Source organism: Ochotona princeps, chromosome 1, assembly GCF_030435755.1.
Source record: "Ochotona princeps isolate mOchPri1 chromosome 1, mOchPri1.hap1, whole genome shotgun sequence".
NCBI classification, from domain to species: Eukaryota; Metazoa; Chordata; class Mammalia; order Lagomorpha; family Ochotonidae; genus Ochotona; species Ochotona princeps.
Genome location: NC_080832.1, coordinates 18753826 through 18898004, shown reverse-complemented (window position 1 = coordinate 18898004; position 144179 = coordinate 18753826). Strand labels below are relative to the sequence as shown.

Here is a 144179-nt window from a genome sequence, read left to right as displayed (position 1 = left end):
TGTGGGAAAGCTCACTCTGAAGGGTCATTTCCTTTCTAGGAATATTCTCCACTCCAGCTCCTTGAACTTCGTTTTTCTGTGTAAGGATAGCCCTAAGTACAGCCCAGTTAAGTCAAAAGGTGATATCAAGTTGTGTTAAAAATAACTCTTCCTTTAATTTCATTAATTAGTGTTCATAATTAAAGTGTGATGCTGTTTGACACCATAAGATGGAGTGGGGAGTTGCAGTTGCACAATGAGAGAGTGAGCCTCAAAGATACTGGGAATTTTTGCCTTTCCCATGAAGAAGAAAGGAAGACTGCTTCCTTTTTTAGTCTTTGCTCTTTCACAACTTAACGACGAGGGGATTGTTTAACTTATGAAATGCCTTTTACGCTGTCTTCTGGGGAAGGCATTTTGTTTATGATCTAACACTGGGCCAGCCTTCACAAATTCCTTTCTTATGTGTTTTTTCAAAGGTCTGACACGAAACACAGGCTGTTCCCTGTCCTTACAGCCTCTTCTCCCTCCTCCCGCCATCCTTGCTCCTCCCTGCCTCTGTTTTCAAAACAGGCTACCAAAAAAGCTAGACTACCAGTCAACACCTACTTATCTAACAGTAATGGCATAAAAGTTTTTTCCTGCAAATTTTATATAAAAACAAATTTGTTAGCATTTCATTAAAAGTATCTGAAGTGAAAGTTTTGAGTTGAACAGGCATTTTCAGCAATAAACAGGAGTGTCTGGTCATAGAACACAGTAAGCTTCAGAAGTGAGATCTATTGAATTTTATTCTCTAAATGTCTTTTCTTGTTGGATATATTGTCTTTGCCAGTTCTATCAGCCTATTAACTACCATCAGAATATGCTTTGAGCAAAGTTTTTTTTTTCTGAAGAGAGTATGCTGTAGTTATAATATGGTTACTGGGAAAATATTTGGTGATTTTAAATCTTTGTTAGAAGAAAGACACAGATAATATTTTCATCTAATATCATTATAATGTGTTATTCAAATGTGTGGAAAGGCAACAAATAGATGGGTTTTGCTTTTTAATCCAGTCTACTAATCTATGACATTTGATTGAGCTTAAGCCATTTACATTCAGGGTGGTATGGGTGGTAATTTGATCCTGTCATTTTACCAATGGGTTATTGATTAGTTTAGTCTTCTGTTGTCATTTTACATGGATGTTCTTCACATTTGCTTTGGTTTTGTTGGATGCTATTCCTCTTCTTTGTTGAGAGAACATCTGTAAGTATCCTTTGTAGGGCAGGCTTGAAAGAGACAAATTCTTTTAACTTTTCTTTACTGTGGACAAATTTTATTTCACTTTCAAAGACAAAAGAAAGCTTTGCTGGATATATTATCCTGGGCCGACAATTTTTTTCTTCTAGAATCTGGAATGTGTCACTCCATTCTCTGCTGGCTTGTAGAGTTTCCTGTGAAAGATCTCCTGTGAGTTTAATTGGGATTGCTTTATATGTCAGTTGATTTTTTTCACGTGCACATTTAAGGATCTGTTCCTTATGTTTGACTGAAGAGAACTTGATTATCAGGTGTCATGGTGAAGATACATTTCACCAACAAAAATCAGTGGAAACTACATCTGATGAATTTTGATTTTTTTTGTCGTTGTCAGTTTCACCTCTTCAAAACACTTTCTTCTGATTAAATTCCTCAGTGACTCATAGATCATATAGTAGCATCATTTTCTTCAAGAAGGTTCTTGATTTTCTCTTTCATTTCTTCAGCGACACGTTAGTCATTTAGTAGCATGTTATTTAACTTCATGGTGTTGTTCATTTCATTTTTCTCTCTGTTGTTGATTTTGTTTTGTGGCTTTTCATTTAAGGGGATGTATAGTAGCTGTGTAATGGAGACTCTCATATCTGGTAACATGTTATTTAACTTCATGGCATTGTAAATTTCTATTTTTCTTCCTATTGTTGATTTTGTATTGTGACTTTTTTAAAAAAGATTTTATTATTATTATTGGAAAGCCGGATATACAGAGAGGAGGAGAGACAGAGAGGAAGATCTTCCATCCGTTGTTTCACTCCCCAAGTGAGCCGCAATGGGCCGGTGCCTAGGCCACGCCACCGGGCCTGTATTGTGACTTTTTATTTAAGGGGATATACAAGAACTGTGAAATGGAGACTAAAATATCCAAATGTGAGGATACAATGCAGTATGCATCTCTACTTTCAGACTAAAGATGGACCCCCAATGAAACTGTTTACTATATGACAATAGGATGCTGAGCTCTCTGCCATTGTTTATGCCTGCAATAATGGACATATGACTGTGTATAAAGAGCTATGCTTTAGTAATGATATAGGGGAACTCAGTTGGGGGGGCGGTTTGGGGAGGGGGATAAGGGAAATCCCAGGAGCCTATGGAACTGTATCATAAAATGATGAGGAAGATAATAATAATAATAATAAAAGATTAAAATATGTGTTTGAAGTATTACAAGTATATCTTGTAAAGATGCTTATATATTTTGGCTATCAATAAGTAGATGTTTTCTGCATTTGATTTACTCATACAAAAGATTTTGCTAGTTGTTTATTTACTTGTTTTGATTCACACTGCTGTTTTCCTATGGTAAATCAACCCATTTCCTATTCCTATGTCAACCAAGTACAGGATGGATGTGTACCCATGCCAGGTCAACCAAGAATCCTATGCTAGCCTATACACAACACATAGGATGGGCAAATGGCTCAAGCCAGATTGTTAATTGTATTTTCAATGGTGAAGAGAATAGTGCTGGCTTTCACTGGAATCTGTAGTCATCAATATAATGGAGTTTGGAGTTTCCAGATACCATATTTCCCAGGACTTGTAAACCAAACTAATGATGATGAGCACACAAATGTAGACATATCCCAAGAGAAACACAAGAGCCAGTTGACAGTGCATATATTTCTCAAGCTATCTTTTTTAAAAAAGATTTTTAAAAAAGTTTTTTTGAAAGGAAGAATAAGAGATAGAGAGAGAGGAAAGGTGGAGACAGAGAGAAAGATAGAGAAATATCTTCCATCTGCTTTTACACTTCATAAATGGGCACAGTGTCCAGGATTGGGCCAGGCTGAAGTTCCATCTGTGTCTTCCACATGTGTAAGGGAGACCCAAGTACATGGATGATTCTCTGCTGTCTTCTTAGGTGCAGTAGCAGGAGCTACCCAATTATACATTGACAAATTTCTTTCTTTTTGTTTGCTTGCTTGCTTGAGGTGATTTAAAAATAGATGCTTTGACCTAAAGTGAGGAAAGTTCTAACATGTCTAGTAATCTTTCATTGAAACGCAGTATTAGAGTGACATTTTTTCTAAGACAGGATATGATTTCTATCTTTACATCCCAAACATTTGCCAGATAGGAAAATTATCAGTTTACTAAGAGCAGAACTGTGATATATTTAAACTATTTCATGATTTATAGATCACTTGCAAGCAATTTTGGCTGAAAAGATCTATCAATTAATTCACTCCACATAAGTCTGCAATGGTTAGGATTGGGCAGGAGAAAGTCAGGAGCCCGAAACTCAATGCATGTATCCCAAGCAGGTGGCAGGGGCCTAAGCCCTTGAGCTATCATCTTTTCCCAGGTACATTAGCAAAAGGCTGTGTGGAAAGCAGAGCATCCGACAATCCCATATTCCTAATGGAATGCTGTCATTGCAAGTTGCTGTTTAATCTGCTATGTCACAATGCCAGCCTCAGTTTTATTATTATTATTATTTTCATTTATTATTTTAAGTGGTGTTTCCCACTTTAAGGTTCTTAGAATTTAGGGGTAAGGACTTAGCAAAGAGGTCAGACCTTCAGTTAAGACATGCATGTCCCACATCAGAGTGTCTGTGTTTGCCACCTGCTCCTGATTACAGGTTCCAGCTAATGCAAACTCTGGGAGTTAACGATGATAGCTTCAGGTACTTAGGTCCCTGCCACCTCAAGGGGCATATCTGAATTGAATTGCTGGTTCTTAGCTTTAGCTTCAGCCGGGGGCCTGCTGTGATCATTTGAGAAGTGAACTAGCAGATGAAAGTTCTCCTTTCTCTCTGTCTCCTGATTTCAAAATTTTAAATGTAAGTAAATATAGATAGATAAAAATAAAGATAAAAAAGACATAAAACCATTGATATTTTATGTGACCAAAAATCAAGGGCAAGGCAAATGTAAATGTGCCAGTTGGAAGTCACACATGCAGTTACTGGAGTGCCGGGCTGCAGGTCCTGCCTCTGCTCTTGATTCCAGGGAGGTGATGGTGATCATTGCATCCCCAGCACCCATGTGCAAGACCAGGTTCCTGACTCCTGTCTCATCAGCCTACCATCCCCGACTGTTCAGGAATTCAGAGACTGAGCAAGCAATAAGAAATAAAAATTTTCAGGATCAGGAAGGAATCCTGCTATGCCCACCTATTGACTTCCATTGTCCTAGACACTGTTTTTTGACTTTAAAAAGGATTCTCCCACAAATGAGCAATAACTCCAAAGGCCCAGTCAGAGTTCAAGCACTAGTTTTATATTTTCTAAAAGCCTCTTCTGTTTGTTTTTAGCTTAGAGTATGTTGCACCCAATGACTAGTCATTCAAATGGAGAGGACAGATCATCACCTTATTCAACCTTAACCTTGCCATGTTGTTGGTGACTGTGCTGTTTACATGACAGGGGAAATTTAGTTTGTCATTCTTGCTCAGTTAACTTGCCCATGAAGTTTGTCGCTAGTAACTGAAATTATCTGGATTTAATATCATTAAAAATAGAAACAAAAATCCCAGGGTCCTAATTCTGTCCGGTGAGTCACTTTTTATTTCTGCCTACGACCCCCTAGGGATCCATCGAAGGCTGAACTCAAGAGTCAGGCTGAATTTCCTAACGGGAAATAAAGAAGATAGAAATCTGTGGAACAGCTTGTGAGTTCCCGAAGGAACGAAAGGAAAGAGACCACCTGCTGTCAGCATTACTTCCCTGACCACCTAACAGGCTTTTATCATTGAGGGGGTAGTCTTCCAAACAGAAGGGAGAAAGCATTTATTTTAAAAGTTTGCAGCAAAGATTTATCTGATTTCTCTTGCTTCTAGAACATTTCCAAATGCCATTTTTTTGATTCAGTGTTATCTCAGTTTCAAAAAGAATCTAATTCTGTTATCGTCTAGCTCAAAGTTAATATCCCGCTTTCTTATTTTCTCTTTATTTTATATTTTTAAACATTTTACAACATTCACTTAAAGTGTAGGTATTATATAAATACACATATGTGCAATTTTACTTGAAATCAGACATTAATATCATAGTTGGAATTTCATAATCAGGATATAACCTAGGGAAAGAAGGATATACTGTTATTTTCATGGCATGATGCAATGAAATTAGGTGTAACAAAATTCCAGGTGATATGGCAGCCACACAATTTTCATACTTTCTCTTTATTGGTATGACTTATTTTATGTAGTATAGTCCCATTCATTATTCTTTTTAATTTCTGGATTTCATTTTTTATATGGTGGGGTAATCTTCCATTGTGTATGTGTATGTATACATGTGTATCACATTTTCTTTACATAATCATCAATTAATGAACATCTAGGTGGATTCCATAGCTTTGCTTGTGTGAATTCAGCTGCTATAAACAGGGCGGTGCAAATATCTCTTTCTTAAGCTGATTTAATTTCCTTTGGATATACTCCTAATTGGAACATTGGGTTCATATGTTATACTTTTAGTTTTCAATGTAGTCTCCATATTGTTTTTCATGATGGTTGTACCATTTTACATTTCCACCAACAACGTGCTTGGGTAGCATAGCTTTTTGTCCACAACTTCGCCATCTTTTGTTATTTTTGGTTTTTGGATGATCGCCATTCTGACTGGACTGAAGTGATGCCTCATTGTAGTTCTTATTTGCATTCCCCTGATGGCTAGTGCTGCTGAGACTTTTTATTTTATGCATCCCTGTTCGTCTCTTCTGTTCATTTCTTAAGTGGGTTGTTCGTTTTGCTGTTGTTCAGTTTCTTGAGCTCCACATATGTTATGGTTACTAATTCCTTTATCAGAGGCAGAGTTTGCATACAGTTTCCCCATGCTCTCAGTTGCCTCTTCACTTTGGTAATTGCTTTCTTGGCTGAGCAGAAGCTCCTCAGTTCGATGTAACCCCACTGGTCCATTTTTGCTTTTATTGCTGTGCTGTCTGGGTATTATCCAGGAAATGTTCACTGAGACTGATGTCCCCTATGTTTTTCTCTGGTGAGTCATTATTTCAGGTCTTAAATGTATATGTTTGACTGATTCTGAATTAATTTTGATAAATGGGTATAAAATAGGAGTTGGGGTAAAATTGGGTGTAGAGATCCAAAACCCATTACTGTTTGTTGAAGAGACTATCCTTTCTCAGGGGAATAATTTTGGCTTATTTGTCAGAGATAAGTTGATTATAGATGCATGGACTAACTTACAGTATTTCTGTTCTGTTCTATTGGCCTGCATATCTAATTTTATGCCTGTATTAGAGTGTTTTGATTATAGCAGCCCTATGGTATATCTGGAAATCAAGTATTGTGATTCCTCCATCTTTTTTTTTTTTTTTTAGCCTTTTGGGTTCTTTTGTGCTTCTATATGAATTTCAGAATTGTTTTTTCCTAGATCTTTGAAGAATGTCTTTGAAATTTATCATGATGGAGATCACAGGGTCTGTAAATCACTTTGGGTTGTATAGACATTTTGATAGTTCATTCTTACTGGAAGTTTTTCCAGATTTTTTTTTTGTTTATTTCCATTTCTTTCATTAATTGTTTTAATTATGTATCTCTTACATTGTTGGTTAAATTTATCCAAGATACCTAGATTTTGTATACATATTGTGAATGAGATTGGTTCTGTGAATTTTTTCTGAGCTAGAACATTCTTGGTGTACAAAAATGCTATTGATTTTTGTGGATTGATTTTATATCCTGCAACTGTGCCAAATTCCGTTCTGATTGTCTATTAGTGAAATCATTCAGTTCCCTTTGGTAAGGAACCTTGTCATCTACAGAGATATAAGACTCCTTTCTTTCCAATTTATATTCCTTTGATTTGGTTTTCTTTCCTAATAGCTCCAGCTAAAACTCCCAGAACTATACCAAATACTAATGATGAAAGTACACATTTTTCTGTAGCTCTGGATCTTATTGGAAGCGACACCTTTCTCTGCTCAGTATGATGCTATTGAACTGCTGTTGTGGAGCAGTCAGCTAAGCAACTCCTTTGTGAGCTTCCAGTGTGAGCTAAGGTTCAAATCCCAATGGCTCCATTTCTTTCTTTCTTTCTTTCTTTCTTTCTTTCTTTCTTTCTTTCTTTCTTTCCTTGCTTCCTTCCTTCCTTTTTATTTTTATTTGAAAGGCAGATTTACAGAGAAAAAGGGAGATGGAGAGGGGAGGATCTTTCATTCACTACTTCATTCCTCAAATGGCTGCAACATTTGGAACCGAGCTGATCCAAAGCCAGGAGCCAAGAGCTTCTTCTGCGTCTCCCACATGGGTGCAGGGTCCCAAGGCTTTGGGCCATTCTTTGTTGCTTTCGCAGGCCATAAGCAGGAAGCTAGATGGAAGTGAAGTAGATGGGCCACAAACTGGCACCCCCTAACCAATGTTGGCACATGAAAGTACCCTATTAACCCATGATGCCAGTCCCAACAGCTCCATTTTTTTCTTTCTTTCTTTGTTCATTTCTTTTTTTAAATTATTATTATTTTAGATGAGGTGGGAAGGAACTAGAGTTAGGGAAAAGTGGGTGTGATCATTGTTTCCAAACATTCTATTTCTTCTTTCCATTTCTGGGTTAGGGAAGAAATAAGGGGATAGGACATGTCCAGCCTCCCTACCATCCCAGGACCCCAGAATGAGGAAAGGCCACCTGATATCAACCACACATTCCTTACTAGATAGGACAAAGATTAATTACTCCTCACTAAGGTATTGAAGATTTCTTTGCACACCCTGCCTAAAACTCTTCTGTACCTCAATTGTTGACATATGTCTTGTTAGAGTTATAAGCCAGTTTAGACTATCCTAAAATCTGCCAAGTTCAGTAGAATTATGCTTCAATGCTATAGACTACACTAAATTCTAAAATGAAAATAGACACGAGACAGCTGAATAGTACCCTAAAGCCATTTAAGGTGTGTAGCAGCTGGTTCTGTGTATAAACTAAAATTGAAATGTCAATGAAGTAGTCACAGGATGTGGTTAAGAACTTGCATTTTCCAACATATTGTTTACTCTATACCATGTCAGTTAATTCCATGATGTTGTAAATTGTTGATGTTGTGTTGGGGCTTTTAATTGATAGGGATGATATTCTGCCAGCTCAGCCTTCAGACCAGAGATGGTCTCCCCAAGAAACTGTTGAATTTATTTGGACAATAAGATGCTTGACTCTATGCTTGGTATATGTTTGCAAAGAAAGAATCTTGACTGAATTTGAACTGTAATACAGCAGCAAGGTGGAGGAATCCACCATGGGGGGAGGGTACGGGGAGGAGTTGGGGGATTCCCAGAGCCTATGAAACTGTGTCACATAATGCAATGTAATTAATAAAAAATACATATATTTAAAAAACAAAACAGAGTCACAATGTGGCACATGCTCTGAAAGTTCTGCACAGGTGGATGTGATAGTTCTGAAATGCTGCTGATCTCACCAATCTATGAATGAATAATCCCTTCCAATATCCTTTGGCTAACACAATTGACCTTATAGTCTCCATTTGCTCAGATATTTGCTATCATAGTTTGGCTGGGGTAGTTGTCCATGTTCTGTTCTCCAGTCTCTGTTATCAGATGTCCTTTGCAAGACTCTGTGGGCTACCATGTCCTCTATGTATGCCCTGGTCTGCCATCCAGCAGTCCATCTACACTGAGGAGGACTCATTCCTCTAGCAGGGCTCATGGAACTGAGCCAGGCAATATGGGCAAAGCTGGACCCCTATCCCTGGGACTCATGGATTTAGCTGTTACCATGCAGGTGCGCCCAAGGATCTGGTTGAGGAGACTCAGGCCCCGCCAGACCCCCCACTCCCAGTAACGTGGACAGGGAGAGGGTCTGGGAATGAAGCACCGACATGAGTCCAGTGATGGTGGAAGTCTCTCCATCCTACCTCTTTATTGCTCTTTTACCTCTCCTTATATACTCTTCCCCCAAGTCCTAATTTAGACAGGAAATTGGATACAGATGAGTCCAATTAATCTAGGTGTTTTTAGCCACAGGCCAGGTTCCTGTTCCTGTCCAGATCAAGGAGCACTAATCAGCTCCTTAGCCTACAACATTCCTTCATCCTTGGATCAGCAAGACTGACATTTCAGAACTCTCAAAACCATCTGGGCAGAAGCCTTGGAGCATGCGCCACATCAGGACCCTGGGTTGATATCGGGTGGTCATTCCCTATTCCTGGGTACTGGGTTGGTTGGGAGGCTGCATATGGCTTTTCCCCTTATCTTCCCCCACCCCCAAATAAGGAAAGAGAAATAGAAAATTTAAAAAACAATGATCACACCCACTTTCCCCTAATCCTTGGTCCTCCCCACCCTGATCAACTATGTAAACATCCTTTAAAAAATAATTTTAAAAACTAAAATAAAGATAAATCAAAAATTTTTAAAAAGTAACAGCAAAACAACAAAAGAAATAAGACACCCTCTTATAGAAAGGCTGTGTGTAGCCGTCTGGGTCAAAAATTGAGATACTTTTCTTTTAAAAGTCAGTTTTTAAGTAAGATATACTCTTAAACAAGATTAGGAAAGGTTTGGAAAATAAAAAGACAAGTGGAAAAAAAATGCAGTGCCTTTTTTCTAAGCAAAAGGCCCAAAGGGACCAGGACTTGACAATGGCCTAGATTTCTGGGGCAGCCTATACTGAAACAGTTATCTGTGTTTCTTTTGTTTTTTCAGTTGTCACATTTTTAGGTCATTAGTGGGAGGCAAACCTGTTAATGACACTGTCTTCTTTCATTAATATCATTCCATCTAAACCTGTAATTTCAGATTATCAAATAAAACATGTAGCACATGCACACATTCAATTTCTATCTATGGAACATTTTCTGTTATCCTGTTCTATTGGTTAAATGTGTTATTCCCTGTGGTCCCTGGCAGGAGCCCCCATTTGAATTCACACATCTGTCCTGAGTGTGTCTTCCAAAATACAATATACTGAAGCCCTCCCAATTTTAATTGTGCTTGTGGATGTGTTGAAAGATATTTGGATGAGGTTATGAAATTTAAACTTTCATGGTGAGATGAGTGATGCGTGAAGAGAAGCTTCAGGCTGGCAGTGTGGTACAGTGGGTTAAGCTGCTGATTGTGAATGGGCATCCCATATTAGCTCCAGGTTGAATCCAAGTGACTCCTCATCTTAATCTAGTTCACTTGTGCCTGGGAAAGCAGTGGAGCAAGGACAGATACTCGGGACCTTAACATATCCATGGCAGACCTGGATGGAATTTCATACTCCTGGCTTTGGCCTGGCCTGGTCCTAGGCATTGTGGCCTTCTGGGGAGTGTTTAAGCTCTCTGGGACTTTGCCTCTCTGGGATTTCTAGCTTTCAAATAAATTACAAATAGAAATAATAATATTATTATTTCCCGCTACATGGCAGGGCCGGGGGCTATTTCTACAACCATCTGAATGCAGCTCCACCTCCCTTTGCACAGACACCCGGACAACCTCGCTGAGATTTCTGTGATCTACTTAGGCATTGTCTGCCACTGCGGAGTTGGTCTTTACTACCAATGTGAGCTTGGAAGTTGATGTTGCTGATAATGCCTTAGTAAAAGGGCCGTTTACAATTCATGCCCTCTCTGGCCCTGTCTCTGCTGCCCCCACTGACCATCCTTGATCTTTAGCTCCCTCCTTCTGTGATGCATTTCCTCCCTTAACTGAGTCAAGATTAAGTTGTAGGATGAGGATTGTAGTAGGAATGTGTTACTGATTAATATGTACCATCTATTGAGAACTTCCTGACCACAGGGTTCTGCTTAAAGGTGAAACAAACAGCAGAATTATCCTTGGAAACACCCACTTGACCATGATGTAACAAGTGTGAACCAGAGTTTGACTGTTTCTGTCTAAATAAAGGGGACAGCTTTCTTGCATTGTCCATTATGATCCTGGAATTGTAGTGATACGTTTTTTTTTTTTCTCTACGCCTATTCCATGTACCCTTCTTGAGTCCCGAAACTCAGCTAGTGCTGGACTCTAGCAGTTTTAAAAAAGGAGACCTTTCTCTCTCTCCCCAGTGTGAGGACACTGTGATGTGATGAAAATACAGCCAGCCACAGGCAGGGAGAGAGCTATCACCTGAAGCTGACCGAGCTGGCACTCGGGTCTTCTTGAACTTGCAGCCAGCAGAGCTGCGTAATAATAAACTTGTGTTGTTTCAGCCATTCAGTCTGAGCTATGACAGGCCTTTGGGCATGCTGAGTGTTCCTGTTGGAGTGAGAAGCAGACTGATAGTCATTTTTCTCCCCAGTTTGAAATCGCTGTTCCAACTCCAGGAGAAGCCACGTGTGTCAGAGTAGGCTCTGTGCTTGGCTTCCTCTCAGGAGCTGCATCTCTGTGTGTGAGAAGCCAGGCATCTCTGATGACTTGGGTTCAGCTGCATCTTGGCTTCCTGGATGGCTCAGCGAGTCTCAAACCTGTGCAGGAGACCTCTGGCCAATTTACCTTTCATACATTCGTTTATTTCTTCTTTTACTTCTCATTCTGCTCCTCCTTCTTCTTTGACAGTTCTATTTGTCTTGATGAAAACAACAAACAGTGCCTTTCTCAGAGCTGGAACAACATCATACTGAAGAACGCACTGTAAATGTGGCTCTAGAAGATGTAAGACACATCCATTTCGGGTTTGGAAACATGCGTCTTGCGCTCACACTTCCTTGGGTTATCTAAAGGCAATCTGGTTGTATCCAGGTTGAGAATCCATGGGCATTTTTTCTTATCCTCTACTGGTTTCCTTCCTCCCCACCCTTCCAGCCTTGATGGTATAATAGTTTGGCCTCTGTTTGCCATTAAATTCAACATTGTTTCATCTCATGAATTTCTGCTGTGTGACTTCTTTCTTGAGACCATTCAAACATCCGCTTTTTGCATTGAAGGGGTTAAACAAAATCTCTAACATGTACTCATTTCTATATCTGTATGAGAGTCACGCTCCTATTGTTTTCGAAAAATTATCTTGTAACACTTGGTTTTCCCACTTTGAAGGTGGGTATAATAATTCTCTCACTTTGCTCCTTATTTGGGATTAAATGAGTATGATGGACTAAACTGAAAATATTAAGTAGGGAGAAACGTTTTTTTCTACTTATGTATTCTAACAACCTTAGAAGGATAATCTGCACTTCAAAGTGTCTTTTATTGTGAAGTAATGAACTAAGGAAAGGTATTGTTTAATTATCAGACATTACTGGCAGTGCAGAAACCAGCACACTGCAAACTCATTGTTAAAAGCGGCCACAGGGTTCATCTCAGGTAGCTCTCAAAGAGCCACAGGTGCATAAGTCACATGCAGGCAAATAGGGCTTTGGAGACTTGGTAGTGGTTTCCAGTTCCAGTTAGGAGGCCATTTGTGCAAAGGAGGAGTTGAAAGGGATTTTAAGACTCACCTCTTCTTTGCTGGAACCTTGCCCCCGAGGGATTCATAGGTCACCAAGTGCTTTCTGCGCACAGATATTGGCTTGTCTAGCACACAGTGGATTGTCTGTTGTTCCAGCCTTTTCCTGTGCTGACTGGCAAGGGAGAATAGTTGGAGAGGAGAGAGCACATAATCTCGCAGCAGGTACAAGGATGAAAAAAGCCTGTCAAGATGACCAGCTGTGATTGGTTAGATCTGTATTCTTTTGCTTTATGTTCAAAACACTTATTTTAATTGCAAAGATTTAAATCCTAAATGGTTTTTTTGAAGATTAATTTTATTTTATTTTGTATTGGAAAGGCAGATATACAGAGAAGTTGATACATAGTGAAAGGTCTTCTGTCTGCTGATTCACTCCCTACGTGGCCACAACGGCCGGAGTGGAGCCAATCTGAAATCAGGAGCCAAGGGCTTCTTTTGGGTCTCCCATGCGAGTGCAGGGTCCCAAGGTTTTGTGCCATCCTCTACTACCTTCCCAGGCCACAGGCAGGGAGCTGGACTGGAAGTGGAAAAGGCAGAACACAAACCTGTGCCCAGATGGGATCCAAACAGATGCAAGGTGAGGATTTAGCCACAAGGCTGCTGTGCTAGGCCCAAGTGCTAAAAGTCTAAAATGATAAACTAAAGCTCTAAACAGAAATCACAATGGGCAGAGTCTGTGAGACATTTTAATTGTCTCTGCATACTGGTTTCACTTTTGCCCTCTATATTTCTTCCTGAACTGAAAGGGAATAGGCACTGGAAACATATTGTTTATGAAACATTTGTAACTGAAGATTCAGCAAAAGGCAACTTGTATCTGTCTAAGTCATCCCTCTTTCACTCTATAGTGAGTAAAATCGCAATCCTCAAAGTATCGAGTACATGCAAAAGGAATCTATATATGGACAAATGGAGTGTGTTGCTGCAGTGGTTAGGCCGCTGCCTGAGATGGCCACATTCTGTAGAAGAGCACCTGGTCTCAGTTTCCTCACCACTTCTTACCAGTTCTTGGCTGATACACACTCCAGGAAACAGCAGATAACAGCACAGTGCTTGGGTCCCTGTCACTCATGCTGATCGAGAGCTAGCTCCAGCGGGGACTAGCCCTGGCTTCTCAGCTTTTGAGGAGTGAATTGGTAGAATCTCTCTGTCTCTCTCTCTGTGTCCCATAAAAATAACTTTTTTACAAAATATTAATGCATTAAGGGAAGGACCTTAAACTAGAGAAATTATCCTGAGTTAGACTCTCTGTCCCTTAGTAAAAATGCATTACAAGAGTAAGGCAAATGGAGCTTTAACATGGATAGGACACAGAAGGTTCTATGACCAAGGAGACTGGCATAGTGTGGCTGAAAGGCAGGGGATGACAGTAACATGAGAAGCTAGACAGGACAAAGAGATTTTCCCTTAGAGCTTTTAAGAAGACTGTGCTCCTCCCAGTGAGTCTGATTTCAGATTTCTAGGCTGAATCAGCTTAATTTTCTCATTTCAATTCTTTACCACTTTACTTGTAAAGGAAGTTATTAATACATTAAATTCTGAGTCCCAACAAATTTATGATAATTACTATAGCACAATTATGTTAATGTGCTATACAAGGAGAACACATTCAATATATTTTATAGCTATAATTATATTTCCTTTCCTCCTTTCTCCCTCTCCTTTCTTTTTTACTTCCTCCTTCCCTCTTTCTCTTTATATCTTTTCCTTCCTTATATTATAACATATTTTCAATTTACATTTTAGTCAAAGGCTTAATGTTGCACTAAGCAAATAGTTCAATAAGTAAAAAAAATATTGTTTAGCAGCAAATATGCAGTAAAATATAATAAATAATAATCAAGTGGAAAGATGTCCATTTCACTCATATATAATTTTAAGATAGTAATAGACCATTTAAACTATGATAATACATCCTTCTTGATCACTGGTATGACAAATACATAAAACATAGTTTGACAAACTAATTGCAACAACATGGGCCCTTTGCCTAGTGGCTAAATCCTTACTTTGCATCTGTTGGAATACTATATGGGCAGCAATTCATGTCTCACCTGTTCCACTTCCCATCCAGCTCCCTGCCTGTGGCCTGGGAAAGCAGTAGAGGATGGCCGTAAGCCTTGGGACCCTGCACCTGTGTCTGAGACCCAGAAGAAGCCCCTGGCTCTGGCTTTGCATTGGCTTAGTTCCAGCTGTTGTGGCCACTTGCCGAGTGAACCAGCAGATAGAAAATCTTCAGTCTCTCCTTTTCTCTGAATATCTGCCTTTCCAATAAAAAAAAACCCACAATATTAATACAGGCATTTCTTTTCAAAAACTAATGCCCAAATATGTGGAAGAACATGTGCTATGTTTATTTCTTTGTCTGTCGTATTTCACTCAAGATGAACTCCTCTAGTTCTGTGTATTTTGATATAAAGGCAATATTCCAGTAGCATGCTGTTTAGTTGCCAGGCTTTTGTGAATGTTGTTCATGTTTGGGTGTGATGTTTTCTTCCTTTGTGATATGAGAAGATACATTCTATGATTTAAATCTTTTAAAATTTACGCTAACTTGATTTGTGGCCCAATTGATGGCCTAGTCTAAAAAAAAATTTCCCTGTGGTGATGATAAGAAATGTTTTCTATGGCTTTTGGGTGTAATGCTGTATATGTTAGGTACATTTGCTCAATTGTATGACTAAACTCGAATGTATCTTTATTGATTTTCTGATAGGTATCAGACTGTTAATTTGAATATGACTTGAAACAATCAACCCTTTTTTGTTGTTGTACTTATTGTTTGTACTCCATTTAGGTCTAGTTCAGTGACTTGGTATTGTCATATGATTTGCAAGGTATTTGCTTCTTTGTTTTTCTCTCCTTTTAAAAAATTTATATTATTTTCTATAATATGATGTATAAGTGTAGGGATTTCTCCATTCACTTCCTCCCTCCCCAATCTTTCCCACACCCGTTTTCCCCCATATCTAGTAGTATAGCCAGAAATAGTCACAATAGTCAGCAATAGTCACAACTCCATCATACTATTATTTAACTGTAACATGGCATTGTAGATATAGCACTGGTAGAAAATCTAGTATCCTACTTCTAATGTAGAAATTCCTTCAGATTATCTTGTAAAGGAATTTGTGAGGGCTCCTTGGGGAGTGAACCAATAAGATATATATATTTGTGTCACTCTGCCTTTTGAATCAATCACTAAATATTTTTAAAGAATAAGATGTCACAGCTAATTTTTTTTCACGTTGGTTACATTCTTACCCGACCTTTGTAGTCTGGGTCTAGGGATCATAGAATTTATTTCAGAGTTGAATAAGTTTGAACTGAAAGGATGACCTGGTTCTTGAAGCATTCTCAGAAGTTCCTGGACAGCAATTAGGAAAATACATACTATTAGAAAGACCTAGTAGTATCTCTATAAAGTACCACTGGGAAAGACAGAAAGAAGCCATCATATTTGAGTTTCAGAGGAAATGTCAGTTAAGTGACATACAATCAGTCATAAAAACAGTCACTGGAAGTTCCACAAATCCAAGAATTGAATTTGTAAACATCTAAGGGCTATAGCATATCTGTAATAAATATTTATTAAATTATATTGAATCGTTTGCTCTAAAAAACTTACTGTTATTGCCTGGAAGATTGAAACAACCATATACTCCTTGAAAAAGCTATGTAACTAAACAGCTTTAATGTGCAGCACCATATATCAAAGGTAAAAATCAGATTTCATAGAAAGACACATTTTTCCTTAGGTATGGACCAGGAGTGCCTTTAAGACTGTATAGAGGGAGAATCAAGATGGTGGAATAGGGTAAAGACACATTGAAACAAATGGAGAAACACTAGCCAGTGTGAAGCAGACAGGGCATATTCCAGGAGATAGGAAAAGACAGAACAGCAGCAGAGGGGCACCTGGAGAATGACAGAAACAGGAAAGCAGCAGACACAATGGTGTGGTGTTGCAATGACTGGTAACCCAGCAGCATTCAGTGAGTGGTGATCCGAATTGTAGCAGCAGCCGAAACTCCATAAACAACAAGGTGGGAAGGGGCTTTCAAGGGGGAGCTCAGGAGGTGAACCCAGACCATAAAACTGCCCATTGTGGTGGTCTGTTTGATTTGACCAGGAGCAGAGACAGAGCAGCAGATCCTAGAAGGGAAGTGCAGGAACAGGAAGGATTTCACAGCCCAGTCAGCCCCCTAGAGCTGAATTAGACACCACATTGCTTAAGGAGGCAAAGGCTATGGACAATATGTACATGTACTGAGCTGGGAGTGAATTCATTTCTGGCTCTGTGAACATGGCATCCTACAGGTTCCACCCAAGATAGGTTCGGGCAGCTCTCAGATCTGATGGCTAGCAGATCAAGAACTCTAGTAGTGGCACATCAAGCACCATTTTGTATGGTGTGGCACCAGCTTACCATCATGTGGTGTTGACAGTGTTTAGAAATTTGGCCCTTCCAGTAGTACTTTAGTGTTTTCATTTTCATTTCCCTGATGAGTATGATGAGGAACATCTTTGCATGTGCTTATTTAATATCTGTGCACCCATATTTCTTTTTTTTTGTCTTTCTTTTTTATCATTTCTTAGCTTCCATTTTTTAAATTTTATGGTACAATTCCTTACTCTGGAATTTTCCCACCCCATCCCCAATTCCCACCCCCAACTGATTTTCCCCATATTATTACAATACTGTAGTCTTTTATAAGCAGTCATAAATTCATCAGTCTGTTATTTAAGTGTACTCTGACATTGCTGGTCCAGACAATGTCAGACAGTCTGGCATCCCATCGTCTAGATTTGTTCAACTGTTTCATTGGGAGTCTATTTTGATTCAGAAGTAGGGATACACATTGCATTGTATCTTCACATCTGAATATGATAGTCTCTATTGCACCATCACAATATATATATCCTTAAATGATAAGCCACATAATAAATCAACAACAGGTATGAAATTAAAACAAAAAATTTATAGTCCCATGGAGTAGAAAAACATGCCACTGAATAAGCAATGCTTGTGTGAAGAAATGAAGCAAAAAAGCTTCTTGGGTAAAATGATACCACTGTGCAACCCATGAGCCATTGATGAATTTGACAAGAGAAAAGAAACTATTTGGAAGAAATGAAAATGAGAACAAAAATATCAAAACACATGGGATGCAGCAAAAACAATACGGAAAGGGTTATTTATCTTACAGTTTGCATGATGGCTGCCTTATATCAGAGAGAATCTATAGTGTTTGTCTTTGTGGAATTGACTTGTTTTACTGAGCATAATGGTCTATTGTTGGGACCATCTAATTGCAAGTGATGTAATTTCATTCTTTTTAATGGCTCAGTAATATTACATGGAGTAGATGTACCATAGTTTCTTTAACCACTCCTCTTTGGATAGGCGTCTGGATTTTTTTTTCGTGTCTTTGCTATTGCAAATTGTGCTGCTATAAATATAAGATTACAGATCTCCTTCTCATATGGAATTTTCTTTTCCTTTGGATATATTCCTAGGGTCGGGATAGCTGGGTCATACGAAAGGATTATTTGCAATTCTTTAAGCACTCTCCATACTGATTTCCATAGTGGTTGTACTGCCTGCACTCCCACAAGCAGTGCAGGAGGAGGTAGCTTTCTCCCCACATCCATGCCAACAGGTGTTGTTAGTAGAGTTCTGAATGTAGGCTAACCTCATGGAGTTAGGTAGAACCTCAACATGGTTTTCATTTTTATCTCCTTGATGTATAGAGAGCCTGAGTATCTTTTTATATGTCTATTAGCCATTTGAATGTGTTCTTTTGAAAAATATCGGTTCATTTCCTTCACCTAATTCTTCTCAGGGTTTTTTTTTTTTTTTTTTTTTTAACTGACCCTGGGTTTCTGAAGCTCTTTGTAAATCCTGGATATTAGTCCCCTATCACTTGTGTAGTTTGCTAAGACTTTCTCCCATTCTGTTGATTGCTTCTTCACTTTGTTAAATTTTTCCTTTGCTGTACAGAAGCTTTTTAGTTTGATTTGTTCATTTTGGCTCTGACTGCCTGTGCTTTTGATGTCTTCCAAGAAGTCTTTCCCCATTCCTATATCTAGGAGAGTGCTTCCTGTGTTTTCCTTTAAGAGTTTGATGGTTTCTTGGTGTAGATTTAGGTCCTTGATCCATTTAGAGCTGATTTTTATGTAATGTGACAGGTGCAGTTCTTGCTTCTTAATTCTGCAAGCTGCCATCCAGTTGTCCCTACAGCATTTTTTGAAGAGACCAGAGTTTTTCCCTGATCTCAGTTTTCTTGTCAAAGGTTAGTTGCCTATATATGTGTAGGCTTCCTTCTGGTGTTTCTATTCTGTTCCATTGATCTTCTTTGTTTCTGTACCAGTACCAGACTGTTTTGATAATCACTGCTCTGTAGTATGTCTTGAGATCTGGAATTGTGATTCCTCCAGCATGGTTTTTATTCTTCAGGATAGTTTTTGGCTACCGTGGTCTCATGTTTCCAGATGAACTTTTGTATTTTCTTCTCTATTTTTGAGAAGAATGTTGTTGGGATTTTGATTGGAATTGTGTTGAATCTGTATATTGCTTTTGGTAATATGAAAATTTTGATTTTATTAAATTTTGATTTAATATGAAAATGTTGATCCTGCCAATCCAGGAACATGGTAAGTTTCTCCATTTTTCAATGTTTTCTTCTATTTTTAAAAATGTTTTATAGTTTTCTTCATGCAGTTCTCCCATATATTTAGTTAGCTTAATTTTTAGGTATGTAATATTCCTCTCATTATTTTAAAAAGGACTGAGCTTACAACTTATTTCTCAGCCATGGAATTATTTGTGTACACTAGGGCCAACAATTTCTGTTCATTAGTTTTGTATCCTGATACTCTGCAAAGTCTCTTGTACCAATAATCTCTTGACCGAGTCTTTTGGTTCTTCTCTGTAGAGAATCATGTCTTCTGCAAATAAAAATAATTTTGATTCCTCATTTTCAAGTCTGAATTCCTTTCATTTCTTTTTCTTGCCTAATAGCTCTGCCAAGGACTACCAGTACTATATTGAAGAGTAGTGGTTAGTGGACATCCCTGTCTAGTTCCAGATTTTAGTGGAAAGGCTTTCAATCTTTCCCCATTTAATATGATGAGGTCATTGAGATTTGCATATTGCTTTAATGTGTTGTAGAATGTTCCTTCTATGCCTATCTGGCTTAAGGTTTTCAGCATGAAGTGGTGTTGGATTTTATCAAATGCCTTCTGTGCATCTATTGAAATGATCACATGGCTTTTATTTTTCAATTTGTTGATGTGGCATATCACATTTTTAAATTTGCAAGTGTTGAACCATCCCTGCATTACTGGGATAAATCCCATCTGGAGCATGTGAATGATCTGGTGAGTTACTGTTCAATCCTGTTGGCTAATATTTTTTGAGGATCTTTGTGTCTATGTTCATCCTGCATAAACGTCTGTGTTTTCTTTTGTGTCTCTCTCTGGCTTTGGTATTAAGGTAATATTGGCTTCATAGAAAGAGTTTTGGAAGAATTGCCTCCCTTTCTATTGCTTGGAAAAATCTTGTGGAGAATTTGGGTGGCTCCTCCTGAAACGTTTGGTAGAATTCAACAGTGAAGCCATCTGGTTCAAGACTTTCCTTGGTTGGAAGGGCTTTAATTACCGATCTCAGTACATGTTATAAGTCTATTTAGATTATTAATTGCTTGTTGGTTCAGTTTTGGTGGATTGTATGTGTCAAAAATCTATCCATTTCTTCTGGGTCTTCTCATTTGTTTGCATATAGTGTCTTGTAATAGTTCTTAATAAATCTCTGTATATCTGAGGTATCTGTTGTTATATTTTCTGTCTCGTCTCTGATGCTATTGATGTATATCTTCTATCTTCATTTTTTTATTAGTTGGGCTAGTAGGCAGTCTATTTTGTTGATTTTCTCAAAGAACTAGCTCTTTGATTCATCAGTCTTCTATATTGTTTTTTGGTCTCTATTTGGTTTATTTGCTCCCCTATTTTGGCTATTTCTTTTTCCTAATAATCTTGGGATTGCTTTGCTGTTGTTTTTCTAGTTCTTTCAATTGTAAGGTGAACTAATTTTCCTGGTTCTTTTATAATTTCTTAGCATAACCATTGATGAGATGAACTTTCCTCTTAACACTGTCTTGATTGTGTTCCATTTGGTTTGATATGGTGTGCTGATGCCTTCATTCGTTTCAAACAATTGTTTAATTTTCCCTTTGATTTCCTCTGTAACCCTTTGCTCATTTAGTAGCATATTATTTGATCTCCATGTATTTGCATGTCTTCATGGATGTTTTACCTTCTTTCTCTAGTTTCATTCCATGATGGTCTGAGAAAATGCATTATATTTTAACCTAGAGACTAAAGTCCTTGCCTTGAACATGCCGGGATCCCATATGGGCGACGGTTCTAATCTCGGCAGTTCCACTTCCTGTCCAGCTTCCTGCTTATGGCCTGGGAGAGCAGAGGTAGGCCCAAAGCCTTGGGACCCTGCACCCGTGTGGGAGACCTGGAGGAAGTTCCTGGCTCCTGGCTCTGAATCAGCAGAGCACCATCCATTGTGGTCACTTGGGGAGTGAATCCATTGGATGGAGGATCTTCCTCTCTGTCTCTCCTTCTCTCTGTATATCTGACTTTGTAATGAAAATAAATAAATCTTTAAAAAACATTGCTGAGGCTTTTTTTGTGGCCTATAACATGGTCAATTCTGGGGAAGGTTCCTTGTACTAACGAGAAAAAAGTGTATTCTCTGTCTATAGGATGAAAAGTTTGATAGATATCAACTAAGTCCATTTGTTCCAGTGTCTGTGTGAGGTCTGTTATTTCTTTTTTGAGTTTCTGTCTCTTGGATCTGTTCATTGATGTTAAAGGTGTATTAAAGTCCCCCACTATTATTGTATTGGAATCTATTTCACCCTTCAAGTCCATTGATATTTGTTTCATGTAGCTAGATGCATTTACATGTGACACATACACATTTGTTATGGTGATTTCTTCTTGCTGAATAGATGCTTTGATCATTATGTGGTGTCGTTCTTCATTTCTTTTAATGTTTTTCATATCAAAATCTATATCATCGGATTTAAGAATGGCTACACTCACGTGTGTTTCCTTACCATTCACTTGGAACATCTTCTCATTCTTTCAGTTTTTTTTCCTCTGATCTTTATTGGTGAGATGTGTCTCCAGAAAGTAACAGATAGATGTGTTTCTTTTTTGACCCAGTCCTCTAATCTATGGAGTTTGATTGATGCATTTAAACCATTTACATTCAATGTTATTATGGATAGGTGGCAGTTTGATCCTGCCATTTTAGCAATGGGCTGTTCTTTGATTTAGTCTTCTGTTGTCCTTTTCCTGGGATACTCTCCACATTTGCTTGTGGTTTTGGTAGTTGTTTTTCCTTTTCTCTTTCAAGAGAACATCTTTGAGTATTATTTGTAGGGCAGGTTTAGAAGAGGCAAATTCTTGGAGTTTTTCTTTAATGTGGAATGATATTCCATTTTCAAAGAAAAAGGAAAACGGTGTTGAATGCGTTATTCTGTGCTGAAAATATTTTCTCCCATTCTGCATCTTGTCTTTTCACTTGCTTGAGAGTGTCTTTTGCAGAACAGACATTTGAATTTTAATTAAGTACATCTTATACATTTTTCATGGACTGTGCCTTTGGTATTTTATCTAAAAATCATTACCAAATGTGAAACCACATAGATTTTAACAGTTTATAGATTTATAATTATAAATTCAGATTTATAATTCTGTACTTTACAATTAAGACTGTGAGACACTTTAATTTCTGTGAAATGCACAGCTATGTGTGTGTGTGTATGTTTTGATGTCAAATTGTTCCAGCCCTCTTAACTGAAGAGATCATATTTACTTTCATTTATCTAGTCAATTCCTTAGCTCTATTCCATGTCCGCCTTTTCCCTAAAGGCAAACTATCTTGATTCCTGTATTCTCAAAGTCTGTTGAATCCCAGCAGCTCCACTTCCTGATCTAGTTTTCTGCTTGTGACTGGGAAGGAAGCAGAGGATAGATCCATATGCCTAGGCCCCTCTACACACATGGGATTCCGGGAAGAAACTCCCGCTCCTGGCCTCTGATCAGCTCTAGTCTGGCCATTGCAATCATCTGGGGAACGAATCAGCAGATGAAAGGTCACTCTCTGTTTTGCCTTCTCTTTGTAACTCTGCCTTTCAAATAAAAATAAATAAATCTTTATAAAAAGTAAGGGCTCTTCAAGAACTTAGAGGTTTTTTTAAAAGGTATATGGCTATTTATTGACCACTGTTCACCAGTATTTACAATAAAGTAAACAATATACAGTTGGATAGCATTCTGATTACTACAAAGTTATTGTTTTTTTCCTGCCATCTGTTGAACCAGTAACCCGAACAGCTCAGACTGAGCCTCCATGTGAGAAACGAGATGTGACAAACACAAAACATGCAGGTCAATGATGCAGATTACAATAGCCTGATCACCTGCTGTGACAGCAGATCCTAAACTGGCAAGATCTCTAAGCCATGTCTTAGAAATTCCATGAATTGTGACATATTAGGCAACAATAGCACATGGATTTTGACTTTCACAGAGTAATGGCTCATAAGAAGAAACTGTCCAATATTCGTTTATCTAAGTTTTTTACAGGGCAGCAGGGTGTCTGCCTTTCTCATCTGAATGGGGAGACTAATCAGTAACAATAAAGATCAGATAAGCTACGGCATTTACGACTGTTGATCCAGAGACAAATTCTGATATGGCTTCTTTTCAACTATCTATCCTGTCCCAATGACTTACAGCATTATTCCAACAGCTATGCCTGCATGGCATTTTTCCAGTTTAACTTGAAGGGATTTATGTCTTAGGGTGCTCAGGATGACATTTCAGCAACAGTCTTTCCATGGTTTTTCTTTTGATGGAATTTAAAAAGAAAGAAAACCAGTTGGGCCTGGCGGCGTGGCTAGCAGCTAAAGTCCTCGCCTTGAACGCGTCGGGATCCCATGTGGGCGACGGTTCTAATCCCGGCAGCACCACTTCCCATCCAGCTCCCTGCTTGTGGCCTGGGAAAGCAGTTGAGGATGGCCCAAAGCTTTGGGACTCTACACCTGTGTGGGAGGAAGTTCCTGGCTCCTGGCTTTGCATTGGCACAGCACCAGTCATTGTGGTCACTTGGGGAGTGAACCATCGGATGGAAGACCTTCCTCTCTGTCTCTCCTCCTCTCTGTATATCTGACTTTGTAATAAAAAGAATAAATAAATCTTAAAAAAAAGGAAGAAAAGCAGTTATAAAAGTATGTTATGAACACACACAAACACAACCACCCAGAATGGTCGTCGGACATGAATTGAGAATCAGGTACTGACCCTGAGAACAATGTTTAGAAAAATTGTTCTCCAAGGCAGCAACTGTTTGCTGATGAAGGAAGCAACTACAGAAAGCTCTTTCAAAATTTGTTATAAGTAACCAGTGCTACTGATGCAAAAAGAAAAAAAAAAAAAAAAAAAAAAAGAAAATTCACAGCTCCCCCGATACTACTTTCAAACCAACATATCAAACTTGATTTTCATTGGAAGTAGTTATTTCTTCACGCTAGTAAATTAAAAAACCAAGATCCAGATTTTATACACACACACACACTGCAAACAATTACTGAGCTTAATCTTCCGGACAAGAGTGCCATGTTAGTCTCTCTTCATAAAAAAGCAATCATAATCTGAGGACATTTCATATTTGCTTCTTTTGCCAGCACCAAGTCAGCTTCATCTGAACCTTTCCATTTCATGAGCTGCATCAATTCTCCACTGCTGTCGCTGGCGCCAATTATTCGTTTGGGGTCAAGAGCCCTGGCCGCGCCACTCAGTTTGTCAGTAATATTTCCCTTCTTTGATTTACTGTCATCAGATTCACTGTCAGATAAAGATTTTCTTTTTGCACCATTTTTTTTCTTAAGCAGCTTTTTGAGAATTAAGAAATGCTTCAATTAACTCTGGACAGTCTAGATTTTCTTCAGGTTCCCAAGTGTTGTCAGCAGGTGTGAATTCCTTCCACTTCAGGGAGTACTCCACCTTCCCATTGGCCAAACGGCGTCCAACACCTGCTCCACCACAAATTCTTCAGGCTCTGCTTCTTCGACCTTTTTACTCTTTCCATTTGCTTTCCTTCCCCTGTTTTTTTGCAATGTAGTTTTATTGGAGGCCATTGTTTTTAACTGCAGGCTTCAAGAGCTATTATTCACCACTCCAAGCTGCAGTGGGTTGCGTGGGGCTGCAGCGTCTTCCCGGCCCTGCGCGTGCCTTCCCAAGAACTTAGAGTTTTTAAAAATAAGTTAAGTCTTGAAAACAGATATAAAGTTTTGAACAAGTTTGCTGGTATCTGCAGATTAATTTGGGGCATTTTAATTAGGACTGTACTGAGTTTAATCGTCACTCTATCGAATCTTCCTATGCACAGACATGGAGTATACTTTTATATAGTTCTTTGATTTCTACTATCAGTTTTAATCATACAAATTTTGTCTATATTTTGTTACATTTGTAGGTACAAATATTCCGTTCTGGGGGCATGTGATTTGTAGGTATAATATCTCTAGGAGATATTAGTGAATATGATTCTACATTCCTTTCATGGTATCTATGGACAATTTTATGGTTGTGAAACCTGGGAAGGAGTTTTGGTAAGCCTCCTGCTGCTGTGATTTAATTACAATCTCCTTGACGCAGGCTGAGGGCATTTCAGTGAAAGAATGAACGGCACAGGGTGATACTGTATTAAGACATATCAACATGTGTGGGCAGATGTCATCAACATCCTAGTTACACAGTGTAATAAATTTGCATTTAAAATCATTCAGCACATTGGATCATATGTTAAAGTAAATTCTGTTTGTAGGTGACATAGTTGGCAGGCTGGAAGAGTGAAGTGAGTTTGTCACACACTGACTGGTGGTGTCTTTAATCAGAAGTATTTGCAAACTCCCTGTAATAAAGAGAAAATATTTTTTCCTCCACTGTATTGAGGTATACTTGGCATACAAAACTGTGTGAATAAGGCATACAATGTAATGTTCTGATGTATGTATACTTTCTGAAATTATTACAATTAGCACATCCATCACTTCATATTTAGCATTTTAGCAGATTTTATCATAACATCATGTATTTGTCCCTTTGAAATTTTTTCGTTTGCAGCGGTTCAAGAACATTCTTATAATGTAGTGCAACAATTTTTTTCCTTCTATGGTTCCCAGCTGATATTTCAGCATTGGACCCAAACCGCAGATTAAAATACAGAAATGTCACAAATAAATTTGTCTTTTAAACTTGCAAATATCAGTGAAGCTTCTTTTGACATGATATCCTGAATATTTCAAATCAACAGAATTAAGTACTAATTTGAATACAACTTTTTAGTTTTGGCACATGGTCTATTATTAGGGAAAATGTTTCATCTTTCTCTGACTTATATCAATGATTGTCAATTTTGTCCTTCAGGAAATATCTGAGACAGTCTGAAACTGTTTGTCTATTTGTGGATGGGATGTGTTACTGGACTCTAGTGGGTAGAGATGTAGTGTACCACTCAACATCTTATAATACACAGGACAGTCCCCATAAGAATTTTCTGCCCAAAATGTCAGTGGTGATGATATAGAGATGCGTGCTATATGCCCTAGTCTACGACTCAAATCAAGTTGCATTCCTTTAAGACATTTAATTGCTGAGCTCAATGCGTGAGTCCTGAATGTAGACCAATGCTACAGTATTCTATTTCCTAGGTGGGGAGAACACACTACTTTGAGGTTGCATGTTGTATATTTTACATTTCATTTATTTTAGTTGGGAGACCATATGATTCTTTATTAGAAGGGAAATCTGCCAGATTCAGGCTGTATCTAAAAACATCAGGAGGGTTAATGAGAGATTTTAAAGATCATAGTCTACTTTGTTTTATGTCTAAGAGATGCTGGTCAGCCCAGCTTTATGGTAAGATCTCCATTTGAACTTATAGGATGCTGCAGTATTTTAACTATAGCTGCCAGTACCAATGAGATTCACAGGCTGTGAGCACAATATTCTCTACAATGTGTGCCTTATGTTTTGAATACCATCTGTCATATTTTAGTCTAGAATAGGTTTTTCCAAAGCTTCTGTATGCCAAATGATTTTTTTTAAATAAGGAACCTTTGTACTATGTTAAGAAATATTTAAAAATCTTGTTGAGATGTAATTCACACACAATAAGTTGCAGCCATTGAAAGTGCACAAGGCAGGGCTGATGCAGTGGCCAGACATGCCATCCTGGCCCAAGGCTGGGTGGAGGGGTGGCTGCAGTTTGCCTGGGGAAAGCAGTCTGGAGATAGATTGGAGTGGAACAGATAGGGCCACTACATCCACAGGCAGGCAGGAGAGCTGAGACAGAGTGCTTTACCAGGGGCAGGGTCTGGAGGCGAGAACGGAGGGCATGTTGGAATTAGGCTAAGCCACCTGCCCACATGGACCTGAGCTGGGATAAACAGCATCACTCACCACCCACTAGTACCCTCAAAAAATGGGCTAGCGGCAGTGCCTGGCTGGAGCAGGTCACAATACCCATCAGTGTCAGAGCAAGAGGTGGGCCACATTAGGCTGGGCTGCTGCACCCGCTGGAACATGAGAGCCACATCCAGGGTCAGGAGACTTGTGGGCTTGTGGCTATGAGACTGCAACACCCTCTGGTTTGTGTTAAGAGCTAGTGAAGGTGACACGCTGAGCCAGGCTGGACCACAGAATTCACCTGACAGAAACTCACTTGACAGTCCTGGGAGCTGGGCCTGGGAGGAGGCCAGGTAGAGCAAGACTGCAGTACCCACTGACATAACAAGGTGAGGACTGAGGACAGACCATCCAAAGGCCACTGTACCCATTGGTATTAATGAGATCCAGGGCTGGGAGCAGGCCACAGCTCTTGGTGGGGAGCAAAAGAGCTGGGGCTGAGGGCGAGCCAGGTCAAGCAGGGCTGCAGCAGCGCTTAGCATTCGTGTGGGCCGGGTCTGGGGAGAGGTCAAGCTGGGCCAGGCCTCAGCACCTGCTGACATGTACAAGAGCCAGGAGAGGGTGTGGGCTGCACCTGGCTAGGTTAGGCTACAACACCCACCAGCAAAAGCTGAGACTATGGGTGGACCATGCTGGGCTGGGTTAAAGCACCTGCTGGGATCCACGAGACCCAGGGTTGGGAGCAGGCCTGGTATGGGAACCTCCAAGATTCCCTTGCTGGGCACTGCTTCCATGGGTGAAAATGAGACTTGGGACAATGGATAGGCCAGCCAATCCAAGAAGGGCTGTAGCACATTTGGGTTTGTCTCGAGACAGGCCAGGCTGGGCTAGGCTGCCGCACTCAGGACTGGGTGCGAATCTTGTTAGGTTGGACCAAAATACTCCATGGCAAGCACAAGATCTGGGGCTGGGAGCAAGACTGTTAGCTGAGCATGAGAACCAGGGCTGGGAGCTAGCAGGCTAGACAAATAGCAACACTTGTCAGCATATGTGTGAGTCAGGACTTGGGCAGGCCAGACTGAACTAAGGCTCAGCACCCATGGGTGTACAAAGAACCGGATGTGATGTGGGCTGGTCTGAGTTAGGCTGTGGTATAAAAACTAGGGCTGGGATGGGCCTGGTGGGAATTATTGGGGGTTGCTCCAACTATACTGTGGCACCTCCTGGTATGTGTGAAGACTGGGCCTGTGGGGGGCTGCGGGGCTGGGGGGCTGGGTGGGTGGGCTGGGCTATAGCACCCCTTGGTTTGCAGGAGAGATGGGGCTGTGGTGAAATTGACCAGGCAGCTGCATCTACAGGTACGTTGGTGCAGGTAACAGACTGAAACTGACCCTGCAGTGGCTGGCACATACAAGAGTCATGTCTGAGGTCACCCCAGGTGAGGCTCCCCAATTATATCATTGAATTCAGACCCTAGATAGTCACGGAGAAAAATCACATGACGTGTGGTCTGACTTTGGAGTGCATGTATCAAGACTGGGCCTCCTCAGCTGCTGCTGCCTGCGTGGTGGACAGCATGCCCAGATGCACATAGGTGAACATGACAGCCAGCTCATCTAGGCCAGCAGGGGACATTGATTGCCTCATTAGAGGATGGAAAGCAGGACAGGTTGGACCACTCTCTTGGCCAGGCTTTGCAGCATGTCTTTGGGTCTGTGGATGCACTAAGGTGGACTTTGTCAACCAATAGAACTTTGAAAGACTTTCTTAACCCTGGGGCAGCAAAACCAACAACTTCTCAGAACTGTCAAAACCACGCAAGTAACACCTTTGAAGCACTCTTCCCCACATTAGGACCTCTAAGGTGTCATTAAATGATCATCACCCATCCCCAGGTGTTAATGCAGTTTAATAGCAAGGAGCAAACCCCTGCACTTCCTCCCCTGTGGACACAGGAGAAAAAGAAAATATTTATCCCACCCATTTTCCTCCAACCTGACTCGCCTCACCCTATTTAGAGGCCCACGTGGGCATGCATCCCTCTCCACTATGTAAAAAATATTTAAAATGAAATTAGACATTTAAAAAAACTAAATGAGAAATAAACCATCTATTATTAAGCTAAAATTAGGCTCTCCTTCTTTGTGACTAAGAAATTTGAGATGCAGAAAAAGCATTATTTAATCTATTGTGTGATTTTCTTGACACATGAGTGCAAACTGTAAGATTAATTAAAAATAAAGTTTCAGGAAATACACAACGCAAAGCCTGATAAAGGGTATAATAACTAAAATAGAAAGTGCATTTCTGACGGGAAACAGTGAAAGCTGCATGGTTTCTAAATTGGCTTGAAAGTGACTTCCCAAGTCTCACGGGGGTTTTGAGTGATGAAAGGTTCAGTGGATTGGGAGCTTCTCACTTAGGTAAGTGCAACAATTACTCATCATCCAGTGAGCTCTAAAGTTATCCCATTACACAGCTCATCAGTAAAAAAAAAATACGGTGCAAAAGTATTTCCAATGCATGTTTATAGGTTTATATAAGCATATGTCTTAAAGCAGACATAAAGAGAGAATAAAACAAATGGATTTTTTATTTACTAAAGAGACAATGTTTTTATTGCTATGAGAATGTTCAGGTTCCTCAATTTGTAAAGAATTAGGCTATTGAATATATTACATGATTTCTTTGAGATCAGCATCGTGTCAATGTCAATATGAAGACTTGACTCTAAGCTCACTGCAGTTTGCAACCCACTTTTCAGTATATTCCAGGACATACTGATAGAAGCACGTGGGTGTAATTTTTCTTGATAATGTACGCAGGACTATATTTCAGATCCTCATGATAATTCATGATAATTGTTGGCTCACCCAGACAGGCTTCACTGTTTTCTCAAGTGACATGGCTAAAAGAACTCAGTAGCAGTGTCATCTGTGATTCATTCCTCTTTCCTGGCACTAACATTCTCCCGATCACGTTTGACACACGGATTCTTAGTAGAAGCTATTCTGTGCCACTAGTTCACACTGAGGTGGTGAGTTAATTTAAAGCTATGTAATATAAGCTGCAATACAAACACATGTAATTGGGCACCTGAAAGTAACGTGCTGGAAGTAGCTAAAAGCAACACGATCCACACGTCTGTGGCAAAGAGCGCCTGCTCTATTCACCGCAGACAATGTGATCATCTGAAGAGGATGGGAGCAGTGGTTCTTGGGTTATCCTGCAGGTTAAGGAGTGACTTACTTTCTCTTTGTTAAATAATTCCCTCCTCATTTCTGACATTTCCTTTGTAACCTTTCTATGCTTCAATGGATTTCCCAACATATTTCTTTTTCAACTTTATATTTAGGAGAAACATGACAAAGTGTGTAGGAGAGAAAGATGAGAGAGAGAGACAGAGAGAGGAAACGCTCTTACATGTTGCTTCACTCTTCAGATCTCCCAACAGTTCAACCTGGGCTGGGCTAAAGACAAGAGTGAGGGCAAACCTGGGATGTGGGGACTCAATCCAGGTTTTCCTTAGGGGTAACAGGAATCCAACGAGTTGAGCCATCCATCACTGCTGCCTCCCAGGGTCTGCCGTGGCAGGAAGCTGGAATTAGGTACTGAAGCTAGGTGTCAAGCCTAGCCCTAATATGCACACAGATTTCCTAACCAGTAGTTTCGCTGCTTTGCCAAAAACCCAACCCAGTTTTGCATCTTAGAATGTGCACACCACACTGGAGGCCATTAATAGCCACCAGTGATACTCCTATTGAAAGCTACCTTATTTTCAGCACCACCTTTACTCTTTACATACTAAGTTCACATGGAAACATGTTGGAGCATGATTCCTAGGAAATATCACAGTAGTATTTAAAAGTGACAGCATGAACAGTATCACTCATTTGCTAGCATTCCGACAGTTTGCAGAACTTGTCTTCTGTATTTGGGCTTTTGCTCCCAGGTGGTGTACCAGTTCGGCTTCAACCACAGAAAACAAACCAGCAGCATATAATCTTTCAAGGGTTATTACAAGGAATCAGCTAGAGACAATTGTGTGGCCTGGCTGGGCAGGTCTCAAGCAGGATGTGTTGCGATCAGGAAGAGCTGGCTGGAACTCAGCTGCTGTCGATGAGTGGCGTTATTTCTTCCTTGTCTGGGAAGCTCCACTTCCATTCTTAAGGCTCCTGTGTGATTCAAACAAGCAACCCAGGTAATCACATCTACAGAACATTTCTCAGCAACATAGAGAATAGTGTCTGGAGTCTACAGCCTTATCCAGTTATATACATAAAATGGATGGTTACAGGGGTCACACAGCACACACAGAGTATCACTGTGCTCACTTCACATTCATATAGACAGTTTGGTTTAAAAATCTGTTCTTACAGACAACTCCATTTTTTTCCAAGCATAATGTGTAAAATTACATGCAATTCCTTGTTATATTCCCAAATGGCACCTACATTGGGTGAGGGTCCATGTCCTTGCTGCTCCACTTCTGATCCAACTCCCTGCAAATGCACCTGGGGAGGCAGCAGAATATGGGCCAAGTACTTGGGCCCCTGCCACCCATGTGGGAAGCCAGAAAAGAGTTCTTGGTACTTCACTTCAGCCTGATCCAATGCTGGCTCTTAAGGCTAAGCAGGGAGTGAGTCAATGGATGAAGCTCTCTCTCTGTATCATCCTTACTCTGTTGCTCAGCCTATCAAATAAATCAATAAATCTTTGAAAAGTTCATGATACTTGCCAATACTGTTGTTCCTGTGCAGGTTGATTTTTATACAATAGAGCTTTGATAATGACCAATGTAAATGTACAAATATCAATTTGATATAAATTTGGGTAGAAAAAAATCCTTGCCTTATTATCAGCGAGGAAACAAGATGGAGAACAGAGTGGCGCTCGGGTACCTTTTAAATGCCACAGAATCATTGGTGAGTTAAGCCCACAGCTCTTCACTGTATTACAAACTGAAACTGAGCAATACAGAGATACTTATTAAAATCACAAGCCTTAACATAGTAATATATAGTTTTTAATTAAAAATAACTTTCCTGGGCCTGGCGCAATGGCTTAATGGATATATTCTCACCTTGTGGGTGCCTGGATCCCATCGAGGTGCCAGTTCGTGTCCTGGCTGCGCCACTTTCCATCCAGTTCCCTGTTTGTGGACTAGGAAGACAGCAGAGGATGACTCAAAGCTTTTGAACTGTGTGCCTATGTGGGAGACCTGGAAGAAGCTCCTGGGCTTTGTATTGGCTTAGTTCCAGCCACTGCAGCCATTTTGGGAGTCAACCACTGGATGGAAGATCTTCCTCTGTCTTTGCTTCTCTCCATAAATCTGATCTTCCTTTCCAATAAAAACAGATAATTCTCTAAAAAAACACTTCCAAACACTTCTCACACACTTGTTTCAGTGATCAATGTGCTGTATATACTGCTTTCACTGACACACAGAAGACAAACCTAAGACTTTTCAGATTCGCTGGGGTTTGAGAATTCCCAGGGATCACCAACATCGCACTTAAAAACTGCTATTCTGGCAGTGGATCCTTTTTAGGCCTTAAGTCCTTCTGAGAATCTGGTAAGAACACTCCCTTTGCTTCTCAAATATTAATAATAATAAAAACCAATGATTCTGTGCCAAAGGAAATAACTGAACATTATCAACAGGCAGTGATGCTCTTATCTTACACAATGGAAACTTTAGTGAAGGTCTGGAGAAATAACTGGATGTAGCACTCATTTGATTATTGGAAGCTGGTAGCACAGAAGTGGCCGTACAGTCTAAGAACAGAATAAAGGATATGATGTGGTAAACCCAAGTTAAATGGTCCTAAAAGAAAATGGGCACAGGTACTTACATTTACATAATCCACTGCAGAGAAATTAGATTTCTAAGACTGGAGTGCAATTACGTTCTCTTTAAGGAACCAGAAGGTCCAGCGATTGGGACTGTGCCAGCATACAAAATACACATTTAAGAAGATGCCACATTTCAAAATGTCTACGGTCAGTATAACTTCTCAAGCAGCCTCTGTAAAGGGTATGCATCATGAAGATGAAGACAAACATTACAAAGGGTTCTGAAGAGGAAGAGCATTAGCAAAAGGCTGACTCAGGAATGGACTCAGAGGCAGAGAAGTATTGGTTTTAACAGCAGTATTCACGTGCACAATGGACCACTGCACGGGGCAGTGGCTATTTGATTTATTTAGCAGGAAAGGCAGTGTGAGCTGCAACATGAAGAATCTGGCTGTAATAAGACATCATAAGTTTCAGCAGACCTATGACCTTGAGTATTATTGTTACACAGGGATAAGGACCCACCAGGATGCTGGGGTCCTTTGCTCTTCACACACAGGTTAGCCAGGTTCCCCACAGGCTGCCTGCAGGCAGCAGTGGCGGGAGTTGGCACATAGGCTCCTGCCAACGTCTCCTGTTAGTCTCTGTATGTTGACACTATCTTCTATAACTCAGAGGCAAAACCACATCACTTTTGTGAGATCTGAGTTCCCTTTGGGTTATTACAGTCAAAAAGCTCCTAATGCAAAGGTGGGGAACCTCTCTCCAACACACACACACCCCCAATGGGTTATCATAGTCAAAAAGCTAATGCAAATGTGGGGAACCTCACTCCAACACACACACACACCCCATACCTCTCCCCGCCCCCATGGACATTTGGATATGTATAACATGTGAGCCATACAAACATAGCAACTTAAAAATTAGCCTGCTATAGATTCATTGCATTTCTGGTCCTGGACAGTTGCCTTGTCAGGGCCAGGTGAACTCATTTCGAGGGCCTTGTACAACCTGTATATTGGATGTTTCCCACCCTTGTTAACTTAAGGCTTGCAAGCAACTCATCCTTTGAGGTTACATAAATCTTAAGATTCAAGCACACACCAGATCACGGAGAGGATATCAAATGAGTTACTCTCCCTTTCTCTTGCTGAAAGGATAGCTTGTTAATTTTCTACTGCTAAGATCAATTTCAACAAGTAGTTGTTTTTGGAACCAACTGCTCTTCCTTTTAAAACATTTACTTAAGAGTGAGAGTCAGAGAGCGAGTAGGCACGCTCACCTGCGCGCAAGTCTGGAACAGAAACTTGCACACGTCTCCCACAAGGTGATGGGTAAGCGTTTGTGGAGCTTTGACTGCTGTCTCCCAGCGTCAACATGATCAAGAAGCTGGAATCAGACAGAAGCGGGCCTAGGACAAAACACTGCACAAAGGGATGGGGCTCTGTGTTCCTGAACCAACTAGTGCTATCTGTAAAGTATGAGTAATGATGCACTATTTTAAGATTTTGAATTTGTTGATATTCAGGTGTTCTGATAAGGACCAGTTTCTAAAACTAAGTACATGGCCCATTCTGTTGAAATCACACACAATGACAGAAGTTCAAACTACAATAACCATTGTAAAGCCATCTGCAGGCTATATAATTAATTTACATAATGTATACTGTGCATATACTTATATACAAAACCCAGATTTTTTTTAGTCATTCAAGACAATAATTTGCCAGGTCTACACACACTGAAGCTCCAAAGATCAGGGGTATTCTAACGATTGAGTCTCATTATTATCTTCCTGATTTATTAGTGTAGCTCTTATGTAAGGACAACTATTTATAAGCAGAGTGCACTTTCAGAGAATATAACAAGAGCAAAGAAATTTAAAAGTCTTTTTATTGGCAGACAGAAAGATGTGAGGATTAGGTTTATATTTGCTTTGAACAATTGGAAGAACTGTCATAAGTTTTTTGAATAGTGGTATATAAAATATAAGAATAATACTAGCAATTTTGAGATCTTTTGTTGAAAAACACAACTTTTTACTATGGCTCAGAGATTAAATTCACAATTTTAATTTTCACTAAAATATTTATTTCACTGAAGATAATTTACAGACATAAATACTAGGTTTTCTGGAAGACTGATAAGGAGATATATATATATATATACATACACATATATAATTTTTTTTTAGCAAAATTGAAGCATATCAAATCATTTTCCCTAAAACACAGTGCAAAAGGAAACCCTATGAGACAAGCAAGAAGCAACACCGAGTCTGGTTTCTACATCAGAACCATGGCCGTTCTGGCTTTCAGCAGGACGTAGTTTTCAGTGGAAGAACATAAGATTCGGAGTCAGGAAGCCCAGACTCCAAGGATTATTTGCTACATGTCAGAGTTAATCCTTCTGAACCTGAGCTGTCTATCTTCAAAGCAGGAATGTTAAGTCACTTTCATTAGACTGCTGGGATAATTAAACACACAAATACATAGGAACTCTCTTCAGAATATGCAGAGAGCTACAAAAATAATTCATTTAAAAGAATTGATGCGTATCTTCCTTCAAGTGAAGAATAAGCACCAAAAATGTGTGTATGTTTTCCTCAGTAGAATTGTGTCATTCTACAAACCTGGGGTAATAAAATGCACCTTAGCTAAGCACCAAAGAACCTCTGGGAAGCATGAGATCCAGGGGGTATTTCTATGACAGTTACCTGGAAGCTAGGTAGCAGCTAATGAGTCCTGAGGGTCATTAGGAAATCTGAAGGCTCGAAGGAGAAACAGGAACACTTGTAGTGCAGCTCATGGCCAAGACACTGCGAGCTACACCTTGGCTAGTGATTTCAAAGTCCCTCAAGTCTTCACAGAAGAGGAAACATTCAGTTTTATCACTTGCAGTTACTTGCTTACAAGAACATGGTTCTCAACAAAACATTCGCATGAAGGGAAAAGTGGCAAAATAGCAAACTCTGTTAAGTGTACACATCAATTGCTAGGAGATCTAGTTACAGAGGAGCATAGGAAAATAATCCAAGAACTTACAATAATAATAACAGAAAGAAATCTTGCAACATTTCCATGTTATGATACAACTAAAAATCACAAAATGACTGTATTTACAGAGTGTATTTAATCTTTATATAAAAATGTACGAGAAAGCAGAGAATGTCAAGGTAAATGGTAATGCGCTTACATTCACACCACTGAACACAGAATAGAAGTAGGAAAGATTTTCAGTGTTGGATTTTTAGTAGCAAGATGGAAAGAAAAAAACTGCCTACCATTAGCTTATCAATGAGTTACACTATTGTAAAATTATGCACCAAATAATAGCCTAAGTGCACTCAAATAACCAGATTTTAATTTCATCAATTACTTTAACTATCACTAACAAGATACTGGTAGAGACACTGAAGGCTGCTGTGAAATGTTGCTGGAACATAGTAAGTCATATAAAACTAGACTTACTTTCCATTTCCTCTTTTCAAACTATCACTGATCTTATCAAAAGGAATTCTCTTAATTCCCTAGTTTTATCAGATATAGAAGTCTCTGGGGCAAAAAATAAACTTATTAGGAATGTAAAATAAATCTTTACAGCCGTCTGAAACAGTATTTGAGAAGGACTCCGTGAGTGCCTGACCAGTGCTCAGCCAGCACACACACAGCAGTGTCTGCTGACGTCACGCTCGGCTCCGCAGCCCGGAAGCGCAGCAGCACGTGGAGCTCCGCCGACTGGCTCCGGGCAGCTCACTCACGCTCTTCCGTCTCTCTGGTGAACAGGTCCGCGAGGTCGGCGACAGTGAGGACGGAGGCCTCCGAGTTCTTCCCGGCCGAGTTGGTGTGACTGCAGTTTTCCAGGTGAGCACAACAGAAAGAAACCCCGAGGAACCAACGGTTAGATTTACAATAAAAAACATTACACAAATACTTGCTAAGTGTTTGTACTAGGTCACAGGAAACTTTTCCAAGAACGCCGGTGACCTGGCATTTTTATGTCTTCTCAAAATTAGTGAAAACTTCCAAATATAATTTTGAGGCTTTGGCATAAAATAAATTTTTCCCTGCATAATTAAAACAAAAAAAGTACAAAGAATTAAAACTAAGAACAACTGCTGCTGTTTATCACCTCATTACCTTCTAACAATCTAGAGTTAATTTATTTCATGAGAATGTCTACAGTTCTTGTAATTGGTATTTTATTTAAGCAGTCTGCATAAAAATCATTTAAGTCTGTTACACACAGAAGAACAAAAATGTCTTCAAAATCTGGGCACAAGCCACCCATGGGACAAAAAAATTCTGGTTTCAAATTGCCTCTCAGATACTGAGAGTGTTCAGAAAGAATTCCTTCTAAAGCAGTAGTGTCCTTGGCTCTCCTGTGTTCTCTCTGTTTCACAAGGATGCACAAAGACACTGACTTAGTGTCTTCAAAATGACTTTAAAAATAGGCACTGGGCCTAGTGGCTAAATTCTTGCCTCGCATGCCATGGGATCCCATTTGGGCACTGGTTTGTATCCTGGCTGCTCCACTTCTCATCCGACTCCCTGCTTGTGGCCTGGGAAAGCAGTGGAGGATGGCCCAAAGCCTTGGGACCCTGTGCCCAAATGGGAGACCCAGAATCTCCTGGTTCGTGGAATCAACTCAGCTGCAGCCACTGCGGCCAACTGGGAAGTGAATCATCAGACGGAAGATCTTCCTCTCTGTCTCTCTTCCTCTGTGTATCTGACTTTCCAACAAAAATAAAATAAATCTTAAAACAACAACAGCAAAAAAGCCCACAAAACAAAATAAAACAAATCCCCTAGGCGTTAATACTAGGAAATTTTGATTCCAAAGGCATATTTTTAATATCAAAAATATTTTGCTTCCTCTGCTTCTGTGCTGTCTTTGGAATGACACTGCACACTGATCAGCTGGCTTGTCGAGTCCAGGAATTCCTATGTGCAAGTGACAACTAAAATACTCAAGGTACATAAAGCTGATACAAGGTTAGCTCTTATATATGCCAGAGAAGGATTCTTGGCTGGGCATAAAGATGTATTTCACTTAAAAGTAATGCAATGTAGTAAAGAAATGCATGATGGATAAAATAAGTTTATATAAAAATATCAAGTTAACTGAAGTATAATACAAAATACAGAGCATTAATTGGGAAACACTGAATAGGTCAAATTTCATAACTTGATTTCAAGGAGTATTTGTGTTGACTTCTTTCGTTGACATTTACGTAAACAAGTTCCAAAGTGGGCACAAGCTTAAACAGGAAACCATCGCCCACCCCCGCTGCCCAGGTAACAAGAGCAGACCATGACCGACCTCCGCTCAGCAGTTTTCAGCATCGCCTGCATTCTTTCTTCTATTGTTGCTTTAATTAAGAATCTGTGTACAATAGTAGGTCTAGAAGTAACAATTGTAAGTTAGAAACAGCCTGAAATAAACAGTCCATTCTGACTTCACATGCTGTAGCCACATTCAGTGGGTGCCCACTTGCGGCAGATTTCAAGGTGTTGCGGGGCTAGGCTTGGTCGGCGGTGAATAAAATGAACTGTCTCATTTTCTATGACGTAAGTGCTAATGAAGGCAGACAGACAACAAATGGATATAAAAAAGGCTTAAGGGACAGAGCTGACAAGACTTTTGAATGTCAGATGTGAAAATAGAAATATGGAAGCATTTGGACTTACGGTCTAGTCTGCTACAGACGGTGATGATATAGTGTAAGTGGAGAAAACTTACTTAGGGTAGGTGTGGGTGCAGTAGGAAAACTGTTCCCTCTAGGTCAATTAAACTTGAAACATGAGTCTTTAGGCAGTTATCTGATAGGGGAGATCCAGCTGAGTCACGTGCAAGGACAGAAGGGGATATATGCAGCTGGCCTGGCAGCCACTTGAGCATGTGGGGCTGGGCCTATCCATTTCAGTCAGCCATGGTCCCAAGGCTCCTTCAGCCCTGGAACTGGACGAAGCCATTTGGGGAGTAGACAATCACTGGGGAGGTACTGGGCAGTATCACGCTCTGGAGCCTCACTCCAGTGGTACAGTGAGGCCAACAACCCAATCAACAAAGCTGACGGTGAAACGCTGATATGGAGGTGCTGGTAGAATGGAGGGGAGTTCCTTCTATTACTTTAGAATATGGATAATAATGACATAGTCATATTGTAATGTATTACAAGATGACAGTTCTTAGGAATGTGAGAGGCAGTGGGACCTGGGACAAAGGATCTGTGCCATGCCAGCAGAAGCTAGGAACCAGAGTAAAGTCTCCTGTGTGGGTAAAGGGGCCAAAGCACTTAGACATCACAAACTTACATGTAAAATAAGCCTGTTCTGCCCTGTAGTCTTCCCAGGCTTAGATGAAGGCTGCTTCATCCATCACAGACCATGGTCACGGCGACCCTCCCACACCCTACACTTCGTCTGCTCACAGCTGGCAGTATTCTCCTCCAGATCTGTTGGGAACCTGAGCATGTCTCACCACGTGCAATGCTGCTCCCTGCAGCTCCTCCCGAGGAGACTGCTATGGCTCTGCTAGTTTGTGTTTTTGCTCTCCCATGCTCTCCGTCCCCCACCGGCCTCCATACGGCAGTCAAAACTACTGTCAAAACTTAGACTATGTCACTTCTCTGTTCAAAGATTCCCAGTGGGGAAGAGTCTCAGAGTGAAAACCATTGCTTTCTGGACCCAGCACAATCTCCCTCCTTCCAAAGCACATGGACTTCATTTTTTACTTCTCTTCCCTTGGTCACCTTCCCGTGCTAACTCGGGAAACTCGTGACTAACTTTCTCATGTCCGTTGAGTCTGTGCTCAGACGTGACCTTCTCAGTGCTCTCCCTTCCAGGCCCTTCCCTTGCGTGCTGCAAGCTCCCTTACCCTGTAGGGCTTTTCCGGCTCCGGATATAGTATATATTTTGCTTATTATGTTTAATGGTTACCATCTGCCTACCAATCTCCTTATACCTCAAACGCAGGTCCCATGAGGGCACCCCACATGCCTAGAGCAATGCCAGTACTCTGAAGATGGGGAAAAAAATCTACTGAATGAAGTTACGTGGGCACTGACACAAGTAGACTTTTCAAGCTGATAATGGAAAGACAAGACACTCGCTCTCTTTTCTTTGTATATGGGGCACGGTTCTTAGAGAGGAGAATGGTGATTCAGAAACCTCATACATCCAGTTCCCCCAGAAAGCGAAAACAAATCAGCGTACTAGGAAGCACAGCGAGACTGCCGGCTTGCTACATGGGCCTCTCTGCACTTATGGTTTTATATCTCAGATGAAGGCAGCCTATATTTTCAGAAAAAAAAGGTCAATGTTTAAAATGGAATAAAACTAACAGAAAAATGAGACACACTGCACTTTAAATGCGTCTTGGAGGTACACCAGAACATGCCTGCCTCTATCAGTTTTATTTTGCCTTTGTTAAGGCTCTGCTTGAACAACATGTTATTTTTCTTTAAAATTAAAATTCTTAATTTGCTCTCCCAGCTACTGCTTACAGAGAAGTCCCATTTCTGTGTATGGCACAGCAGGCCTCATTTTCTGCCGCTATTTTTCTTGTACTTAAATCTCCAGCAATTCCAAACTTCCCAACACCTTTGTGATTTTGCATACACAATGCTCCTTGGCTATGGACACCCTCTACTAGTCAGTCCAATGTTAAAATAATTATTTCTTTAAGATTCAATCCAAATTCTATTACAATATTTTAAATTCTATATTATGGCATTCTGGTAGGAAAGGATTATGTCTGAATTAATTTCCATCTCAAGTATTTTGCATAATGCTTGAAATATAGTTGGTGCTCAATAAATATTTATTTAATGAGTACTTAGTACAGATGTGTGCTTTTCTTTCTTCCTTTAAAAAATATTCAGGGTATCCAGCATCCAAGAGGCAGTATTTCCTGGTGACTTACTGAAAGATATTTGATTAAAGACAGTGTATGCCATAGAATAGTTACTACTTGGCTTGGTTGGTTATTAAACTATATCTAATTACTTATTGAAGCTAACTCAGGGTAATGTCATTTCCCAGAGGTAAGAATTTAAAAAAAGGATCCATTTGTTTTCGATGACATGCATCTTTCCAGTACAGGCTAATTTAGACAATCAAAAGTCAATTCTTGTCAGAGTATGATGATGCTTCTTTGTGTAAGCTATTCTAGGTATTACTTTTAAAACAAGGCAATCACTTTTTTTTGCAGGATGGAAGATGCGATTCTGGAATTTAAGGGTTTGCTGCGTGCAGGAGGGGCAGCAGGAACTCTCGTGCTTGTTCATGGCAGAGTAATGTTTAAAAATGTAGTAAGAATTCAGATTGAGCATCCCTAATCTGGAAGCGCCAAAACAAACAAACAAACAAAAAAACCCAACATGCTTCAAAATGTGAAGTTGAGTGTGTCATGTCAAGTGCAAAGCTCCACCCCTGACCTCATGGAATAGGCTGCAGCTAAAACAAACACACTAGGGCCCGGCGCCGTGGCCTAGCGGCTAAAGTCCTCGCCTTGAAAGCCCCGGCATCCCATATGGGCGCCGGTTCTAATCCCAGCAGCTCCACTTCCCATCCAGTTCCCTGCTTGTGGCCTGGGAAAGCAGTCGAGGATGGCCCAATGCATTGGGACACTGCACCCGCGTGGGAGACCCGGAAGAGGTTCCAGGTTCCTGGCTTTGGATCGGCGCTCATCGGCCCGTTGCGGCCCACTTGGGGAGTGAAACATTGGACGGAAGATTTTCCTCTCTGTCTCTCCTCCTCTGCATATATCTGGCTGTAATAAAATGAATAAATCTTTAAACAAAACAAAACAAAAAAAAACCCAAACACACTAAAAATACACTGTCAAATTATTTTGAGGTTACAATGTCTAGCATATTTGTGAAACATAAATGAGTTTTGTCACTTTCTGTTTAGATTTGGATCCTAACCCTGAGATATCATATTATGCATATGCAAATATTCCAAAGTTTAAAAAACTCTGAAATCCACAACACTTCTGGCCCCAGGCATTTCAGGTAAAGGATGTTCATCCTGTAATTAAAAACAAATCAGCTGCGATGAACACAAATGAAGAGTTTAAATGCTGATTTGGCATCTCAAACCCAAAGCAAGTTACTAATGCTCCTTTTAGTTCTTACTTTGTCTGTCCAATTCGGTGCACCCGCCCTATGGCCTGAAGCTCGTGGGCAGGGTTCAGTATGGGCTCCACCAAGAGAACATGTGTGGCTTCAATGATGGTTAATCCATTAGAGCCTGTGTGCAGGGGTAGCAGCAAAATATTGATTTGCGGATCACGTTTAAATGCTGAAAGGTTCTCCTAAAAAAGAAAAGTACATTTTAGTTTTAGCTGGTTCAGTTCAAAGTAAGAGCAACACTGTCACAGCTCATGTTAAAGGTGACAGATGCAGGTTCTCAACCACAACCTGCATTTTCCTATTAACATATTGGTTAACCAATACCATGTCAATTAATACCATAATGTTGTCAATTGTTGTAAATATTATGTTGGGGCTTTTAATTGATTGGGATGATACTCTGCCGGCTCCACCTTCAGACCAGAGATGGTCTCACTAAGAAACCATTGAACTTACCAGGAAAATAAGATGCTGGACTTAATGCTTGGTCAATACCTCCAATGAAAGAATCTCAACTGAATTTGAACTATGGTAATGCAACAAGGTGGAACAATCCACCATGGGGGGAGGGTTTTGGGACGGGCGGGGGGAATCCCAGTGCATATAAAAATGTGTCACATAATGCAATGTAATCAATAAAAAAAGGTGACAGATGGTGTCTAGTCAATGCAAAACATAACTGTGGAAAGCAAATGTCAAATTGAATTTTAGGGAATATAAACTTACTAGACTTTAATTTTAATGAAGTAGCACATGAATGCTCTTGTTCTTTATAATATGTAAGTATAAGATGCATATGATTTATTCAAATTGTGTCATGAGTTCAGAGGGAAAAGAGGGAGAAAGAATAAATATACTAAGAATGTGAAATAAGAGATGACTATGCAAAATTTTCAGCTGATATTTTGCATATGTACCTTTTCAGGGTGTGTATGTGTTACTATGCTATGCCTACTGGAGGACAATTCTGGTAAAATGTAGTTCTGTAGTTCTGTCTGATCCGGTCTCTTTAGACCCTAACCCCGAGGATGTGTGGCCTCACACCAAAGGCCAAGGACATTGTCACAGGTAATCTTCTACTAAAGAGCCAAGAATGTCCTCAGTATGGGCGTAAATGAAAAGATCAAAAAGACCTAATTTGTTTTTAAATGATAATTTCATAATTAATCAAGGAAGATTCAACTAATGTGGCTGATGTGACAGAAGACAAGAAAACAGAAGCAAAACACTGACATACCTGAAATGTTTTAACACGACCGATCTGTGCAAATTCCATGTTGTTATCAGTGAGGGCTTTAGAAATAATATCTAATACATCTTGCCACTAGAACACACAAAACAGTAAAAAAAATTATACATAATTTTTATCTACAGAAGAACTGAAAGTATGTTTTATACTTAAGTAAATATAAGCAAAACAAAATTCTTAAATAAAGCAGCATCAACATTATTTAGCTCCATCTTGAAATAACAGTGGGTTTTGTTTTGTACTAAATGCTTGCTGAAAGGAGAAAAAATTAAGTCTTTGAAAACTGAGATATGGTAAACAACAGACAATAAATGATGGTGCACTTACAGAGTGCTTTTAGTCTAAAAAATAATTTGAGAAATTATTCTTGAAGGTTGTAGATTCAAATTTTGAATAAAACAAAAAATAATGAAAATGAACATAAAATCATAAGTACAGCAATTATCTTAATCTCATCATATTTATTTAAACATAATTTTATGGATATAGAAAAATGATCATAAAACCTCTGACAGTAGTTCTACTACAGTAGGCATTACATTTCAGTTCTCAGATATCAACTGCTGAGAGACAACCAGTCTGGGTAAACGCTGAACATGGGATGCCGATCTCACCGTGGAGAAGACCAGCGCTTTGGCCCCTGGATCTCTAAGCTGTATTTTCATCAGAGTTCTCACTACAGCTTCCACCTTTGTAGAATGGCTACCCTTTGAATATAAAGAAAACACACATTACTACCAAATAAAATCTAGTTAAGAATGGGAAAACAGGGGCAATAACATAAAATACTTTTATTATCAAAACTATATGTAAACCCAAATCAAATTACCCATGGAAAACTAGTACATAACAGAGAATCACAGATATATTAATTTTAAAAATTATGTAGCTGCATTCTAAAGTTATTTAAAGACAGTTAGCTTTTATTAGTTAAAGATGTTTGTATTCAAAACACTCTTAATCCAATCTCAAATATATCAGACACTATGGAATTAGCTGTTAAGAATTCAGTGATTCAAAACTTGAATGTAAGCAAACAGCAAAGGATCCAACTGAATGAAGAATACTTTGGTGCAACAGTAGGAAGGACACAGATACAAATGATGGTTACTTACATCAAGGCAAATCCACACAAATTAAAGACCCAAAAGGAGTAAGGCTCCTGATACATTCATACAGCCTCTGGATTATTCTATGCAACCCGAAACCCTTGAATCTCAGAGACTCATGAAAAGAATCCTCCTTATGTAACATGGATTGCAGTGTCTTCTGTATTTGTTTTTCCCATTAACTGGTACTAGCATCATGCAGAATGCTGATAGATGTTACTTAGCATATATATGGTTCTGCACTGGGGTGGGGGAGGGGAGTAAGCTAATAATCAAAAAGGAGGGCCCGGCGCCATGGCCTAGCAGCTAAAGTCCTCGTCTTGAACGCGCTGGGATCTCATATGGGTGACGGTTCTAATCCCAGCAACCTGCTTCCCATCCAGCTCCCTGCTTGTGGCCTGGGAAAGCAGTTGAGGATGGCCCAAAGCCTTGGGACCATGCACCCGTGTGGGAGACCTGGAGGAGATCCAGGCTCCTGGCTTTGGATCAGTGTAGCACCAGCCATTGTGCTCACTTGGGGACTGAATCAATGGATGGAAGATCTTCCTCTCTGTCTCTCCTCCTCTCTATATATCTGACTTTGCAATAAAAATAAAATGAATCTTAAAAAAAATAATCAAAAAGGAGTTATTTTTTGCATCTCCTGTAACCATCTTCAGAAAAGTATAAAAATGAGAACATGCTGAGAAAAACAGAGAAATAAGAAAGTGAAGAAAATACAGCACGCACTTTTTAGCCTTTACTCATCTGGAGTATTCTGGGCAACGGTGTGGCATGCAAACAAATGGGGAAAATCTAGTTTAGTTGCCAATTGTGTAACTTACTAGGTATCTAGGTTGTAACCTCCATAAGCCTTCACTTCCTCATACATCATACAGGACAGCTGCCATCTACTGCCAAAAGGGATTGTGTCAATGCAAAGAGAAACCAGTAACTTATTTTTCTGAGACAAATATGAGCATTATTAAGTGACCTAGGTCACGCCACAAATGGGAGATCTAATCAAGAGGAAGAAACGATATTTCACACCAACCCTAGCCCGCTTCTCAATCTTTCCCATAGGCTTTCACACAGAGAAACATTCAAAGGTGAAAATAAAAAGAAAATAAAGAAGAAAGCTACATTAAATTTAAAAGTTGGCAAGAAGAGCCTTGGGAAAAAAATTAAAAATTTTCATAGTAAAATTCTGAATTGTCATTTATTTCGTAGGGCATACGACTCTCAATTATACCTGCAAGGTTAAAAAAAAAATACTGAAAGGCATTTCTCAAATGAGAACAAAGGGTTTACACAGTCACCTCTGCGATTCATAAGGTACCATTTTAAAAACTAGGAAAGCCTTTGTAAACAACACTCTAAGCCAAACTGCTTCTTCTCTAGAAACAGATGAGAATACTTTAGCAAAATCCGGGCAGTCCAATGACAGTTCTCAATGATCTGATCCAAATGCTACTGTTTTGAACCATTTGGTACCAGTGAGGTTAATCCTTGTGAATGAAAGAACAACAAAGAAATTTAGAAATCAAAAGCTCTGTTTGGTACAGGCTATGGAAGTCCTCTATACAAATCTGTGGAAAAGTTAAAATGTCTGTTTTCCATTAGCTTTGTGGTGATCCCCTCTCATATGAGGAATGAAACAAATTTAGATACTCTTCATTTCAAAATAACAAGTGGGGGAAAGTTTTTCTGCCATGGGCTATTTGGATATTTATGACATCATCCGTAGACCAAACACAATGATCAACTTTAAAGTTAGCCTGCTATTAGGATTTCTGGATTTTGAGTTTTGCCTGTGGTTTACGGGCAGGGTCAGACCAAATGATTTTGTTGGTCTTTTATGACCCATGGGCCAGGTGTCTCCTATCCATGTTAGTGATGGACGAAAAGTAACTATTGAAATGACAAAATGTTGAAAAAAGTGAGTGGCCCCAAAAGTATCTCTGGGTCATGGTTTGAGTATACTTATCATACACAGCACCTCTGAAACCAACCCAGCAAAAGCAATCCATGCTAGAACACAGCACAGGTGAAGGTACCTCCTCCTGAGAGCTCACAATGCAGACCTTTACATTAGCATAAAAGTACTGCTTGTAATTTAAGATGTTACACTAAAACCTTCCCGCCACTCAACTCTACCTTAGCAAGAATTCAGTCTGCTGTTAAAATGAGAAGAAAACGCTAGACCCAATAAACAAAGGGTTACACTGCTCATAAAGAAATACAGAAAGGCAGGGTATATTGAAGCAGGAAAATGGAACAGAAATTAGATAGGGTATGGTTTCTGTTCAATTCCAATCATAGATTTGGAAAATGTGTTGTCAGTTTTGTTGGACAGTTACAGAGAACCGTTGGTGACAGGTTGAAGGAACTTTTAAAATGATTTTGGCAGATTTCACATCAAACTAACCTCTAAAAATGCTGCAAATTTTAGACTATCAATAGCTATATTTGCTGTTTTTCTGCACACTTGCAAAAAGGTTCAAAATTTTGCCAATCTGGTAAGTCAAAGGAGGGGCTGAATTTTTATTTATTCTACATTTCCCTAAAGTAAGTCTGAGTATAATTTTTTTGTCATTTAGAATTAATTTTCTGAACTTTCTATTTGTTGGATTTCTTCACATAAGCAGTGCTCAATTAGGGCTGTAAATATTTCCTTATCTTTCTGTCCAAAGTTTACATTTGTTAGATACAACAATTCAAGTCAAAGTGCTATTAGTGTGTGTGTTATCGAGAGTAACTCATACTCGGATTGCACAGTAAGTATTCTGTGATTTGCTTTTTTTTCCCCCTGTGATTTACTATTTTGATAGATCCTTGAGAGCTGGAGAAGCAGTCTTCAAAAGAAACAGATGAGGGATTTTATTAGGAGAACATTTTCCTCAACTTATCGCCCTGCCTTGGTTCTATCTAATTCATTCCACAATCAGATAATGAAACGAATACTACACACATTACAAATGATTCTATAATAAAATTAAGAGGCAGTGAGAAGGCTGAAGGGACAGTGGATATATCAACTTGATCATGGTGAGAAATCAAAAGGTTCTGTCTAAAGCTAGTATTTCAGAAGACAAAATTAATGTGTTGTTGAAGTTATATAGGTGACCCTACAATCCAAAAACAGAAATTGTACTCAAGTAAGACAAAGAAAAGGAATAGTGGAGAACATTATTTTCCATGTTGTGATATTCCATTTTACTTGGAGTTTTTCACTTTTTCGCTCGTTAATAATTTCTACTAAAAATTACAAATTTTGTTTATTCCTTTTTCTTACAGGAAAAATAGGCTTCAAAAGGAATGAGCTGGATGCCTGTAATTCTGGAACGTTCAATTTAGTACTTCAGTGAAGCACTGGGATTTTGTTTATTACAAAGTGCCCTCTGAATTATCATTTACTTCTCCAACACAATGATACCGACATTACCTCTTACTGCCCAGGGTCAAACAGAAGCCTCATGTTTCAGCTTTGTCGGAGTGGGATAATCAAATTTAAAATAGGCCACAGAGAGTACTGGATTACTCTAGCAACCTTGTAAAGATACTACAAGAATCAAAAGTCTTGAGACTATATTTTTGATGATTTCATTTTAACTGAGAAACGTTAAAATGGACAAACTCATACATCTTTACATTCCTTCATCCTCATCAAAGAGAGCTACGCTCTAAACAGCAATACGAAATACTGTCATTGTATGTAGTGTTTGGTAACAGATATTTGATGTTTAACTTGCAAAACTAGTGTGCAGTATAGAGTCATTTCCTACTTTTGGTATCATGGACTTTTCTTTGTGAAGTGAAGCTAACTTCTTCAATGTACATACATTGTCCGTGATGGCTTCAAGGTGAGGGAGATCAGTGACTTTTGTTTTTCTATCTGCACATGTTCAGCATGCTAAAAATCCATGCTACTAATACAGTTATAAAGCTTGTGTGATTGGTCCCACAAAACAAAAATATCTTCAAAGCACATGCTTTGGGTAAGTTCTTCAACATATTAGCTGAATAAAGCTCAATGTAAACTTTACCTAGATTAAAAGATACCTTACAACTGCACAAGTCACAAAAAATTTTCAAATCCTTTGAAAAATTGTTCAGAGCAGGGCTGGTGTTGCAGCTTAATAGGTTAATCCTCAACCTGCTAGCCCCAGCACCCTTTATGGGCTTCATTTCTAATCCTGACTGCTTCTGGATTCAGCTCAATGTTTATGGCCTGGGAAAACAGTGGAAAATTGCCCAAGTCTTTTGGACCCTGCAGCCATGTGGGAGACCCAAAAGAGTATCTTGGCTCCTGGCTTTGAAGCAGCTCAGTTTTGGCTGTTGTGGCCATTTCAGGAGAGAACCAGTGGATTGAAGATCTCTGCTTTGCTCTGTAAATCTGCCTTTCAAACAAAAATAAATAAACAAAAAAACCAAAGCAAAACAACAACAAAAAAACTGCTCAAAGAGTTAAGACAGAAACTACAAAAAAGTTCATTTTATTTGGACCCAAGGGTTCTTACATGTATTTCATGTGTAATACTGTCCAACTGCTGACCCATCAACTCATCCAATTATCCACCCAAATGTGCATACCTGTAAGTGCCTGTTACATGGCGAGGCGTTGTTCATATCCCAGCAGCCTGGGATATGAATGAAACAAAATCCTCCTCTCAATATTCTAATGAAGATTATATTCCTCAAAGAAATAAGTTTATCATAAAGACAAACTCATAAAAAATGTACACTGTGTGTTCAATTATTGCAAGCTATGGCTAATTTCAACATAAAGCTCACTGACAGTTTACAACTGCAGTTAAACAGAAACTGGCCAGTGAAAGGGAGTTTTTTTTCACAATTATATTAAGTTTTGAGATAGTATAACAAAAAACATGTAACTGTACTCCCAATTTTACCAGTTATTGTTCGTGTATATCATGTCATATAAACTGCATTTTATCCTACATGAGGATATTTCTTTTATTTCCAATGCTGACAGAGAAAGAAAGAAATCTTCCACTCACCAGTTCACTTCTCAGATGTCTGCAATAGCTAGAACTGACCATAGCAAAGTCAGGAGCCCAGAGTGTCACCTGGGTTTCTCAAGTGGGTGACAGGGATCCAGTTACTCGGGTCATTATCTGCTGCTTCCCACTATGCATTCCCAGGAAGGCAGATTGGAATTGGAATGAGTGGGACTCTAACCAGCCTTCTGACACAGAAATTAAAGTCACCCAGGTGTAGTGGCTTAACATGCAGTGACAAACTACTCATTATAAGATAATACTTAAATATATTTAAATGTATTCACTTGTGAATTATATTTACCAAATTAGTTTATAGCAATGTTAGTCAGGATTTCATAACCGATTTCTGCCCAGAAACTTGATTATATATTGAAAGTAAAAAACGTCAGAAGTTATGACAAAGAATAGGATTCCATACACAGGATCCTATGGTACTCCTAGTGTGAATGTAAAAATACAACATACATTTTTTCTCTACAAAAATACTGAGAATTTCTGGATGCAGGCAAAAAAATATCTTCCTAAAGCAGGTCAGTTGATTGTCAGTCACTCAAGAGTCTGAGAAGACGAAGCAAACAAGCACGTGTGTTGGGGTGGAGGGGAAGCTGCTTTGCTGTGGCTCTTTCTATGTAGTGTATTTTCTCTTAGACAAAGACTTCTTATGACATAAGAATTTGTCCATTGTAGGGTCAGGGCAACTACTAACAAAAATGTTGCGTATGCAGTTTAGCCAAACACAGGACACAGAGCACAGGCCATGTGAGTTAATGTTCTGCCAGGAAGCCTACTTCACCATCCAGCATGCCAGGCAGTTGTCAGAACTTGCAAGGGGAATTTTGTTTACTTTGTGAAATGTCCAGTAGGTTCCAAAGGTCATTTAGGAATACTCTCACACTGTTGTTAGACACATTATTTTAACTTCAGTGAATCGACCCAAGGGAACAGCTGTGATTCCAAGATTTTATTTCTATAGTTAAAGAATTCTTTACAATGTGCAATATCTATTTTTAAAAAGCAGCACTAAGGAATAAAGTCTTATACTACTACTTTTATGATTGTCAAATCTCTTTTATCTGTAGATTAAGATTAATGACTACTGTATAAATTATGTTATTTATGTCTCACATGAATGCTTATAAACATTTCAAATGAAGTAAACACTGAAGATTAAAAATTATACATTTTCTATATTATTTATTAATGATGGGTGATATAATTGACAGTAATGTAAAAGAAAAATACCTTATATTTAGGAATAATTGGAAGCAATAGCTGAAAATTGTGAAAAGAATATCATAACTAATTATATGGATCTATATTTTCTATATTTTAAAATACATTGGGGGAAATTTCAGAGTCAGAGTAACACAAAATCTGAAAATAAACAGCTGGCTTCAAGGAGAAAGTGATGGGGGGGTGTGAAAGCAATCAGCTGATAGAAGGCAGAAGTGGTAGACACTGGTGACAGAAAGGTAATATGTACACATAAAAATATAAGCAATTATTAAAGTATAAGCAATTATAATTTATACTGTCTATAAATTAAGCATATTCTATAATCTTAGCTTTTTATAAGATGTTTTAAAGAGTGCACATATTCATCAGTACTCATGAAGGACAGGAAACATAAGACCACAATAAACATTTTGTCTACACTGACAACCTTGTCCTAACAGAACAGCAATGGAACTGCCCTGACCACCCCTGAATCTAGGAAAGCTGCCACAGACCAACAGGTGTTGGGGTTTGGTGGCTCGATGACTCAGTTTCTTAGAGGCTGTGCTGTTTACTGGTAGCTGTAACAACCACTTCCTCAACCTCACTACATGAAGCCTGACACAGCAGCTCTTTGTCATGCTGGTTCCTTCTATCAATGCCTTTCATCTTCAGGATGGGCTGCCTCTTCTTAGCCACAAACACGATCTGTGGCCCTTGAGATAACTATGGCCAGGGGACAAGACAAAAGAGCAGGAAAGGGCTAACAGATCATCTTTATTTTTATTTTTCATGATATGATTGCAGACACAGGAATTCCCCCCCCCCACCTTCTCATCCTCCTCCACTGTATTTCCCCATATTATAATAGTACAGTCCTTGAGCAACAGTCACAAATCCAACAATCTGCTATACTGTAGCTACAGACAATGGCAGATAGTCTAGTTCCTATTGTCAGGCTATATTTAAGTTTCATTGGCAGTCCTTTTATTTAGGAGTAGAAATGCATACTGCAAGTATTTTCCCATTATGCTAGGTTCCACTTCATCTATGAGAACATATGTATAGATATGTTTATGTTTGTATCTATTTATCTGGTATTTTGAATGGAGGTTACTTTATAAGAGAGAACATATAATATTTGTCCTTCGGGGATTTAAGCTAGTACTGTCACAACGGAAGTCAGTACCTAGTGTTAACGACAACTGAAAATTGATCTACCATATGACCCAGCTCTCACTCCTGGGAATATACCCAAAGGAAGTGAAATCTGCATATGAAAAACTGCCTGCCAACCCTGTATTTATAGCAACACAATCCACATTAGTTAAGACATGGAAACAACCAAGATGCCTGTCAAAAAAAGGAATGGATAAAGAAACGGTGATGCATCTGCTCCATGGAATGCTACTCAGCCATTAAAAAGAATGAAATTCTGCCATTTGTCACCAAATGGTCCCAATTTCGTAAAATACACCATCTTTACGGGAACAGGGGCAAATACATTAGTGGAAAGAAAGGAGTAGCAAGGGGAGCTGGAGGATAGCAGTTCTTTGTGTGGTAGATAAATCACCAAAGACCTTCAACACTGATGAGCAGACTGCACCACAGCTTACCGTTGTGTCCTGAAACACGCATGGCAAGGGCTCTGGAAGGGACCAGGGCTCAGGGCTCCTGGGATCACAGTCCTCCACTCACTTGCTCTGCACTTTCCTCCTGTTTATTCACTCTCCCAATTTTTTCATTCCACTCCTGAACCTTTCACTAGTGCTGTGCGGAAGTAGTCTCCTATGGCCAACAATCTGATCCACATTCTGTACTTCTCGTGAAAACACTGCTCTTCAACGTCTTGCTTAAGGTGGAACCTGGCTGTACTTGAAGCAGACTGCTTTCTAAACAGTCCTGCTGAGTGGACAAAGGTCATTCTTGCAATCTCCTTGCAACTGAGCACTGGTATTTGCTTTAGTCCACAGCAGAGGTTCCAGAGCATGACTTACAGCTTTGTTAACATTTTCATTCTTTTCTATCCTTTGTTATCTACTTTACCCTTTGTTATCATTCACTGAACACTACCCTTTCTTTGAAGAACTCAATAGCTACCAATCTGCTTTTTTTTTTGATTCTACAACCCAATCAAAGAGTTCCTGAAGTCATCAATGACCTCCATGTTAGTTCACACAGTAGTTGATCCATTTTCAATATTGCGGAGTACAACTGATAAACCACCCACTGACCCAAGCAGCTTTCCTGTTGCTAACATTCTGCTGTACAGACTGTCTCTCATTTCTCCATTACAAGCTCCATTTCCTCTGTATTCCACTTTTTATAAGGTTATGAATTACAGGATTTGACCTGAAGCTTTAATTGCTACAATTCTTATATTAAGTATTACCTCACCAGTTACTTTCAATTTTAGGTCTCTAGTTCCAAACACCAATACTTTTCTGGATGTCTCCAGCACCAGAGATATAATGCCTTAAGTGGATTCTTTTACCACATAGTTATGTCAGTAATGATCATCTGCTTGATTTTCATGTCAGAACCCAGTCATTTATGACATCTTCAAGTTCTATCTTATGAATCAACATCCACTTCACCTCCACTACCATCAAAGTAATCAAGGTTAACAACACAACTGGTGTCGCTTCCTGAACTGTTCTCTTCACATTTTTCTCTACTCTGTTCTTTCTCATGTTGGAGGGATTTTTTTTTTAAGATTTATTTTATTTTTATTTGAAAGTCAGACACATACAGGAAGATCTTCAGTCTGTTGACTCACTCCCCAAGGGGCCACAACGGTTAGAGCTGAGCCAATCTGAAGCCAGGAGCTTCTTCTGGGTCTCCCACATGGGTGCAGGGTCCCAAGGCTTTGGGCCATCCTTGATGCTTTCCCAGGCCACAGGCAGGGAGCTGGATGGGAACAGGGGCTGCCAGGACACAAACCGACACCCATATTGGATCCCAGCGCGTGCAAGGTGAATGGGATCCTAGCGCGTGCAAGGTGAAGACTTCAGAAGCTATGGGATCCTGGCGTGTGTAAGGCAAGGACTTTAGTTGTTAGGCTACACTGCCCGGCCCGAGGAGGGATGTTATGAGTATCTACATGTGATAAAGATCTGCCTTGCTTACAGCATTTAATGCTCCTTTACTTATGTGAAAATAAAATTGTCAGATTTTCAGATGGAGCTTTAATATTAGGGCCCTCTGAGGTCTCCAGAGTCATTCAATTCCATTTTCATTCTGGTTTTTTGCATTCTAACTACCTGGTTCCACTAGAGTCCTTCTTATCTCCGGCTTTTCCTGTGTAGAACATTGACCTCACCTCCTTTCCTTAGGCTGACTACTCCCACGCACACTGAAATGACTGCTTAGCAGTCAGTCACTTGAGTCAGAATTGTTTTTTTTTTCTTTTCAGTTTTTACCACAATTATAATACGTACCTATTTAAGGTCTGTGCTTTATCTCCTAACTCAACCTACTTCCCCTCTACTGCCTCAGCGACGAGTTACAGCAATGTCCAGGTCTGCTTCACTCCCGAATGTATGCTGCACCTGAGGCCCAGCACACTATACAGTTCACTGATGGAACCAAAGTTCATTATCAAAACTTTACGATTCTGTCTATTGTACTACATTAAATAACAATATGACTGATATTATCAGACTTTACTCAAATCACTTGAGAGAAAAAAACCCAGTGATCAAAAATTCTTTAAGTCAACTATAGCTTTTTAGAGGGAAAACACGATAATAACTGTTCTTGTTTCTAACCACCAAACATATTCTTAGGAATGAGTGAAGACAGTATCAAGGACACAAAGTACAAACTCATGAAGATTCTTCTTCTTACGAGTCAGTCTCACCACTCTCTAAACTACTTTTTGAGGCTCTGATACCCTACTACATTTATATATTGATCTGAGCTTGCCCCGTTTGGTTTGCAGACATTAAAAAATATATTTAAGAAAAATAAGAACACATATCTAGTAAAGGCTTTTCATTAACTAAAATTAAATAATACAATTAAATAAACTAAGAAAGAAAGGTTAATTATAGAACATGTTTCGATTTCCAACTATAATCATTTTTTTAAAATTTGGAAAGAAGCAAGGAAAAAAAAACCTTACAAAAATAAAAGGCAATTTTGCTCTACCCCAAATATCAATCCACAGTGTTTAAAAGTACACCACCTCCTTTTTTGAAAGTGTATCTTTCAGTTTCCTTCAATTTAGTTGGATACATCCTTTTCTTTTCACTACAGGGCTGTGCAAAATAATATAGAAAAAACTTTTCCAAAACAATTTAAGCAGATTTTCACCTATTTCTAGTGAACAGAAAAATCTACAAGATAATCAAATGGAATTCTATGCTATTTTCTTGACACAGCGGTCGTGACTATTGCTACATAAGCATTTAAGTGTTCTTACGTCCTTCAACATACAAAAAGTCGTACACTGTGGCTGTCAGGCATCTCTCTGTGGGCAACAGTGATTTCCAGAGTCACTGTACCTATGCTATTCATCCTAGTGTTCTCATCCAGATACTGATTTCTACCACATTGCCTCACGTATGTTTCCACACATTTCTGACTCACTTTACCTTGACAGGGATGTCTTCCTCCTGGCTGGCTTTCTCTGAGGTGAAGACGTACGAGATTTCCTTGTGAGAAGTAGTCTGGCGGCAGATGGCACACCTGATGGCGCTTCGGTGAGACCCCACGCTGTATTGCTCGATGATAATAGAAACACATTCATTACAGAAACAGTGTCCACAGGTTAGTACTGCCCACTGGAAAGGAAGCACACACAACAAAAGCCTCAAGCTAGCAAAGATGTCTTGCAATCTATAAATTTTTAGTAGAATAGAGTAAAATAATTTTTACTTTGTTTCATGAAATTAATGTTTTATGTTATTAAAGCCAGTGATACTTCAAATTAGTAACTTTTGGTCCCGAAGTTCCCAATATTTAGTTTGGCTTACCCTAAGTGAGTTTTACAGGTATTAGTTTATAAGAAGTAGGGTTCTCCTTTCAGATTCAGTAAAAATGCACATTACTCCTTCCATATTATCACAGCAGATACAATAGAAGAAATGAAAACATTATTTTGGAGATAATATATACTTAAATTGTATTATTTAATCTTTAAAATAGATTTATATTTTCACATGTCAAAATATTTACTATACACAGTGAGACAGACACTAGTGTCAAATTTATTTAAGAAGTGATTGTGGATACATTAAAAACAAACAAAAACCTCAATCAAAACAAACTGATGGAAGCAGCTGAGAAAAGACAAATGGCCAAGCCTCCAGGGCATGTGTCAGCTGCTATGAGCTATCCCTGAGGACTGTTAACTACCTTTCAAATAAATAACCAAACGTTAAGAGTACAGTTTTATTACTATTACAGTAATCTGATATATTTGTCTACTTTTAGAAGACTCATGCTAAAATTAAAAGAGATAGTATAAGTGAAAGAACTCTAGAAACTGTAAAGGTTTAGGGGAAAAATGACATAATTTCAGAGACAATCAGATGCATGGATCTTGTCCAAAAGAGAAAAAAAATACTATTCTATGTGATCACGCTTCCTGTTTTCAGCACAGCTGCTGCCAAGTATCTGCAGCGCACTGTGCTGCTGCTGCTCAGTCCCACTGTAACAGCCATCCCTCTGAGGGCCACAGCCAACAGCAGGACCCTCTGAGAGCCCACCTGCCATACGCAGGTGTTCCTTGTTTCTCATTACTGTCTTATAATATGGTACTCATACATTAAACTCTTCATTCTCATATCCATAGAAAAATATGGCCAATAATGCTCTACTCATTTAATAGTAATAGGTTTAGCTTGAATTTCGAAATGCAACAGATATTGTGATACCACATATATTGATTTATCATACAAAGCAGGAAGAAATCAGTATGATAAAATATGGAAGATGAGTTCTCAGGGAATATCTAACATGATCCCAGCATGTTTTTAGATACCCTCTGGCCTTACTTTCATGGCAGAGCTGGCACTTGCCTCTCATACAAAGTTGTCATGAGAAAAACAGAAGAAGAAGAAACACAGAAACCTTGTGGAAGCCTGAACAATGCAAACTGTTTCACACCTGACACCATAACCTCACCTGCTTCCCCAGCTGTCGAGCGCATATGGGACAAGGTTCTGGATTAATGCCTCCCGATGTTCTGTCTTGAGACTGGGCAAAAAGAACAATCCAAAAATACATTAATTACAGTTTTATATTTAAGATCTGACACATGTCTTATAAGACATTTAAGAACTGCAATTTAAATAATCTAATAATCGAGGTGACATACTTAATAAACCAGATAGGATTACTATTTCTGGAATTAAGACATAATTTATTCAAAGTGTGAACCATGAATGGAAAAAAAATCTTTAATACAACGCGTCATCCTATTACTGTTTTGTGATTACAAATACAAGGCAAAATCAAAAGCACAATCTAAGTTAAATTTTCAAAATTTTATTTTCAGCTTAGATTTTTACAAAGAACTGTAGAGTACTTTAAAATGTGTAGTTCATAGATTTTTGAAGTAAGAGTTCTTTTTTTTTTATTAAATTTATTCATTAATTACATTGTGTTGTAATTACATAGAATCTGGGATTCTCCCCCTACCCTCCCCCCATGGTGGGTTCCTCCACCCCGCTGCATAACCATAGTTCAAGTTTAGTTGAAATTCCCTCCCTGCAAGAACTGAAGTAAGAGTTCTTTAAAAACTGGGAGAAAGCTGTACTTACTCTCCCATGTTTGCTTACCATGGGATCACATACAAGGGAAGTCAGCACTGATTTAGGTAACATTACCCCCTACCATAACTACCTGCTTCTCAGCATCCTTCTCCTATCTTTTCAAAATCTCCTTCAAACTATTATAAGAACCGTAGGAACTTCAAAAGTTACCATATGGAGATTTTAAATCTACGGAAAATATAAAGGAAAGTAAATTAGATAGATCATTAAGGTTTTTGTCTGTGGCTTCACTAATTAAATCATTTCAAATAATGTATAATAGCACATTTAAACATGTTGAATTACAAAAGCATTTCACTACCTGTCACCTAAGGTATTCTGGGGATAGCAAACCTGGCTGAGGCTGGAGTGCAACATGGCCTCCTACTGCTGTTTCACCATAAAGAGGCTCACTGGTCCAGAAGGAAGGCTGAGGGAAGCAGGGCTTCTCTACATGGTTCACAGTTCCAAAGAGGAACCAAAGCTTGGGAGAAGGCACTGTGCATGAATCTGCATTCTCTGCTTTTGTCTTAAAGGAAAGTAAGTCAACTGACCAGTACAAAACTTATAAGGTAGAGACTGCTTGAAGCCTTGTACACAAACAGGGTTATAATTACAGTAATTTCTGAATTGTCTGCCATAACTCACAATGTATCTTCTTTTCCAATATATGTAAAAAATGAGTTGGCAATTTTTCTTTACATGGTCAGATTGTAAGTATTTGTGGGCCATACTGTTATGTTGCAACTGCTCAACTGCACTACTGTAATGTGAAATACAGTCACAGACAACAGGCGCATGAGTGAGTGCAGCTGTGCTCCTGCAAAATGTTTGCTAGGTGGTGGGCAGGATCTGCTCCACATGTAGCAGCGTGTGGACTCCTGATTCACATAAACTGCCTTGTAAGCACACACACTTACCTGCATACTGTCATATACTTTAACCTTCATTTACTTCAGAACATTTTTCATTTCCACTGTGATGTTTGTGAACCGTGAGTTATTTGGAAATGTTATTAATTTCCAAATAATTGAGGATTTATTTAGTTATTTTCCACTAGAAATTTCTAGTTTAATTTCCCTTTGCTCAAGAATATATCCCTACATAATTCTGATACTTTGAAACCTTTTAGAGTTGCGTTTTCAATTAGCCAGTGGTCCACACTGTAAATCGTGTGGTTCTGCAGTTATTGAGTGTAGCTGTCTGTGCCAAACAGGCCATGTGCTCAAATGCTACTACCTTGAGGGATTTTATATCTATTTCTCTTAAAAGAATCAGGTCATACTTAACCTCTTTCCTTTGTGTAACTGTGATATATTTTAATTTTCATATATATTGTATATTCCACATAATTGTGTTGCTGCTTCAAATTGTTTTATATTTATTTATATAAGTATTCATTCGTATTTATGAACTATTTAAGTTTCCTGTGCTCTTCATTCCTTTCTATAGCTTGAGTCTTCAACTTGGGATCTTTTTCAGTCAGAATTGCCTTAAATAACTGTAGAGGGAGTTCAATGGGGATGCATTTTCTTTCAGTTTTTGTTTACCTGAAAGTATCTTTATTTCACTTTGTTACAAAAGATACATTTATTTACTTGAAAGGTAAAGTTATAGAGGGAAGAGACAGAAATATTCCATGTGTTGGTTCACTTTGCAAATGACCACAACAGTCAGGATTGGGCCAGGCTGGAATCAGAAGCCAGGACCTTCAACGATGCCATGCTAGGCCCTTACTTTATTTATTTGAAATGATATTTTATGCAGATATAAAATTATATGTTGCAATTTTTTTCAGGTTTTTAAAAACTGTGGTTGCACTGTTTAACTAGTTTCACAGAAAAGTTAAAGAAATGAAGTAACCAGAAAAAAAATACCTTTGAAACATTCAAAGAAAAAGGCTATGTGTTCATCAATTTTAATAGTACTCTTTGGTATGCAGTATACTTTTTCTATTAATTCTAGTTGTTTTTATATTTTCATTATTCCAGTTTTTAGCAGTTTGCCTGTGATGTTCCTATTTTCCCTCTACTTTCCACCACAGGGTTCTGCTAGTTCCTTCAATCTGGAAGGAAGTTTCAAAATCTCATTCATTAGTTTTACAAAATTATTGGCTGTTACTGTAAGTGGCTGCTTCTTCACTGCATGGCTTTCTGACTTCAGTTGTAAACATGCCAGACGACATGTCTGTGTCTCCTATCTCTTCCCTTTCTATTTCTCTCGCTAATTTAAATAGAATATTTTCTATGTTACTATACTTGAGTTCAGTCATCGTATTTTTTTCCTGTGTCTGTTCCCTATTCATTGAGTTTTTAATTTCATATGCTTTTTTTTCTAATTTCTAAAATGTCTGCTTGATTTTAACTATACAGATTCCAACTCATTTAACTGAACTTTTTCTCCAGCATATTAATCATAATTCTTTAAAATCCTTTCTTGCTATGTCAACAATTTGGAGTATCTGCAGGTCTACTTTTAATGGTCATTTCATCTCACCTACTTTTCTTTCACAAGTTTCTACTATTTTTTTTTGTAAGATTCATTTTGTATTTTTTTTTTTTAATTGGAAAGGCAGGTATACAGAGAAGGAGATATGGAAAGAAAGATCTTCCATCTGCTGGTCCACTCTCCAAGTAGCTGCAACGGCCGGATCTGAGCTGATTTGAAGCCAGGAGCCAAGAATTTCTTCTGGGTCTCCCATGCGAGTACAAGGTCCCAATGTTTTGAGCTGTCCTCTACTGCTTTTCTAGACCACACGCAGGGAGCCAGATGGGACGTGAAGCAGCCGGAGCACCAGCTGGCATCCATGTGATATCCCAGAGGATGCGAAGTGAGGATATAGTGACTAGGCTATTTATTGCTCCAGGCCCAAGTTTCCATTATTTTTAAGACAGATTTTTTTTTCCTAATAGCCTTCCCTACTTTAACTGTTAAATTAATGATGGCTTGTCATTAAGTGTTATTCCTATTTAGAAACAAAAGTTACACATTACAATAGTAATATACTATTAAGGAGCTCATCTAGTTGTCTACCATTATTTACGAAGGTTTTTCTTGTTTATCATTTAGACCCATTTGAAATTTACCAGCTTACTGACTTAACACTAAAAAATATTAATAATGTAACATACTCATCTTTAAACATTTGCATTATTCTTCAAAGTATGTCATTTTATGATTAAGATTTAACTGAATCTTCCAATTAGTAAGACATTAGCAAACCTTGAATTTATCGCTATCATGGTAGTAGTTAAGTATTCAATTAACATCTACAATGTCTACATCAAATTGGAGGGCAACTGCCAAGACTGCTGATTTCAAATCCTAGTATTATACACTTACATAGCAACTGTTCAACAAAAAATTTGGTGATTGCCAGAAAAATCTGCTACTCAGTATTTTTGTTTTTCTGTATTTGTTTTGAACTGTATCCCAATTGTGTATATTCCCTCTGAACTTTCTAACAGCTTTTTCTTATGTCATTTAAACACTGAAAATACAACTTAATCTAGACCATACGTTAATCACAAGAACTCACTGAATAGAGGAAGAGTTTCCGCCCGCTAATTCACTCCCCAAGTGACCACAATGGCTGGAGCTGAGCCAATCCAAAGCCAGAAGCCCAGAGCCTCTTCTGGGTCTCCTACATGGGTGCAGGGTCCCAAAGCCTTGGGCCGTCCTCAACTGCTTTCCCAGGCCACAAATGGGGAGTTGGATGGAAAGCGGGGCTGCAGGATTGGATCCAGCACCCACATGGATTCCGATGCATTCTAAGGTCAGGACTTTAGCTACCAGGCTACTATGCCAGGCCCTAAATTATTAATTTTTGTAATCTCCTAGGAAAGCTCGAAAAGACAGTTTTACCATTCTTATGGAACAGGTGTCACAGAGAGGTAAATAATGAATAAAGTCACATATCTAGAACAGCAGAGTCATGATTCAATTTGGACTGTGCACATCCAAAGTCTATCTTTGAAACTACTACGCCAGTTCAACTATTAGGGACTGTCACATTCAATGTTAATCACTGGATGGAATGATTCATTTAACTATATGCTGTAACAGTTTTCAGGGTTAAATTTTTTTTTTTTCTTTTGCGTTTCAATCTGAAGGTTTTTTTTTTTTTTTTATTAATTACGTTGCATTATGCGACACAGTTTCATAGGCTCTGGGATGCCCCGAACCTCTCCCCGTACCCTCCCCCCATGGTGGATTCCTCCACCTTGTTGCAGCACAGTTCAAATTCAGTCAAGATTCTTTCTTTGCAAACATATACCAAGCATAGCGTCCAGCATCATATTGTTCAAATAAATTCAACGGTTTCTTGGGGAGACCATCTCTGGTCTGAAGACTGAGCTGGCAGAATATCATCCCTATCAATTAAAAGCCCCAACACAACATCAACAATTTACAACATCATGGAATTAACTGACATGGTATAGAGTAAACAATATGTTGGAAAATGCAAGTTCTTAACCACATCCTGTGACTACTTCATTGACATTTCAATTTTAGTTTATATACAGAACCAGCTGCTATACACCTTAAAATGACTATAGGGTACTATTCAGCTGTCTCGTGTCTATTTTCATTTTAGAATTTAGCAGTCTATAGCATTGAAACACAATTCTACTGAACTTGGCAGATTTTAGGATAGTCTAAACTGGCTTATAACTCTAACAAGACATATGTCAACAATTGGGGTACAGAAGAGTTTTAGGAGGGGTGTGCAGAGAAATCTTCAATACCCTAGTGAGGAGTAACTAATCTTTGTGTCCTATCTAGTAAGGTAAATGTGAATCCACACTGACCATTTTCTGTCTGGTTCTAAGCTTTCCTTGTTGTTCTCTATCTATTCTAATTTTTTTTTGTTTGCTTTTTTTGGGGGGCAGGATCCAGAGCGACCCTGATGGTCATTGTAAGAGAGGGTGGGGATCTAAAGTTGGAACTAAGTAAGGACCAGAGAAGCTCCTCTCCCTAGTCCCGGAGGAGGTTTACTGTTCTTATATTTCTGTGGACTGCTCCTTGCTCCTTGCTGTTGTTCTGATGACCTTGGATCCTGCAAGGAAGGATTTGGGCTTATTGAATCCCATGTGGTAGATCCAAATGGGGGTGGGTGACCTCAGAGTTCTTGACCTCCGAAGGCACTCCAATTCCCTGTGGTCTCCTTGGCAGTTGGGATGTAGTCCTTGGTGCCTGTACTGATGATAGTCCTTCGTGAAGATCTGGGAGTCTTCAGGGTTGGGATACAAGCCTCCTCCTGTTCACCTGCTCCACTCTGGGGTCCCCTCCTACTCTGTGCATATGACCTCCTGTTAAGAGGTTGTCAGGATCGCTCCCGATTCTCCTCATTTCTTTGTAGTTTTACTATTGTCTAATGCTGATTCAAGTCTGTTGTCTATGAGTGACCTGTTACGTTCCTCATAGGTTATACTTCACGCCTTCCTCACACATTCTACGGAGATGGAAGATTTCTCTGCTCTTCCGCCCCATTTCCGAGTAGCTTAGGGTCTTAAAAGTATGTTAAGTTTTACAGTTCTTTGACATGCATCATAAGCAGTCTGACTCACAATGATTGTTCGTTCATTGGTTACATCACAATATCTTATTGCATGAGATACAGGCTGTTTGGGGTTGGAATAATATTATAGTTTATAGGTAATAATTTGGACATACCCTATTAAAAAATCTACTTCAATATCTAGCTCTAATAAACTGCTTTGCCTACTGTCAAATTATGAATTCCTGCAAAGAAAGGAATTATATTCAACAGTGACCCAACAATTCACTAATGCCAAAAATAATACTTTGATCACAACTCAGAAAATGTTCTGAAGTAAATAACTGAACTATTCCTGCATTATCATGCCTTCTGATTTAGCTGCTTTCAAAACACATTTCAGTTTCAACCTAAAAAATCTGCATATGTATGAGTGCATGTGCACATATATTACATAATACAATTCCCACCCATAGGTTTGTGGCATATAACACTTTCTATTCAAGGCTTTGAAACTACATTATAAGGCCACTCACTATGCAGTGTATGCCTTTTGCTGCACAATTTGTAAGCTCTATAGGTACAATCTTTTGTGTCTTTGTAGCTTATATAGACATAGCTAGTATTTTGACTCATAAACACAAATAAAAAATTAGTTTAGAGGGTGGGTTATTGGCACCATAGTGAAGGGGCACCTTGTACTGGAATGCCTGGGTTTTTTGAGTCCTAGCTCTGCTGCTGGTTTCAGCTTCTCGTTGATGTCTGCTGGGAAGCAACAGGGGGCAGCTAAGGTTTCCAGGTATGTGCTACCTATGTAGCAGTCCTAGACTGACTTCTGAGCTCCTGGCTTCCGTTCAGCCCAGGCCTTAGCCACCGCGGAATTCATGGAGTGAACCAGTGGATGGGAGATCTCTGCCTCTGTCATTTTGTCTTTCAAAAAAAAATAATGAAAGGATCAAGTTAAAACAAAAACAGTAATTATGACATTAGCAAATTAAAAGGAAGGAGTTGCTAAAACAGTTATGCTAATACAGCATGGTAAGGCACAGCATACTTTCAACACCATACCTTCTCCAAGTTAGTCAGATAAAGAAGCTGGCCCAGTTTTTTCTGAAGCTGTGATGTAGCTATGGCTTTATCATTTAGTAGTTTTATACGATTTTGTTCCACCTAAAAACACAAAATGCATTTTTTAGTTCTCTGAGATGGTTAAACTATTAAATATGTATAATTTTTTCACAATAAGAAAGAGTCCTACTTTAAAAAAACCCATTTAAATATTGAAACTCATTTCAAAGTGGTTATTAGATTTCGAAGATTTTATTTTTGTTTTTATTTGACAGAACAAAAAATTCACAATACAGTTCTTTTAAGCAGGAAATATACTTTTATATATGAAGGAGATACGAATTAACACAAACTCTATTATCAGTTTCCACGGATAGAGCTAAGGCATGAAGGAAGGTGAAAGGATCTACTGCTTTAGCAAGAGTAACTTTACTAAATTCAGGAAACAATTTTTTGTTCCTGTCCCTTATCCCTGACCCCCAGTAGAACACAGCAGACACAGAAGAATTCAAATAAGGATTTGTTTCACAGAAGTTTACTGAAAACTCATATTAATATGTTAGAGCAAATGATGTTTAAAAGTCAGTTTCAAAGCATCATAGCAAAAACAGATTTAGAGCAAACAGAATAAAAGTATAATGAAAGCAGTAATATTAACATCAAATAGAAAGAATTGGCAATGTTTTAATTCTGATATTCAAAAAGGGATTTATTAAAGGACAAACTGCTGATTTCTATCAACAAAACACTAGTTCTAGTTCTGATAAAGTTAACAGAAAATATATCTGAAAAGCGACTCACGAGTCACAAAAACTGTATTTAAACAGAGATGAACATGAAACCCAGAGAGAGATCATGTGTTACACCGAAACAGTGGATCCTAACCGCAGGGTTAACAGGAAATTGCTCATCTTCGACTATTTCTGCCTTAATAATTTTCTATGGCTTAAACTATTGGTTAAAAGTTCAAACAGATCCTCATAGAAAGCTCACTACTGTGCGCCCTGCGTTGGTCTAACACCAGTCATGCAGTGGCTGTTTCTGTGATTTATCTGCGATTACCTCCTGCGGCTCAATGATATGGTGAACAGGCGGACTGGGCTTCGGCTCCCTCGGCTCGCGCACTCGCAGCCGTTCTGTGGCCATGGCGAGCTCATCAACAGCAGACACACGGTTTCTAAGAGCCATCCAATATTCATGAAGCAACTAGAAAAGTTGGGAGGAAATCACAGAACGTAACTGAGCACATAATAAAAACTAGTTAATCAACCAATATGTGCCTTGAGTAAAAGTCCTCAGTAGGTCTTAAGACAGAAACACTTTTTCATTAAGTGTCTAAGATACAAACAATTCCTTAGGACAATTTTAGAAATGAGGAAGTAGGATTGAACTATCCCCAGACACACTGCCTACTTTCTAAGAATATTGGAAACAGAGTACTCAAAGAATTCCTGGTGAAACCGAAGTTCTCTATACATGACTAAGAGGCTGACAGAATATTAAGTTCATTTTAAAAAATTATGTACATATGTATTGGGAACTAAAAAGATTGGCATTCCTTTCTCTCATTCAAGCTTTTTTTTTTTTTTCTTAAGGATTTATTTTTTATCTTTATTTGAAAGTCAGAGTTACAGAGAAAAGGGAGAGAAAGAAAGAGAGTGAGAGCGAGAGAGATCTTTCATCTGCTGGTTCCATGCCCAAAAGGAGACAATGCTGGAACTGAGCAGGCGCCTGGCCAGGAGCCAGGAGCCTCTTTGGGGTTGCCCATGAGTTTTCCAGGTCAAAAGCAAGGAGCTGGATCAGAGGTGGAGCAGCCAGGACTCAAACCAGGACTCATACGATATGTCAGCACTATAGGCAGAGGCTTAGCCTACTACTCCATGGTGCCAGCCCAAATCCAAATTTAAGAGTATACAGGTGTTTTGGGAAACCTCTATACTCGCTCGCATTTCCCTAACACGTTCCTCCTTCAACACCCTGCAATGAGACAATCACTATTCTGAATCATACCGTTCACTGGCGCACACTCTATGTATGTATCCTTAATAATTTGGTTAGGTTTCTGCAAGCTGTAGAAATAAAATTATTCAGCACATATTTTTGAATTTTTTCCTTAGCATTGAATTTTGACACTGATTCTGGTTGATATGTAGAGCAGCAGATCACCCCTTTTCTATAAATGATTTAGTTTGCAAAGTAGGCCCATGTATGGACTTGGCATACGGTCAAATGAAGAGCACAGAGGCGATGCTTTCATCCTTGGCTTAGTATAATGAACTGTGTTAATGTGCTTTATATTTAGAATAATAATGCATGAGAAAAAGCATTATTAACCATTAATTTTTAATTTATGGAATTTATCATATGAATTGATCCTGCAGATATCCTACAATATTCTGCACAGAATTTTTTTTATCCTTCTTTGCAAAGCAAGAACTTCAGATTAGAACAGGTATCATACAGAGTTGATGCATAGTAAGTAGAAGGATCGTTCCTCACCCATGAGGCAGGATAACAGATAATAAACTCAAATACAAAGAATAATTTTAGGATTCAGCATACAGGGCAAAGTTGCTGCCTGCCTTGTCAGCATCCCATGTGGGTTCCAGTTCAAATTCCAGCTGCTCCGCTTCTAGTCCAGCTCCCTGGTAAAGAACTAGAAAAACTAAAGTAAGATCAGCCAAAGTAAGATGAGCCAAGTACTTAGGCAAGCACCAACATGGGAGGCTAGGCAGAAGGTCCAGGCCTCTGCTCTCAGCCAATGCCACCCCTCCCACTCGACCCTTTGGAGAGTGAACAAGCAGAGGTAAGATCTGTAATTCTTCCAAACAAGTAAAAATAAATCTTAAAAAAAACCCACATAGAATATTTTTAAATTAATGAATTCCAGAATATTAAGCATGGTGTTATAACCCCATGAAATAACTCAGATATTGACATGAAAGGAAAGGATATTTTGTGTTTACTGTTTTGGAATGCCTTCCAGTCCTGAAGGCTAAGTATTCCTAGTCCCAATCTTCAAGTTTACTGATGTTTGACCGCTATTCACAAAGTAAAACAAGACCAAACCCAACTGAGTTCATTGATGAGCAGCATAAACTAAACTAAAAACAAATGCATATTTTCAAAGCTAAAAAAAAGTTTCATTATTTTTCATTACAATAGTACCACTTTATGGAAGGAGGGAGTATGAATCGCCAATCTTTAAAGCAGATGTAAAGAAAAAGGAAAGTAGCAATCCAAACTAATGCAAAAGAACGGAGGGATGTGCCTGGTGCAGAGGAACGGAGGGGTGCACGCCTGACACGGCAGTGAAGTGACTGTTGGGATGCCTGCACCCCACGTAGCAGCATCTACGTTCAAGTCTCGGCCGAGATCTCCACTGCAGATTTCAGATAATGTACACCTTAGGGAAGCTCAGGTAATGGCTCGAATAGCTGGTTCCCCATCACTCACATGGGAGACTGAACTGAGCTCCTCGCTCCAGACCTAGTCTTTGCTCTTGTAGTCATTAGGGAAGTGAATCAATGAACAGAAGATCTCTTCCTATTTGTGTCTTAATGTCTGCCCTTCCCCCCCTGCCAAGATTTACTTATTTTTATCTGAAAAGCATAGTTACAGAGAGAGGTCAGAAGAGAGATCTTCCATCTGCTGGTTCACTCCCTAGATGGCTGTAAACACTGGGCCTGGACTAGGGTGAAGTCAGGAACCCAGCAGCCCAAAGCTAAAAAAATAATAATAAATAAAATAAATTTAAAAAAATTACTTTGAGTGGCAGATTTATAATGAGAGAGGGTGACAAAGAGAGAGAGAGAGAGATTGAGAGAGAGATTTCATCCACTGGTTCAGGCCCCAAATGGTCAAAATGGCCAGAGTTGAACCAATCTGAAGACAAGAACCAGGAGGCTCTTCCAGGTCTCCCATGCAGGTACAGGGTCCCAAGGCTTTGGGCCAATCCTCAGCTGTTTTCCCAGGCTGTAAGCAGAGAGCTAGATTGGAAATGGAGCAGCTAAGACTTGAACCGGTATCGAATTGGGAAGTCAGCAGTACAGGTGGAGAATTAACTTGCCAAGCCAAAGCTATAGCTTCTCCCGAAGCTTCTTCTGGTCCTCCATCTGCATTCAGGAGCCCACCTGAGCCACTTTCCATTCTCTTCTAGGAACATTATCAGGGAGCTGGATCAAGAGTGAAGTAGCTGGGACTTAAACAGGTCATGTGGGGTGGTAGCACTGCAGGCAATGGCTTTACCCCAAATGCCACAGTGCCAGACCCTAGAAATAAGTCTGACAATATAGTACCTTATACTCCTTCTTCCATGCTTCAAACAGGTCCATTGCAATACTTCCTTCATCAATGAATTCAATATCGAATCTATGTGATTTTGCAAATGACAGGATTGCTTTCATGGATCGCTCTGTCTCGCTTGTTGCCCACAGACCACGAGTGGTGGTAGGTGCTCGATCATCTACCAGTCCTTCTTCATCTTCTATCATCTCCTCAAATATTGCTGTCTGGCCTTTGACTCTAAAAACACACATAAGAAAACAAGAGGTAACTACTGGCACTGGGTAAGAGGCACCGTAACTGAGTGACAGTGACAGAGGAAACAGGAAAGCAAAAACTTTTAATGGCATGTCTACAGGATCATGCTTGCAACTTTTGGAAAAAGCACATCATCTCTGAAGATAACATCAGCATTATAAATTTGTTCAGTGTTTTCTGAAAGTAATCTTGTATAATGAAAATAAATCTATAAATTACAGATTTTTACTGTGAAAATTAAAACATAGGCCACCACCAACAACCAACAAAAAACCCCCCAAATCCCCACTAAGATATAATCTACAAGTATACTCTCAATCCCTTGATTTTTGAGGCAATCAGAATGTAGTATTTTCTGTTTTCATGTTTGTAAACCAGGAATAATTTTGCCAATGCAAGGGTTATATGTATTACTTCATGTAGGTTAATCTTCAAAGTAACAATGAACACTTGTGTAGGAAGATGGGTACTAAAGAGTTAATACTTTATAGCAAACAGCATATTTTAAGAATTATGCTATAAATTACATCCATATTCTTATATAATATTCACACAAACTATGAATTAGGAGTTGTCATTAACTGCCCCCTAATTAGCTACACATTAACATATAATCACAGCATTTAGGAGATAACTCCCACATAGGTAAAACTGAGCAAGTCAAACAACTGAATGTTACAACTTTACAGAACTTTCTAATAAAAGAAAATACATCAGAAATGTATCTCAGTGAGGAAAATATAGCCTTATAAGCAAAAAACAAAGCCTTGTAAAATTTCACTTTTCCCAGCAAATAAGAGAACTTACGTGTTAGAAAACAGTTTTGATTCATATTCTGTAAACAATTCATCAGCTTTGCAAAAGACGCAGCTGTAAAACAAGAGATTTTTCAGAGAAATACAAATGTAACTAACAATTAAGAAGCTTCTATGACAGTCTTAGCATTCTGTACTTTTTCTTTACAAGTTTTACCACCTGAGATAAAAATGCTATGTGATTTTCAGTGTACTGTCTTTGCGGTTGTCATTCTGTCTTTTCTCAGAAGAAATCTACCTTATAGGAAGGCTACCATTTTACAAATGACTTACTCTGTGACCTACCAGTTGAGCGGAAGCCTAACGGGTCGGAGATGGCAGATTGTTGCAGATTCAATAACGCTCCGAGACGGAGGTCCCTCTAGGTTTCTCACAGCGTCTCTTACCAGCTTCTGGAATTTATGTAGCTCTTCCATTTGTGTGGTAAGTAAGAATTGAAGACCTCTGCAGTCGCGGAACCTGATTTCCATCACCAGCACCGCACACAACAGAAAGAAATAATCAGTTTCTTCAAATTCAGAAAATGTCTGCTGTGCAAAATATTTTAAAATAAAACACAACTGTGCTTAATCAACTCCACCACAATGGACTGAGTTTTCCTTAAGAGTGTGTTCCGTTAGTATCTACCAGTAGTCAAGGTAAAACATTTGGGTTTTTACCACAAAAGACATGAAGAAGGTTTACAGTTTTATACTCAGGAAAGAGTATGCAAAACCTGTCTGTGTGTCAGCTATCTCTGAAAGGGAAACAGCCACATCTTCCTTCCTCAGACTAACTCACTAGAGATGAGCCTCCTGACGAACCTGCTTCTACGGAAAAAAGACAACACTGGGAAGAAAGAACAAAGATGGGTGTTATATTTTATTACAAAAAAAAAGCCCTAATATAATTCATTATGTTTCATTAATCATTTATTACATGGCCAGGCAATTTGCTAAACACTTCTCCAGCATAATTTTAATAGTTAACTACCATACTCATAATATAGAGGAAGTATAATAGATTAAGGCACTTAAATTACATAATTAGTATGTAGCCAAAGAGGAGCTAATCATTTTGGTAAACGGTACACCAAAAGGGCTGAAATAGACACATGGATATATATGTGTGGCTTTGCCAATCAATAAAAATCCTAGAATTATAGGCAGTTAGATAATAAAAATGATTTAGTTATGCTAGGAATGCATTTCCCATTCAGGAAACGCCACATGCTTTCCTTTCCAAACTGCTCCAGTCTGCTCTCCCTCTGGAAGCTTTCCCCAGTGCTTTCCAATACTAAGGTACCATTCATTCTGTACATGGAGTTTATGAATGCTAGTAAACAGTCATGTTAGTACCTGGTTATTGTCTGTTCAGATGTCACACAAATCAGTATTTTTCAAATTGTTCATAGGTCTTCTGTTCAAAGGATATTTTGAAATAATCATTATTTTATTTTATTTTAACTTGTTTATTTTCATTGGAAACTCAAAAATACAGAGAGGAGGAGAGAAAGAGAGAAGATCTTCCATCCGTTGATTTATTCTCCAAGTGGCCACAATGGCCAGAGCATGCCGATCTGAAGCCAGGATCCAGGAACTTCTTCCAGGTCTCCCACACGGGTGCAGTGTCCCAATGCATTGGGCCGTCCTCAACTGCTTTCCCAGGCCACAAGCAGGGAGCTGGATGGGAAGTGGAGCTGCCGGTATCAGAACCAGCGCCCATGTGGGATTTTGGTATGTTTAAGGTGAGGACTTTAGCTACCAGGCCATGTCGCCAGGCCCTGAAATAATCATTATTTTATTTTTAAACTCTTATTTATTTGAAAGGCAGAGTTACAAAGGAAGGCAGACTAGTCATTTAATGTCTACTCATTTTATGAACCTCCAGATGGCTGCACAAGCCAGGGCTGGTTCAGGGCAAAGCAAGCAGCCTTGAACCCAAATTCACATGTTCCAGGTACGTAGCAGAGGTCCAAACAGTTGGGCCATCTTTGGAAGCGAAACACCTGAATGAACTACAAACTGGCAACCATACAGGATGCTGGTATGGCAAGTGGTGGCTTAACTCACTGTGCCACTACGCTGGTTTCTTGAAATAACTTTTACTTCGAAGGCAAAGACTTACCACCTTGTTTGTTTGTTTGTTTTTTAAACAGCTTTAAAAAAACAGCTTAACAGGCACAGAATTGCTGCTTAAAAACATAAACAGTTTTAAATGATATCTGAAAACACAGTAATGTTCTTAAAATTAACTAAGCTTATTTTATATGTCTTAAATTTGCTCATTTATGTATTCTGAAGTAGCATTTCCTATTTATAGCTAATGTTTATAAAAAGAATGCAAAATAAATGGTATAGTTTATATTTCCTCTAGGCCCCTTTTCAGAACTCAAAACATTCATTAAAGGTTTGTTCTAAATGAAAATTTACATAGTTTAAGTAGGTACATAAGAAAACATCTTTTGTTTGAAAAACTTCAGAAGTTTTAACATTGCCTTACCTAATTCCATAAGACTGGCAGAATACATTTAGACTTAGTTTATACCTTAAATAGCAACTTACCTAGGAAGAATGGGCTTAACAAAGGGAAAAGGAAGTGTGTTCAGGAGCACACAGTTCTCTGTACCCCAGAAACAAAGCAGCTCAGAAGGTTCTGTGTGATCAAACACACGACCACTGTGATGGGTATTCCGGCTGGGAGTCAGACAATGACTAAGGCGTCTGCAGCCTCTCAGACATGTCAGTTCGAGTCCTGGCTTCTGTCAGTGCACATGCGGTTAACACTGGAGAGAGCTCAAGCGGCCGGGTCCCTTCCACTCAATGGGAAGCCTAGACTGAGTTCCCACCTCAGGCCTGGCCGCTGAAAGCACTCAGAGTTGGACAAGGGGACACAGGCTCTCTGTTCGACTCTGTCTCCCAGGAAAAAGATAAGTTGGTGATTATAATAAAATCCATGGGAAATGTTACAGAACCTAACAGACATTTGGAAAAGCTTTTGATATGGTAAATTAAAACCTTGCAAAGCTATTTTTTAGGCTGAATTTCTCACGGAAAACTCCCAGCAGTCCTAAAACTGAGCTCACACAGTTGAGGTCTCAGAGATAAGACAGATACTTTGCTTCTGTAACCTAGAATTTTCCCATATCAGGCACACATTCTCAGAGTTAACCACTAGGGCACTTTTGGTGAGCAATAAAACTGTCCTTGGAAAGAATTATTTAAAATTTACAGATCAAGAGCAACAGCACAGCTTGTTTCTGAAGATGCCCAACCGCGGGGAGCACTGATGAGAAAGGGAGGAGACAGCAAGGAGCTAAGGGAAAAGCTGCAGCGTGGCACTGATGACCCCTACTTCTTGGACGACTCACACAGAAGAATGTCTACATCAGGACTAATTTCGCCAAAACAAAGGTCATTTAATAATTTTGTTCAAAATGGGGCTTGGGTCTATGCGATACAAAAATTTTGAAGGAAAATTCTTAAAAAGGCACAAAAAATGAGTATTTTAATAATAGTGATGCTTTAGGAAAAAGTCTGTTTTATATTTCAGAATTTTTTTGGAAATACACTTTTTTTTAAACAATGATGCAGTTCATTCAAAATGCTGACTCTGAGAAATATGTATCTAAAAAAAAATAAGACGGGGCCCGGCGGCATGGCCTAGCAGCTAAAGTCCTCGCCTTGAACACGCCCCGGGATCCCATATGGGCGCCGGTTCTGATACCCGGCAGCTCCACTTCCCATCCAGCTCCCTGCTTGTGGCCTGGGAAAGCAGTTGAGGACGGCCCAATGCTTTGGGACACTGCACCCGTGTGGGAGACCTGGAAGAGGTTCCAGGTTCCTGGCATCGGATCGGCATGCATCGGCCCGTTGCGGCTCACTTGGGGAGTGAAACATCGGATGGAAGATGTTCCTCTCTGTCTCTCCTCCTCTCTTTATATCCGGCTTTCCAATAATAATAAATCTTTAAAAAAAAAAAAAATAAGACAATTACAGCACTAAACCAGGCACCTTCAACTGAACCGCGCCCCCGGACCCGCCCTGACTTCATTCCCTCTAGTCCGCCCAGGTCCACTTCGCCCGCCACGTCTAGCGGGGGTCAGTACAGCAGCCTGGCTGCGGGGAGGGGAGCCATGTGTCCCTCTCCAGGAGTGCAGGAGCCAACCCTCCTCTGAAGGAACTTCAGCTCCAGCTCTGAGCAGGAGGGGATGGCAGGGGAGGAGCAGGGCGGCCTGCGAATTCCGGCCAGGGGCGGCAGGCATGAAGGGGCTGCAGTGGCTAAAATACACTTTTAACAAAATAACAAACTCAGATGTTCACAGCCACAATATGTTTTGCTATCTAGTTGTATCTCTGAATATCCAACGACCTAAGTATGTGGGGTGCTTATGGACAGCCATGCTGGTCTGCACTATTTTCTTACTTCTCTGACATGGAAAGCTTGTCAGTTTGTTGCTTGTAGTTGCTAGTTAATTCATTTCTCACTCGCTGAACAAGTTCTTCATCAATAGCAAATTCCAATGCTCTATGTATCACATTCAGCCACCAAGGAGAATTCATATGAATCTGTAAAAAGATAAGAGTAGATTGGTTAATACTTGTTTTATTACTCAACTGTTTCCCTCATTGTGGGAACGGTGACGCGTAAAGTTCAAAGGGAGCAACAAATGGTCTCCACATGATTATAACGGGGTGACAAATACACACAAAAAAACACACACTGGGTAGACATTAGTTTTGAATAATAACTAAATGAACCACTTAATGAATACTCTGGATGAACGAGAATTTACCATTATAAAGTTATATCACAAAGCTGTAGTAAAAATATTTTAAAAATATTTTAAAAGATTAAAAATTCAGGCTGGGACCCAAATGAGATATGAGAATGCCGGTGCACAGGGAGAAGCTTAGCACGCTATGCCCTGGCACTGGTCCCCAAAGATTCTCTCTGTTTAGTTGGCTATATAGTATTTCTACTGATTTCCCAAAAAAGAAATTTGTAAATGATGAGTGGCACACATCACCTACAACAACAAAAACAAAAAATACCTATGGTTTTAATGTTTTAAAATCATAAATTTTTGGGGGGAAATCAAAAGCAGGTCACACAAGTTTTTTCTTTCTTCAAAAGGCACCTTAGTAGATATCCAAAGTAAGAAACCTATTATAGTATAAGATAAAAGAAAATTTCAGAATAATTTATGCATCTTTGTATTTGTCCATTCCACCAATAAATACTGCTAGCAGTAAATAAACCTGTATTTTGGATCAGACAATATATTAGGTACTAAGAACTCAAGAGGAATGAAACATTTCAGGCATCTGCCCAAACAGGCGGTAAGAAGAGGTGCTATCTGGACACCGGCCTTTCGGGCCGCTACCTTTCTCTGGAGCTCACGGATGTTCTGCTGCACAGGCTGTAACGCCTGCTGGGCTTCAGCAACTTCTGTGTTGCACTTGCTCATGTAGTGCTCTCGCAGTTGTTTGGCCTAGTAAAACCAAAGCAGATACAAGTTTCACTGCAAGACTAGAACATAATTCAGTAATTTATTTCAAAAACAATGCAATTTGATTTATGTACAAAACTTGTAAGCACACTATAGAGAACGTTTAAAAAGTAGTAGTAGAAACTGCTAATATATATAAGAGGACTTCAAAATTCATGAAAAATTTAATTGGAAGCTGTCTGCAGGCAGCCGTCTCAACGCCTGGGTTCAAGCACTGGCTCTGCTCCTGATTTGGCTCTCTCCTGGTGCACACCGTCAGTAGCAGCAGGTGATGGGCAGCTTATGTCTGGTCCAGCTATGTCTTCCATGTCGGAGATCTGCTTTGGGTTCCACAGACCAGCTTCATCTCGTCCAGGGGTTGCTGGAGACACTCTCGGAGTGAATCAATGGGAGAATGTTGTTGTTTCTACTGTCTCTCAAATGGAGAAATATTTTGGTGCTAAAATTTTTTAATTCAATGCAGGGTTTTGTTTTGTTTTCACAGCATGCGGTCTTCATGGGTGTTTTGGGCTAACCTCAGATGTTTAAGAGAAGAAAATAGAACTGTCCGAGTCAGAAAATCTGAGCAAGTTCCAACATGTGTCCCCAAACCGCTATCTAATTTGCCTTTGTTTTTAAGTATTTTGTTTGTTCGTTTAAATATTTGTTTGAAAGGCAGAATGGTGTAACGGTGCGGTGGGAGATTTTCCACGTGCCACTCCCCTCCTCCAATGACCACAATAACTGAGGAGGAGACAGGCTGAAGAGAAGCACCGAAACTCCATCCTCACCTTCCACGTGGGGGCAGGAAGCGAGCAGCAGGAGAGCATCCAGGTCTTACAGTTGCACTTGGACATGGGATACTAGGATTGCAAGTGGTGCTTCACGAGCTGGGTCACAATGCCAGCCCCCTTTACTAGAGTCTTAGCAAAGAAACAAATGGGTGACAGTGCGGGGAGGGGAACAGAACAGAAACATTTCAAGTTAGAAGGACGTATCAGAATTGCTTGTCTGATTTAGCTATTACAACTTCTTGGAGTTACTGGAGTTTTCCCCAAATTTACACTGAGTGAGTAAATATGCAGACAGCACCTTTAAGGAGATAATTAAGTTAGTTAGGGTAAGTCAAAGTTGTGAGGATAGCAGTCTAAACCAACAAAACCAATGTCTCCACAAGCAGAAAGATCCAGCAATGTACCAGCACAAAGGAAAGTTCACTGAGGTCACAACAGGAAGGTGGCAACCTATAAACTACAAATAAAAGCCTTGAGAGAGATTAAACCTGCAACAGCTCCATCTACAGACATGTAGCACCCAGAGCCATAACACATTGCTGCTATTGAAGCAACCAACTTTGTGGTATTATACCATGATGGCCCTAGCTGACAAATATAACAGAGTACTAAAGATTCTCACCCTTCCTTTTTAAAGGAACAATGATCATATAATTTGCAATCAATATTTTACTGTTATAAGCTGCCATTAGAAATATTATTGAAAATTCTTTATTTTTAAAACTGAATTGGAATACTCAATTGGCTCTAGAAACAATTTCATGAATAAGGAGAGGATCAAAGGATATTCAGGATAGTAGGAAGAAAACTACAGATTACTTAATTGGAAACATCACTTTCCACTTAGCAGTACATTGAGATTTATGATATTGCCAGGGCGTGACCATTTTGACTTACAAACATGGCAATTTCATATGGTTCAAACAAACAAAATCATCTCTTTAGACTACCAATTCACTTCTTAGGCTTCCATTACTTTATTCACAAAAGGAAGTGTTTTAAGTACATGAATTCCAACGTCTCGTCTACCTATGAAATAAACACTATGGTTTCACACATGAGAGTTATGTGAAATGATAATGTAACCTTCTTGGAAATATATTAATAAATGATTCATTTTTTAATTTTCCCATTACAACCTTCCAATTAACTTTTTCATAATACCTTGGTGATAGTTATTTGGTCTTTAAAGCTGTACCCTAAAAGAATGAGCCATGTTCCAAAGATACCTAACTGTAACTGCAGACATTTAAAGAAAAGTGACTGATTATATGACTATACTGGGAGAGAAACTCCACTAGAAACCCCCAACAAGGTGGCTGCCATCTGGCATCAAGGCCAGTTAGTCAAAAACACAGCAGCCGACTAAAGAGAGTTCATGCAAGGAAGGGAACGTTTGCTTTTTCTCATAAGCAGCTGGTATCTAAAACATAAAAGGAACTAAAACAACTCAATAACAAGAAAACAACATAAAAACAGCCACAAATCTGAAATGATATTTCCCAAAGCAAGACATAAACATGGCTAGCAGGTAAATACAAAGCATTCAACAACACAAATCCTCAGGGAAATAAAAGTAGAACCACAAGCTACTGATTTCACATCACAGGAGAGCTCTTAGGAAAAAGGTGAAAGTTTGGTGAGCACAGAGTAAAGAAAACCCTTGCATTCTTCTTGCTACATGGAACATAAATTGGTATAGCTAATTAGCATAACAACCTATTCATTTATGTGAAGTAATTTTTAGTATCATTCTTTGTTAGGAGCCACAGACTTCTGGGCCTTAGACTTGGCATGCCTGACAGCCTGTTGCATTGCAAAGCCTGCCTTGGGCAAGCAGGACCACAGCAAGCAGGACATTAGACCAGAACATTCTGTGTAGACCAAGCCGAATAGAACCTCCACCCTTGTTCCTGTTCAAATAATTAGTTCCTCCCCTGTTTCAATATAGATGAATAGTTCTTTCCCTTCTTCAATGAAGATAAGTACTTCCAGGAAATCCCTCCCCTTACCCTCCTCCCCTAGAGAAGAAGGTATACATATGAGGAGTAAAATAAATAGCATGAGACACTCTTCTCATGTGTCTGTGTCTGTGTGTTTCTTTGACCAGCAGCCCGGCATTCCCAGTCCACCCTCAGGGTTTGAGCGTTGTGTCCTGCAGGTCGGGACAATTCTTCTCAATAAGGGGTAACATTTATTGTAGAGAGAACTTTTGAGTTAACTTATTGCTTTACATAAGACATGTAAGGTAGAGGAAATGTACAACCTTTATCTTGACTAACCCAATATTTGACGTTTCCAACGTGATCAACAAGGTCTAACTTTTAAGGGTGCTGCTTATTTACCAACAACAAGTGGCGACCATGTCATTGCCAACAGGTCATGAGCAGCACATCATACGCCGCACTGCCGTTCTCTCCGTCCAAAGGGGAACGTCAAAGCAACAGGACAGGAGGTTGACATTTATTTAAATGTTGAATGGCTAGGAAGTTTCAACTAGAATGAGCATAAAGTTAAGAAACACACTTCCACAGATTAAAGTTAAAACTATCACCTCTTCCTCCAGTTTGCCATCTCGTAAGGTAGGAGGTATGCCTGGGTGTTTGGCCGTCAACAATTCCATCAAGTTATGGGTAGCATGAAGTCTCTACAAACACATAAGAGCAGTAACCATGACAGGCAATGAAACGGGCTTTAAAGAGAATCTAGTATTAATTGTCATATGGCGAACAGAAGACTAAGATTACACAAAGTTCATCACAGAATAAACATATAATTCAGATTCAACTTTGCAGAGAAAAATGTTAGTTTCATATCAAAAAACTTAAATTGTAATGACATCAATTTTCTTCAATTTAAAAAGTCAAGTCTTACGAAGTACAGTTATGCATTTGGCAGAATATATAAAACAAGTATATTGTACACGTGTACTACAGTTTGAGAAGGGCAGATAAAGAAAAGGTGCACTGCACTGAATTTCATTGTCTCCTGGGAATGAATCTTGCAGTTATACTAAGATAAAAGTAGGAACAATGATGAAAGAGAGAAAACAGGGTTGTGACCTAGATGTGGTGAACTTAAGGGCTAAACAGGAGTGGACGTGCAGGAAAAAAGGGAGACAAAGGAGAAAATGGCATTTTAGATCTCCACCGCACACAGTATACGTGCACTGTGAAACTGACACCTGTGGCTGGATACAGGATCTGCTTGAAATCAAAGGCCATGGCAATCAAATCAAGGAACTTGCTGTCTACACATTTTATTCTGGAAAATAGCTAGAGGCTAAATGAAGGCTGGACTGGAAGAATCCTGTTAAGATCCTGGTTGGTGCCAGTTATCTGAGCTGTAAAGGTCATTCTGTTTGACCATAGTTCACAACTACATTAAAAATCACTATAAAGTCTACATTGAAAGAGTAACTTCAAGTGTAGCTGATTTGATTTATTTCTATTGGAAAGTCAGATATACAGAGAGGAAGACAGATAGAGAAGATCTTCCACCCGTTGATTCCCTCCCCAAGCAGCTGCAACTGCTGGAGCTTCGCTGATTCGAAGCCAAGAGCCTGAAGTCCCTTCTGGGTCTCCTATGGGGGTGCAGGGTCTCCCACACAGGTACAGGGTCCCCAGGCCAGGGGCCATCCTTGACTGCTTTCCCAGGCTACAAGTAGGGAGCTGGATGGGAATCGGTGCCGCCGTGGTTAGAACCGGCGCCTATATGGGGTCCCAGTATGTGCGAGGAGAGGCCTTAAGCCACTAGGCTACAGTGTTGGGCCTAGCAGATACTTTCAACATAGTTTTACAGATAATATCAGTGGCACCACCAGATTTTATAGCAAAGTGAAAAGCACAAAGTCCTGGAGAATCCTGAAATGGTAGGAGGTTGTCCTGTCTTCTCTATGTGTTTGTGGAAGAGGACTTCTGTTATTTTCTGCATCTGGTAGTGAAGTGGAAGGATTACCTAGTTTCTCTCAACCACCTCACACATATCATCCCAAGGAAACAGTGAAACAGTGGCTAAGCTAACCACACACAGTGAGACCCCCACGAAGCCAAGCTCTGAGTTGGTGGCAGCACTGTGACAAAAACAAGGATCCGGCTGACTGCTTGCGCTTTACTTCAGAAGTCAGGCACACTGTCCTTACCTGCTTGCCTACTCGTCCACACTTGCTTCCTTACACAGGAGCAGGACGTCTTCGTACTGCCTCCTTGCTGTGTGGCCCAACACTTGTTTAAAGCAGCCCAGGGGGTCAGCACTGGAGACTGCTAAGCAAAGCCGCCTCCTGCACCACTGGCAGCATAGGCACTGGTTCAAGTCCCACTGTTCCACTTTTGATCCAGCTCCCTGCAAATGGCCTGGGAAAAGCAGTGAAAGATGGCCCAGATGCCTGGGCTCCTGGCACCCACACGGGAGACGGAAGAAGCCCCTGGCTCCTGGCATTGGCTTGGCACAAGCCTAGGTGCTGTGCCATTGTAGGACTGAATCAGTGCATGGAAGATCTTTCTCTCTGTGTATCTTCCAAGTAACTATAATTTTTTCAAAGGGCGTCCCATGGCTTTCTTTTGTAACTCTTATCCATGTAGATAGAATATGGCAGTCTTTAATTGTTTCTGCTCTTGGTCCTCCCCCAGACATTCCTGTAAATATCCCATTAGGGCACATATGATGTCAGCTGAGACTTAAGCAAATGCCAAGAGTAATGAAAATGGTCACTACTTCCTTCTTAACTAGAGTTTGGTCTACAAGAATAAGTGACAGAATCCAGAAGGGAAGTAGAAACAAGTACTATAGTTCAAACATCTAACCAAGTCTCCTTTAACAGACCTCTGACAATTAAACCAGAAGAATACTGCAGAAGCTTGATTATCTCTGAGTTCCATTTCTGAATTTAACTAATTCTTCCTTTTGGTGAAAACCTTGTGAATAAATATATAAGATTCACACACAAAGTGGTAACACCGATCCCTTTGATGTACATATAATTCGAACTATTTTTCAACACAGATTAGAACCTCAAACAGCAATTAAAAGGCAGAAACCCAGCTTCATCCCCAATGATTATGATTCTTCTGACCCCTTAAAAAGTCAGAAAAATTATGCTGTGAAAAAGTCAATACTTGTGTACACCTGAATCTGTCAGGCCTGTACTCACCTGAAGTGAATCAGTTTTGAGTTTTCCTTTGTGTTCCTCAGATGAGCGCAACACTTCTCTGTATAGTTCTACTGCTGCGGCATATTCACCTGAAAAATTAAAAAGGTAATTAAAGCATAAGAAAGTCATGCATTTAGCTCCCAATATCTTACAGTTATCTACTACCTAGAAATATCTCCTATAAGTATAAAATGTAATGATTACAACATTAAAAAAAAAGATTTATTCATTTTTATTAGAAAGGAAGATACACGGAGAAGAGGAAGGACAGAGCGGAAGATCTTCTGTCCATTGATTCACTCCCCAAGTGACCACGGCTGCTGGAGCTGAATCGATCTGAAGCCAGGAGCCTGGAGCATTTTGCAGGTCTCCCACACAGGTGCAGGGTCCCAAGGCTTTGGGCCATCCTCAACTGCTTTCCTATACCACTCAGGGAGCTGAATGGGAAGCGGGGCCACTGGGATTAGAACCAGTGCCCATATGGGATCCCAGCACATAAAAGGCAAGGACTTTAGCCACTAGGCTACCGTGCCAGGCCCTGATTAAAACATATTTTTTAAAGATTATTTATTTATAAATCAGAGTTACAGAAAGTGAGAGGAAGATACACACACACACATCTAGCTTGCATCGACTGGTTTTTCCCTGATTGGCAGCAAAGGCTGGACTGGGCCAGGGCAAAGCAAGGATCTTCACTGAGCTTTCCCACGTGATTGGCAGGAGCCAAACGCTTGGGTTGTATTTTGCTGCTTTTCCAAGCATTTAAGAGAGAGATAAATTAGAAGTGGAACAGCTGGGACATAACCCGCTCCCATTAGAGATGCTGGCGTTGCAGGCAACCACAGCCTTACCAGCTATTCTACCCACAACTACTTTTTCAAAAAAGGGATTTGCCTTAAGTATCAACTTTTTTTAAAGACTTATTTGTATATTTAGTTGAAAGTCACAGCAACAAGTAAAGGAGCACTGGAAATGTCCTCCACACGTTCGTGTACTCCCCAAATTGCCACAACAGCCAGGAGCCAGGAATTCCATCTTGGTCTCCCACATGAGTGCAAAGAAACTGATCTGTTATCCACTGCCTTCCCAGGGCATTAACAGGGAATCCGAATCTGAAGCGAGAAGCAGAACAGAGAAAACTCAGCCTTGCATTATGACATAGACGCCAAGCAGAAACTTAACCTGCCATGAAGCAATGCTAGTAAACCAGTATTAATATGACAGCTCCAGTTACAAGATTAATTTCTTTTTAAGTTCCACAGAATAGTACAGCTTTGTGGCAAATTTATACTTTAAAATAGTTATTTTTATTAAAAAGGCAGTTACAGAGAGAGATACTAAGGGTGGAGACCAGGGAAAGAGAGAGAGAAAAGAGAGAGAGAGGCTGATGTCAGGCCAGTTCAAAGCCAGGAGCCAGGAGCTTCTTGCAGGTTTCCCAGTTGGGAGGAGGGCCCAAGAACTTGGTCATCCTGTCACTTTCACGGGCCAGTAGCACAGAACTGGTTTGGTAGTGCATATCAGGATGCCAACTGGTGCCCATATGGGACGCCAGTGCTGCAGGTGCAGGATTAGCCTGTCATACCATGGCTCTGGATCCCATACTTACATTTTAAGATTATATTTTAATATTAGTTGTGACAAAGATATTATCATGTGATGTTACCAGGGCAAATGTAGTAAGGGATACATAGGAATTCTATGGATTACTATCAAAATTTTTGTTTTGTTAAGTTAAAACTATTCTGAAATAAAACATTTATTAAGAAGGTTTATAATTTAACTACTTGAGAAATTTTAAGTTATATCCAAATATATCTACAATCAAATATACTTACAGTATTTTAAAATGATACTAAAATACAAAATCTGGATTAACCTGTAACTTAATTTTCCTCTTACTCATTTTTTTTTTTTTTTAAAAGATTTATTTTATTTTCATTACAAAGTCAGACATACTGAGAGGAGGAGAGATACAGAGGAAGTGGAGCTGCCGGGATTAGAACCAGCGGCCATATAGGATCAAGGCGAGGACCTTAGCCACTAGGCCACACTGCCGAGCCCCCTCTTACTCAATTTTAAGAGTGGTAATCAGCAGTCATGATGTGTGTAATTATGGAAAATCTGTGGTAATTATAGATGTTTACAAATATGCAAACTTGTGTGACTAGTCTATACAGAATTCTTAGAAAAATATCTTATTGTTGTTCTTGAGATCAGAATTAAACAATGTGTAAGTAAAAACTATTTCTAAAATTTGGAGATTTTTTGCATTCCAGGCAACATAAATCAGTCTGATAGGCACATTTTGTTTTAATAGTCTGTAAGTAGGAGGAGCTCACTATGAACTAAAGCGTAAGTGGGCAAATGATGGCCCACAGGTAATGCATTTTGTAGGGCCCAGTCAATCAGTCAAGACATTGTAAAAAAACTAACACCATGTGTTTTGACACGTGCAGTTTCAGAGTCCGGGGACCCAGCTGGCTCCCTTGCTCGGCTGTTATCCGTGACTGCTTCCTGTTACCACAGCGGAGCAGTGGCAGTGCTGAGCTCCCACGGCTCACGGTGCCTAAAATATTTCTTATCTGATTCTTCAGGGAAAAAGTGTGATGACAGCTGAATGAATGAAAGGGACAAAACATTTTCCGAGACTGGAAATAAAGGAATCCACCTTATCTGCTGCTTGTGGGAAATCAAAAATTTGCAAATACAACTAAAATAGAAATCTCGTATTGCTAAATAAATACAAGAAATACTGTAGAGACCTTCAAATTTCTGCTATGAGAATTTTTGATTGTCATCACATTCATTTTTTAAAAATTTCAAACTAGTTTCACTGATTCATATTTAATGACATGAACACAGATATACATCTTTGTAAATTTTGTAGTGAGTCCACTTAATTTTTTATTAAATATGTATAAGAAACTGTATCAAAATATATTTCACCAATTCTGACACTATACATCAGTGTTATTTTGTAACTCATTATTATCCAAAAAACATCTTATTGTTTAAAAATATCTAGTTCTAGCAATTATCTAATGCAAAGCTTTCTAAAAACACATTCTTTCAGTCAGAAACATTATTCACTCAGATGAGGGAGATTAGTTTCACAATAAAGTCTCATTCTCACATAGTAATACCACTTAATTGTAGTCATAGATTAAGTTTTTACGTTTTTATTTTTTAAGATTATTAAGGCATGGATTCCATTAGACAAAAAAATACACAAAGCTAATAGGATTTATAGGTATTAAACTAATTTGTATAATACAATGTAATTAATGAATTAAAAATAATAAATAATAAAAATAAAACTGTTCATGTTTGCAAATGGAAAAAAAAAAACTAATTTGTAAATACTCTTCCTTGGCCACTTGGTGGCAGTAGCATTTCCAAAGAAACACTTTCCAAGCTTTTTGTCAAAGCACCTATGAAAACAACTCTTCAAATCTGTAGTAATACCACAAGTTTAGCAGTCAATGAGGATGCTAGCACATGTAATCTATATCATGCATGCTACGAGGGCATTTCATAGAGTTCACGGAAAAGAAGGTGTCAAGGTTAAGCTTAATTTGGTACATTTTTTGAAATCTATGAGTAGTATTTTATAATGCATTTTTTCATAAACATTTTGAAGACATCTCATATTAAAAGGACTTCTAAATTGTTTTTTGCCCCAAAATAAATCTAGCCATCACTCTCATTTTCTAAGAACTCTAATATAAGCAAATCTCTCCAGAATTTGCAAACAGATTTCTTTAAAAGTTTGATCTTGACTGAATAAACTTTATGTTTGAAAAACTCTATTAAGGGTAGGCATTATTTCTGTCAAGAGTCATTTGGGTATTTAAAGCATCATTTGTGTGCCATACAAAATTATCGGTTTTTTTTGGACTTGCTATACATTTACTGTTTTTTGAGTCTCACATGAGGCTGGCTTGCTAGGGAGAGAGAAAAGGATCCTGTAGGCCATACGTGGCCTATGAACCACTGCACTCATGTCAAATACCTTGTGTTATTTTTAAGAATGGATGCTGTTAACCTTACTACAGCTGGAACAAGTGGAAACTAAAGCAGTAAATCCATCATAATTAAGCTTATAACTAAATTCAGAATGGAGGGCCCGGCACAGTACCCTCGTGGCTAAAGTCCTCGCCTTGCAAGCACCAGGATCCCACATGGGCTCCGATTCTAATCCCAGTGGCCCCACTTCCCTGGGAAAAAGCAGCAGAGGACGGCCCAAAGCCTTGGGACCCTGCCCCCACACGTGGGAGACCTGTAAAATGCTCCAGGCTCCTGGCTTCAGATTGGTTCAGCTCCAGCAATTGTGATTACTTGGGGAGTGAATCAATGGACAGATCTTCCTCTGTCTCTCCTCCTCTCTGCATATCTGACTTTCCAATAAAAAAAATGATAAATAAAATAAATGTAAAATTCAGTATGGAGATATTCTATATTAACAATCTGGTATGGATTTCTCTTTATAAGCAGCAATGATTTGCTATAGTTCTATCCAATGGAAGACAAGGCACCATCTGAGAAGATCAGCGACGCAGCCTGTGACCCCACAGGGCTGTTGTGCTGAGCGACAGCAGTGATCTGGCTGGCGTGCCTGTGACCCCACAGGGCTGTTGTGCTGAGTGACAGCAGTGATCTGGCTGGCGTGCAACAGTGTTCCGAAATGACTAACGATTTTTTTTTCTGAGTCTTTATAACATGTAGCTTTGAAGCAGGAAAAGGCAAAAATCAAGATGAAACACTGATAAGAAAAAAGATCAAGGGAAGATACCCAATCATTCTTAGGCTTTGAGTCTTAAGAACAAAATAAAATCAGGAAACAATTTTAAATTCTGAAAGGGAAAGCTGAAATTTATCTTTGTTACTGCAGCAATCCACAAACACTGTATCACTCTGCTTTAGACATTTTAACTCTGTCAACTTACTATTAGGCACGACAATAGTGAAGTTTATGAGGATAAATGTCCACTGGTAAAGAAATAGATTAGCATAATAAAATGTTAAACATTTAAATTGAAATAAAAAGATGCAGGACTTATTTAGTCACATTAGTTCTATCACAGAAAAGTCTTTCTGAACAGTTTCATTGCAGAAAATGGAGGTAATATCTAAATCATTGGGCAAATACGATGAAAAATAGCACATTTACATAAATGTGCAATGCACAATATTAAATGCTTATTAAAAAGTGATTATTTTCCAGATATGATGCTAAATTGTAATGATCTGAATATAAAGAATCTATTCATTATCTGTTGGGAGCACTGACAATGCCCTGCTCTAAGATGGCGCCTGGACCCTACTTCCTCTTGGAGACAGGTTTCAGGAAGTGCCCTGTGATTGGCCCTTTACTGCTTGCCTCAGGCGTGTGAGCTGATTGGAGGATTGAGAGATAGCCAGGGACCTTGGGGGAGGGGTGAGGAGGTTCTCTATGTAACGGAAATAACGGAATTAACTGACTTAACTGAAGGCTTCTGGGTAACGGATTTAACGGATAGGAGGGCTATATAAGCCAGGGGCTTCTGCCCCAAAGGAAGGAACTGAAGGTTGGAATAAAAGTGCCTCTGAAACGCTCTCCAGTATCGGCTGATTTCTTCCGCGGGACGGGAGACACAGATAATTATCCATACCAGCTCCAGGAAAAACGCATGTGTTTATGATCAGTGCTAATCAAGCTGTCTGCAGATTTAAACCACAATGATTTCATTCAATTACACTGGCACTGTGAAAAGCTAGTATTAAAAATTCTGTATTAAATATTTCTTTTTCAGTCTTTTTCTCTACTGAACTGTAAACCAGATACCTTTATAATGATGCTGCATTTCTACTGACTAACTGGGATAGAAATGATGATAATGATAAACAATAATCAGAGAACAGAGTTGCAAACATTGGTAGCTAAACTGAAGACTTTCAGGGAATCTGAGAGGAAGATTCGTTTTCAAAGCTGAATACACTACAATTGAACAATTTTTCTGAATTTATGCTACGTCCTTTAATCCCATTAGTGACAATAACCTGCATTACAAGCAAATTTAAAATAGTTAAGAATCTCAGGTCACCTCGTATTATCATCACCATCAGTAACATCGCTCTCCACATGCAGATACTGTGTGAGGCAAAGGAAGCAGTATCACCTTAACCTGTTGATGGGCTAACTCACGTCCAGACAGCTTGAATAACACTCAAGTCCACATGTACAACTGTAGCATCAGGGAGAGCGATTTTAAAGGGAGAATTGAAAGAATTATTCCGTGTAACTGATAGTGTCATCACTAATGGAATCCATGCCTTTTGAAAGTTTTAATTACTAATCTTAAAAAATAAAAACTTAATGACTACAGTTAAGTGGTATACTATGTGAGAATGAGATTTTATTGTGAAACTAATCTCCCTCTTCTGAGTGAACAGTTCGACTGAAAAAACGTGTTTTAGGAAGCTCTGCATGAGATAATTGCTAGAACTAGATATTTTTTAACAATAAGATGTATTTTGGATAATAATGAGTTACAAAATAACACTGATGTATACTGTCAAAATAGTGAAATAACTTACATTTTGATAGTTTCTTATATATACACATTTAATAAAAAATTAAGTGGACTAACTACAAAATTTACAAAGATATATATCTGATCTCTGTTTATGTCATTAAATATGAATCATATGGACACTGGTTCAAGTCCCAGATGCTCCACTTCCCTTCCAGTGCCCTGCTGTGGCTGGGAAAAGAGATGGAGCATGGCCCAACCTTTGGGACCCTGCACCACGTGGGTGATCCAGAAGAGGGTCCTGGCTGCTGGTTTTTGGATCGGCTCAGCTTCGGCTACTGATTCACTGGGGAGTGAATCAACAGATGGAAGATTTTTATGTTTGTCTTCCTCTCTGTAAATCTGCCTTTTCAATAAAATAAAATCTTAAAAAGAAAAACCTGACTTTATATTTATTACTGCAAATTATACTATTACTGCAGTTTCAAGTGTCACTCCTGGTAAATAAGAATAAAACTGCCTTGTATATTTCATTTTGTAAATTTTACTTATTAATTCCTGTAGCATTCTACATAAAAATGGTGGTGTGCATACGGGTAATTTGTTTTTCTTGTCCAAGCTGATACTCCTTGTTCTTTCCATTGTCTTTTGGCACTAGGGAGAATCTTGGGCTCAGTGTTTACAGAAGTACTGGAAGGGAACATTACTGATGCTTGCATGACCATAAAGGAGAGAGATTCTAATTTCAGCCGCTGGGCATGACAAGGACCCAAGTTTTCTAAGATGCCTTCTGTCAAGTTGAGAAAACTTCTGTCAAGTTTTTATTAGGAATTTCTAAGAAACTGAAATAACATATTATAGAAATTGAAGATGCTCTTTCTAACCTCCATTCTGTGTGCATAACATGCAACACGATAACTACACATATCTACAGCATGTATACCTGTGTCTGCCTGCCTCTCCAAAGAATCTAACGTCTACAAGACCTGAGACTCAACCTGCATCACCTTAATGTGCATTATACCAAACACACAGATGTTCAGTTAGAAAAAAAATAATCAGCAATATTATTTCAAAATTGGTAAGTAATATTTCCTTAAAGTAAATATTTCCTTATAATTTCTACTTCTGCACATTTTGGTAGTTTTAGTTCACTATTAACAACTGAGGTTAACATAATGAATCTAAAAAAGAAAAATGAACAAAGCCTGTGGTTAAAGCACATATGAATTCTTAAGGTTTTTCAACTATTTTGCATAACTGATGTCAACATTCAGCTGAATCTATTTTAACCGTAATCAGTAATATCTTGCAGGGGACGGGGAAGCTCCACCTCAGAGTGTACAGGAAGAAAACGGTGCAGCACAGTGCGTTCAGCTGCAGCTTGTGAGGTTGGAACCCCACACTGCGGTGCTGGTTTGAGTCCTGGCTGTCCTCGCCATTCAGCTTCCTGTTAATGTCCCTGCGAAGGCAGGGGTGCCTCAAGCACTTGGGTAACTGTCACAGGTCACCATGTAGGTGACCTGCCTGATCTGGCCAAATCCTGACTATTGCAGCCACGGGGAATAAACCAGTGGATGGAAGATTTCCCTCTCCCTTTCAAGTAGGTAAATAAACATACTATATATGAAAGTAATGGAAAGAAGCAGATTCCAAAGCAATCACCTTCTACCTTTAATGATATGGACGCCTGCTAAGCCATTGAGGGCACAAACTAGCTGGCGATGTGCTTCTTCACACTCAGTCCCACATTTCTTCTGCAGAGATGTCAGCAGCTCTTCCATGGTCATGGTGCTTTAAAAGGCGGGGGGGGGGGGGGGGGGGGAGAAGGCAGATTGTTCAAAGCTACAAAGAAAGTCGCAAGCGCTATCTCAACACGACTTTCACCAGACTGATAATATTCTTACACAGTTAATACCTTCAGCGCTTTTCTTTCAGTCTTCATTTTGATCATTACTGCTCTAAACTTAATTATCTTTAACTAATCCAACGAGCACCCTCCTCTCTGATACCATCAAGGAGCTGTAGAACTTCTCAAGAAAGAACAGAACTAGAAGTCTTCCACAAGTACCAAATACGAGACAGATCAGGATGGGCGGAAGAACATCAGCCTGTCTAACCGAATCTCCTCAGACTTCATTTTTTTCCTTTGTATAAAAAGGAAGACCCTAAAAGGATCATGTCAAATATCACCTCCATCCAAAGGATAACAATACTTATCCATAGAAAGAGAAACTGTTTCCACAGGAATTTACATATACATTTTATAAGCTTTATCATGCTTGCCTTATATGAATCGCTCACCTTGTTTCTGTTATTTGCCTATAATCTGATGAAGGGCAAGAAAAAGATTCCTGTAGGATCTGAGAGGGTTTCTTTCTAACATCCAGTGTTAAAAAGATATCAGTTTCTAACACACAATCTCAGTCTCAAAGGAAATGCTGGCATACAATCCTTAAGGTCGTCACAGAAATAATTCAGAGACACCAAATTATCTCTTTAGTTGCTAAATCAAATTAAGCAATTTAGCACAACTATAAGAAAAAATATTCAGTGGGAACTAATTCTCTGTTGCAGGAACCAAGAAATACAAGTAGAAACAAAGCTTTTCATACCTGGAGGGCATTCAAAAATTATAGCAAACTCCCCACTCCATTTTTCAAAGAAATAGTCAAAATCATGCAAACAATTTTACTGTAATTCTTTCACAAATGAGGTGTTATTTCAAAGAAAAATTTTCATACCACTAAAAAAAAAATACTGACAAATCAATTAAAGTCTTTGAGTAAAATTCTAGACTAAAAACTAATTTCTTCAACAGTTTGTTATTATTACTATAATATTATCAATTATTGTTTTAAAAGAAGCACACTAAAACCTTTTTTGGAGTGGCAAGAACTCCCCACGCACGGCCTGTGGGTGGCAGCAGGCCTGCCGGAGCCTCAGCAACGGGTAGAGGATGGAGGTGACGGTCCTCCTGTCCAGGCTACTGAGCTTCAGAGCCCAGTCGGAAATCTTTCTAAGCTTCGCCACCGCGTCCTGGCAGCAAACCTCATGCTGACGATGATAGAAGTGTCTTTCCACTGGAGAAAAGTGGAGCCAGTGTATTTCTTCAGTTTGAGGGGGTATCTGGATCTACAGGAGAGAAAAACAAGATTTCACCTCAAAAGAACTCTCCATTTCTCTTTTTTTTCCTTTTTGATACTATTAATAAATAAAAACTTAATGCACTGACTTGGTCAATGACATCTTTCTTTGCAGACCTCCAGAGTATCTTGGCAATAAAGCTGTAGAGGGGCTGAGGGTTCTTCTTGCAGTAGGGCTGATAAAGAAGTCGAATCCACCAGTGTTTGACACAATAAGGCTCAATGCCCAGAAAGACCACTAACCCAAAAAGATCTGAAAAGTAAAAGTACACTGAGAATACTGCTTTTGCACTTCTTCACTTAAAGTTAACTTTAATTTAATTTATTCCAGAGAGAGAAATTCACACAACGACAGAGCATGACAGACATAGCTCATTCCCACCTACTTGTACGCTCCTCAAATGCCTGCAATGGCCAGGGTTGGACCAAGCTGCGGTGAGGAAAGGCGCTAGGAGCTCAAATCAGGTCTCCATGTGGGTAGACAGGGACCCAGTTCTGTGAGCCTCACCAACGGCTTCGCAGGGTACACACTCAGGAGCATGGACTGGGAGCCAGATCCAGGAATCAAACCCAGCCACGCCAACGTGGCATGCAGATTTCTAACTGTTCGCCCACCAAATGCCTGCTGCTTCTTCACCACTCCGTAGAAGCACTTTGGCGGATATTACACAGCACGGCATACTTGGCATGAATTCAAATGCAGATTTATGGCTTGAAGTCAAAACTCAACATTTATCCAATTTACATTTCTGGAGAATTTATTCTGCTCTAGGCTTTGCTCCAGGTGCTAAAATGTTGTAAAGTTCATGGAATTATTACAGAAAGCTTGTATTCAATTCAAAAGTCTGAAATTACTACAGAAGTAAAACAGAAAATTAAATTTTATTGAATGTGCCTGACAAGAGACACATTAAGAAACACTGTGTTCTAAAATAGAGGCAGGACTTAAATTAATCAAACATGTTACAGGGAGAATATTCTCTTACCCAATATTCCTTAACTCTGACTCAATAATTCCACTTGTAAGAAACAAGCTAAAAACAATCATAAAAACATATAGGCAGGATTTACTCAGAGAACCGTATTCATAGCCATAATGCACAGAACAAAAATAACTCAAAGAAACAAATATGGTATCCCATAAAGCACAACTATTTTCTCTCCTGCTCTAGCCAGCTTTCTACTTGTTTTAGAGCATGGCATTTATTAATGATTTCTTGAATGGGCATATATTCTATTTTTTTTCCACGTAATGTGCACTAAATAATTTTCCATATATTTATTTAGGGCTATTTTTTTAAACATTTGGAACATTGTTTGGGATGCAATGGTAAATAAAAAATATCCTTTGATCCTTTACAAAATTATTCATGTAGTAAGAACTCAAATTATAAAAATTTATACAGAAAAGGCTGCATGTAGAGTTTTTTTTTTGAGGGGGTCAAATGAAGATAACGGCTAACACTAATTTTCATTGTTTAAAATGTTTCTTAATATGAATATTCTCCCTAGAAGTCATAAGAAATCAACTAAAAAAAAATCTATGACTCTACTTTCAACATTTATTCTGAAAATGACAAACAAATATTTAGGTTCAATTAAAAAGCTCTGAGAGTTAGTCAAACAAAAGAACCAGACTTAACTTTCCAGCTGAAACCAATCAAATTGCCTATAGCTTATCTCCTTTTTGATGTCCCACAGATACCTCAAGCTCAATACGCTAAAAGCAAATTCAGATTCTTTTTGCCCAAGTATATTTCTCATATAGGTGTTCTTCACTGGTGAGTATTATCTACCTCAACACATACACAGGTCAGAAATCTTGTTATCTCCTAATTCACCACCAAGCTTTGCTAGTTTTCCCTTTACAACTTTTTAATTTATTTATTCAGCCCAAATTCAAAGTACTGGCATTACATGAGTAATTACTTATCAAAGCCAATCTACTTAGATTGCAATATTGACTCTGCCACTCTTCTGCACCATTTTCACACAACTAGACTTATCTTTCAAAATACAAGTCTAATCATGTGAAGACTCACCAACTGCTTTGATAAAATCCTTTCATAAGCTTTTGTTGTTTTTAAGAACATAAAATTCTCTATCACGACATATAAGTTCCTCTAATGGTTCTTTCGAAACTGATATATTGAGTTTCTCGACACAAAACATTTTCCCAGCTTCTGTATTGTAGTCAAACTCTCTTTCTCTTACGCTGTCATATGGTCATTCTATTTTGTCTTTTCTCTACACCATAGAATTCTTCCTTTCCCTCTTAGCTCATGACAATGAGAACTGTCGGTTCAGCTGTCATTTTCTTTTTGCATCCCTATTACATGAGGCTATGTAACAACACACAGAAAACTATGAAATAACATAATTAGCATTTTATACATTCCGAATTTGTGTTGTCTTGATGGCATTAACTGGACCCAAGGCTATGTATGACTCAGTAGTTAAATCCCTGTCTTTCCCATGCCAGGATCTCATCTGAGTGCTGGCTCTTGTCCCCACAGCCCCACTTTCATCCAGCTCCCTGCTGGTGGCCTGGGAAGGCATTAGAGCATGGCCCAAAGCCTTGGGAACCTGCACCTACACGCGAGACCCAGAGGAGATGCCGGGTTCTTGAATTTGGATTGGCTCAGCTCTAGCCGTTGTGGCCGATTGGGGAGTGAATCAACGGACCAAAGATCTTCCTCTCTGTGTCTTCTCCTCTGTATATATCTTACTTTCCAAATAAATAAATTTATTAATCTTTAAAATAAAGATTGCTTAACTAATACACATTTTCATTTGTAAGCTATAAGCCCAATAAGATCAAGGACTTGTTTGCTTTTGCTAATCATAATTCCCACAGAATAACTTACACAACAAACATGCTGCAAAGAACTCTGTTAAAATCAACACTTTCAAAGAAACTAAAATAAGCAAATGATTACATAAAGGAAAAAAACCTACAAAACTAGAAGCAGCAGCTATCATTCATTGAACATTCACTATCTGTCAAGTACTATGCTTAATGATTTACATATTTTAGTATAACTTAAGTTTTACAATGCATTAATAAATAAAGAAGGATTTGAATATTTAAAAAATTTGTTATGGACATAACAACCAATAAGGGAAGATATGCACCCAGGTGTACTCACTTATCCACCAGAGTCAAAGCTATATATTATACAGAAGGGTACATTCTAAAGTCATGGGCCCTGGGGTGAGTGGAACAGGCAATTTTTTGATTTGGCTTTTAAGTAAATTGGTAAGATATTAGCCTGTCTGCAGAAACATACAAAAGGCCTAGCAAAATCAAAACATCCTACCCTTATGTCCTTGATCCAAATGTGGCTAACTTGTGACTGAAAAGATCTCTAAGTTGCTGCTAATTAATAAATCATCATTCTTAAATGAGGTGGAAAGGTGCGGTTTGCTCCCAAGGTGGCATTTAATCATGTGTGGAGTCATTTGTGGGTATCAGAACTGCAGGAGTGCCAACAGCATCTAGCAGAAAACAGCTGAAGTAATTTTGAGACTTTCTTTTTTTTATACCCTTGCATCTGTCTTTTGTTCTGAATGCACCTACATATCTGTCATTTTGGAAATTCCTAAGTGTGTGAGTAGACCGTTAAATTTGGTCTTTTATGAATTGGTAATAATTTATGAATGTGCAGCTAATTGTAATGTTAAATTATGTATTTAAATATATACATAAAAGCTTCTTTGAAAAGTTCTATTCTTTCTTGAGTAAGTTCTACAGCTCTCCTTTGTTTCTGGTCTTTGTTTTATACCAACTACTTTGAAATTCTAAGTTCAATTTTGTCTAATTTAAAAAACACTACATATATCTACCATAATTTATACAAACAGAACCACCTGAGTCTCATGTAAAAATATGCTTGAAAATGATTAAGGATCCACTGTAAATTCAAACATTAAGCACAACAGTATTTTTTTCTCAAAAGAAAAAAATTCCACCTTAGTAATACAGAAAACATGCAAGGAAGCCACACATTACCCTCCAATCCTCTCTGAACTGGAGTGCCACTGACACACCATCGGTTAATCCCAGTCAAACGCCGGGCCATTTCAGCAGCCTGTGAGAGAAACATGAAATAGAGTAAGAAAAAAAGACACAGGGAATGCAGTAATTAGATGTTCAATTAGTCATGAAAAAGTACACTAAAAGCTTCACTTGAGCTGAGACAGTTAGTTCTATTGTGCGGTGATTCTGTAGTTTGTCACATGCAATAGGGTATTTCCCAATACAGTGTTCTCCTGAGTAGAAGCTGCCGTGTGCTATCCAGAGGCAGTACAACCATGAAGAATCCCCCAAGAACATCCCCTACATCGCTTTATTCTCCAGATGTAAACCACTGCATCAAGAAATATGAGTCATAAACTCAGTGCAAGTAATAAGTCAAACAAGACAAACAATATGACAAAGGCTGTATGGAAATTTTAGCTCTCAAAATGGCATTTTCTGTTACCCCTTAACTCTGATTTAAACAAAAATAAACTAAAGCCGTCTCTGATTTAAAGCTAGGGTTTAAAGAAACTCTACATGATTAACTTTCTAATTAGCAGAAATGCTTTTAAAAGTCCTTAAATTCAGGTTACACTGATCTTTACCACATGAAAACTGATACCTGATTCAAATATACAACAGCACTGATCACACAACAATGATTCAGCGATAATGAAAAAATTTCCAAAGCATTATACAAGTAATCATACAAGAGAAAAGCAATGCAGTATTGAATAACAAACTTTTGAGCAACATTAATGTTTCAGGTTAACTACTCAAGTCACTCTAATCCCATTCCCCTTTTTTCTACTCAAGAAGATTGTGCAAAACCTCTCACTTTTACTGTAGGACACTCAACCATCTGAGCTTCATCCAGGCAGATCCTCCACCACTCCACAGCCACCAGGGGGCTGGGAATGGCCATGTAGCGCTTCTGGTTGCGCAGACGACGTCCATCCTCACTGTTGCTATGAGGAATATCGACGTAGTTTAGTTCCGAACGAAGAACGTCATAGGTAATGATAACTATATCCTGTTCGGCCAAAAAATCAGGCTGTAAAAAACCATGTTTCTTCACTCCTTGATACACCTAGGAAACAACCAGCAAGAGGGACAGGACGGAGAGTTTCAGGATGCTTTTCAATCTGTATACAATGAGATCTATGAATTTTTCACCATATATATATATATATTCAAACCATACATGTGTGTATGTGTGTGTTTATGTATGTATGTATATACACACACATTCAAAACAAAAACATGCTGTGATTGATGTGGCTGTTATGAAATGATGTCAATCCGAAAAATAGTTAAAAAAAAATGTTCTAGATATGAGAAAAAAAAATGTCTTTGGTATTTTGAGATTGCAATAAGCTTGTAAATTGCTTTAAGTACGATGGGTATTTTGATATTAATACTTTCAATATACAGGAATTTGATTTTAACAGATAATTTTGTACTATGAATGTTTACTGTTAGTACCAGGTGTGAAATACGGCTTTTTGTTATTGTTATACTTTTGTTTTCAAAAGATTAATTTTTCTGGCCGAAAGTCTTAATTATTTTAGAGGTAATCTGTGACTACTTTGCCATGTGTGTGTTTTTCCTTTCTTCCTGCGTGTTCCATGAGGAAGATATTCTGACTTTGTAGATGAAACATGCTTATGCTTTATTGTACAAGAAGTCTTATGTTTTTAAAGCAAATAAAGGTGTTTAAAAAAAAACAAAAACAAGGCTCATTAAAGACAAATGAAATGCTTGAAACCTTACCAAGCCCTTCCTACTACCTTAAAAACACAGATCCTAAATATTTTTAGCTAAAGACATGGTTCAGCGTGGAATATTAGCAACATAAATACTGAAAAACTTGCAACAGAAGTAAAAGTGACAGCATCGCAGTACAAAGACCAATTGTGAGGCTGAGAAGTTGAGTTTTCAAGAAGAGTGGAAATTTAGGCTTATGATGAATAACGTTTCACAGGTGGAAGAAAAGGAGAAGAATGACTGGTAGATAAGATGGATGAAACCAGCGGCAGGTGTTCAAGCACAGCATGAAAAAGAACAAGAGCCATTGCACACAAAATGGTCTTACATTTCAGATACTACGTTATCTACTGTTTCCAAACTTCAGCAATTCTATTAACAGATGTTATTTAAAAATGTCAAGTAGCTTAGTCAAAAGTGATAGAGCTAAAACCAGGATCTGTCTATCCACACAAAACAACTTTTAAAAATGTTATTTTACTTTTTACTGTATTCTTCATGCTAATGAGTGCTTAAAACAAACTGGTTTTGGTAATATTTAAGCAGAAAGGAAGAGCAAAAGATGTGAACCTAATGAGTTAATAAACGCATTTTATCTCATTTTATCTACACAAATCTGTAATAAGATTCTACTTTTAGCAGTAAGTACAGTTTGTGATAGAAAATAGGCGCTCAATCAGTAACTGTTGAATAAGCTCCTATTTAACCAATACAGCAATTGGAATTTGAGAGGATGACTGGAGTTAAGGAGTGGCAAACCAATCACGCAGCCACAAGCACAAGTGCTCTCAGGGTTGCATTTTTCTCAGAGTATAAGGCTTACATACCAAGACTTTCTTACGTCACCAACGACTTTTTTCAAAACTTTCATATATTTATACTCCAACTGCTTGAACATCTGAAATTCTGACATCACAATAAAATAATATTCTCTTACTCTCAATTTCCTCCTCAAGCTCTGATCTAATGTCATTTTAACATTACATTAATTTCTAAGGTAAACAACAAAGCAACAGACTATAAAATCTACTATGAAGAAGCAAAACCTTACACGTCTCTACCACTCACTACCTAACTGCCTTACCAAGACGCGAAGGGATGATGATTTCACGTGCCTATTGATTTCTTCCACCCACTGGTGACAGATAGAGCTTGGCGAGATGATCAGAGTTGCTCTTGAAGATACTGGTTCCATTGCAACCAGGCAGTGGGGACAGTAAAAAGGCTTAATTTTGAGATTCTTCTCTTCGTAATTCACACATTTTGCATGTTGCCACAGGCGGCAGCGCAGGCACTGAACACGCGCCTTGCAGTCTGTTTGGTTCAGTTCACCACAGATGCACTCGAAGCGATAGTCAGAGGCTTCTGGGGGCCCCTGGCTATCAGAGTGTGGCCCGGCACTGCCGGCAGGGGCTGGAAACGCACTTTCTTCCTTTGTTTCACAAGTACTCTCAGACATGGTCACATCCATTATCCCAGAGTCACTGGTTGCTGGACCGTCATCTTGGGAATTGGGACTGAATTTAGGCTGGCTTTTTCTTTTTTGTGTGCAGAAAATAGGCTTTTTTCTCAACTTATTATAGTTCTTCCTGGCTTTATAATAATAATAATAAGGATCATCATCATCATCATCAGAGGTGTTTGATGGCAAATATTCAGAATCTGTGTCCTTGTTCCCTGATTTTCTGGTTTCTTTCTGATGTTTTTTTGGACTTCCTATTACCTATGGGAAAGTATCCATTAATGTATTTCAATAAATCACACTTATGAAATAAAATTCCTGACAATGTACACACTTATCAAAGTCCATTTTTTTTTTTTTTTTTTGCTATTTTTTTTCCTCTCAGGAGATTCATTCTCGATTATGTGGATACCAATACGGCCTTTCTACTAACTCTCCCTAAAGTCTGTAAGCTACAACAAAAGATAAGTTTCTAGTACTACATATACATGATTGGGAGAGAATAAAGACTAGAAATATGGGACAAGTATTTTGGAGCAGTGAGTTAAACCACTCTCTCCAGCACCCACATCCTACATGAGAACCGGTTTGTTCTGGCTGCTCCACTTTGGAAAGCAGTGGACCAGAGCCGGAGCGCTTGGGCCAAGGCTCCCCTGGTGGGATGAGCAGTGGACCAGAGCCGGAGCGCTTGGGCCAAGGTTCGCTCCCCTGGCGGGAGATTTAGACGAAGCTACAGGCTTTGGCCTGATCCAGCCCTGACAACTGTGATCATTTCGGGAGTGAAAGAAATGATGGAAGATCTCTCCATCTCTCCTCTCCGTAACTGTCTTTCAAAGGAAAATAAACTAAAAAAAAAGGTGGAATAATTGATATTTTAGCAGACTCTCCTGAAATTAATAAAAGACTCATAGTTTAAATAAATATATTAACTATGGCAACTACAAGATAGTACTAAATGATAGTACTGAAGAAAAGTAAATGTTAATATAGAAGTTACTGTAACTAATTCTAAATTTATTTTATCCTTCCCATTTCTATCTGTGTCCCTTCTTACAATAACTTATTCAATGTCAAGTCTATGGAAGGTGCTGTGTTGAAAGCTGGGAATACAAATCTGAGGAGTATTTAGGCCCTAATCTCAATAAGGCTTTGGACAGTAAACACTCCAAATGATGCTATGGGAATTCCCAAGAGAGACATATAACAGAGGGGAGTGGTGTGCAGGTAGATTAGAACTAGATTCTTCCAGGGGCTGGTGCTGTGGCACAACAATAAAGTCACTACCAATGATGTTGGTGTCCCACATAGGCACAGGTTCAAGTCCCAACTGCTGCTTTTCCTATTCAGCTCCCTACGGCACCGGGTAAAGCAGCAGAGAATGGCCCAAGTCCTTGGTCCCCTGTACACACATGGGAAACCCAGAGGAAGTTCCTGGCTCCAGATCTGTCCAGCCTCAGCTGTTGTGGCCACTCAAGTAGTAAATCAGAGGATGGAAGTTCTCTCTCTGTAACTCTGCCTTTTAAATAAATGAATAAATCTTAAAAAGAAAAAAGATACAGACTCTTCCAAGTGCTATCAAAAATGGGGTCAGAGAAATGGGAACACCTGCTACACGAGCAATAGCACTGATAAGAGATTTGTCTTTTCTGGTGGCAGTAGGATTACTAAAGCTCAGAAGTACACTGCCTTGGATTATACAGGAGATTCCTAACTCCAGAAAACAAACGCTTTTGGTCTGCTGCTTCTCTCTCAGCAGCCAAGCTGGCACTCCACACCTTGGCTTAGGGTCATTATTTTTCTGTTTACATGTGCAAATACTATACATTTTTTCCTAAATGTAAAACAACACTACTGGCTGAAGGAAGCAACTTTATAGTGAAACATAAAAATATGTTAAGATGACATGGAGAACATGAGAATCTACACAAAACATTGAATTACACCTGACAATGTAAGGTATTAATATTTTTAAAGCATGAAACAAACTTTCAAAGTAGTAAAGGTAGCACAAAGAGAATAGGGAAGTTATCTTAAACTCTGTAATATGCTGAACCAACTCATTTTAGAATCTACTCAGCAAACATTATATACTGTTACATACTTACACTCCTTTTTAAATCTATTGGTAACCAGAGTAAAGTTTCTGCTCCTCTGGAGTTTAGATTCAAAAAGTAGAAAAGTCATAACCATAAAAATGCCTTTCTTAACCAGTTTGTTGTTTTGCTCTATGTATTAAGAATTTCTGTGTTGAGAGGACTTATCAAGTTATTCGTATGATGTATCACTTACAGAAACTTAGTCAAAGCTCCGTTACCTGTTTTTTTGTTTTATCCCATGTATTGTCTTCCTTGTAATTCTTTCCCAATGTAAAAGTTCCAGAAAAACCATGACCTTTAATCTGTCTCACAAGACCTTCAAAAATCAAACTTTTCAGCATCCGCTTCAGAAGACTCCTATTCCGTTGCACGTCATATTTGTACATTGAACTGACATACTTGTAGATGGAAACAATAGAAACGCCTCTTTTCCCATTCATTTCTTTCACAGCTGTCAGAATCATCACACGGGTAGCTAAATGCAAAGAATATGCTATCTTGGTCACAAGAATTACAACAAAAGGCAAGCAGAAACCCACTGCTGACCTGCACTGAGGCCCAAGTCTGAAAAGAAGCCAAGAACTTATTGCAGTAAAGTACCATTCTGAAGAACATGTAACAGCTATTTATCTCAACACATTAAATAACAAATTACTACAGATCTGTGCCAATTTGTTTATATTACAGACATTCAAAATGAAAGAAAGAAAACTCATAATTCTTCTTCTATGTGCTAGTTAGTAGGGAAAATATTCATTTGTTCACACAATATGAAGTAGCTATGCTCAGTTTAAATCGTACCTAAGGAAATCTTTAACAAGTGAGCAAGTACTGCCTACATCAAGCTAAAGAAAAGAAAAAATCTTTACTTTTGCTAAGGTTATTAACTGGATCTATTTATACAAACCATTGTAAAAACAATTATAAAAATAGTAAGATCTCACTAAGGACTGCAAGCACTGACTAAAAGGCCACGGGAAGAAGGTAAGTGAAGAGCCGTCATACTTACGGGGACAATGAACTTTTTCTTTTGATTCAAACTCCATAGTCCGGGTTCCAACATCTTTTGCCTCTCCTCCAAAGCAATGTGATGGAACAAAATAATTTACTACTTTTCCCTAATAGAAACAACAATCAGCAGTCACATAGTGTTAGGCTTTAAATGTTCCTAAGTATTTATTAAATCAACCTTCATGCTTAATTTATATACATGCTTAATTTTTTACTTCACAATTTATGATATTACTTCTTAAAATTGTGCATTACCAAAAACTAAAGTACAGATCTTCTAAAAAGGTAACTTTCTAAAGGATACTGAAATGTAACCTGAACCACTGAATCTACACTAATACTGAAATTTTCTCACGCATTAAAATATGGCAAGAGGAGGAAATCTCAAAAGGAAGTTACTGGAAGTAAAACCTACACTCTCCCAGGCCAGCATGGTAGGGAAACATGCTATTAGTCTACCTGTGGTGCCAGCATCCCATGGTGGGCACCAGTTGGCGACCCAGCTATTCCACTTCTGATCCAGCTCAAGGCTTGTGCACTGGGAAAGCAGTCAAGGATAGCTCAACTCCTTCGGCCCCTGTACCAACATAGGAGATCCCAAAGAGACTCCTGGATTCAAGCTGCCTCAGCTCTGGCCACTGCGACCACTTGGGCAGTGAACCAGAGAATGGAAGACCTACCTTCTCTGTCACTATGCATTTCAAAAAAAAAAAAAGAGAGATAAAATCTTTAAAAAAGAAAAAAGAAAAAAAACAAAAAAAAGTTACTTTTTTATTTAAGCCAGAAGGGCTGACTATAAAATTTTAACCCAGCAAAAATTCAGAGAATCACAAATGCCGAGAGCCTGTTGGGCACTAGGCAGAACTAATTATCGTTAACATTCTTAACCAGTGCCCTCATTTCAGCATACTCTAATGTGCTGATTTTAGAGTTCATCATTGAAAATCATATGCTATGAACAAGACTCAGTGATTTCTAAAATTTTTTTCTAGACTCTATATTTTATGTGTTTAATTAAACACAAATATACATTTGAGGGAAAGGACTTAGATTTCGTTTCAACTAACCTATTCACTAAGCTATGTACACTTTAATAAGGCTTCAATTTATTTGATTCTAGGATTCACATTTCCAGATTTGTATGGTAGTTTTTTGAAAAGTTCCAAAAAAACCAACTAATGGCAACCTGGGCACTTTTTATAGTGACAGAACACACTAGGAGTCCACGGTACTTTTGTAAAGCAGTGTCTCTACCAACTACTAGGAGAATTGCTAAGTGACTACTATACAGGCCCTTCCAACTATAGTGACTTACAGTTAGTCACTATAATTAAAATCCCTGCTGGGTCACAAACATCCCATTCAATGACTACCTGAAGTTAACCACTAATGTCAATCATCAGCTGTAGAGTGAACAGAAAGTACTGATTAAAGTGCCACGCGAATGTTCCCAATATGATGGTTTCTGAGAACACATGTCCTCTGCTTCCCATGCCCTGTAGTACTCCTCCTACCTCGGGAAGAGTGAGAGCATCTTGTTTAACATCTTGTCGAGTATGTGTCAGAATCAGAGCCAAAACTTCCACTGTCTTCCCGAGACCCATCTCATCTGCTAAAATTCCACCAAGCAACTGTGGCCCAGAATTTGGGAACTCACGGATAATGCTAAAAGCAAAAACAAGAAAAACACATCCAGCAATACAAATAACAATTATTCTGTTTCTAATGAACACTGTAAGAAAAGCATGAAAGTCAAGGTTTATTGAAATTACATTTTAGAGTGAAAACTTCAAATCCTTGATCATGAAATTATGAAATCCAATAATCAAAACACAGCCTGAATTAACAACTAAGTCTTCAGTAACTAAAAAGAAACTATCTACTCCCTATCTATGACCTTTATGAACCTGAAAATAAAATGTAAAGGCAATGTGATTTATTATGTAGACTGATTCGTAAATCTGTTTTATAATATAAATAGACAAGCAAAAAATCAAAAAACCAGCTCTTAATAAGTGAGATCACATTTTTTCTTATGCTATTCTCTCTTTAATCCTGATAACCAAGCACTTTACATTTGATATTCACTATTTAGTGAAAAATGATCTGATACAAAGTCTATTTTATTTATAAGAATGTTTAACAAAGATCTAAACATCCCTTTTGAGGTATTGCTAAAGTTAAAGCCATGCAACCAGTGTCACAGAGTTGTTCATTTCATTTATATTTTACATCAAGCATATAAAGAAATGTTTGTCTTACCAGCCTGTATAAGGGTTATAGTATATTTTCCAACAGTCTGATGTAATAATTTCCCGCCATAAGAAGTGCAGAGCATGTTCTAAAGAAAAATACAGCCATTGAAACAAGGTTATAATTGTTTACTATAAGATAATGCCTTTATCACAGAAGTAAGTGAAAAGGATACCCAGGGATACTGACTCAGGAGACCCACCATAGTGTTGAAATGTTTCATTCAGAAAAGCTACCCACTGACACAGGGTAAAAAGTTAAGGAGTACTTTCAGTTTTTTCCTTCTAATGTTATTCTTCAGCACTCTTTGCACTGGGAATATATGTTATAAGCAATTTAAGACAGAAAAGCAAAGCATGGTGAATTACAGATTATTCACTGGAAATGAAAACTGAACCAATAATCAATTCTTCCTCAATAAAGAAGGTATTCTTTTCTAACCCTTCAGTAATTAGCATGAAGTCTTTAATATAACATTTGCCAGTGGAAAAAGTCAGTCAACAGACATGACCACTTATATTGGTCTGAAAGTGAAGCAAAAGGTTATTTTAACTCAGAAAAAAATACTAAAACTCCTAATACTGAAGTACTGAATCCATTTCCATTTCCACCACAAACTTAAAATATCTTTCACCCTAATATTTTAATTAGTTTCCATCAACTGTCCAATAAGATAGATGTCTCCATGTGGTATTTTGATGCCTTTATAGATATTAAGAATCATAGAAACAGAACAAATGCTAAATAACAGATGAGGATTTAATAAAAAATTAATCTGCAGATTAGAACGAGTGAATCACTTGTACATGTAGTATTGCTAGTTTTTTCTTAAGATATATTTTATTTTTTATTGGAAAGTCAGATATTCAGAGAGGAGGAGAGACAGATAGGAAGATCTTCTGTCCACTGATTCACTGCCCAAGTGGTTGCAATGGCCAAAGCTAAGCTAACATGAAACCAGGAGCCCAGAGCTTCTTCCGGGTCTCCAACACAGGTATAGAGTTCCAAAGCTTTGGGCCGTATTTGACTGCTTTCCCAGGCCACCAGCAGGGAGCTGGATGGGAAGCAGGGCTGCTGGGATTAGAACCGGTGCCCATATGGGATCCCGGTGCATTCAAAGCAAGGACTTTAGCCGCTAGGCCACTGTGCCAGGCCCACAATTTTAAATTTTCATTAGTTATATTGTAAAAAGAAAAAAACAATGAAATTATTTTTCATAGTGTATTTACTTTAATATAAATATTGTTTTGGTTTAATCAGTAAAAATATTTTAAAGAGGTATTTAAAAATTTCCTTTGTTGGCACTATTGGAAAAGCAGTGTATATTTAAACTCACACTACATCTCAATTTGGATGACCATAGTTTAGGCCTCACAAGCCAAATGTGACGACTGGCTACCTTGCAGCCAGTCTAGTCTTGTCTTAATTTGGTTGTTAATTATACTGGAACAACTTTTTTCAAAACTCATCAGTGTCTTTATAACCAGCACACTTCATCTTAGATAAGGCATGTCTTTATAAAATTCCTTAACTAAACTAAATAAATTTCATTTTGGAGGAAAAATAATCCAGCTTTTCGGGATTTTCAATGAGATAGCAATTTCTCCAATAATAATTACAAGATTAAGAGATGAACTGATCGATTAAGAACCTTAGCAACAGCAACCAACTCCAACAGATGGATGTGTCTGGAGGCGACATTATGTGGAATGTGGATACAAGTGAGAGACAAGACAGCAGAGACAACAGGAGAAAAGGACAGGGAGGGGCAGCGGGTAAGACACTAATTTGGTGATATTTTAAGGATTTGCTATGTTCTAAAAGCCATTACTATAGATTTTTATGCCTTTAAAGTAGCCTTCATCTTTCAATGAAATACATGGAAATAGTAACAAATGGTAAGATATATGGGACTTAGTTCACAATAGGAGTAACAGAAACAATGAACGAAATAATATTGCAAAATAATATTGCCTATGGATTGATACTTACTATTCAAATGGAACGTTAAATAAAAATAACATCTTTTCAATAGGAGAATAGAATACATGGGCGAAGCAAGTTATTTGTAGTAAAAATAAAAATTTATATATAGGTAGAATGGAAAATACTTGTAATTTGGAATCACTCCCTAGAATAATGTAAAAAAACCTCATCTTGTGTCTACTCCTGTGAAGATAAAGTAGTAAATATCTTGCACGATATACTTTTATGCAAACACTCAACAGGTGACATTTCATTCCTGTTTATCCCGTGAAGCAAATGCAAACGTAGGAGATCTGGGTAGGTAATACCGAAGTCCCCCACTTCGATTGACTGCTATGGGTAACTAACAAGCTGCATCAAATTGTGAAGAGCTTCTAGCACATGATTGCTTCACTGCCACCTCTTCAGGCTATAAAAGCAATTCTCAGCTGGAAAAACACGTGAATAAATTTGCTGGTTTTTAAAAAGTCCAATCAAGGTAGGCTTTATCAGGAAAAAATGCCTTAAACATTTATCAATCAGGACATTTACAAATGAATTCTTCTGGATTTTAATTTTGGAGGATTCAACAATAATACCCATTCTAATCTATCTTTTCAATATGCTTTACTGATCAATTTCCCCATCTTCAATCTTGCTCCTATAATCCCCTAATCCATTTTGTGTTTACACAGTTGATACTTGCCATCAGCAGGAGTGTTTCTGACACGCTCCTGTTGCAGCATCCACTTGACAGCCTCTCTCTGGTAGGGTCTTAACACAGGGTTCAAGGCAGGATGCTGGACATCCACCTGGACAGACCGTGCTTCTTGCTGATGTGTTTGCTTCACAAAGTGGTAGAGTTCATCGATGTCTTGTCCCTCTGGCTCACTCTCTGAATTGTCCTCATCCTCTTCCAGCACATCTGTATATCCAACAACAAATTGATTCAAAACCCAATTCATCTTTTGTAACTACAAGAAATTCTTATTCTAAGAAAACACCATGCATTTATTCAAGTCAGGGGCCTTGCTCAAAAGGCCTTATTCTTCATACATCTGTTCTTTCAGATATTTTGTTTTTGCTTTCCTTGGCTAGAAATTACTTTTTCCTCTATGTTTGTACAACTTTTCCTCCTCGAGACAGAGCAGCATCCTGTGATCTGCCTGGTACTACCATGGCTCAAGTCCAGCTGCTCCTACCTCGCTGAGAGCCGCACTGTCTGTTTTTACAGGCCCTCAGACACACATGGTTGGGCTCATGAAGAAAGTTAACAAATGTGTAAGGAACTGAAGAGGAACATCTTTCACAACTTACAAATGGATAACATTTAAATTTTATGTGTTGACATTTTACAAACCCCTATTTACATATAAATAGACAGATTGGGGCTGGTATTGTAGCACAGCAGGTAAAGCCTCATCCTACTCTCACAGTGTCTAACCACTCTGCTTTGAAACCAACTTTTTGCTGAAGTGCCCGAGTCCCTGTCATCTGCGTGGGAGAACAGGATGTAACTGGTGGCTTGTGGCTTCAGCGTAGCCTCGGCCACTGTGGATCATCTGTGGAATGAACTAGAAGAACGATGTGTCTCTCTGACCTTATAGCTTTCCAGTCAGTAACACTTGAAAAAAAAATAGCAAAATTTCCACTCTTTCTTATGCTACAAAGGACAGGCATTTGCTAGTACCAGCAGCAGCCAGCTAGGAAGTGCGTGCTTGGGCTCTAAGACAAATTTATAAACCTATCATATTCATGTGGTGAGTACAACTGCTCTGTAGAATACTTGGGCTTATTATAACATGAAAAAGGAAAAACTTCCAAGATAAATTTACAAATCCCTTTCAGCTGATTCCCTACTAAAAGGATTCATTACTTTAAAGTGAAAATGTGAACCATTTATTACTGAACTACTCTCAAAGAGGTCCATATATTTTTTAGGCCCTACCACATATGTTCTATAAATAAAAATTGTTCCAAAAAAAGAGTTTCATGAAACAAAAGAGGTATATCATGTAAAATTTTTAAAGGTTCATAATCAAGACCTAATTATAAATCTGAAGTTTTCCTTAGAAGTCACAGTCTAAAATTTTAAGTTGTTATTTTTGATAAAACATTGGAATTTTTATAACTTTAAACTCTAGCTATCACTAGAAGCATTTCTTCTTACCTGAAGCCAGAAATTTTCCTCACAGTATCTAGCTTGCAAAATGACTTTAAAATATTAGTGCTATAAACTCATGAATGCACCAAAGAAACAAATCAACAACCAAACTGAGAAACTGATCTTTCCAAATATTCCGACAAGAAAGTATTTAGAATTTGCACCTGAAATAACATCAACTGGCTAAGGGTAAGATTTGGAAACAACGTAGCTACTTTTCAGGGAGTGCGGACAAGCTGCACCAAAGCAGCCACTCTCCCCTGGTGACCACTGTCAGACACTTCTCTGAAACTGCAGTCCTGACCAAGGATTCAGAGTCACACAGTCTTTATGTTAACCACGCTCTTGCAGAGGACAGCAGGGTTAAGGCCAGTGAAGCAGCTCTGCCTGTGACAGAATTTTAGACAGGGCTAACACAAACATCCCAACCAGCTCAGACACCTTTGGACTGTGCTTTATGACTTATACAGTGATCCTGCAAGCATCTGTTGAATACTTACCAGAAGCTAAGTGCAGAGCTAAGCAAAAATAATAAAGAAACAAATTGTATTAAGAGACCATTTCAAATAAGTGTGATTTGCTAAACACTGAGTTTTATGGAGTTTTTAGTTTTATTACAGTGTTACTACCCTTCTTTTATGTAACAGCAATTTTAGAGTTTATGTTAAAAATTACCTGGAATCACAAAATTGTGTAACTTATCCATCACTCTTTTCATGAGTTGATTGAACTTTTTCATTCTTGAATTTGCATCACTGAAATAGTCTAGATTTGCTAGACCAGCTTCCAAAAGATAAATTTCAATCTGTAAATAAGCAACAAAAAACAATTTTCATTAAAATGTCATTCGTTAGGACGACATTGGAAAAAACACTCTTTAATGTCAGTTCCCAAAAGCATGCAGATTATTTCTCCACACACACTGAATCTTTACCTACCTACCATACTTTTGTACGTCTGTTCACTATTAACAGTAAATTCATTCTACAAATCCAAGTTCATCAGTTAACTGGGTTAAAAATACACATTTTCCCTGAAGATTGTGTACCACATGCTAGGATTCCTATACAGTTAGGTTTGGGAATACAAAATACTGGATCTAATACTAAGATGTATAGGGAAACAAGTATCTCGACTCTAGTAAAACAGCACAGTATGAATTTTTCAACTGAAATATTTGCATTTAAATATCAGCATGGATATTCAGGAGCTAAATCTACTTTAAAAAATGATTTATTGGGCCCGGCGGCGTGGTCTAGCGGCTAAAGTCCTCGCCTTGAAAGCCCCGGGATCCCATATGGGCGCCGGTTCTAATCCCGGCAGCTCCACTTCCCATCCAGCTCCCTGCTGTGGCCTGGGAAAGCAGTTGAGGACAGCCCAATGCGTTGGGACATTGCACCCGCGTGGGAGACCCGGAAGAGGTTCCAGGTTCCCAGCTTCAGATCCGCACATTGGCCCGTTGCGGCTCACTTGGGGAGTGAATCATCAGGCGGAAGATCTTCCTCTCTGTCTCTCCTCCTCTGTGTATATCTGGCTGTAATAAAATGAATAAATCTTTAAAAAAAAAAAGATTGATTGTTACCCAAATTTTCTTATTTTTTTTAAAAGCTCAATTGATGGACTGATCGATCGATTGATCAGGCCAACTTTTAGACAGAGGGGGAGATTTTCCAACCACTGGTTCACTTTTCACATGGCTGCAATGGCCAGGACTGGGCTAAGCCAAAAGGAGAAGCCAGGAGTTTCTGGAGGGAAAGCGGAACAATCAAGACAATCAGCACCCGCATGGGATGTGGAAGATTACCCCATTATGCCACAGTACCAATTCCCACCCCTTCAAAGTCTCCATTACACACGGGTACAAGTCTACATGATACGGCCTAGAAAGATTACTTTTAGATTTCCTATAGTAGATACTCAGTAAATATTAGTTTCTTTGATTTCCCCTGATTATACAGGACCTGCCTGTCTCCCTAATCAATGAAACTTCTGTGTTCTTTCACCAAAGAACAAAAATCTACTTGCATTACACAGGAGTCAGTGACAAAGATTTCATTATTTGTATTTGCACTCACCCAGAGACAGCACACTACACTGAGATTCAATGTTTAAATACTCTTGAAAATCAAGACCAGGATAAACAAAACAGATCAAGACTGCTCTTTATAAGGAAGGTAGACAGAACACAGACACACAAGCTACAAATTGTAACATAATTAACACTGACCCACAATTTTGGCATTCAATATCAATAAAAAGAGGGAGTGCTTCGTGACATAATTTCATTACCCAGGAAAAAATTCACTGCCTACTAATGCTCACTCCTCAGAAGCCTGTGAGGACTAAGACCCCAGACCTGGGAACTCAGTCTAGGTCTCCCATGTGGGCAGCAAGGACCCAGCCACTGGCCATCACCTGCTGTCCTCTTAGAGGTGATGAGTAGGACACTTCACTGGGAGTAGAGCTGGAATTCAAACCTAAGCACTCAATATTAGATGCAGGTATCCCACCAGAATCTCAACCATTAAAACAAGTCTTTCCTAAGCTATAAAACAAATCTGTGAATAAGAAGAATGTATACTGTTTATATTTCATACAGAAAGAAGCTGAAATTAGAGCACTTAAGTGATTCATAGAACGTTACACGGCAAGTGAGCAGCAAAGCCAGAAATTAATTCACTCATTCACTGATAATTTCTTAGATACCAAAAGTTGTCTAAACTAGGCTGTGAGGATAACAGATTTCATAGTCTAATAAGGGGGGGGTCTAAAATACAAATACACCATAGTGAATAAGGCAAAAATAAAAGCATGCGTTAGATACTGTGGGAAACAGTACATAAAACACTGCCCAGGAGGGATATGAAACCATCAGAACTGGGCATTAAAAGAATGACAGAGTTTGCAGGGAAAGGGGAGGAACAGTCTAGAGGGAACTGTGAGAGCAAGCCGACACAGAAAGATGGTACACGTGACAGGAAACAAACTGATCTGCAATGGGGGAATAAAATAAAAAGCAGAGAAATGAAAGAAACGTAATGATCTAACAAAGTAGGAACTTGTGTGTCAGACTGGAAAGATCAGACTTCATTCTGTAGCCAGGAAAGAATTCCACTCACATTCATATTATGTCATTTAAATCGATAGGGATTTAAAAGGCAAAGATGTGAGGGAGATGAATGGCTAAGTATTACACTAAGGGAAAGAGGTAACAGGATCATCATGAGATGAAGAGAGTAATCAGGACGGTATCTTTAAAAAAGCAGACTGAAATGAATGGCTGCAACACTTATCCAAAATACCAAATAAAGTGCTTGCTGGCTTTCGGATCTTCCTTCTAGGTTAACCTCAGAATGAACTGGAAATGCGGGAGAACCTGAAAAAACATCAGAGAAACAAGTACCTTGATAATACAATTTCCTTCTGGTCTTTGGTAAAGTCTGATTCTTCCCTTCTTTTGCAGCCATTCTAAATCTTCCAACATGTCATGACTGAAGGATGATTCCACTAGAATACCCTTCCCATCAGTAGTGACGGGTTCTTTGAGGTTATTTTTTTCGTTCTCTACAGTTTCACTTTCTGAATGAATATACATCCAGAATTGATTGCTTGACTCTGAACTCATCAATGTAAAACTCCTTTCAGAAAAATTTTCACTTAAACTTTGTTCCGGAGGAAGCTGAAGAGTTAATTCACCCAGTAACACTTTCCAAGAATCACCAGCATTATGGGGAGAAACCACAATATTCAACTTCACAGCCAAGGAGGAATCAAGGCTGACAGTCCCTTCTTTTGCAGCTGACTTGGAGGGCCTCCCTGCTGCTGGACACCTCTCCGTGTCCCTGGGAGCCCCCTCTTTCTCTAAGCTGACTTCTAGAAGGATGCCCTGAGGAAGACGAGAGCCCGAACTCGGGCAGGGATGCTCATCGTCAGTTGAGGTGAGCGGCTCATCCCTTCTGTCGGCATGCATGTTCCAGCGGAGCTGCTGCTGCTTTTCTTCGTCTACCTTCACCGGGAGGGCGCGTTTCCGACGGCTGCTCATGTTCTCACTTGCCAACTGGGAACTCTGCAAGGTAAACACAACACAAAGGATACTAACACGGGTGTAAATTAATATTTAACTGTTCCAGATGAGAAATTTAACAAAAGCTCATAGTTCACACACATAACATGAAATTTTCAGATACAGAAAAACCAACAGGTGATTTTTGCTGTCAAATAGTGCCAAGGAAGTCACATTATCATTCCCTGCAGCAAATAAATTTAATGATTTTACTCATCTTTAATGGACAAACTGAGTAAAGATTGCTTGCTGTATAAAATAAAATGCATTCAAAAAATTACACCTTAGCAACAAAACAGGAAGGCAACTAGTCCAAATAAACTGAAAATGATTATCTACACTGTTTTAGTATCATTTCACTTCATATTGTTAATACAGAATTTCAACTGTTTCACAATCTAAAAGGAATGAACAAAACTTCACTTGACCCTTACTTAAGAATTCTTGAGGTACATCTGCCTTCACAAAAAGGAAAAGTATTTCTTTTTGTGGACAAGCAAATGGGACTTCATATTGTTAATACAGAATTTCAGCTGTTTCACAATCTAAAAGCAATGAACAAAACTTCACTTGACCCTTACTTAAGAATTCTTGAGGTACATCTGCCTTCACAAAAAGGAAAAGTATTTCTTTTTGTGGACAAGCAAATGGGAAGCACTGAGGGACAGTGAGTGAGAACAAGGCGGTGAGCATCAACAGGGAAGGTGGGGCAGAGACGGAAGAAAAGTCAAGGGCATTCAACCGAAGGAAAAAGCTTCAGGCTCTCAGGCCGAATGCAACCTACGAGGCAGACCTCAACTGTATTCTTCCAGAAACATGAACTAATTCCAACATGAAACATACAGTGACTCAGTGAGACTAAATGACAAAATCAGAATGACTGCTGTTGTCTGGTTTGGCATAAAAAATTTACAAATAAATCTGGAGTCAAATGTAATTTATGAATTTTTTTCAATAATTCTATTTTTAAAAATAAATCCAACAGGTATGTGCTGAGTCTGCACCACGACCTCAGCACTACACTAAATACAAAAGAAATATAAACAAGCTGCGGACCCTAACTCAGCGCACATGCAGTCTGCATTTTGCTTCTTCCTCCCTCTGCCCTCACTAACTCCCCACCTCTAAATATTCAGCCCTGCAACCAGGAGAGAAAGAGAATGTTGGAAAGCAGGGTAGGGAATGTCCCTCCCCTGGGACAAATGAGAATATGAAACTCTTCTGGTCTGATCCTGCCACAGTAGCTACAAGTGAGACTTGAAGTTCAACCGATCCAAACAGCAGGCTGATTTTTAGGCTGTTAATTTTGAATGTCCCATGAATGATGTTACAAATATTCAAATGGTTCAAATGTTTTAAGAAACACTTGAGGAATACACAGCTCCATTTGAAACAGATCAGTGGGATAAATCTCAATTGACAATAAACTTAAGAATTCCCAAACACAGGGAATTTGACTGAAAAGCTGAGTGACATCAGAAATGTATTATTGGACACGGCGTGGTGGCCTAGCAGCTAAAGGCTTCACCTTGAACGCGCCGGGATCCCATATGGGCACCGGTTCTAATCCTGACAGCCCCACTTCCCATGCAGCTCCCTGCTTGTGGCCTGAGAAAGCAGCTGAGGATGGACCAAAGTCTTGGGACTCTGCAACCCTGTGGGAGACCTAGAGGAAGCTTCTGGAGACCCGGAAAAGGGCTCCAAGAGGGCTCCTGGCTTCGGATCAGCACAGTTCCGGCTGTTGCGGCTGCTTGGGGAGTAAATCATCAGACAGAAGATCTCTGTGTCTCCTCCTACCTGTGTATCTGCCTTCCAATAAAAATAAATAAATCTTTTTTTTTTAAAGATTTATTATTATTGGAAAGCCGGATATACAGAGAGGAGGAGAGACAGAGAGGAAGATCTTCCCTCCGATGATTCACTCCCCAAGTGAGCCGCAAAGGGCCGGTGCCCGCCGATCCGAAGCCGGGAACCTGGAACCTCTTCCGGGTCTCCCACGCGGGTGTAGGGTCCCAAGGCTTTGGGCCGTCCTCGACTGCTTTCCCAGGCCACAAGCAGAGAGCTGGATGGGAAGTGGAGCTGCCGGGATTAGAACTGGTGCCCATATGGGATTCCGGGGCATTCAAGGCGAGGACTTTAGCCGATAGGCCACACCGCCGGGCCCCAAAATAAATAAATCTTAAAAAAAAAAAAAAAAGACAAGGTATAAATGTATTAATGAGAAAGAGAGAAGCCATTACCAGGACGGCTTTCACTCTCAGTGATGCTGGAGCTGGCACTAAAGCCCCAAAGGGGTCTGACATTACAAACACGGATAATGCCTGAGGGAGACAACGTGACTTACCAGGCCCTTATCTACCCTTAACTCTTTCTTTTCAATAACAAATTCATTTATTTTTGATGATGTTCACATAGTTGAGAGGGATGCATGCCCACGTGGACCACCAATTAGGGTGCGGAGGGTCAAGGACTAGGAGAAAACGGATGAGACAACTGCCTCTAATCTCCTTTTTCCCTTCTGGTATCTAGGGAAAGCGGGGAGAGAAGGGGAGAGGGCTGCTCCCAGCAGCCCAACTGCATCAGAATGGGGGAAGGTCACCCAAGGTCACCCCAGGGTCCCTGATGTGGAACATGTCTTGAGGGTACTGCTTAAGTGGTTTTGATAGTTTTGAGATGTTTCTTATTTTGTTCCTAATAAAGTTCAGGAAATCTTTCCAAGGTCCACTGGCTGATAGTCTCCACCTTAGAGTCTTGACCTGTCCAGATACTTATCCAGCACAGCCATCAATTGCTCGGCCCTCCATGGTACTAGATGTCCTCTACAGGCCTCAATGAATTGGCCGTCATGTTCCCCATGAGCATCTGGGCATGCTGTCCACCACACAGGCCTCGGCAACCATGGAGACCCAGCGGTGACACACGCACTCCATGCTCAGACCACACATTCTGAGCCCAGTGATCTAGGTGACCTCAATCTAACTCCTGTGTGTTCCAGCTAGTGTGGGGTTCAGCTCAGTCTGTCACCCACATCAACATACACACACACTGGTTGTTAAAGTCATCTGTTCAGTTCTGTCCCCAGCCCATCTCATATGTAAACAAACAGATGCTACAGCACAGCCTAACCCTGCCCACTACACACTGCGTTCATGTACACCAGCAGGAACTTCAGCCTAGTCAGAGCGACACCTAATAACTCCCAATAGGCCTGCCCCAAGTACTGGTTCCTATGCATGCCAATATGCGCAGTAGCCTGCTCCAGTCTGCTCCACAGCCCACATCGATGGAATTAGGAGCCTAGTTCAACCCAACAGACCCCACTATCCAGCCCACACTCATGACAGCAAGTGCCATTGCCTGTCTAGCCAGGCCCATTCCCAGCCCTGGTTCTCATGGTCACTAATGGGAGTTGCAGTCCATCAAGAGGTGCTCACTGCTTCCATCCCCAGCCCTGTATCTTGCCTCTTCTAGGTGGTTCTATGGTCTAATCTGGCAGTACTTGCCCCTAGTCCCTGCGCTTCCCAGCTGATGCTGAGGCAAAGCCCAACCAGCCTGCACTTAACTCTTTTTCATGCATGTACCAGTGGGTATGGTCACTTAGCTCAGCTGGCTCCTCCTGAACCCAGGTCACATGCAGGGTAATGGGTGCTGTAGCCCTGCTCAGTCTGACCTGCCCCCAGTCCCAGCTCTCAAGCTCACCAGCAGAAGCAGTGGCCCAGCAGGGGTGTCTCTTCAACTCCCCTGCTGGGCTCACCCCCCACCCATCCCAGGCCTTACCTGTGCTGGTAGGAGCTTCAGCCCAGACTGGCATGGCTCACTTCACCTTGGCATCCACCAGCAGGTACTGCAACTTGGCTCAGCCCAGCCTTCCTCCAGTTGCAGCTCATGTTGGCAGGTGCTACTGCCTCACCCAGCCCAGACAGCTCCCACTCCTGGCCCTGTTGTGAAGTGGCTGGTATTGCAGTCCAACCGGGCTGTCCTGCACCCTATCCTGGTTCTCACATCTGTCAGTGGGTACTGTAAACTGGTATAGCCTGACATACCACTAGACCTGACCCACACGTATGCCAGCGAGTATCCTAACCTGGCCTGGTCTGGGCTGCTCCAAGCCTTAGTTCTTGAGCTCACTTGCAAGGACTGAGTCCTGACAGAAGTTCTCCAAGCTCCTCTAACAGGTCAAGTCCTAGTGGCAGATTTCGGATCACTTAACTCTTAAAGGCAAGGTATCTATTTTCCAGGGGGAGCAGTGCTCAGACTGAAGAACGGTTAACATTTAAAGTCCGAGGGCATTGTGCAACCACAAACGAACTCTCAAACATTCCAACACAGCAGACATACTTTTGAAATTTTTCCATTTTCAAAATAATTAAATACGCACTCACTATGCTGTCCAGTTATCCTATTCTTAGGTATGTGCCCCAAAGAAAAATAAATAAAAATAAAATAAAATAAAATAAACCACTAATGGAAATAAATTTGAACATTAACAGCAGCTTTATTAATAAAAGCCAAAAATTGCAAACACTGCAAATGTTCATTAGGTGGAGCATGAATGCACAAATTGTGACACAAAATATGTCATGATATTACAAAGATACTAAAACATGAAACAACAGGGGCAATATTTTTAGACTAATTTATTTATTTGAAAGGTGGAATTACAGAGACAGAGAGAGAAATTTTGTATCCTTTGGTTCACTCACAAAATGGCCACGAAGGCCAGAGCTGGCCGGCCCGCAGCCTGGAGCCAGGCTTTTCCTCAGGTCTGTCCCAGGGTGGCAGGCGTCCCAGCACTTGCCCCTTCTCCCACTGCTTTAGGGGCATGAGTATGGAGCTAGAAATCACACGTGGGACAGCCAGGACTCGGACGGCCCCGTATCAGTTGCCCGACTGGCTTTACCTGCTACGCCTTGGCACAGCCCCAACACTGGTGAATTTTTCAAGCGTTATGATACATAAAAGAAGGTAGATGTTAAAGACTGCTTTGTGCTCCCACTAACTTAAAATTCCAGGAAAGAAAAAACCTAGGACGTGATTTACTGTACGGAATGTTGTGTGTGTGGGGGGGGGGGGGGGGCGGTGACAATGGTTACATGATGTGTACCAAACTCATCCTGGTACATGTAATATTATCAATTTTATATGTGAACTATACCTTACTAAAGGTTAAAATTCTGAGAATATTAATAATAACTTTATAGTAATATACCTAACAATTCTAAGAAAAAGAGCAATTTCCTAAGAATATATAAATAATAAAATTTGGGCCAAGAAGTATGAAAACTGAACAGGGTCAGTAACCACAAAAGAAAATTGCCATAATATTAACTAAGTTCTGTATATTTCCCTACTAACAGAATCCTTTCTTTATTTAGGAATATGGCAGTCCTGTGGCTCTAAAGAAGATGGTTTCATACTTTGTTTCTATTACTGGCTAAAACAACTCCTGTGCTACTAATGTAGGTGGCTATTTAACTTTGAATAAAACTAAGCATCACAAACTTGGTTCCTTGAGGGATGGCTAATTCTCAGTCTGGGTCTCCAGCCTCCCGTATGAGCCCTACTTCTAGCCCCTGCTACTCTCAATCTTTAGTTCTTGCTAATGGCCTTGGAAAGCAGTGGCAGACTACCCAAATCCCTGGGCCCTGCACTTGCATGAGACCTAGAAGCAACTTGCAGCTTTACATGCGCTCAAGCTTTGGCCACTGTGGCCATGTGGGAAGTGCATCAGCAAATGAAAAGCTTGCTCTCTGTTTTCTCCTCTCTCTCTCTGACACGCTTGCAAATAAAATAAATTAATCTTTAAAAAGGTTAAGTTCCTTAGTTTCACTGGTCCCATTTCAAGCAGTTAACAGCCCATGGTAAAAAGGGGTTACCATATTTTACAGCACAAACACTGAACATTTACGGAATAGCAGGTGTCCACCAAACAGTACTGGTCAGAGTCAGTCATGAGAATTCACTTGACCAATGAATGTGCAGGTGACAGATTATGATCAATCTCGGCCTATGGGTTAAGCATTTTTTAAGCATTTCATCTCTTATCTTGAAGAAATAATATGGAAAATCCTCATTTGCCTAGTATGCACTGTTATACAGTTCTCAGAACACAAGTTAGAACACTAGAGTCGGGTCACCATGCGGGAACTATAAGTGAGGCTGTACAAGCTTACCAGTCTGCTGCCATACACATCACCCCAAAACTCTTGGCTTTGACACTCTAGGTTAGTTTTCTGGATGAGTGGCTTACGTTTGCTTAAAATATTCTTCTCATTTTGAGATCAGCAAATTAATGGGAGAGAGTTCTCATGGCATCGCAGTTTCAGGTGTAAGAGAACAAATCTAATTACACCAGGACTTAGCAGAAAGCTTGGTACATCAAAGCAACAGGCCAGTCACATCGATGACTCCAAACTCAAGAGGTGGAAAATAACACTCCCGTTTTTTATTGGGTGGAACTGCACACAGCACAGAACATGGAGAGGGGAGTGCTGGGAGGAAGTAACAAGGGAACAGGTCCCTTAGAAAATGCATCACATCAACTACAATATTAACAACATGACAGATACACACTAATAAATTAAATATCAAAAAACAACCAGCATTACCATCATGTCTGCAAAGCAATGAGTTTTAAAGAAAAGAATACACCTTTCTGTGACAGTTTCTGCATCTCAAGAACAGGGATGATGGTAAGACTGTATTCAAAATAACTAGGGTAGAATGATGCAGAAGAGGAAATTAGCATGCATTCAGCAAGCAGAAGCCTTTATTCGTCCTCCTGAGAACACACTAAACTGTACTAATCAAATTTTACGTGGCAGGATCTCTGCTTCTAGAACCTAGCTGTATGTTAGTCACCTGAAGAACTTTTAAAAACTTTTAAAACTCTCAACACCCATATATTAGTCAGACAATTGAATCAGAATATCTCTGAGTAGGGCCTAGGAACTACTCAGATTTTTTTCCAGCACTCAGTCAAACCCTCTATTTTCCTTCCAAAAGATACAGCAGTAGGAAAATGGCTGACTGGCTTAGGCTCCCATCACCAGCCCTAACTAAAAGGGTATGTGCCATATTTCTTACAACCATCTTGTAACACATATTATTAACACCAAAGCATACTCCTCTATTTTTAAAATTATGTACTGTGCTATGATTTGCAATGTTTGCTTTCAACCTGATTCTTCTAACATTAGAGAGAAAGGTGTTGGGGTTAACTATCAATGACAATGGTAAATTGGTAAAAGTAAATATCAAAATTCTTAGCAACACCCTTCCTCTGCTCAGTTCTCCACAGAGCAAACACCTGTGATCTACTGCTCCCATCCTCTGTGACTCCTTCCATAAATGACCGATATCCCGTGACAATTTTTTGAACCAAAGAAGATATTACTTAATCAGACACCTATACCCTAAATGGTAACCGGCAAAATAAGCACTGGTGAGATTGTATACATTTTTAACCATATTCCACATCGTTCTTGCTTTCTTCATTACTAATGGATCCCATATATTTTGTTCTACCCATTCATCTACCCAGAAATATCAGAACTTGTGCAAAATGTGATTCTGCAAAGCTGTTAATAGAGACACACCTTCCCTGGAAAGCCGTCTAGGATTAGGGGAGTTAAGAGTCCTCCTTCTCACCTGCCACAGTGCTCCTTTTGCGCTGTGGAAACTGGGCAGCAATAGCACACCCCGCTCAATGCCCCGTCAGAGCCAACGCACAAAGGACACACAAAAGAAGGGGAAATTTATCTCGGATTCCCTGAATGTCTTCTCTCACTTGAAGGACCTGAAAGGGTTTGCTCACACTGCTTTCAGGAGCAATCTCTTCTTTACATTCCTGAAGATTACAGGTGATACTAAATTATACTTCCTGGCTTCTGACACAGAAGGAGGCAGAGAATACCGAGCAAAACACAGATTACTAGAAAAACAAACACAAAATGTTTACATTACTAACACAACCAATGAATATGAACTAAAATTTTTCCCTCCAAATGACCTCTTTATCAAGATACATACAAATGTTGAATTACAGCAAATCCACGGTAGCCCTGCAAACAGTCTCTATCTGCTACACTGAGGGTCAAGGGTGCGTTACCCAAGAGAAATCCAATTATTACCGAGAACTGAAAAGCTCTCAAGGCCCTAGCACATTATCACAACGCTGACTTCCTGTGGTCATGACTCTGGCTCGATGAGAGTATTCTGGCCTGCTGAACCCTAAAATCACATTAGTTATATAAACCTGGAAAACATCCTCCTCAGAAGCTTTTATACCAGCCAACTGTTTCTCCCAAATCCTGCTAGCTAAGAATCTCAAAATCTCTGTAAGTAGTGTAAGTCCAGTGCTTTGGGCTGGTCAAAAGAAGTTACAGAATAGGATTTTTAAAGAGAAACCACTAATTCTCAACGTCCAGCTTACTTGGCTAACGGGTCCTTCAAGCCCGCCCAGCTTCCAGTATGGTTCCTGACCGTGCACCCACAGTCCTTTGGAGGGATAATACAGGTATTATTGTTTCTATTCAAGCGGGTCTCGCCGTCCTGCTAGAATCCACTGCAATTATTTTAAAACAGCCACCATGGCTTTAAAACGATTTTGTCCAGTTGCAGCCTCAAGTCCACTGAAGTTCAAGCAGACAAACGTCAAAACAGCCAAGATTTCCACCTGTGACTATGCAGCCACAGCTGCCGCCACGGTATGAAAATGTGCGACACTAGGAGAGCTTCTAAGTGATCCGATCCCCAAGGCCACTGAGAACCTCCAAAGAGACCCATTGAGAAGCCTCGCCTACCACGGGGCGCCTGCCCGCTTCAGCCGCAGGACTACATGGGTGCCCCTTGGTTCCCAGGGTCCCCAGAACCCCAAAGCGGCCACGCTGCTGGCGTCCACCTGCTCTTCCCAGGCCAGACACACAAAGCCCCGCAGGGCTGAGGGGGGCGAGGGCGGACAGTGAGGAACACTGAGGGAGTGAGGGGGGACAGCCCGGCACTCGAGGGGGACAGCCCGGCACTCGGGGGACGCCCGAACCATACCCCGCAGGCCCCTGGCGACCCGGAGAAGCCGGCCACGTCTCCCACTTCAGGAAAGCTCCAGAGGCCCGCGCGCCTGGTACGGGGAGCCGGGAGGAGACTCGCGCGGTGGCCTTCCTTCCCCTAAGAGCATCATTCCCGGCACCAGGACACCCCACGTCCTCCCAGCACAGCCCTAAAGACCCAACACGCCTTCCGTCCCCGACCTCTGCCCCCTCACCCTGCAGCACCCAGGCGCTTACCCAAGTCTCTTTCCCAGCTCTCCTGAAACAGTGTCCACCGCGTCCGGACCCTTCTAGAGATCCCTCGGCGCCCAGGCGTCCATTCGCTGCTCACGGACTGTCCACCCAAGCAGGCACGCGCGCTGCAGGTTGTGTTGTGGTGCCCGGGGGCCCAGAAACCTCAGCGCGGAGCCGGAGGCGCGCACGAGCGTGTGATCGAGGTGAACGCGCACGTCGGGGGCGCCCCGCCCCCTTCCTCCCGGACTGGCTTCAAGAGTCGCTTCTGCGCAATTCCCAAAGTTAAAAAGAAAAACATCCCGTTGGAGTCTCGCGAGAGGCATAACCCAGGCCACGCATCAAAACTTGACCGACGTCACGAAAAAGGGGCGTTTCCCTCCCGCGGGGCGGGGCTCTTCAGGAGGCCCAGGGTAGAAATGTGAGTGCATGTGTGTTTAAATAAACAGGCGGAGCAGCAACAAAACAGCGATTAGAAAGATGTGCGCTCAGCTGTGATGAGACACCTGCTAGGACTTCACTGACCTAACCGTGGATGCTAACCATTTCTGAGGAACTATCCATACAGAACTTAAAAGAATTCATGTCACCTTCTTACAGTTACGATTAAAGATTCAGAAACAAATTGCAACTGCAACTGTATATTTTCTTTCACAACTTCCAGTGGACATTTACTCATAGAATAAAATCATAGTTCCTAAGCAAGAAAGCTTATCATAGACAATTGGCACCGAGGAGTAGCTTCTCTCACAGTCCGTCTACATAAATAATTAACAGACCAATTATTTTCTTCCTATTCTGCAAAGCTAGCCAATAGAATTGATTTCAAATGTAGAAGTTTGCAAATCACCTAGAAATACACAATGTTAATGTTTTGGGGTTTTACAAGAGTAACTTTTAGTTTTTCCACTTTTTAACATTAGAGAGTTCTAAGACATCACATGGTATTTTTCTAACTCATGTAAGATTAACACTGTACCAAAAATATGAGGATTTTTGTTACGCGAGTAAATAATTGTGTTTTGCCCAGAATCATGTTTCAATCCATGTTGTTTTTCCCCTACATCGAAGCCAGGAAGACGAGAGTCCCATGAAACGGACAGAACCATCTCACTGCTCCCAAATGATTACTTGTTGTTCAGGAACTTCCAGACAACCACACGTGGTCCTAGTGAGGTTTTCTTGGGTGGCTGCACTCTTCCCTCCTCTTCCTCAGGCAGACCCCGTGGGGCAAGCTGGAGATCTCAGGGGAGCTAAGTCAGGAGTTTAGAATGCCATTACCCCACAAGGAATCTTGTCTTGGCTAAATCTCTTAGCCAGGTGTTGATAGTTTTTATTTATTGGAAGGCTATTAATGCCACAAAATTTTTCTTTACTCTGTCAATGCCAGATTTTAAAAAATAAAATCTACAAATTCGTATTTGGCTAGAAGTTTTGGTTTCTAACCATGTAGACTAGGAGGAATCATAACGATTAACCGTTTTTTCCCCTAAAATAAAAGACTGGAATTCCTATGAATGTATAAACAATGTAGAACATAAAATCTACCAACATCACGGAGTTTGTCTCCCTTCCCAAACCATTAGCAACCTTTGGGACAGACAGTGCTAATATTTGGCACTGTAACTAAATTCATGCACAAACAAAAGATGTTTCAGGAAGTATTTTACTTCATTATTTAAGTTAAATATTATTAGGAAATTCTAGATCATTTTCTGGATAAATTATAATTTCTTTTCACAAATGCATTTAAAAAGAAGCATAAGTTTTTATAATCACCTATATTTATGTTAAAACATATATTTCATGTGAAAAATAACCACATTTTATAAAATTTAGATACATCTTATTCAGTACAACCCTACTCTTTTTTTCAAGTATAAATATGTTCACACACAAAAAAATTAAAACTTGCCTGACTGTTGCAAATAATTGCACAGTTTCAGATTTTCACTTGTACAACTTCTAAAGCTGTTCAATAAAATACTCAGTGATTTGTAAAAAAAACAAAATAAATAAATAAATAAATAAACAAACAGGCGAAAGAGAATTCTCCCAAAGTATCAACGTTATTCCTTCAGGAAAACAGCCATGGATTAGAGGTGAATGGAGCTTGTCTCTTAAACCCCAGTTAAGATTTACAAAGGAAATGTCAGTGAATAGTTTAGGTGAAGAGAAGCTGTGAGCATTTGGGCTGAAGGTAGCCTCACATCACCCCGGTTAACCCCTCCACCTCCCGCCTCTTAGAGAAGGACGCTAATGCTTAGTTAACTGGGTCCTGGAAGACTTTGCAGGAGCCTGTGCAATGACTGCCAGGAGACACTAGGCAGCCGATGGCTGGGGAGCACCTGAGGCATTTGTCCTGTGAAGGAGCACCTCCGGCCTGGGTGATTCCCGGAGAGCTAACACAGATGCTTGCCTAAGGGAGGACGTGCTGTGGCTGAGTGATCTGCAGGTCGTCACGACCCCTAACACAGCCTGACAGACATTTTAATAGCATGAAAACTGTCAAATGGACAGAAATCAACTACTTTACCCAAAGTTTCGTGTGTCAAGTTTGGAAAACTACCACTAATGGTGAAGAATTGGTTTACCAAATCCAAATGCAGTAAAAGCTTTCTCCTGATAGCAAAATATTCAAGTGTTTAAAAGATTTTTTTTTGTGCTGTAGAAGATTATTTTTGATAGATTGGGCTCCTAGTTTGAAATATTTGGCCCCTGATGACAGGCAGAAATAAAAATAGGCACAGTGTCTTTATTCAGCTCAACTGGAGTAGTTAACAGATATATGTAAGATAATCCTGTGCAAGACATTAAACTACAGGCAAATTATAAATTGTGTGGATGTAATTGCACTTCAAATATGGAATTGTATGCTCCACCAATGATGTTGCCTCTTTGAATTTTCCAGTGATCTATTCAATCTGGTATTTGCCAACTGCCTTGTACATCCATTGAAAAAAATTTCCCTATAAGATAGAGTTCTTCAGGGGTAAAATTACCAGAGCTAATTTCAGAAATCATGGCTCACTTTCACACCTTGGCTCTCTGGCAGCCTCCAACTGTGAAACACCTGTTCACTCCAGCAACAGAGTTCATCCACCTGTTAGATGCTAGTGATCTAACGACATTCCACCAAGAGATTAACTGATAGGACACAAACAAATCTTACAAGTGTACCACACACTGTTCAATTGCTGCTGCTTAAAATACTGAAGGTGAAGGATATGGTATCAGTGGGGTTCTTGTAGGGTCTCACTAAGCAAGGTGCCATATTGTTTCCTTTTCAGGACACTATTTTTACCTTGGGCCTGGTCTTCTAGTTTTACAAATAGATAGTTTCAAAGAGGAGGACAGTTTAAGGAATAGATAAATCAATGCAAATTTAACTCTTTTGGGGACAGAAACAGAATAACATGGTTTTACCAGGATATAACTTCACATTTTGTGAAACTCTTATGTCTCTATTTTATTTGATTCCTAGGACAATAATATGATTTCTGTTTTTCATTTTCTTTTTATGGAAGAGTAAGCTGGAACTCGGAGATACTCAGTAACTTGCCAAGGGTTAACTCCAAGAGAACAGGAAGACCAACAACTCCTCTCTCAAAGCTGTTGCTTGTGTTACTAAACCATGTAGTCTATCAAATGCAGTGAACAGTTAGGTCATCTAACTAGGCTAACATGGGCAAAATGAAGTCTGGAGGGTTATGTATGCCTTAGAAAACCATGAGTTCTTTTGCTTGCAATGAGGAAGCCAAACACTAGAGCCCATGTCCTTTGAGAACAAGAGAAGTTTATTACAAGGTGGCCAAGGGCAGAGTCAAGGGCAAAACTCAAATCTGACCCCCATCATAGCTGCTAGGAGGTATTTATTGGGATGGAAACCAGAGTTGGAAGTGGGACAGGAGTTAATTCCTTGGCAAGGAAAGGGATGTTCTTGGTTCTTCTATGCAACTGTGGTTCAGTCACATGCCTCTTCATACACAGCATGTTCAAAAAATGAAGGCCTCAGCACACGCAGCAGATAACAGGGGAGATGGTTGGGCCCAAGGTGTTGTACGTTCATCTCTTGTTCAGTGGCCTGTATGGGAACCTCCACAAATAACTTGCTGTTCAACAAGATAACCTTGAAGTTTAAATAAGTTCCATTTCTTAACACTGTACGGTATTGTTACATGTCAAAAATCGAGATCATTTAAGGTCACCACACCACTCTTTTCTCATTAATAAGCTCATTAAGAAAATTACTTGAGAATTAACTCCATATTCTGCTTACTTTCTCCTGCTTTCCAGGAGTGAGGCAGTTGGCCACCTCGTCTCGGAGAATACTGCCAAAAACAACTCCTCGTTGCCACTCCCTATACTCACAGGAATCTCCCTCCTTCTCCAACAAACTTAAATGATCAGGGCCAAAGTCAATATTACAGATTAAATTACAATATTCAAGGTCTTTTGACTAATAGAAACCAGGAGGAAGAAACGTGGTCCAGGAAGAGTGGCACTGGTAAGGCTGATCAGGCATGCTGAAGAGAATGACGTAATGTCCCACAAACAGCAAATGGTGTCAGGAAATATGCATCCTTCGTCAGAAAAGGAGCAACATACATCAGAACACAGGAGGTCCCGTCACACAAACCTTCATGCTTGCAGCGTCACAGCCTCTCCTCAGGCCCCTACTAAATAGTTATACATTACTTTCAGTTTTATTTATTCTTGGTGATTTATAGGTTGGATTTATTTCAAAGACCAAAGTTTATTCCATCTCCCCTGCTGCAAGCTCAACCTGTGAACTAAAATCTCCAGCTGTGTCCCTTCTGTCTCTCCTACTTTGTAATATAAAATTTGTCATCTCCACAGAAAGTGTCGCACTAGTCTAGGGTTTATGGCAAAGTAGAAAGGAATTCATTTTTTTCTCTAAGTGTTAATTTTGATCAGGAGTAAAATAATGCTGTAAGTTATATAAAAAAGGAAATGACTGAAGGTGAGTCTGCTGGGGAAGGAAAGATGCAAAATTGCATTTGGGACTTACCAAAGTGTTTTATCCCTCCTCATTTTTTATAACCAACTATCATTTTCCCTTCAGGCATATTTTTTCCAATTTTATTTGTGTGGTCTCTGGTATTAAGGAGTGTGGATATTGTTGATGAGCCTACTAATGCCGATTACTCGAATACTATTGATTATGCAATTTAGAGATCTATAATGAAATGTTTTAGCAATGTTCAAGGAATAACTATTCTGTATTTTTTTTCTTTCAGTAGACATAGCTGCAACTTTAGCCTCCTGCACCATAGGCGCAGCTCCTGTAACTGGAATTTTAAGAAGCTCCTTTTGTAACTTTTAAAATTTCTATCAGGGTTCTCCTAAGAGCAAAGAAGGATTGGGGATGCCATGAAGCCCTAAAGATAGAGACTTCAAAGCTATCCAATACACTAGTGAACTGTACTTTTTACTTGAAAAAAATATATAAATATTGGGACCACTAGGCTGGATCCTTGCCTTGCCTGTGCCAGAATCCCAAATGGACACTGTTTCCTGTTGCAGCTGTTCCACTTCTCATCCAGCTCCCTGCTTGTGGCCTGGGAAAGCAATGAAGGATGGCCCAAAGCCTTGGGCTCCTCACCAAGAAGACTTCTGGAGACCCAAAATTTCCTGACTGCTGCTTGCTTAGCTCAGTTCCAGCCACTGTGGCCACTTGGGGGGTGAACCAGCAGATGGCAGATCTTTATCTCTGTATCTCCTTCTATGTATACCTGCCTTTCCAATAAAAATAAATAAATCTTTAAAAACATTTAAATATGTTCAAATCAGATATTCTTATATTTATTTGATTATTAAATGTATTATAATTGTCAAATAGAAGTTACTGCTTTAGTGTCAAATCTTTGGGCCAAATATGTGATTAAGAAGATATACCAATGGGCCAGGAGTTATCTCAGCTGCACATTTTGTAGGATAAGAATGAGCCAGCTTATATCCTGGGTAAGAGCACTTATAGGAAACCAAATGGCTCCATAATGGCTCCATGTGGAAGATGTTCAGGTACAGGAAGCAGGCATGCCTATTGCACAGTGGGCATTTAGATTCATCTTGTGAAATAAGAAAAGATCCCCCTTTCTGTGTGTCTCTCCCTCTCTCTCATCAACTTTCAAATAAATGAGAACATCTTTAAAAAATGAAAGAAAGTGTCTAGCATTTCATTTGACCTTAGGTTCTTTTGAAACTTTATTTTATATTTTATTTTATTTATTTGAAAGAAAGACAGCAAACATGGAGAGAGAGAAACCACTCCATTCTCTGATTCAGTGCCCAAATGCCTTAGTTGCAAAGCTCCAGTAAAACTAAACCAGGAGTGGGACGCAGTTTGGGTCTCCTCCATGCGTAGCAGTGACGTATGTACTTGAACCGTTACTGCTGTCCATGGTATTCATTTGCAGTAAATTATAGTTAGTAGTGGAGTTTTGACTTAAACCTAGGTACTTAGATATGGAATGTGAAGGTTCCTAGTGATATCCTAATGGTTGTTCCAAATAACCACCATTTAAATTTTATTCTATGTGAAATGCAAAAACAACAAAACTTTTAAGTATAGAAATATGTGATCTAGATTTGAAAATTTTCCTTGGTATCAAATGAGCAATGAATCAGAGGAAGATGAAAGATGCAGGGAAAGGCAAGTTAGAAAGCATCTTTGAGGAAAAGGTAGAGCGACGTCGGTGGTCTAGCACACATTTGAAGGTAACACTGCACGGTTTTTGATGGAAGAGATGGTTGGAATTGAGGAGAAAGGAGAGCCAAGGAGTTCATGTTTTGTATTTGAACAAGTTGAATAAACGGTAGTTCCAATTTGCTGAAATAAAGAAGCTCATATTTTGTGTTTTCTTAAAATGTACTACTGCTGTTCTCTGTCCTCTTCCATTTCTGCCTACCAACATTTTCCGATTCAGAAGATCCAAGGTGGGTGTTCTAGAAAATGTGCATTTTGGTAGGTTCTCAGGTAATACTACGATGACTTTGGTGCAATAGGGAAGTGGGCACATGCACAAAAAGCACAACACACATGAGGAAACAAGCAGGACACAGGGTCAGGCTTGTGACTCATGGAATTTAGAGGCCAGGGCAGAGAGTGATCTGATTTTTGAAGTGATCCTACCAGAAAATTTTATTTCAAACCTCAAGTAAATTTGCTTTTCTGGATCCCAGCTGCTAAGAAGCTCACAAAATTCAGATTTTTTTGAATATTTATTTGTTTTTGTTGCAAAGTCAGATATACAGAGAGGAAGAGAGACAGAGAGAAAGATTTTCCATTCAATTATTCACTCCCTAAGAGGCCACAATGGCTGGAACTGATCTGTTTCAAAGCCAGGAGCCAGGAGCCTCTTCTGGGTCTTCTACACAGGCACAGGATCCCAAGGCTTTATGCCATCCTCAACTGCTTTCCCAGGCCACAAGCAGGGAGCTGGATGGGAAAACGGTGCTGCTGAATTTATCCCATTATAAATATGGAGGCACAGAATGACTTTAATCAGCTAACTGATATGATCAGATTTATATCAGAAATGGTCCTAGTCATGCTATCAAAAGTTAAACATAGAAGACTCTAGAGACATTATTGATGGTTGACCTCAGGTATTGGAAAGATTTGGATTAAGGGGGCATCAGTAGCAACAAAACAAAAGAGAGAGGAACTGTCGAAGAGCTGGGTAATGCTATTCCTAGGGGTAAGAATTACCATAATGCCTACAGTCCGAAGAGGAAGATGATTGTACTGGGGACCATGTTGGGGCTCAGGTGTTTGTAAATATCCATGCACACAGGGACCCTTGATTTAGTTGTGCTGATTGAGTCTAGGTTGGAGATAGGGACGTTGGGAGGACAGAGTTGGTAGCTCAAGTGAAAGGAAGGAAGCAGGTCATTCAGGGTCAGCTTGAAAAGGAGAATGAGATAAGTACCAAGAAAAGGACCTTAGGTAACACCACCATTTAAAGAACAAAATACAAGAACATGATGTGAAAATGAAATTGAAAAGATGTAGGATGGAAAACTGAGAAAGCACAAAGATACAGAAAGTAAATGGGAAGAGAGTAATTAAATACAAGGAGAGGTTAAATGTGCAGAAAACCAAAAATATCACAGGAATATTTTTAGGAAGTCATTAATTATATTTATTTGATGAACTTAAATAGTGGTGAATGGAGAATTTGTTTGCAGTTGGGTGAATAGTGAGTGAGAACTGAAAAGAACAGGTCCTTTGGTGTAGAGTCTTCTTGGAGCTGTTTGTGGAGGTTGATGGCAGATGGAGGGGAAGTTAAGAATAATCTAACACATTGGAATGATTTTCATTTATTTTTCTTATTTATTTTTACAGGAAAGAATCTTGAGAGTAATTATAGGAAGAATCCCAAGAAAAGACACACTGGGAAATAGAGAAGTTCTAACACTAGTAAAGGCAGAAATTGCACACAGAAAAACCTGGTCTCAAGTAGGACTTCTCTTCAATCATTCTTTTTCACTTAACGTCCATTTCTGCCTCAGCACCACTGCCCATCTTTTACCATTCATCAGATTTCCTGAGAAAATCCACCTAAAATATATACTGAGGTAGGAACTAGGAAACTTCAATTCTAGTCTCTGGTTCCAGTGAGCATTCTAGTCCTGGATGAATCATTCAGACATCCATGACACTCAGGTTATCTAATATTTAAAGTCACCGTTGAATAGGATCTGTCTCTCTTCATCTTTAGGGTTAAGTTGACATTTTTACCTACTAAGGTGTGAACATATTTATTGACTAATAACAGCTGGAGTGGCATCTGTCTTCAGAGTCATTTGCTTTGTAATAATCGTCAAAGTAATTGAGAGAATTCTAACAGTTTAGATTCCAGATACAAACAAAAATGAGGGCTTTGGGCGGTATTGAAACTGCCTTTTTCTCTGGGATTCATGCCGCATAGATATTTTTTCCTTGTATGTATAAAATTGGCTTTGCATCCTTATGATATTTAGAGTAAGAATAAAGCTAAGGAAGAACAGTTAAGATATATTCCCTGGTAAATTAGCTTTTAAACCTTCAGGTTGTAATAGTTTGTGATAACTACACTCCTCCACAAATTTGTTTCCCATCAAAATTCTTAGAAATTTATGATTGTATGGTTGCTTTGCATTGCATCCCACTCTGATGCCTTCAAAGAATCCTATTATATGTACTAAAAATAGTACATGTCCTGGTCTAGTAATATATAGAGACTGACCATATATACAATATATTTATAGATTAATATTAACATATAATTATAAAACCATACATCATATTATGTATATAACTGTATATAATTATATCATTATATCATGTGTTATATATAATATGTATATTAAGAGATTGACCATCTCTTAATCTCTCTACTGCTACTAGAGTTGTTCTAAGCTGGTAGAATGCCATTATCTTTGGTATGAATTATTTCAACAGTCTCATAGGAAGTCTCTTCTGCTCTTGTCTCCTCATAGTATATTCTTGAAGAAGCTAGAGCCATCTTATTAAGTTGTTAACCAACTGATATCTCATTGCTGCTGAAAAATATCTCACTGGGGAGACACCTTTGTGGCATATCAGCTAAAGCCAACACATATGGTGATGCCAGTGTTCCATGTATGTGCCGGTTCAAGTCCCAGTTACTTCATTTTCCATCCAAGTTCCTGCCAACGTGCCTGGGACAGCAGCAGAAGATGTCCCAAGTGCTTGGGGCCTTGGCACCATGGGAGAGACCAAGAAGAAACTTATGGCTTCAGTCTTGTCAAGGTTTAGAAGTTACTGCTGTTTGATGAGTGAACTAGTAGATGGAGAATCTCTCCTCTCCTCTTCTCTTTCTTTGTACAGGTATCTGTCCCTTTCAAATAAATAAAACACATCTTAAAAAAATTTTTTTCATTGGCTCCTCATTTCATGCAAAATAATTCACATTGTCCTTTATCGTGGAGGATTTCAATAGCATCCTGTCTGTGTAGAACTAACATTTGCATCTGACACTCGAGAAAAAAGTGCTTATTCCTGTTTTCTCTTTCTCATTAGATGTTTTCAGGCATATTCAGTAATGGAAGAGCAAACACAGTGAACAGACCAATGGAAGACAAGAGTGTACAAAAAACAAATATCCTTGACCAAGGAGCCATAGACCTAGCTTGTGTTAGGATGAGGATATAGGAAAATCTTTGCTCTAGACATGGAATTAAGAAATTTTAAATGAACAAAACTAGTTGTAAAAAACTGGAATTGGTTGAGTCTATTAATGGCTAAGAAATTAGGATAGCAATATAAAAAAGGATAAAACAATTCTTCAGAAAGGTACACAAACTCAGGAAAAGATATTTGGTATAGTTTTATTAAAAAGAAAAGAAACTAGTTTACATTTATAACTCAAGAAATCTTTTTTTTTTTTAAGATTTATTTATTTTAGTACAAAGTCAGATGTACAGAGAGGAGGAGAGACAGAGAGGAAGACCTTCCGTCCGATGATTCACTCCCCAAGTGAACGCAACGGCCAGCGCTGTGCTGATCCGAAGCCCGGAACCAGGAACCTCCTGCGAGTCTCCCACAGGGGTGCAGGGTGCCCTTGTCTGCCTTCCCAGGCTACAAGCAGGGAGCTGGACGGGAAGTGGAGCTGCTGGGATTAGAACTGGCGTCCATATGGGATCCTGGCGCGTTCAAGGCGAGGACTTTAGCCGCTAGGCCACGCCGCCGGGCCCAGATTTATAACTCAAGAAATCTTACAAGGAACCAATCTCACATGGTTTATTGTGTTTATTGTGCTGTTTGTTTGGTTGTCAGGTCTATACCATACAGTTTGTATTCTTATAAGCTTATAGGTAAATATGAATTAATGTATTGTTAGTAATATATTCCAAATAGAATTTTTGCTAAATGACAACATGATATTTAAAGCAACCTAATAATAAAAACTCACAGGTCAAATAATATAATTGAATTGATGCAGTTACTAAGTGTGTTACTCAGACTTATGTTACTACTATGAAACATCTGAGATGACTAATATTTTATTTTATTATTTTTTTCATAATAATTACATGGTTGATCAGGGTGGAAAGGGTCAAAGGCTAGGGAAAAGTGGGTGAAACATTGTTTCCAAATTTGCTATATCTTCTTCTTGTTTCTGGGGGAAAGAGAGATAAATGGGGAAGCCACATCCGGTCTCCCAAATGCCCTTAAGAGAAAAGGATGATTTGCTTCACAGTTTTGAAAATTCAAACCCATGATTGGGCAGAACCATTGATTGACCTCTTAGAGTGAGGTAAATGGTAGTAAGGATCACGCGGTGAGATAGGAAGCAGAGAAGCTGGGCTTAAAACTCTGTCTTTCATAACAACAGTCTTACCAAAAGCACCTTCTGAGGTCATGCCGTCAGTGACATCTGGATCACCTACCAGGAGTCATCTACCGAAAGTTGTGTGATTGCCCCTTCTGAGGGTCATGGCCTTTGGAGACCACCTGGACTACATCCAAACCACAGAAACGTCCCTGGCCTCACCCGTGTCACAAGTGCATGCCTCACAGTACAAGGTGCATTCATTTCAGCCCCAAGAGTTCCAAAGACTTAGACCTGTTTTAATTCAGCTCAAAAGTCCAAGTCCAAACAGACATTTTTATTTATCAGATCCTATAAAATAAAAGCATACATACATTTTTCCAAGTTACGGTGTTAGACTTGCAGAGAGGAAACGTTCCTATTCCAAAGGGGATCATAAGCTAATAATAATGGTCCATTAGATCAAAAGAGAGAGAGAGAGAGAGAGAGAGAGAGAGAGAGAGAGAGAGATAAAGAGAGAGAGAGACTGACACTTAGACACAGAATAAATCATAACGTTTCAGGAAGGATACCTGAAGAATGCTGGGTCAGGGTTGGGCTACCAAGGGATAGTGCATTTTCACCTCTATTAGCAGTCACACTCCATGCTTCGATTCTCATAAGATGGGATTTCATCTGAGCAGCTCCACTCAACGGTGCCCTAGTGGATTGTCTCTGTCCCTGGAACAGGTCCCTGTTTGGACTCTCAGGTGATCTGAGCTGTCTTGTAAATCTAAATGGAAGCCTCCAGGCCTGTGTCATATCTGTTCTCAGGGGACATATACAGATGTCTGCAAGTGTCTGACCAAACACTGCTTGGTGTTACTCGCAACACCTTTTTGGGCTCTCCAGATTGAGTTCATTCCCGCAGTTTCACTACGCGTTGCCCCATCAGGGGCTCCAGGGAAGGGTTTCACCAGTGTGCCATAGCTCTTCTTACCTCTACAGGCCTGCTGTCTGTAATTTTAGTGGAAGCCATAATGATCCCATAACATTCTAAGCACCTGAATAACCACCGTTATATGGATGAAGCCTCGGCAGGAGGCCAGCACAAATTGCACCTGGGTCTGTTTGAATCATGGCTGCAGCCACTGAACACTTTTCTGGTGAAACATATCATAAGGAGGCCTTACCTGAAGCTTTGAAAAGTGCCTCCATGATATCATAAAACAATTCTGCCCAGTTAAACCATTAAGCCCTTGATGGGATGGGCAGCCTCCAAGATTTTTTAAGATGCCGTCATGGTGTTTTTTCCCTTCTATCTGCACTGATCCAGGTAACCAACGGTTTCTCCATGGCTTTCTCTTGTGCCAAACATGGTTTTTCTTGGGTCCCTCTCTGATCAGGCTACAGATTTTTCCAAGTGTTTCCAATCTCTTCCCTTTTACTTCTAACTTTCACTGTAATATTACTACAGGTGCCAATAATACTCATGCTGCAGACTGAAATCGTTAATGCCTTTCAATTTCTGCTGTCGAATAAACTAGTCTGATATTGAAGTTCGATTTTTCACAAGGTCTGGTGGTGTGGACACAATAGAGCTAATTTTTTTTTTTTACATTTAGCTATATTTCCATTTGCCCACTGACTGCCATCTGAAAGCTTACCCATGGGGTCTTTACTAACCATATTTCTATCTGTATTCTGGCTTTTAAGTAGCCACCAGAATCACTGACTACACTTTGCTTATGGTTTTCTAGGATTTCTCTCATTTGTTTCTCAATTCTACGACCTCTTCCCATTAACTAAATATAAAGATAATTGTTTATCCTCAGCTATAGTGTTATTAATGGCCCTACTCCTGGTACTAGTTTTCTATATTAGTATTTTTTTACTACAAGTAAATAACAAATGCAGCTAGCTCTATAAATACAGAAGAGTTATAAGGCAACCTTAATGATAAATACAAAACAGATAGATACATAGGTATGCTAGTATATACCTATATTCTCATAAATAAACTGTGTAAGTGAGACTAGCACACTGGGAAGTAAGGATATGTTATAATAGGCTTCTCTACTCCTGAATAAAATGACTCCCAATGAAACAGTTATACATATCTCAATAATATGTAAGATGTTTTGCCTATGCCTACATCTATAATACCAGGTCTACATGGGTAGCGGACGTTTAAACTTCTAATCTTTGCTAGAAGACTGTACTAGTGTAATAATACAGGAGGAATTGGTGGAATGGGAAAATTGGGAGGGAGGAAGCAGAAGGAGGGAAAGAATCCCTGTATCTACAAAACTGTAAAATGGAAAATAACAACAAGAAAAAAAATTTAATCATGATCTTGGTGCAAATCCAAGACTATAACCCCTTTGGTTTGGTATTTTATGTGCTGTGAGGATGACATATGACATGGTAAACAGTATGCAAAAGAATCACTTGATAAGCCAAGACACTTAGAGCAAGGCTGGGATGCCTTTATAGAACCAAGAAATAGGTACGGCAGGGCTGGGATTCTCGAACTTTGTTGAGAATCATTTTATAAAAATTACCTTGGTAGGCATGCCTCTAATGACTTGAAGAACTCCCATGAGGAACCAATTTCTACAGACATCATCATCTCCCAATAACTACCTTGAGTGGATGAAGCCTTTAACACAAAGACCTTTTGGTGGTACCCAAAGTAATACCCACACCTTGGCAGTAGGATATCAATGTTTATCTAAAACACTTCAGGAAGCTGACTCATGATGTAAGCATTAATGTTGTGGAGCACATTGTCTTTGCATATTTGCTATACGTTATCACAGGTTTAACTTTGATATTTCTAGCTGTCAATGAAAAACAGAAGCATATTTTAACATGTGACTCGGGTTTCGTAAGACAGAAGCTAAGTCATTGCTAAAATGTATGATTAGTTGTAATACTTAGACCAGAAAAAGATGTTCCCTGAGTGTCTCTAAAGAACTTTGCAACAATAACAGGACTTCAGCAGTGACACATTTCCTAAGATTTTATAAAGAAATAAAAAGTTGGATAAAATTAGAGTAATGATTATCATTTATATTATAAAAATAAATACCTTGCCAAAGACTAATATATTATCCTTCAATTCTATTTTTTGCGAATTTTCTAATTTGGTTTTATATATGAATGGAAGTATACCTTTAATATATATTATTGAATGCATAAATGAGTTGTTCTGCTTTAAACATTTAGTACTCTGACTTGCTGATGTCTTTAATGTCTGAGAACTTGAGCACTTGTTATTGAGCACAATTGTTAGCATCCTTTAAAAATGGGTTCTAGCACTAGGAAGTAAGAGTACACTGACGCATACATCTCTACGTCTGAATAGAAGGAAGGCTGTCAATGAAGCTGTGAACTCTATCTTTACAGTAAGATCCTGGAGTTTCTACCATTGTCTGTACCTACAATGTCATGATATACTTAAACAGCAGAATGATGGACTTATGAGTGTTGCCGAACGATTTTACTATTCCAATAATATGGGAAAATGGCAGGGTTGCAGAATGGGAGGATGGAAGGGGGAATCTCTGTGCTTATGGAATTGTATCATGAAAAATAAAAAAGTTTAAAAATACAATGTTTACAAATATAATGCAGGCAAAATATATGAGTGCACAGAAATCACTTTGCTTTTAAGCTACAGAATTAAATCAATAATTACAATGAGAACCTGACCCAAAATTAAGAACTGAAAATACTTAGTAACCAATCATTAACAACAACATACAACCAGAAGCTGTTTTCTTTAGCAGGCTGTGTCTATGTTGAAATCTATAATTGGCAAAAACAAAGCAGAACAAAATTACACGCACAAGGGAAAACAGTCAGCCAACTGCAAATCTTTTGTGCCTTTGAAACTTATACTCCCTTTGTTATAAAAAGGCTAGAGCAATCAAGACTTGGGTAAAATTTTTGTCTTGGAAATCCTAACAACAAATAAGCGAACAACAAACAAACAAAAATAGATCATGCTAATTTAGAAATCAACTTTCTGGGAAATGCCAACAGTTCAAATGACTGGCCCCAGTGACACCAACACTTGAGCTTGGCTTAATTCTGATTTTAAGTCTTCATTTTCTCCAGGCTAATCTTGTTTTCTCCCACAGTGATGCTCTTTTACACTCAAATATGATAGGTCCCCCTCTCTTTGTATCTGTTTACTACTCCAGGTACTTCTTCCTGTTTAAAACTGAGCTCCAAAATAATATCTATGAGTAGGCTCTAACTGACTCCCTTTGATGGAGATTTATTGATAGGGATCACTTCAGTTTTTATGGGTTCAAAGTCATGTTGTTTTCCAATATCCTTTATCTTTCTACTACTCTCGTGATTGGAATTCATACTTGATCTTCAGGATAAGAGTGAGAATTTAGTATTTGAAAAGAGAGACATTGATGTATCATTTACGAAATTTGGCTTTCTAGGATTATTGCTTATAGCATTCTAACGCTCTGATGAAGCGGAATGTATTAGAGTATTGCTTCCTAATCAGACATGCTGAAAGTAGTAGATATTTAAAGATTGCTTCACAGTCTATTAGAAAATTTCGTATTTCAAACATTTTTCAAATGAAAGTTTTACGTCTCTCATGCAAGGCTACTTACGCTAACTAATCTGGTGAGTTTCTTTGTTCTTTCTGGATTACAGCAATAATTTTACTTTGCTGTAAACAAAGCATTTTAATTCTTTAAATCAGAGAGGAAGTATAAATGGCATCCTCAGTGGTGATTAAAGAACTGGTTACCATTTAAATGAATCTTCTTCAGGACTTTGTTATAGGTACAATATATTGTACAGTTTAGATATTCCGCCATATTAATTTGTGTTTAAAAGATGCTTTCAACTTAACAATTGTGTTCCATAAATAGAATATGATGGAGGTATGACTTTAAAGTACTTTAACAATGACAACATATTTAGTGCCTCTGCATGTCAAAGATTTAGACATTCTTAATTAATGATGTCATTAATCTTTACAATGGTTCATGAAGTTATTATTGATATTTTGATATTATATAAATGGAAATTGAGAAGACATAAGTAACTTTTCCTAGTTTACCTAATTGGTGGGAAGATCTGTAATTTCAAAGAAGTACTGTCTGAATCCAGAGAATAAGCATTTAAGCACTAGTTAAGCATTCTACCCCATCTTCCAGTGAATAGTGATTAGAGCACAAAGTTTAATAAGATTTAGAAGTAACATCACATGCAGGAAAGATGGCAATTTGGCTAGCTTAATATTTAATACAAAGATGAGATTGGACTAGTGAATTTAATATCACTTTTAAACAAGAAATTTCATTTAGATTATTTTTGTTAACTCTGAATTGCATTTTTGAAACATCTACTTTCACCCTATATGCTAGGTAGAGATGCAAACAGGGTGGAGAGAGAAACACCTTACCCTCTGCCAGTGCTGGAACAGTGTTCTTCAAATATATCTTCTGCCCAAATTTTTCTACCCTTTAGTAACACATATTTAACACCTTTGATACTATTCCAGAGAAGTTTAATATTAGGTTACAACATGTCAACATATGTTGTGTGTTAGTTAGGGCTTTGATTATTTTTGACTGACCTGTCTTTGAATTTATTGATTTTTTTTCCACTTTGGTTCAGTCTACCAATAAACATAAAGGAATTCATCTCTGAACATGTTCACATGTGTATTTTGTGTTTATTTTTATCTTTTATCTACTTGCTGAAATTATCCAAGTTTCCATACATATTTTATACATTTTTGATAATATATTTGATCTATTAATTATAGTTTTATTAAATACTTAGTATCATAACCCCATTGTATGGGGATCTGAATTAGTTTTTATTTATCATACCTATCAATATTAATAGTTTTTCTGTTTGGTCTTTTCTTTAGCTTGCATTTATAAACTAATTTTTGATTAAATAGCTAACATTAGCTATTCAGTAACAGACTGCCTGTTAAGTAAATACTATTTTTACCTAGAGACAGAAATAGATATTTTCCTGTCAACAGGAAATTTGCATTTATATAGTCAGAAATTGGACAAGATTTGTGTTTTGCTGTTGATTTAGTTGTCTGTAGGACTTCTCAGTTTTCATGTTACTGACCACACAATTACTTTGTGGAGCATTTTTTTCTGTGTTTCTACTGTATTTTCTGTTTTCCTTACCCTTCCACGTCTGAGGGCTCTCTTTACTGCTCCCCTCCACAGAAACCTACTGTTCCTTGTAAGCTCTTTCTTTTTGCCTCAGTTCTCCTGAATCATGCTGTTTTAATCAGGTCCTGCATGCCGAAGAGTCAGGGCTTATGGAAGTTTAGAACTAGTGTCAGATATTAATCAATCAGATTTAGCAAAAGTTTGTGTTTACTATCTATGATCTCAGAACATCATGTGATACACTTCCACTCAGTTGTTGTAGGCTGTAATGTATTCCTCCAATAAGAATTTTTGTGGACATTATGTGATTGACTGGAATCTTGGTGTCTTCCATCCTCTCCTATGAACAAATAAGAATAAATTGAGTGAATTATCGTGTGTGTGTGTAGAGAGAGAGAGAGAGAGATTTAAATTATTGAAGACAATCAAATTGAGATGGCATGTAATGTACAAGAAAAAACTTTCTGTAGTATGGAGGATGAAACCTAGCATATAATAGGAAAATTTGCTTTAGCTAAGAGTGAGACACTGTACTTCTAAGAAAATTAGAAAGAGAATAGAAGCTTGAATTTGTAATTGGGTGAGGGACATTTTCTGTGACACTACCCGATTATCTTGAGTTTTGAAAAGCTGATCAAAGTTGAAAAATATTATAGAACAAATATCCAGAGATAATGATCAATTTTTCTTGCCAGTATTTGAGAAATAGGATAATAATTGGTGCTAAACAATATTGTTGATCAATGCTAAGGGACTAACTGAAGTTGGAGGCCATGATTTTAAATAGAACAGATTAATTTTATACATAATAACCAAATTTATATGTCCAGCTGGGATGACTCTCCTTTCAGTTATTGATGTATATTTGTTCTATAGAATAACACAAACAGAATGCTAAGCACTTCCTAAAATATTCACTATTTTCCTCTTTTAAACTTCACAATATTCTATTGCCCCATGATATGATATGTTCTCTTCTCTCTGATATAAGACAAATTTCATGCAAAATGTAAAAAATTCCAGTAGTCTCTTGATTGAATCTTTTTCTCTGAATGTAGAGAATCATGTCATCTAAAAACAGGGATAACTTTAATTCCTCGTTTTTGTTTTGAATTCCTTTAATTTGTTTTTCTTGCCTAGTAACTATGTAAAGGACTTCCAATACTTTATTGAATAGCAGTGGTGCTCAGGCTCCCTAGCTGTCCGGAAAATACAAATGAAAACCACATTGAGTTTCTACCTAACTCCAGTGAGATTTGGCCTGTAATAAGAACTCTGCTAACAAAACTGCTAGCATGGGTGTGGGAAGAAAGAGACCATTCTTTACTGTTGGTGGGAGTGTAGACTAGCACAATCACTATGGAAGTCAACATGAAGAGTACTAAGAGAACTGAAAATTGATCTGCGCCGATTCAAAGCCAAGAGCCAGAAACTTCCTCTGGGTCTCCCACGCGGGTGCAGGGTCCCAAGGCTTTGGGCCATCCTAGACTGCTTTCCCAGGCCACAACCAGGGAACAGGATGGGGACTGCCAGGATTAGAACCGGCATCCATATGGGATCCTGGTGCTTTCAAGGCAAGGACTTTAGCTGCTCGACCACCATGCCAGGCCCATAACTTCACTTTTGACCTTGAAATCTACTCTAGTTTAGGTGATCTCACTTACCCAAAACTTTTAAATAGCTATGTAATGAATTAATTGTAGTAATTGCTTTTCAAATTTATTCTGCATTTGTTTATGGGAATATCTGATTATCAGTTAATCTATTGGTTGATTAATTTCTGTACTATTTTCTACAAACGTCTCCAAAGATAGTGGAAGACATTTTTAGGAGTTGTAGATCTTCAGTTGGAACTATGCCCTACAAAATTTCCATAACTCATTAATTTCTCAGTCACATTTAGTTTTATTGCTTCCTAGGACCAGAGAGCAATTTTTATTTAATGCTTGAATCATATCAGGAACGTGGGAAGCTGATCTTATTCTCAGTAATTTCCTGGGTAGAATGATGTGAAATAGAGATTAAAAAAAATGAAATCCCTTTTAAATTTGATCTAATCCCAATCAAAATTTAAAATGCAGAGATTCTTTGACATTTCAGAGCTGCTACAAACTAAAAGAAGTAAAATCTGTCAGACAAAGGGGTCCTAATTTTCTTAAGATGATTGTCCCTTGTAAAGATGAATTATTCACGGCCATATTTTGCATTGAGAATGTGTGTGCGGAATACAACAGAATCTTCTAACCAGAAGGTAAAGAAACTAACTTCACCTTGTTATTTCTTGGGCCACAAAACATTGTCAGGCCTATTTGTTATTTTTTCCCATGGTGTATTATGGATTAAATTCTCCTTCTCTATACCTGGGAACACTGTCATTCAGGTCAGGACACTTTGGGGTTTCAAAGAGGGTGCTAAGGAATTAGATATAGGGTCTGGAGCAGTGGCCTAGCGGCTAAAGTCTTCTTCTTGAATGTGCCGGGATCCCATATAGATGCTGGTTCTAATCCCAGCAGCCCTGCTTCCCATCCATTTCCCTGGTTGTGGCCTGGGAAAGGAGTAGAGGATGACTCAAAGCCTTGGGACCCTGCACCCATGTGGGAGACCTGGATACCAGCTGACGTAGTCACTTGGGGAGTGAATCATTGGACGCAAGATCTTCCTCTCTGTCTCTCCTCCTCTCTGTATATCTGTCTTTGCAATAAGAGAGAGAGAGAGAGAGAGAGAGAGAGAGAGAGAGAGAGAGAGAGAGAGAGAGAAATTAGAAATAATAAAAAAAATCTGTGAGGTATCTACTGTGACCAAAGCTGTGGAATACTGGTTTAAACCACCATTTGTGACATGCATCCTTATGGGTGCCAATTGGTGTCTTGGATGCTCTGTTTCTGATCTATTTCTCTGTTAATGTCCTGGGGAAAGCTCCAGATAATTCACTTGCAAATATATATTCTCCCATTGCAACAGCTGCCTCTTCATTCTGGGAAAAAAATGGTTTTGGGAAAAGATGGCCTGTGGCTCCTAATATCAGCCTAGGCTGGCCCAGGCTGTTGTGGTCATCTGAGAAGTCAGTGGAGGGAAGATATTTCTTTCTGCCTTTTTCTGTCTCTCCTTCTCTTTCTGTAATTCTGACCTTCAAATAAGTGAATACACTTTTTTTTTAAAAAAGAAACATCTACTTTAGCATTGTGAAACTTTAGATATGTAAACACACTATGTCCAAAGAGCAAGTATTTTTTCATATCAATTTCCCTCTAATTCTCTGTCTTCTATCTAGCATAAATATGATTTAAACTTCCTCAAATCTACACTATGAACTGTTCTAAAATATGTTTTAGAATTCTGAATCTAAGCTCAGCAAACCTCTTTCACTATGTCTTAGTGTTTTCTTCCAATCAAAATGCTGAGACTCTTGAATGATATCATCAGGGCTATTTATTAGAGTATTTTTTCCCTTCCTTGTTGACACTCAACACAAAATAATTTGCAGCCTTATTTTGATCCAAAAGATTATCTGAGATGCACATTGCAACCCCCTTTACATAGATATAAATGCAGATGAAATGTTTCAAAGAGATAACAAGGAGAAGGTGCAATATATATCATTTTGGACTAACATATCACATCATAATATCCTCCAATAAATGATATCAGCAAAACTGAAGATATAACAGTATAAAATTAGATCCTTATTTTTCATCAACTCAAAACGGATCAAGGTAAAAATGCAAACTTCGAAATTATGAGATTGAAACCATATGAAAAAGAAAATATGATATTGAAACATGTGAGAAAGAAAATATATCGGGAAATAATTCAGTGCATCAGTGTGGGCAAGCCTTTTTTTTTCAATAAGGATACCAAAGCATAAGCAACCTGAGCACAACTAGACCAAAGGGATTATACCAAATTAAAAATATTTTGTATAGCAAAGAAACAATCAACAGAATGAAGAGAAAACGGATAGCATGGGAGAAAATATTTGCAAGCTAGCTATGTGACAAATGATTAGTATTGAGATTATATAAGAAGCTAAACAACTCAACAAATAAGATACCAATCCACTTTAGAAATGGGCAAAGGCTTGGAATAGAAATTTTTCAAAAGAAAAAAAAAAACAAATGACTAACAAATGCATGAAAACATGAGCAACATGACTAGCCAGCCATTAGGAAAATGCAAATCAAAACCACAATGGACCATCACCTCATCCCAGTTAGGACGGCTATTATCAGAAATGGAAATAGTAGCAAATGCAGAATGAAGAGGGAAGCCAACGCTATCAACTGTTTGTGGGAATGGAGATTGATACAGCCACTGTGAAAAACAAAATGGACATGCCTTAAAAACTGGAAATAGAGAGGCTGTATGACCAGCAATTCCACCACTGGATATGCATCGTATATCCAAAAGACATGAAATCATTTTATCAAAGAAATAACTATAGCATCATGTATACTTATAGCATTTTCCACAGTGTTCAAGATACAAAATCAACCTAGGAGTACAAAAACAGATGTTTAGATAAAATAAATGTAATATATAGACACAATTCTGTTTTTAACTTTACTCTTACTTCTACTGTAGCGGTAACTGATGCTTTCAATTCTCCATGTAGGGTTTGTAGTATAACTAAAATTGCTTATATATTTTTCTCACTGCAACCTAATAGTTCACTTGCTTGTATCTTTTCAATCAGCTATCTTTCATTCCTAAGTTTTTGGCTTGATTTCTTCCTTGCATTCTCATTTACTGTTCTCTTTGCCGTATAGATTTGTCACTTAGAAATTTGTGTATTTTTTTAAATGAATTGTATTGAGGGAACAAAATAAATGAATTTGGCTTTTCTTTACACAAATTTAAACACCATTTTTAAACTATATATATTTCTTCTGTTACTTGTTAATACTTAGGAATACAGTTGGGCTTCATGTATGGGTTTGTATGTAGCACCTTTGCTGAACTCTTTTTACTGATTATGAAAGTTGATCTGCAAATTGTTTTGGTTTATTCTATGCTGAATTCTCTATGCAAACCACTCCAGTATGTCTCTTGCTCCCCATAATGATGAGTATTGCTGTTGTTGGGGTTCCTAATTTTCTTTCATCTTGGCATACTGCCACAATCTCACATAGGATTAACCATTTCCCGCTAGAGACACCACTCCTTTTTGCCCTGTTTAGCACCATTTCATTCCCATTTTTCTTATATTTCTTTGGAAGCCTGGAAATTTTTCATGGATTCTCTTTCTCCAGATACTTGGAGTTGCCTAAATTTTATTCCTCAACTTTCCTGCTACCATTGTCACCAAAACTGTAACAACAGTCACTAACATCAATACTACCACATAATTATTGTTCACAACTTCCATAATCCACAGTTCTTTAAGAATACTAAGTTTCTGCAGCTTTCAGCTTGAAAAATGAATCCTACAAAATTTTTATTAAAACAATGGACAGACATATCTACACATAAATCATGACAGCATCAGAAAAATGAGGTATGAGCACACAGAAATTAATTACAACTGCAGAAGGTGTCTAAGAAATTCTGATATTTTAATCCTCAAGCATTTTTCTTCACATAAGAACTTTATCTCAAAGTTCCATTCTTGGATTATTGATGGCCAGCTATAGCAGACAGCATTGTTTTCTGAAGCCAGACACCTGAATCAATATGAACTGTTCCAACTACATTAGTGATCAGGCATCATGTATTGATTATTAAGTACTTTTGTAGATAACTGGTCTTATTTGACCATGTTAGGATCACTTAATAGAAATCCAACATATCTGAATGTTTGATAGTATCTTCAAGTAGGGAAAATAGTTTCTTTGCTAATCTTATACAGCACTTTTTTTCCCAGGAAAATTTTGAACTTCAAAGAATTACCCATACTAAAAAAAAATAAATTTGTTTCCACAAGATGCTAGTTTTTCTAACACCAAAGGATATCATTGTTAATAGCTTTTGTCTTATTTATCTTTGCATAACATTATCTACCATTACTATTGAAAATGATTAGCCAGTGTCTAACCACTGTCACTTAATATTCAGAATAACTGCACCAGAGGAGAAATGATTATTCCCTGAGTCTTAGTGAACAGTTGAGATTTAAAGATGTTCGCACTTTTTGATGACCCCAGAAATAATCTGTTGTGAGTCTGGGATTTAAAATAGTCCTGATCTGAATAAAAATTCTGTGCTTTTTCCCT

General features: G+C 39.1%; 1 protein-coding gene, 1 long non-coding RNA gene and 1 pseudogene across 3 annotated transcripts; 1 reads left to right on the top strand and 2 right to left on the bottom strand.

Moving 5' to 3' along the window:
• Positions 1-24309: 24309 nt before the first annotated feature.
• LOC101516024 (chromobox protein homolog 3-like) lies at positions 24310-24862 on the bottom strand (annotated as a pseudogene).
• Positions 24863-36642: 11780 nt separating this feature from the next.
• SHPRH (SNF2 histone linker PHD RING helicase) lies at positions 36643-111406 on the bottom strand. Of its 2 annotated transcripts, XM_058667351.1 has the most exons (29): positions 110548-111406; positions 107820-107949; positions 105687-105905; positions 103025-103103; positions 102277-102427; positions 100761-100869; positions 99970-100226; positions 97278-97916; positions 95265-95516; positions 94418-94496; positions 90495-90658; positions 90138-90394; positions 88932-89053; positions 80748-80836; positions 78153-78245; positions 74700-74807; positions 73739-73881; positions 69620-69793; positions 69327-69389; positions 68276-68501; positions 65040-65183; positions 63978-64079; positions 56781-56852; positions 55247-55435; positions 43936-44028; positions 43310-43396; positions 42076-42254; positions 38256-38336; positions 36643-36782 (listed from the first exon to the last, which is right to left on the bottom strand). In XM_058667351.1, exons 1-29 carry the CDS (start codon positions 111184-111186, stop codon positions 36686-36688), a joined length of 5037 nt encoding a protein of 1678 aa, XP_058523334.1. In that variant the 5' UTR covers positions 111187-111406; the 3' UTR covers positions 36643-36685. The 2 variants fall into 2 exon arrangements, with proteins under 2 accessions (XP_058523334.1, XP_058523315.1); XM_058667332.1 differs by lacking the exons at positions 36643-36782; positions 38256-38336; positions 107820-107949; positions 110548-111406 and adding an exon at positions 40330-40858 and having other exon boundaries at positions 105687-106010.
• Positions 111407-120838: 9432 nt separating this feature from the next.
• Positions 120839-130384, top strand: LOC131481585 (uncharacterized). The gene is made up of 3 exons (XR_009246425.1): positions 120839-120906; positions 128857-129089; positions 129993-130384. It is a non-coding gene; the product is annotated as an uncharacterized LOC131481585 (long non-coding RNA).
• The last annotated feature ends 13795 nt before the right edge of the window (positions 130385-144179 follow it).

Bases quoted from the DNA above. Each gene is read 5' to 3' on its own strand.
- SHPRH (XM_058667351.1), bottom strand. From the start codon at position 111,186: ATGAGCAGCCGTCGGAAACGCGCCCTCCCGGTGAAGGTAGACGAAGAA. The intron at 80,837-88,931 runs GTAGAAGGTGAT...TTAATTTTTCAG, and splicing joins AGGCGTCCATATCATTAAAG to GTGAATATGCCGCAGCAGTA. The intron at 68,502-69,326 runs GTAAGTTCTCTT...GTGTGTTTTTAG, and splicing joins TCAAAACTGTTTTCTAACAC to AGTCAAAGGCCAGACAGCAA.